This window comes from Lacerta agilis, chromosome 8 (genome assembly GCF_009819535.1).
Source record: "Lacerta agilis isolate rLacAgi1 chromosome 8, rLacAgi1.pri, whole genome shotgun sequence".
In the NCBI taxonomy this organism is placed as follows: Eukaryota; Metazoa; Chordata; class Lepidosauria; order Squamata; family Lacertidae; genus Lacerta; species Lacerta agilis.
This window is the reverse complement of record NC_046319.1, coordinates 27,832,418-27,952,751: the sequence shown is the minus strand read 5'-3', so window position 1 is coordinate 27,952,751 and position 120,334 is coordinate 27,832,418. Positions and strand designations below refer to the sequence as shown.

General features: G+C 43.7%; 6 protein-coding genes across 15 annotated transcripts; 1 reads left to right on the top strand and 5 right to left on the bottom strand.

Annotated features, from left to right (window-relative positions):
• Positions 1-10,779: 10,779 nt before the first annotated feature.
• Positions 10,780-14,821, bottom strand: LOC117050821 (protein C19orf12 homolog). The gene is made up of 3 exons (XM_033156704.1): positions 14,516-14,821; positions 12,382-12,550; positions 10,780-11,185 (listed from the first exon to the last, which is right to left on the bottom strand). The coding sequence occupies exons 2-3, from the start codon at positions 12,539-12,541 to the stop codon at positions 10,920-10,922; spliced, it is 426 nt and encodes a 141-aa protein (XP_033012595.1). The 5' UTR covers positions 12,542-12,550; positions 14,516-14,821; the 3' UTR covers positions 10,780-10,919.
• A 3,534-nt stretch (positions 14,822-18,355) lies between these two features.
• Positions 18,356-22,711, bottom strand: LOC117052178 (protein C19orf12 homolog). 2 transcript variants are annotated; one of them, XM_033158955.1, is made up of 3 exons: positions 22,627-22,711; positions 21,167-21,345; positions 18,356-18,964 (listed from the first exon to the last, which is right to left on the bottom strand). In XM_033158955.1, exons 2-3 carry the CDS (start codon positions 21,330-21,332, stop codon positions 18,684-18,686), a joined length of 447 nt encoding a protein of 148 aa, XP_033014846.1. In that variant the 5' UTR covers positions 21,333-21,345; positions 22,627-22,711; the 3' UTR covers positions 18,356-18,683. The 2 variants fall into 2 exon arrangements, with proteins under 2 accessions (XP_033014846.1, XP_033014845.1); XM_033158954.1 differs by lacking the exon at positions 22,627-22,711 and adding an exon at positions 22,348-22,564.
• Positions 22,712-26,331: 3,620 nt separating this feature from the next.
• On the bottom strand, positions 26,332-29,769 carry LOC117050820 (protein C19orf12 homolog). Of its 3 annotated transcripts, none has more exons than XM_033156703.1 (4): positions 29,718-29,769; positions 29,224-29,301; positions 27,680-27,855; positions 26,332-26,624 (listed from the first exon to the last, which is right to left on the bottom strand). In XM_033156703.1, the coding sequence occupies exons 3-4, from the start codon at positions 27,840-27,842 to the stop codon at positions 26,353-26,355; spliced, it is 435 nt and encodes a 144-aa protein (XP_033012594.1). In that variant the 5' UTR covers positions 27,843-27,855; positions 29,224-29,301; positions 29,718-29,769; the 3' UTR covers positions 26,332-26,352. The 3 variants fall into 3 exon arrangements, with proteins under 3 accessions (XP_033012594.1, XP_033012593.1, XP_033012592.1); XM_033156702.1 differs by lacking the exon at positions 29,718-29,769 and adding an exon at positions 29,508-29,675; XM_033156701.1 differs by lacking the exon at positions 29,718-29,769 and having other exon boundaries at positions 29,224-29,479.
• Positions 29,770-34,063: 4,294 nt separating this feature from the next.
• Positions 34,064-37,704, bottom strand: LOC117050819 (protein C19orf12 homolog). The gene is made up of 3 exons (XM_033156700.1): positions 37,403-37,704; positions 35,660-35,835; positions 34,064-34,554 (listed from the first exon to the last, which is right to left on the bottom strand). Exons 2-3 carry the CDS (start codon positions 35,817-35,819, stop codon positions 34,289-34,291), a joined length of 426 nt encoding a protein of 141 aa, XP_033012591.1. The 5' UTR covers positions 35,820-35,835; positions 37,403-37,704; the 3' UTR covers positions 34,064-34,288.
• Positions 37,705-53,113: 15,409 nt separating this feature from the next.
• LOC117050818 (uncharacterized protein F13E9.13, mitochondrial-like) lies at positions 53,114-78,108 on the bottom strand. Of its 7 annotated transcripts, none has more exons than XM_033156698.1 (7): positions 78,098-78,108; positions 75,507-75,582; positions 74,301-74,383; positions 67,725-67,905; positions 59,160-59,310; positions 57,905-58,032; positions 53,114-53,315 (listed from the first exon to the last, which is right to left on the bottom strand). In XM_033156698.1, exons 2-7 carry the CDS (start codon positions 75,580-75,582, stop codon positions 53,125-53,127), a joined length of 810 nt encoding a protein of 269 aa, XP_033012589.1. In that variant the 5' UTR covers positions 78,098-78,108; the 3' UTR covers positions 53,114-53,124. The 7 variants fall into 7 exon arrangements, with proteins under 7 accessions (XP_033012589.1, XP_033012583.1, XP_033012587.1 ...); XM_033156692.1 differs by lacking the exon at positions 78,098-78,108 and adding an exon at positions 77,695-77,726; XM_033156696.1 differs by lacking the exon at positions 78,098-78,108 and adding an exon at positions 77,672-77,692.
• CCNE1 (cyclin E1) lies at positions 77,886-93,699 on the top strand. The gene is made up of 12 exons (XM_033156691.1): positions 77,886-78,053; positions 78,906-78,948; positions 79,434-79,524; positions 81,172-81,240; positions 87,394-87,539; positions 87,633-87,768; positions 89,488-89,634; positions 90,822-90,917; positions 91,229-91,363; positions 91,450-91,561; positions 91,656-91,813; positions 93,100-93,699. Exons 2-12 carry the CDS (start codon positions 78,935-78,937, stop codon positions 93,220-93,222), a joined length of 1,227 nt encoding a protein of 408 aa, XP_033012582.1. The 5' UTR covers positions 77,886-78,053; positions 78,906-78,934; the 3' UTR covers positions 93,223-93,699.
• Positions 93,700-120,334: the final 26,635 nt, after the last annotated feature.

Sequence of the window (120,334 nt, the reverse complement as noted above, 5' to 3'; positions counted from 1 at the left end):
AATGAACAGAAAAGGTTTTGGAGATGAGCATTTGGAAATGAAGGTTTTCGGAGCGGCTTTGTCATGTAAGCAGACGGGGCTCCAAATTTTTTATTACTGTTGTTTTTATTATTCAAAACAACAAGAGGGACAAATGTCACAGTGCTTTGTTTGTGGGGTGCAGAGGCCTTTTGCAGCCAACTGTCATGTTTTCCACATGCAGTAAATCATACAAATAACTGAAAACACTATATATGTGAAACGCTAAAAATAGTTTGTAGTGGTGGTGCGGCTTTTACTGGAGGTGGGGGAAGGACCCGGTTGTTTCCGCCTGCAAAGTTTTTTTAAAGACTGCACTTAACAGTTGCTCCCACCTGATGCAGCACCAGTCATTGACAGCAGAAAAGCCTTGTTAACATTAATTTAAAAGAAACTAACTCATTCCTTACTCCAGTAGAATGTAGGTTAACTCTTTTCTGTCGGCAACCCTTAGACAGCAGCAACTTGGTTGCCACAACAAATGTTATATTGGACCTTAATGCCAACCACAGTGTTGTTAGCCTGTTCAGTTACCTTGCTTTGTATACTCTTCTGGGGTTGTTGGTGTTTTTTTTTTTGGAGCAAATATGTTGACTGGCATTTTTATAATTACCGTTTCCTAATCTGTGGGTTTCTTATTTTCATTGGTCAATGTGTTTACGTCAGAGCTGTTGGCCAACAAGCTTTTTAAGTTAATTAACCAGGCTTTTCTCTCTCCCTTTAATGGATGCAGAGTTCTGATTTAATACTGCACTGCCTTGATGCAATTTTCAGGTCTCTTCTTGGAGATTAGTGCATGCTGATGGAAATAACACAAAAACGCTAGGGCCTCGTTCGACTGTCGTGGCATGCTGTATGGTGCAGTGGTTAGAGTGATGGACTCACTCGACTGCGAAGCTCACTTGGTGACCTTGGGCCCGGCACTGCCTCTCAGCCTAACCTACCTCACAGGGTTGTTTTGGGGATTAAATGAGGAATAGGAGAAGAACCATGTACACCAACTTGAGCTCCTTGCAGAAAAAGATGGGGTAAAAATGCAAAGAATTAAAAATTGCCGCAGAGGGCAAACATTGCAGCCTAGTCATATTTGCTCAGATGAGCTCAGTTTTGTCTACACCAGGAGAAAGCTCCAGATGTTGCTGGACTACAAACAATTTCTGGTTATTGTCTATGATGACTTGGACTGGTGGGAGTTGCAGTGCAGCTACATCTGGAAGGCAGTGATGGCTGGCACTGGCTTTACAAGGTTTCAGGCAGAGGACATGCTTAGCCTAACCTAAAGATGCTGGGGATTGAACCAAGGATCTTCTGTGTGTGCAAAGCAGATGCTCTTTATCAGGGCTTGAGAACCAGATCTGGCCAGTGGACCAGACAGTTATCTCCCCTACCCCTTGCACACCAGGTCTGACATGTGGATGTAGACTAGAGGACCCCTTGAGATCACGATGACGTCAGGTGGCCCTTTTCACCAGCCCCTTCCAAAGACCTAGGCTGTGCAGCACCTTGAAGAGGGCTTCTCAAGATCTGACAACCAGCTGATCGTTGGGTCTTCAGGTGACCCTTTCAAGAAGAAGAAGAAGAAGAGTTTGGATTTGATATCCCGTTTTATCATTACCCCAGGGAGTCTCAAAGCAGCTAACAATCTCCTTTCCCTTCCTCCCCCACAACAAACACTCTGTGAGGTGAGTGAGGCTGAGAGACTTCAGAAAAGTGTGACTAGACCAAGGTCACCCAGCAGCTGCATGTGGAGGAGCGGAGATGTGAACCCGGTTCACCAGATTACAAGTCTACTGCTCTTAAGCACTACACCACACTGGCTCTCAAGGCGCCATCTTTCCCAGAGCTTTGCATAGGGCTCAGCCAGTCAACGAATAGCCGGTACCTGCAAATCCCCTTTTGACTGAGGAGGACATGGGCTTGGCTGAAACGGCCTTGTGAGCCAACTGGAGAGGTCTGGTGGGCTGAAAGAGGCCCGCGAGCCAGTGGTTTCCCACCCTGCTCTGTTGCTCACCTGCCCATGCCGCGGGATTGCTTGTAACATTTGGTGAGAGGGGCAGCCTACGCATAGATGGCTTTCCAGTTTGGTAGCAAAGCCCGTGCTGTGCCTGCAATGGTCTTTGGTCTGAACTGAACCCAAGGCCACCTACTGAAAGCTGTGTGGAACTAATGCAACACCCTATTTTCCATATGTGCCTAAATCCATTACTGGATTGTGGTGGAGGCTTTTTGCCTTTATAATCTGCTTCCATTAGGATATGCACACTATTTAATGGAGCATGTAATCTTCAAGATACGGACTAATGGCAGGAAGCCACAGTCGTGGGTACTTTGTCACTTAAAAAGAAAAACTGTCCAGAATGAGCAGCTGACCATGTGATTTTGATTTTAAATGCCGTCCGGCCTGCTGTGAACTGAATGGGCTCTCCGGGTGCTAGGTGGATGTTTCCAAGTTGCAAAGAAAGCGCTGGAAAAGTGAAGATTAATGAGGAGCTTGGCCTGCTCCCCCCCCCCTCCATGGAGTTCATTCTTTTCCAACTGACTATATTCCCCCAAGTCCTGCATCAGCTGAAACAGTACCTCGCCTGCCCTCGCCCATGGAAAACAGCATAGAAATTGGCCAGCAAAAGCCATAACCAAAACAGATGTTTCTGGTTTTAAGGAGCATTTAAAAAGAAAAAAAGAAAAACCTTCTTTGTCTTGTTTTCCTCCCTCATCTGGCTCAAATAAATAGCAATAACAATGGCGTGTTTATGGAGTGTTGTTCCCATGATGCTTTGCAAGGCACTGTACTTAAGCTAAGTGAGGGACATAGACAGCTGGAAGCTGGTTGCTTGAATCTAGGCCCTCTTCCCAATAACTCTCACACAAACCAGCCATGTTCTCCACAGAGGAGACACAAAGGCCACATTCACACCATACATATAAAGCGCTATGATGCCACACTCTTCCCTCAAAGAGTTCTGGGAGCTGTAGTTTGCTCAGGGTGTTGGGGTAGTTGTTGGGAGAGCCCTGTTCCCCTACCAGAGCTCTCCATGAAGAGGGACTAATGGTTAAATTACTCTGGGAATTGGAGGTCTCTGAGGCGAATATGCAACCTCATAACAACTCTCTGCTATTCTTAACTAGATTTTATTTATAAAAATATTTGTATATCGCTGCATTGTATACGGCGCAGCGGTATGTATATATGCAGTTTACAGCAGTAAAACCACGCAATAAAAACCATATTTTAAAAGTTAAAACACAGACATCAGTGAACCATTGTGGAATGCACCTCCATAGGCCTGGTGGAACAGAAAAAGTTTTCAGCAGGTGTTTAAAAGTTGGCACAGAAGGTGCTTGCTAAATCTCTAATGGCAGAGATTCCAGGTGACTCTTTATCCACAGCGAACGAGGATTGTAGTCACTGCACACCCTCCCCCCAACTTGCTTTTTAGCTTGTGTTCTGGTGAGCTGCAAGGGAAGAATGCAGGGCTGAGCTGTTTTGTGGGTGTGTGGGTGTGTGAGAGAGAGAGAGAGTAGATTTTGGTGTGTCACCGAGGGAATTTTTGCACTTTCTGCTCCGAAAAATAGATGACACCTCTGCATGCTTGCCACTACAGTAGACGCTTTTGCATTCTAGTCCTCGGCTGCCTTCCATTCTAGAAGTCTAGAAAGCCATAGAAAACAAAGTGTTCCTACTTGTAGTTGGTGCAACAGCTACAGCCATTTCTGGACCAGGAAAGCTTGGCCACAGTGGTTCCTGCACTTGTTGCTTCCAGGCTGGATTGCTGCAGTGCGCTCTGTATGGGGCTCTCCTTGCACTTGATCCAGAAGCTGTGAGGTAAGTTAGGCTGAGAGACTGAGACTGGCCCAAGTCCATCCGGTCAACTTCAGGGCTGATTGGGGGATTTGAACCCTGGTCTCCTATGTCCTAGTCTGACACTAACCTACTAAACCACACTGACAACATATTCTGAATAATTGTGTGTGTGCGCGCGTGCAATTAAATGGCTTTGAAAACACATGAGGCTGCCTGTATTAGCTACTAGGTGCTCTGCAATAACCTTTCCCTCACAGCACTCTACTGCTTTGCCATAAGGGCCCACACACACAAAAATTGTGGTTGGCTTTTGCAGCATGAAGATCAGAAGGCAGAGACATCTCCTTATTACTCATCTCACCTGCTTACACTCACGTTCAAACGAAGCCATAGGAAAATGGCCACAGGAGAGAATGAAACAAAGATGATGTTGTGGTTTGTAAGGGGGGGCAGCATTAAAAATACTTCTTTGTATATGTCACATACAAAGGTGAGGTTTAGCTGTTTCATCCAAAAGGGTGCTTCCTGTTAAATGCTGATTGAAAGTAGTTTGTTAAGGGTGCTGAGAATTGTTAGGAGGCCCCTAACAGAGCTACAATTCCCAGAGTGGTTTAATAGTCAATCCCTCTTCTAAGGGAACTCTGGAGGGGAATATGGGGGGCCCTGACAACTCTCGACACCCATCACAAACTACAGTTCCCATAATTCCTTGGGGGGAGCCATGGCTGTTTAAAGTGGCATCACAGCTCTTTAAATGGTGCAAATGTAGACCTAATCTCTGTTGAAAGAGTGTTTGATGCCAAGGGACCTGCAACCTTAAATGGTTAGATCAGTTGGTCCTCTATAACACTGCGGACAACCAATAAGATGCCTCTGAATGAGCTTGGTGAACGAGCTGGGATATAGAGGCTCAGATGATCTTACAGCATCCTGGACACAAGTTGTTCAGGGCTTTGTATATCAACGCAACATGGGGGGGCAGGGAATCTGGCCTTGCGGATACTGTTGGACTTCCATCATTCATGACTCATGGGTTTCCTGGCTGGGATTGGTGTGACCAACACCTGGTGGCAGGGGCAGTCCAAACATGAGAAGGGAGTGAAGCAGCCCGCCTCGGGCAACAGAATCCAATGGGCAGTGCCCCAAAGGGTACTTCACCCACTCCTGTTGCGCAGTGGCAGCTTCCATCAAGATCTCGCACAATCTTGTGGAACTCCAGTGGGATATTGCGAAGCTTTCACAAGACCTCACTGAGCTCTGCACAATCTCACGAGGTCTCACGGAAAGCTGTGTGATCCTGGTAAGTGAGGCTTGGCAAGGGGGCAGCACTTTCCCATTTCACCTCTGGCAGTAAAATGGGATGGATTGCCCCTGCCTTGAGAGACACAGATTCTTCATCCCTGGTAGACATGAAAGGGGGGCGGGGGTGGGAGGAGTAGAGATGCCTTTCAACAGGAAGCCACTTCATAAACATAGAACTGCTTGACTCTGGAAACTCAACCTTGAAATGCATTTACTTATCAAAACCAGACTGGAGTCAGCTCTGGGATTATTATTATTTTTTCTGAAGTGGTGAGACCTGACAATTCTTCAAAGCTAGGAAAGTAACAAGGCACAGTTTTGTTTGAGAGAGAGAGAGCTGAGTGCAGTTTCAGAACTATCCTTTGTTGTATGCTTCCCAGTGACAGTGTTGGAGGCGCTCCAGCCACAAATGACAGGAAAACCAGGCTCCCTTGCCTACGGAGCCATGAAACCCAAAGCTTCGGCCTTCCAAAGTCAACAGAAAGACATTGCCGAAGAAAAACAGCCGCTGTAAGAGCAGCAGAAGCAAAAGCTCCGCTGCAGGAGATTAGATGCTTTGAGAAGTGGTTACTGGAAAATCATTGTATTGCAAGATTTTGCACTTTTTGCAAAACTTCACACTTTTCCAAATTTGGCAACGATTACTGCAAAATGGATTTAAAAATAAAAATGGGGGTGGGGTGCTTTTGATCTTCCTTAAACATCTGTGCCCAGATATTTCTTCCATGTATAAGTTCACATATGCAGACAATTTGCTATAGGCTCTGTTGGGTGCCTGTTCTCGAAGCTACTAACATGAGTTTGGCCAAACTGTGAGAGGCAGTGAAGGATAGGCGTGCCTGGCGTGCTCTGGTCCATGGGGTCACGAAGAGTCGGACACGACTGAACGACTGAACAACAACTACTGTTGGGTGCCACCATCAGAGCAGGGGCCCCTCTTGGTAGTTTCTCCACCCTCACAAGGCTCAAGGGTGTGAATGGTAGCTCCCTAAGCTATGAAATTCCCTCAACACAGAGTTGTGCTGGGCACCTTCACTATACACGTTTCATCATATGCCGAAGGCATTATGTCTTTACCCTGGCCTTTGGCATTTGAGATTTATAGTTTAAGGACTCGCCCTATTATTGTAATCATCATTTGTTTTAAAATGTTTTTAATGCTGTAATTTATGCCATTGCAGTAAAACCTTAGGATGGAGGATGGCTAAATAATCAATAATAATAATAATAATAATAATAATAATAATAATAATAATAAATAATTCTCTCATGTACATAGTAGCCGTTACATAAAAATTGAATAAATGCAACGTTAGGCTTCATGAGTAGGACCACTGTTTCCATCCAAATGGTGGGAAGTAATAGTTCCACTTTGTTCTTCACTGGTCAAACCTCATCTTCAGCATCATGTCCAGTTATAGGTCCTGCTCTTTTAAGGAGGATAGAGATAAACTGGAACATGTTCAGGTAGGGCAAGAAGGATGACCAGGGGTATGGAAAACAAGCTGTGGGAGAAGAGGTTGAAAGAACTGGGTTGATTCAGGCTAGATAAAAGAAGATGAGGGAGATAGAGGAATAGGGGTCTATAACAACAGAAGCACATCCTGGATCAGGCCAATGGCTCATCTAATCATGTTCTCACTTGGACCAGCCAGATGCCTGTGGGAAACCAGCAAGCAGGATTCAAGTTCATGAGCACTTTCCTGGGTTTCCTGGAAACTGGTATTCAGGAGCTATTGCTGCATCTGACTGTGGGGGCAGTGCATAGCGATTGTGGCCAGTAGCCACTGATAGTCCTCTCTCTCCTCCACAAGTCTCCTAACCACCTTCAGCACCCTTAACAAACTACACTTCCCAGGATCCTTTGGGGGGAATTCATGGCTGTTTAAAGCATAATACTGCTTTAAATACATGGTGTGGGTGCAGGCTGTGTCACACAAGCTCTTGTACCTGTGCACAGACAGCATGTGCCTGTGTTTGGTGTGAACAAGCTGACTCTCATCGCCACCCAAGTTTCAAATGGAAACCAGAAGTAAGGGCTATGTTTTACTGTCAGCTTCTTCCTCAGCCCATGATCTCTCTGTCTCTCTCTTTGAGCAACACATTGTTTCTTCCAACCACAGTGAAGCGAAAGAAAGCTGCTTTCTGCAGCCTGGCTGTGGTGAAATTATTTTGAGCCTCCCAGTGGCTTTGGAATCCCACAGTTCTCTTGCAAAGTTTAGGATGAATTAAATTTTTATCTTCCCCGAGTTTTTTTTTTTTTAATGCAGCTCTCATAAATCACACTTAATGGGGGGTATTAGCAGAGAGTTAACGGCAATTAAGCGACGAAATGTGTGTATTCTGGCTCGGAAATGTGGAGAAACACATTGATTTTTATGATCTCTTGAAATGCAGAGATGAAAGCTTCCATCCTAATTAAAGACAAAATAGATTCAAAGCAAAGACCACTTCCTCTCTCCTCCCTACCCTTTTGAATTCTTACATTCCTGATAGTAGAAGCTTGAAGAAGGCAAAAGCTTTCAGTAAGCCTAAGGAATGGAACTGCCATGAATGAAGGCACTCTACCTCAGAATACCAAGTCATGCAGACGCACAGATGATGGCCATAGTATTTGCATCCTGTTTGCAAGCTTTCCAATAGCATTTGGACTACCTCAGAAGTTGGTGGACTCTCCATCATTGGAGATCTTCAAGCGAAGGTTGGATGGTCATCTGTCAGGGGTTTCTCCTAGCCCAATAGTTGTATGATTCTATAATTCATCCTTCAACAGGCTTCCTTCCCACTGCTTGATAAGCCTGAGAGCAATGTGAGAGGAGTAGAGAGAAGGGATTTCTGCTGGAACAGAAGCAAGCCGCAGCAGCAGCAGCAGCCACTCTATCCATCTGCCTGCAAAAGTTCAGCTTGACTCCGTCATACTCAAAGCACCAGCAGGTTAATAACTGTCACTGGAACAGATGGTTTCTCAGTAGAAATGTGCACCTCTCCACCGCCCGCGACATACGCACGGTTCTTCAGCTGTTTGCTAGAACTGCTGGCACAGCGTATCTTGGGTTTCCAAGGCAACACCTGTGTTTTTGGCACTTGGCACTGACATTATGCAGCTGATAAGAGGCATCATCTTAAGAGCCTCAAGGCAGACTGCTGGGGTGGCAGGTGGCTGCTCTTCCACTCTGCCTCCCAACACACACACACACACACACACCACACACACAGCCTTAAATCCCAACAAATATTGCTGGTGGGATTATGGGGAATGGGTAAGAAGTAAAATGCAGCTTATACAGCAATGCAACCACAGGGGCAAGTCACCACAGAATTCTGCATTTGAGCTGGGTCTTGGTAGGAATCCACATTTTCACACACACATTTCATTTGTAGTTGAAGTTCTTCTTGTTGTTCTCCTCCTTTGTTGCATTTTTGCCCCACCTTTTCCTCCAAGGAGCTCAAAGTGGCATGCATGGTTCTTCCCCTTCTCATTTAATCCCCACAACAACCCTGTGAGGTTGATTAAGCCAAGAGGCAGTGACTGATCCAAGGTCACCCAGTGAGCTTCATGGCTGACCTGATCTCCCAGGTCCTAGTCACACATTATAAACCCTCCCATCAAGGTTACTTATACAATATTTATGTAAGGCGTACAATTTCCTGGGAACTGCAGTTTGTTCATGGTGCTGGGAACTGCAACTTCATGAGCGGTAAACCACAGTTCCCAGAATCATTTGGGGAAAACCATATGCTTTCAAAATGTATGTTGTGTTCACAGCCAAAATATAAGATGGGAGACACCTGGCTTGCCAGGTGAAAAGGTTCTAGGGGTCTTAGTAAACCACAAGTTTAACAGGAATCATAGACTCTTAGAATTGTAGAGCTGGACGGGACCCCAAGGGTCATCCAGTCCAACCTCCTGCAATGCAATAATCTTAACATGTGGTCCCCCATCCAATCTGCAACCAGATCAGACCCTGCTTACTAAACAGTATGGTGCAGCAGCAGCAGCAGCAGCAGCAGCAGCAGCAAAAACAATTTCTGGAGCGATTTCTGTTCTTATCCTGAAGCAAAGTTCTTAACCTGAAGCATTATTTCTGGGTTAGCAGAGTATGTAACCTGAAGCGTATGTAACCTGAGGTACCACTGTACAACTCTTATTCTGGGCGCCACAATTTAAGGAGGATATTTTGCAGAGCGTGTGCAGAGGAGGATGAGCAAGATTATAAAGAGTCTGGAAACCAAGCTGGATGAGGAACAGTTGAGGGAGTTGGGCGTGTTCAGCCTGGAATAGGGGAGGCTGAGAGGAGATATGGTAGCCATTTTCAAATATCAGAAGGGCTGTCACATGGAACGAGCTTGTTTTCTCCAGCTCTGGAGGGTAGGACTCAAAGCAATGGCTTCAGGTTACAAGAAAGGAGATTCTGACTAAACATTGGGGAGAACTTTTGGACAGTAAGAGCTGTTTGATGGTGGAATGGACTCTTCAGAAAGTGGTGGACTCTCCTCCATTGCTTGGGTGGTCATCTGCCATGGATGCTTTACTTGATATTCCTGCATTGCAGGGAGTTGGATTTGTTCCCACCCATCCCAGTGAGTGCTCCCTTTTGCTTTTGTCCCCACTTCCCAATTTGTAGATTTGTGTGTGCTCATTTTGCACAAACTGAGCATGTGCAGGAATCAGCAGAACTGTGTGTGCAAACAGTAACACACACCCAGGAATTCCCAATTTAATACAAGCTTGCATGGGCACTCTTAAAATGGCACACATTTCCCATTCCAAAACAGGAAATTGCTTTGATAAGCGGTATCTGAATGAATAGAGTACAGCCAGCCAACCGGCCAATTTCCTAGACATAGCTATGAAACATTTGCATTGTGAATAAACTGAAGCAGCTCTTCCACATGTGCAGGCTATCACTTTTTCAATTGCAGTAGTGCCGACCCTACCATTAGGAAAAGTAAGGTAGCTGCCTCAGGCAGCAGATGCTGTGGGTCAGGCAGCAGTGGTCAAATGCTTATGAAAATAACTCCATGTGGCCTGCCATACACTGCCTAAGATGCCATCAGGTGCATTGGAAGATGCTGTCCCACCCACTGACACCTGGATGACCACATGTTCCCCATCCCTGGCCTTGAGGAGTCAGACAAAACATCCTGTATAAAATCAATGAGTTCTGCTCTCACAGACAGCATTTGAGAGAGACTGGCTTTTCTCATTTGTGAAAATATCCATGGGCTGCATTCAGTGTTCAAGGGCTCTTGCACCAATGGGCAGCTGAATTTTAATGTTGGAAACAGAAGAATCCCACTCAACAGGTTATGTAATTTATTGCACAAAAGTCATGCTCTTGCACAGGAACATTCTGCTCGTGCAAGACATCTCGCCTGCTTAGTGGCTTTAACTTGACGCTACATTGGATACAAAGGCTGACAATTTGCTGCCTGAAAGGAACTTTCTCTGTGTCCATTGTGCAAAAGCCAGCTACAATGTAACTAGCAATTGAATCTTCAGAATGGTGGGTTCTGGGTTGGTTGGTTTTTTGCAGGTGTGTTCTGTAACCCAACATTGCCACAGTAATGACAAACTACATAATTAGTGGTGGGTTTGTACTGGTGCTGTGCAAAACTCTCTGCACCCTTAACAAATGCTTCCAAATGATTCTTAAAGTGGTATTGTAGCCCTTTAATTGTGTCATCTCTGCAAAGCCTAGGACTTGCACCAAACATCCACAGTACAGTTGCCAGGATCTTCAGGCAGCATTGACTTCTCTATGTTGCTCTTCACAGACTGCTGCTCTTGTGGTTTTTACTTTCCATACTTGATTGTAGCACCAAGCTCCTTGGTGATGTAGTTTGTCACCACCATGAGCAATTTCTCTTGAACAGATGAGTTTCCCATGACCAGTGCTGTGAGCTGTGCCACATCCATCCAATCCAGGTTCCTAACAATGGCCCGGACATCTTCATAAAGCTGTTGTTGCTCTCTTGGAGGCAGTTCCAGAATAATTTGAGGGACGGGCTTAAATTGTCCACTGGCCATTGAGGCTGCAATCAAGCCACCAAGTGCCCCACCTAGAAAAGCAACACAGAGAGGTGTTTTAAGCCACCCTGCTCTCAAACATTACACCTCTATCTAGAAAGCCTTTTTGCAGATTCAATCATTCTGCTGCATTCATTCTCTCACGCACCCACGCACCCCTTGTCTCCTGTTGTGGGGATAGATTGGAGCTCATAAACTTGAAAACCCAGCTAGTAGGCATACTGAACTTACTGAACATGTGTTAGCCATGTCCTTAGACTACAAATATGGTCGTGCTGAGTAGGATTAGCATTTGATACGACCTAAGTAATGAAGCAGCTCTTGAGGGCTGCTTTTGGAAAGGAGAAATCCCTCAAAGTAAGGAAAGTTAGAAGTAAGCTAGAGCAGGGAGTTGGAAGACACAAGGGGGGGCATTTGGGAGGTGTAGACATTTTGCCCATTGACAGCTGTAAGGCAGAAAGGGAACAGGATGGAAGATAGAGGGGAAATAGCTCACTGGATTGAGAGGATTTCTGGTTCTGATCACATCCATCCCAAACTGCAATTTAATGTGTTTGTTCACCTCCGCCACCTCAAAAAATCCACTCTAGCTGTACTTGCACATAATGCTACGCCAAACCGTGGTCTGCCACAAACGTGCTGTCTCCCAAAGAGCAGACTGCAGAGTCCTTTTAGCTCTGTGCGGCACAACACGTAAGCCAGCCAGGATCATGATTTAGTGAAGCTGCCTTAGAGCAGTGTTTTTCAACCACTGTTCCGCGGCACACTAGTGTGCCGCGAGATGTTGCCTGGTGTGCCGTGGGAAAAATTGAAAAATTCAAGAGAATTACTTTATATATAGTCAATATAGGCACAGAGTTAAATTTTTTAACATTTTCTAACGGTGGTGTGCCTCGTGATTTTTTTCATGAAACAAGTGTGCCTTTGCCCAAAAAAGGTTGAAAAACACTGCCTTAGAGTGACACCCTCAGTACTGCTTCCACTGACTAGCAGCCGCTCTCCAGGGTTTCAGGCAGAAGTCTCTCCTAGTCCTACTCTGAAGGTGCTGGCAGTCGAACCTGGGACCTTCTGCTTGCCAGCCAGGTGCTCCCTCCACTGAGCCACAGCCTTTTGCCTTCCCTTCACCAACATGTGTGTTTCCGTATTGATTCACTAGTGTCTTAGTTAAATGGCAAGATCATTTTGCACTGAGGTTTCCCTTTCATAAGGGAGGATGTATGGTACTCACCCAACGCAAGGCCAACTGGTCCGCCCATCAAGCCTCCAGTGAAGGCGCCCAAACCTGCCAGAAGTGCTCCTCGTCCCGAATGTTTGATGGCTGCCTTCATTCCCCGCACTTCAGATATCCGGCACAGAAGTTGCATCACATCATTCACATTAATTGGCATTGTTTAGACCTTGAACGTTTGGTTTTTTTTAAAAAAAAAATGTACAATGGTCACAACACATGCATGCACAATTCAACAACTTGTTTTAAAACTATACTGGCGAAAAACACACACATAGCATGCTGGGCAGCTGCCTTCCACTTTGAGTCAGGCCACTGGCCTATATAGCTCAGGGTTGCCCACACTGATTGGCAGTAGCTCTTCTGGATTTCAGGCAGGGAGTTTTCTCATCCACACCTGGAGATGCAGGAGGTTGAACCCGGGACCTTCTCCTTGGAAGGCAAATGTTCTACCACTGAGCCGCTTCCCCTCCCAGCTTCCCACAATTATCTTAAGCTTGACAAGCCTCATGATTCATCTGTTGGCTTTGAACTGCAGTGCTTTGGGCAAACCTTTTTGGGTCTTAGTTGCTGTACTTTTCTCATATGCAGCCAGAGACCAAGGATCTACTCCCTGTTTTTATTGGAAAGCAAAAAGATACAGTGGAACCTCAGTTGTTGAACGTAATCCGTTCCGGGAGACCGTTTTACTTACAAAACATTTGACTTACGAAACAAGGCACAATGGGCAGTTGGCAATTTCAATGGAGAAAATTGAGAAATGCGCCTCAGAAGCCATTCGACTTCCATGGTGAATTTGAAAATGGAAGCAACTACTTTCGGGTTTTCAGTGTTCTGAAACGGAAATGTTTGGCTTCTGAGACGCTCGAAAACCAGGGTTCCACTGTACAAGGTTGCAAACAACAATCTTCTTCCACAGCTGCAAAGAAGTTTGGTCTTGTTTTATGACCCATATTTAATGCCTTCTGGCACCCCCATAAAGGTAAAGGTAAAGGGACCCCTGACCATTAGGTCCAGTTGCAGATGACTCTGGGGTTACGGTGCTCATCTCGCTTTACTGGCCGAAGGAGCCAGCATTTGTCCACAGATAGCTTCCGGGTCATGTGGCCAGCTTGACTAAGCCGCTTCTGGCGAACCAGAGCAGCGCACAGAAACACCGTTTACCTTCCCGCCAGAGCGGTACCTATTTATCTACCTGCACTTTGATGTGCTTTCGAACTGCTAGGTTGGCAGGAGCAGGGACCGAGCAACAGGAACTCACCCTATCACGGGGATTCGAACCACCGACCTTCTGATCAGCAAGCCCAAGGCTCAGTGGTTTAACCCACAGCGCCACCCACGTCCTGGCACCCCCATACTTCCACTTAATTTCTTGTTATCTTACAATACATTTCTGTGTGTGCTTAATAACCTCATTTATTATTCTTTTTGTTATTATTTGAACCTATTAATAGGCTTTTTTAAACAAAACGTAACTCAGAGTCACTTATAATCATACATTAAAACAAATTTGAAATTAAAACAGAGTAAAAACAAAAGGCAAAAATGCATTCTTTTTTAAAAAAAATGTAAATGGCAAGACCAAGGCATTCCACCCACTGAAGGGGCTACAGACAATTAAAAACAAAGGTCCGGCAGAAAATAAACTTTTTAAAATTATTTCATTGCAGCTGACACCCAAGTGCAAGCAGAACCTGCATAAGGTGTAATACAAACCCTACGGGTGGTATTCAGTGTTAGTCCTACTCAGAGTTGACCCACTGAAATTAATGAGCATAAGTTAATCATGCATATTAACTTCAAAGGCTCTGCTCTGAGTAGAATTAGCACTGAATGCCATCCACAGAAACTTGAAAAAGGAATATAATCTAAAAAGTGAAATGTTGCATTGCAACTAATTTTTTTTAAAAAACCACACCCTACTCCTCTCATTTTTCCTAGCTCAATGAATAACAAATCCTACCCTGTTTCAATTAACAAAATGCCCAGTAAAGGATTCAGGCAGAAAACTAGGGCAGCGGTGCATGCATACAAGGGAGTAAGTCTCATTGAAGTCAGTGGGCCTTACTTCTGAACAAACATGTTAATAAAGAAGACTCAAAAATAGTTTAAGAGATTTTACAATATCACTCACACAACAGCTTCTCTCCTAGAGGAACCTCTTTGGATAGAATAAGACAGCAAAATGGACCTCTTCAAGAGATAGTTCTTTTGGTTCAGGAAGCAGGCAAATTAATAAATGAAAGTAAGAAACTTTGAATAAAACCTGACTTTCAGTTTAACAAAAACCCCACTGCTCGCAGTTTATTGCTAATCCAATCAAGCCTCAGACACGCCTCCTTTAATCAATTGGCTCCCTCTCTGCTCCTGTGTCTCACACAAACTTGTCAGTTTTAACTTCAAGGCTCTCAGTAGCCAAGTCTGTTATCTGAATGTCCAGATAAGTGTCACCTTTGCTCCTTTAGTTTCACCACACCCTAGAGTACAAAGGTTCTCCCCTGCTCAAATGCCGCCTGGAATTCTCTCCCAGAATAGCCTACCTACGCCACCCCCCTCCCATGCTATCAAATTCTTCTTCAAACCCACCTGGTCCAAGGAACCTTTTGCTTATCCTCCTAATGCTGGAGTCCTGTGTCCTCTTCTGGGCACAACAAGGAGGATATTGGCAAGCTGAAATGTGTGCTGAGAAGATGGAGCAAGATGACAGAGGGCCTGGAAGCCAAGCCTTATGAGGAATGGTTGAGTTGGGTATGCTTTGCCTGGAGAGGAGGAGGCTGAGAGGTAGTAAGATTGCCATCTTCAAATATCTAAAGGGGTGTCACTTAGATGGAAGACGGAGCAAGTTTGTGAGGTAGTTTCTAGCTCAGATAGTTGAATCTGCATTTCCTCCCTTCTAACTCTGAGTAGACAAGGGTTAAGAGAAGTAGGTGTCTGGACCAGGGATGAAGCGAGGAGGGGAATGGGCCTTCCATACAAGTGATGGCAGGGAGTGGGAGGTATGGAGGTGGATGAAGGTATCCATTGGGGAGGAGGAGAGCTAGTTACATCAAAGCACTTGCTTCCTCTGTTTGCCCAACGTACATCAGAATCTGTGAATGTTGAACAAGGAAATCTCTGGTCTAATGGTCTATAAAGCATTTATCATAAAATTAGAGACTTGGAAGGGGCCTCGATCATCATCTAGTCCAACTCCCTGCAAAGTAGAAATCAAAGCTAAAGCATCCAACCTCCAGTGAAGGATAGTCCTAGGTAGTCTGTCCTACCTATTTGAAGATGGCTATCACATCTTCTATCAGTCTCCTCTAAATCCATGGTAAACACCCTCAACTCCCTCAGCCATTCCTCATAAGGCTTGGTTGCCAGAACTTTGAGCATCTTGATTGCCGTCCTCTGCACGTGTTCCAGCTAATGCCTGTGGGAATACACTTCGTGGGTTTCTTTGAACCCGCGATTATTTGTATTAAGTTAATGTTAATATTATGCACTATTTTATGTATTCTTCCATGCAGAAGTGAAAGTGAAAGCAGGGCTCAGTGGGCGTCTCGCCACTGAGATCCCTCCGCCTAGACTTTTGGTTCCAGAGGTTTGAATTTGTGAATGATCAGTTAATCTGCTTCCCGCCTTTTTGGGGGGCAGCAACAGTGTTCCTATTGGTAAATTTATCGATCATGACGTTGCACTTGGTTGTCAATAAAAGGCTGCGGCTCCCTGTTTTAGGCGGGATAGTCAGGATTGAACAGTGGTTCAGATAGTTGGGGTTTTTGGGGAACGGGTTGGTTGGGTTGGTTGGGTTGGAAGCGCGTGCAGGAGGTAGATAGATTAGCATTGCGGAAGAATTGGCGGTAAAGGTTTAGTTAGCCTAGAACTTGCGGAAGAATTGGCGGTTCAGGGTCAGATAGCCTAGGTAAATGTTAGAACAGGTTAGGCATAGAGAAAGGTAATAGCCTATGCGGGTCAGCCAAAGCCATCTAAAAGAAACAGTGATTGTCTGTCTTTATTTCGTCTCGATTTTATTTTTCATAGTCTATAGGCGCTTTTGCCTGGCCGTAACTTTGGCCATCTTTTATTTGGGTACGTTAACTAAGGGAACAACTTAGGAGGTCGCAAGTGCTTCCAGGTACTTTTACGAGGCACTTTTCGTCGGACTACTCACGCACCTTCAGATTTAGCCTGGCGGACAACGGCGCGGTGTGAGTTTAAGCTCCGGAATTATTGGCCGTCCCGTAGGCTTGGCCGGTGCCATTGCAGGGACGCACGTGAGGCGCTGGCCACATATCCCCAGCAACTGGTATCCCGTGCGCAGTGGGCCTTGCCCTGCACGCGGGAGGCTCCAGCAAAGAACCCCCACAAATGCCCTCATGATTTGATTGTCAATAAGAGGGACAACCTGGCATGTGTAACTGAGACCTGGGCAGATGCGCTGAGAAACGCAGTGCCATCAGCTCCATCATGGACAAAGCTCTGGAGTTGATGCAAGGAGTCTTCCTTGGATGTACCGGAAGGTCTCACCAAGGAGCTCAAAGTGGTGTACATGGTTCTCTCCCTCCTCATTTAATCCACACAACCTGGCCCCCTGCCCGGTGAGGTAAGATTAGGTGAAGGATGGCAGTGACTGGCCAAAGGTCACCCAGTGCACTTCATTGCTGAGTGATTTGAAACCTGGTCTCTGCCAGGTCCTAGCCCAGCACTCTACTCCACTACATCACTCTGGCATATGTGCAATGCCTGCACTCAATCCTGGATGATTCTGCTTTCCCTTTAGCCCATATTGGACTTCAGAAACTGAGTCAGGAAAGTCATCCCACCTTATACACAAGTTAATGGAAAATGAGAACTCTCCTATCTCTCTGCCTTAACATCTTCATAAGTCTCCGTCTTTGCTCCTCTAGCTTCACCCCACTCCTCAGTTCAATGGTTTCTGCCATCTCAACCATTTCCTAGAAGTCTCTCCTTGAAATCTCCCACCCACTGCTTTTTCAAAATCTTCCTCAAAGCCACCTTGGTCCATGAAGCATTTGGCTTCACCTCCAAATCCTCATCCCAATGTCATAAATTGCATAGCCAATTGGACCTGGTTTCTCCCAAGTCCTAGCCCTGCACTCTGTCCACTACATGTCTCTGGCATATGTGTGATGCCATAGGGAGCTTTGCTCCCGTGCAAACAACAGCTTCACAGAAGCCATCATGACCACAGCAGGGAAGAAAAGGGTTAAAATGCACCACCAGCAGCAATTGTTGGCTTCATAACCACCCCACCCCCACAACCCAGTGACAGCAATTTGCATGCAACATGCAGATTTAAAAATAATAACAATGGTGCTGATACTTTTATCACCATGTCTACTTTGGTTCAGAGACAAATGACCATAGCTCATCTCCCGAAGGGTTCTCTGCTCTGGTTGAAAGAAGCTTTCAGAAGTGTTTCGTAGCCTAGATAACAGGACCCTTGTACCTGGAGATGAGAGCGATCGAACACTGGAGCTACAGTCACTCACCCATATTTACATCCCAGGATGTAATGGATCAGCCAGACCCATGTTTACATCACAGGAGGCTGTCCAATGTGCCTTGCTTGCATTTGCAAGCATTTCAGTGTGGAATTCCCCTAATAAATATTTTGCTATGCAATTTTGACTCTTATATGCATTTTTGCATCCATTGGCTGGCTGGCTAAAGAACTTGATCACAAAATTTTGAGAAGCAAATTTTGAAAGACAGCTTACATATTAGTTCCGGAATGCAAACTAAAATGCAAATTCCATTAAAATGAAAGCAAACTCGAATTTTTCCCTCATCCCTACTAGGGTGTCTTGCAAACAGTTTGTAAAATGCAATCACACCAAAGCTCACAAGGGGCAGATTTATTTGAATTCAGCTGCTAAGGAGGGCTGGAAACAGAAACTCTGTTTTTTCTATGTTCTTGGCACTCTGTTTCAAAAAGGCACATTGCAACTCTTACGGTAATTTTTCTTCTTTTAATCAAGAGTAGTGGGGAAATGGAAGAAAACAAGCATATAAGGATAAAAATGGGAGACAAAAGGTTCCCCACACCAAATGATTTAGAGCTGTGTACACGTCATACATTAAAAGGACACCGCTTTCTCCCAAAATAATCCTGGGACCTGTAGTTTACTCCTCGCAGAGCTATAATTCCCCAGCAACAATTTAAAAGCTACAGTTCCCAGTCAAACGCTTTAAATGTTTGGTGCCTGCTTAGCCTAGGACCTGCACCACACATCCCCAGTGAGGCTGGTGCTATCTTCATCTGGCAATTGCTTCTGAATGCACACACATTGGCTTCGTCAAGGTTTCCTTTTGGCCAACTTGATTTCTACTTTGAGTTCATTGGCGAGATAGTCCATCAGCACCCCAATCAGTTGCTCTTGTATGGCTACATCCTCCATGACCAGGTTCATGAGCTGCACCGCGTTCGGCCACTCCATATGCCGGATGACGGGTAAGGCTATCATGTACAGTTGCTGCTGCTTCACAGGAGACATATCCAGAAGAATCTGACGGATGGGCTTAAATTCTCCAGTTCCAGCTGCCGTCTGGGTGCCGACCAAGCCACCAATTGTACTCCCTAGAAAAGCCACACGGAGAGAAGTATTATTTTGTAAGCCATCCTGGTTTGAAAGCTTGCAGCCCAATCCAGAAAATCTTTTGCAGATTCAAGAGTTCTGGTACATCTATGCATGCATGCATGCATGCATGCATGCATAAATAAATAAATAAATAAATAAATAAATACCCCGCCCATCTGGCTGGGTTGCCCCAGCTGCAGACGCACACGCACAGGTACACACCACACACACACACCCTTTGTCTTCTGGTGTAGGTGAAGATCAGAGCCCAGAAGATCCTGCCTTGGAATGTTTCATTTCATAGAAGGATTCTGTCCTGGTTCCGTTGCTGAGGAACCAGGACTGGAAGGAGGAGCCTTCCAATAGGCTTTAATGTTTAGGTCACCACAGTATACATGCAAATCGCTAGCTTAAGGTAATACAGGGCAATACACATAATTAATTCTGCATGCAGCTACAACAAGGGCAGGTGATCTGCCTCCCAAAGCTTTGAATGTTGCTCTGACACTGACACAAGCCCTTTGCTATCCTATATATAGGAATGAGGCAGGCTCAGCTTAGTGTAGCAAGTGTTTCTGCAGTCTCTCACTAGACCCATTAGGTGGATTCATCTATTCCAGGCAATTCCCATCATCCCTGACCACTGGTCCTGTTAGCTAGGGATGATGGGAGTTGTAGTCCCAGACATCTGGAGGGCTGGAGTTTGCCTATGCCTGATCTATTCTTTCCTCTTTTGGTGCCTTCTGGATCTAGGTGATGAGGGAGGTGTCTCTGCCTCCCTTAGAAGTCGGCTACACCAACTGAACAATGGCACTGGGGTTGGGGGCGCAACAGGCATTGCGGAAGTGTCAAAGAGAGGCCCTGACAGTTGTAGAGAGGCAAGTGGTGACAGAGAAGGAGGTGGGGCATGAGCAGGTTGAAGGAGCACCTCTCCCCTCCCTAGGATCCTCACTCTCAGGCTGCCCCAATTCCAGCAGGGACCTACACATCCCACTGGAGCCCTCCCCCAGGTCATAGAAGCATAGAACTGAAGAGTTGGAAGGGACCCAGGGGAACATCTACTCCAACCCCCTGCATGTCAGGAATAACAGCTATCTGGCCCACAGCAAACCATCCATTTGAAAAGTCCATTCCTTAAAAGTGAAGGAGACATTAGCATATTTGACACTGATCTCCTTGAGGGTCTGTATACCCCAAACTGGATTCTCTCCTACTGGCTCCTAAGAGTTAACCCCTTGTTCTAAAAAAAGAAATTAGAAGAAGAAAATAATCTCTAAATGGTCTACATGACTAGGATTCTACTGTAGCCAATCCATTAGGCTATCAACAGAAGGGGATCAGTGGAGGCTGGCCCATTAGGGAGAATGGGGCACTGCCCCACCAGCAAATATCCACCTTTCTTTCAACCAGTCCTGGAATGGCTCTACATTTCATTGTCTCTGACTCCTCCTGCTGTTGATTGCCTTGCATTCTGCTCTACCAGTCCCAACAGACTTCAACCACCAATGCTAGATGTTGCACATGGGACGTCTCTGTCTCTCTGTCTGGCAAGTGCTCAACCACTGAGTTACAGCTCTCACTCTGTAGAACCTCAGAAGGACAGATACTGAACCAAAGGTTCCCTGGCCCTAGCGAAGCATATTGTCCAAACTCAGAATCATGGTAGCACGCTCTCCTTCTGAACCATGGGGACCTACAGATTGTAGTTAAGGAAGACAGAGATGCACCATGATCCTGGGTTCAGACAACACACTGAGCAGGGCTTAGCTGCCAAGCTGAAAGGACCAGGGAGAAACCAAGCAGTACTCTCATTAGCTCATCGTTTGGGCTCACTGTGATGTGTGAACCAGGTCCTTGACTGCCATTAATCCTGGGTGATTGTCCAGGAAAGGAGTCAAGACACAGAAAGACAGGGAAACTGCCTTAAACTAAGTCAAGCCATGGGTCCATCTTGCTCATTATCATCTTCTACACTGATTGGCAGCAGCTTTACAGGGCTTCGGACAGCCCTAACTAGAGTTTCCAAGGATTGAACCAAGAACCTTCTGCCTGCAAGGAAGATGCTCCACCACTGAGCCATGGCCCTTCCCCAGCGCTAAGCATAACATGTATGCCTCCATACCCATTCACTACTGCTTTAATTAAATAGGCAAGGCAATTTTGCACTGAGGTTACCAGTTCATAAGAAAGCACATACTTACCTACTGCAAGGCCAATTGGTCCGCCGCCCAACATGCCCCCCATAAAGGCCCCCAAACTTGCCAAAAGAGAAATTCGTTGGGGTTCCTTGCTGGCAGCCGTCATTCCCCACACTTCAGATAGTCGGCTCAGAAGCTGCATCATATCGTGCACGGTAATCGATGACATGTCTGGCTTATACCTTGAAAGCAGAAAGGAAGATCCCCTTCAATGCTGCCATATACTGAGTCGGCCCATTTGGCCCATCTGGGCATGACTTGACATAGTACAGGGCAGAATAGAGCTCCTAATGGAAGCAGCTCTGCACTGTTTCAGGCAGGGAGCCTCTCCCACCCCTGCTTGTAGATGCTGGGATCTGAATCTGGGACCTTCTGCGTGCAAAGCAAGCCCTCTAAAATGAGAGCCCTTTTCTTCTAGACACCCCACAGTACCTGCTGCTGAACAAGTCTCAGGACTCTTCCCTTGGTTTTGAACCACATTGTTTGGGATAAATATAGTTGGCCATATTTGCCATGCTTTTCTCTCTCATAACCACGGAGCTAGAAATCTGCTTCTTGCATTGTACTCAACTAAGTCCTTCTTGGAGAACTGAAAGTCATGAATGAAGTGAGGCATGTCTATTAACTTCAATGATTCTCCTCTGAGCAGGACAAGCACTGAATACCACCCCATGTTTTGACTGGCATACAAAACCCAACATTGCAGACAACAACCCATTTATACCAGTGCCAAAAACGGTGTATATTGCCTTATGGTCTTCATGTTTTCAAGGCTTCTCACACCCAATGATTCCATTTAATTTTCAGTCTTACAACACACTGCAATTGAATTCATGGGGGTAAGACTGCAACCATTGCAATTTAGTAAGAGAATCAGTTTGTCAGGGTATGGGTGTGTCTTTATTTGCTATAATCAAGAAAACTCAAAAAGAAATATAATCTGAAAAGGTGAAACTAAGCCAAACAAATCGCCCTTCCCCCTTTGTGTCTCAATAAATAACAAATTCTGTCTTGTTTTCTTTAACAGAAAGCCCAATAAAGAGGTTAAGGTCAATAGCTAAGACAGCTGCACATTTGCAGGGATGAAACCCTCATTGAAGTCAGAGGGCCTCACTTCTAAGTAAATGTGTTTAGGAAACATCAAAGAAATATTAATAGCTAAAGAGGGTTACAATATCACTTACCCAATTGCCTGACTCCTAAAGAAAACTTCTTTGGTCACAATATTTCCACAAACTGGACCACTTCAGGAGTTGCTTCTTCTAATTCAGGATGCAAATGAGGAAATGAACCTGAGCAGCTTTGTAGAAAACCCCACTTTCAGTTTTTCAAAAACAGGTGCTCCTCTTTGCTGACCCAATCAAGGTTAGGCCTGAGCAGCTTTGTAGAAAACCCCGCCTCCTTAAAGCCCTGCATTGGCCTCCTGCCTGTTCCTGTATCCAGCACAAAATCTACAGCCTTACCTTGGAGGCACTCAGTCCTCAACCATGCTGCTGTTATCTCCCCTACTTCCAATATCTTCATTGGTCTCAAGAGTCTTATGGTACCTTTGCTTCTTAGATTTCACCAGGCTCCGCAGCCCAGAGGTTTCTTCCTTTGGAATTACCTTGCAGAAGACCTTGATGGTGCCACGCCTTTCCCACTTCCCTAATCAAATACTTCCTCAGACTCACCTGATCTATGGAGCCTTTTGCTTAACTGCCCAATCTCCATCCTTCTGGTGTGATCTAATCAAAATTGTAACACAGGAAGCTGCCTTTAGAAGCCCTAAGCACTGAAAAGATTATGGCATCTCCCCACTCTCCATATGCTATTCAAAATAAAAACAGTAAACAAAACAACTTACATAGTGTATTCTGTTTTTCTGCATATATAGATAAGAAACAAAGTTTGTATAACTCATAAGAATAAATCTTTAATAATAATACAGCAATTTATTACTAAGCTTGGCAGGATCCAATTTCCTCCCATCATTTCCATCTATGTTGACAGGATGGTCCCTGATACAGGTTGGGATAAGTAATAAAGAGAGAACAGAAAAATCTAGTGTTGTGTAAGTAGGTGCAATAAAGTTCTGATCTTTCCCAATGACTACCGGTACTCAAAAAAACTAAGATTGTGGCCACTGATCCCATCACCTCCTGGCAAATAGAAGGGGAAGAAATGGATGCAGTGAGAGATTTTACTTTCTTGGGTTCCATAATCACTGCAGATGGTGACAGCAGCCATGAAATTAAAAGACTCCTGCTTCTTGGGAGAAAAGCAATGTCAAGCCTAGACAGCATCTTAAAAAGCAGAGACATCACCTTGCCGACAAAAGTCGGTATAGTTAAAGCTATGGTTTTCCCAGTAGTGATGTATGGAAGTGAGAGCTGGACCATAAAGAAGGCTGATCGCCAAAGAATTGATTCTTTTGAATTATGGTGCTGGAGGAGACTCTTGAGAGTCCCATGGACTGCAAGAAGATGAAACCTGTCCATTCTGAAGGAAATCAGCCCTGAGTGCTCACTGGAAGGACTGATCCTGAAGCTGAGGCTCCAATACTTTAGCCACCTCATGAGAAGAAGAAGACTCCCTGGAAAAGACCCTGATGCTGGGAAAGATGGAGGGCACAAGGAAAAGGGGACGACAGAAGACGAGATGGTTGGACGCTGTTCTCGAGGCTACCAACATGAGTCTGACCAAACTGCGGGAGGCAGTGAAAGACAGGCGTGCCTGGAGTGCTCTGGTCCATGGGGTCAGGAAGAGTCAGACACGAGTGAACGACTGAACAACAACAACCGGTACTTTGATGCTCCCCACCCCTTTGAAATATCATATGCCAAATTCTTTCAGAACTTTGGGGTTTTTAGAGAGTTGGAAGGGGCCTCGATCATCATCGAGTCCAATTCCCTGAAAAGCAGAAATCACAGCTAAAGCATCCCTGCCAGAGGACCGTAGTCTTTCCTACTGTCGAACAACTCTTACTGTCAGAAAGTGATTCCTAACATTTTGTGGGAATCTCTTTTCTTGTCATTTGAATCCATTGGTTTGGGTCCTAGCCTGAAGAGCAAGAGAAAACAAGCTCGCTCCATCTTCCATATGGCAGTCATTTAGATATTTGAAGATGCCTATCACTTCTTCTATCCGTCTCCTCTAAATCCATGCTAAACAACCCCAACTCCCTCAACCATTCCTCATAAGGTTTGGTTGCCAGAGCCTTGAGCATCTTGATCGCCGTCCTCTGCACGTGTTCCAGCTAATGCCCATATGATTAGATTGTCAATGAGAGAGACAACCTGGCATGTGTAATCAAGACCTGGGCAGATGTGCTGTGAAACGCAGTGCCATCAGCTCCATCATGGACGAAGCTCTGGAGTTGAAGCAAGGTGTCTTCTTTGAACGTACCTTTGGATGACAGGTCTCACCAAGGAGCTCAAAGTTGTGTCCATGGTTCTCCCCCTCCTCATTTAATCCACACAACCTGGCCCCCTGCCCCGTGAGGTAAGATTAGGTGAAGAATGGCAGTGACTGGCCCAAGGTCACCCAGTGCACTTCATTGCTGAGTGATTTGAACCCTGGTCTCTGCCAGGTCCTAGTCCAGCACTCTATTCCACTACATCACTCTGGCATATGTGCAATGCCTGCACTAAATCCTGGAAGGTTCTGCTTTCCCTTTAGCCCATATTGGTCTTCAGAAACTGAGTCAGGAAAGTCATACCACCTCATACATAAGTTAATGGAAAAGGAGGACTCTCCTTTCTCTCTGCCTTAACATCTTCATAAGTCTCGTCTTTGCTCCTCTAGTTTCACCCCACTCCTCAGTTCAATTGTTTCATTTCTCCTTAACCACTTCCTAGATGTCTCTCCTTGAAATCTCCCACCTACTGCTTTATCAAATTCTTCCTCGAAGCCACCTTGGTCCATGAAGCATTTGGTTTACTTCCAAATCCTCATCCCAATGTTGTGAGTGTGGAATTCAGACCCTGGTTTCTCCCAAGTTCTAGCCCTGCACTCTGTCCACTACATGTCTCTGGCATATGTGTGATGCCAAAGGGAGCTTTGCTCCCGTGCTAACAACAGCTTCACAGAAGCCATCATGACCACAGCAGGGAAGAAAGGGGTTAAAATGCACCACCAGCAGCAATTGTTGGCTTCATAACCACCCCACCCCCACAACCCAGTGATAGCAATTTGCATGCAACATGCAGATTTAAAAATAATAACAATGATGCTGATACTTTTATCACCATGTCTACTTTGGTTCAGAGACAAATGACCATCACTCATCTCCCAAAGGATTCTCTGCTCTGGTTGAAAGCAGCTTTCAGAAGTCTATCGTAGCCTAGGTAACAGGACCCTTGTACCTGGAGATGAGAGCGATCGAACACTGGAGCTACAGTCACTCACCCATATTTACATCCCAGGATGTAATGGATCAGCCAGACCCATGTTTACATCACAGGAGGCTGTCCAATGTGCCTTGCCTGCATTTGCAAGCATTTTAGTGTGGATTTCCCCTAATAAATATTTTGCTATGCAATTTTGGCTCTTATATGCATTTTTGCATACATTGTCTGGCTGGCTAAAGAACTTGATCACAAAATTTTGAGGAGCAAATTTTGAAAGACAGCTCACATATTAGTTCTGGAACGCAAATTAAAATGCAAATTCCATTAAAATGAAAGCAAACTCGAATTTTTCCCTCATCCCTACTAGGGAGTCTTGCAAACAGTTTTTAAAACGCAATCACACCAAAGCTCACAAGGGGCAGATTTATTTGAATTCAGCTGCTCAGGAGGGGTGGAAACAGAAACTCTTTTTTCTGTGTTCTTGCTACTCTGTTTCAAAAAGGCACATTGCAACTCTGAACTTTTCTTCTTTTAATCAAGAGTAGTGGGGAAATGGAAGAAAACAAGCATATAAGGATAAAAATGGGAGACAAAAGGTTCCCCACACCAATGGATTTAGAGCTGTGTACACGCCATACATTAAAAGGACACCGCTTTCTCCCAAAATAATCCTGGGACCTGTAGTTTACTCTTCGCAGAGCTATAAATCCCCAGCAACCTTTTAAAAGCTACAGTTCCCAGTCAAATGCTTTAAATGTTTGGTTCCTGCTTAGCCTAGGACCTGCACCACACATCCCCAGTGAGGCTGGTGCTATCTTCATCTGGCATCTGCTTCTGAATGCACACACATTGGCTTCGTCAAGGTTTCGTTTTGTCGAACTTGATTTCGGCTTTGAGTTCATTGGCGAGATAGTCCATCACCACCCCAACCAATTGCTCTTGTATGGCTACATCCTCCATGATCAGGTTCATGAGCTGCGCCGCGTTCGGCCACTCCATGTCTCGGATGACGCGAAAGGCTATCTTGCACAGTTGCTCCTGTTTCTCAGGAGGCATTTCCCGAATAATCAGACGGATGGGCTTAAATTCACCTGTATTCTTGGTGCCGAGCAAGCCACCGAGTGAAGCCCCTAGAAAAAGAAGAATTATTGTTTTGTAAGCCATCCCTTGCAGATTCAAGAGTTCTGGTACATCCATGCAGAATAAATAAATAAATAAATTAAGTCAATTCCTTAAAAGTGAAAGCGATATTAGCATATTTAACACAGATCTCCTTGAGGGTCTATATACCCCAAACTGGATTTTCTCCTACTGACTCTTAAGAGCTAACCCCCTCATTTCAAAAAAGAAAATAGCAACATTTATATATACCACTTAATTAGAAGAAGAAAAGAATCTCTAAGTGGTCCACATGACTAGGACTCTACTGTAGCCAATCCATTAGGCTATTAACAGAAGGGGATCAGTGGAGGCTTGCCCATTAGGGAGAATGGGGCACTGCCCCACCAGCAAATATCCACCTTTCTTTCAACCAGTCCTGGAATGGCTCTACATTTCATTGTCTCTGACTCCTCCTGCTGTTGATTGCCTTGCATTCTGCTCTACCAGTCCCAACAGACTTCAACCACCAATGCTAGATGTTGCACATGGGACATCTCTGTCTCATGGTGACACGCTCTCCTTCTGAACTATGGGGAGCTAATGATTGCAGTTAAGGAAGTGAGAGATGAACCATGATTCTGGGTTCAGACAACACACACTGAGCAGGGCTTAGCTGCCAAGCTAAAAGGACCAGGGAGGAACCAAGCAGCACTCTCAGTAGGTCATCGTTTGGGCTCACTGTGATGTGTGAACCAGGTATTTGACTCCCATTAATCCTGGGTCAAGACTCCTCCTTTTACAGGAACACAGGAAACTGCCTTACACTAAGTCAAGCCATGGGTCCATCTTGCTTAGTATCATCTTCTACACTGATTGGCAGCAGCTCTTCAGGGCTTCGGACAACCCTAACTGGAGTTTCCAGGGATTGAACCAAGAACGTTCTGCCTGCAAGGAAGATGCTCCACCACTGAGCCATGGCCCTTCCCCAGCGCTATGCCTCCATACCCATTCACTACTGCTTTAATTAAATAGGCAAGGCAATTTTGCACTGAGGTTTCCGGTTCATAAGGAAGCACATTCTTACCTACTGCAATGCCAACTGGTCCGCCCAACATGCCCCCGAAAAGGGCCCCCAAACCTGCTGTAACGGCAACTCGTTTGGTTTGCTTGATGCCAGCCGTCATTCCCCACACTTCACATAGTCGGGTCAGAAGCTGCATCATCTCGTGCACAGTAATCGATGACATGTCTGGCTTATACCTTGAAAGCAGAAAGGAAGATCCCCTTCAATGAGAATGCCCACAAGATGCTGCCATATACTGAGTTGGGCCATTTGGCCCATCCAGGCATGACTTGACATAGTACAGGTCAGAATAGGTCTCCTAATGGAAGCAGCTCTGCACTGTTTCAGGCAGGGAGCCTCTCCCAGCCCTGCTTGTAGATGCTGGGAGCTGAATCTGAGACCTTCTGCATGCAAAGCAAGCCCTCTAAAATGAGAGCCCTTTTCTTCTAGACACCCCACAGTACCTGCTGCTGAACAAGTCTCATGACTCTTCCCTTGGTTTTGAACCACATTGCTTGGGATAAATATAAAGGTAAAGGGACTCCTGACCATTAGGTCCAGTCATGTCCAACTCTCATCTTGCGTTAATGGCCGAGGGAGCTGGCATACAGCTTCCAGGTCACGTGCCCAGCATGACAAAGCCGCTTCTGGCGAACCAGAGCAGTGCACGGAAACGCCGTTTACCTTCCCGCCGGAATGGTACCTATTTATCTACCTGCACTATGACATGCTTTCGAAATGCTTGGTGGGCAGGAGCTGGGACCGAGCAACAGGAGCTCACCCCATCGCGGGGATTCAAACCGCCGACCTTCTGATAAGCAAGCCCTAGGTTCTGTGGTTTAACCCACAGCACCACTGCGTCCCTATATATAGTTGGCCATATTTGCCAAGCATTTCTCTCTCACAACCACAGACCTAGAAATCTGCTTCTTGCATTGTACTCAACTAAGTCCTACTTGGAGAAGGCCCACTGAAATTCATGAATGAAGTGAGGCATGTCTATTAACGTCAATGATTCTCCTCTGAGCAGGACAAGCACTGAATACCACCCCTTGTTTTGACTGGCATACAAAACCCAACATTGCAGACAATAACCCATTTATACCAGTGCCAAAAATGGTGTATATTGCCTTATGGTACTCATATTTTCAAGGCTTCTCACACCCCATGCCTCCATTTAATTTACAGTCTTACAACACACTGCAATTGAGTTCATGGGGGCAAGACTGCAACCTTTGCAATTTAGTAAGAGAATTAGTTTGTCAGGGTATGGGTGTGTCTTTATTTGCTATAATCAAGAACACTCAAAAAGAAATAGAATCTGAAAAGGTGAGACTAAGCCAAACAAATCTTTCTTCCCCCTTTGTGTCTCAATAAATAACAAATTCTGTCTTGTTTTCTTTAACAGAAAGCCCAATAAAGAGGTTAAGGTCAATAGCTAAGACAACGGCACATTTACAGGGATGAAACCCTCATTGAAGTCAGAGGGCCTCACTTCCAAGTAAATGTGTTTAGGAAACATCAAAGTAATATTAATAGCTAAAGAGGGTTACAATATCACTTACCCAATTGACTGACTCCTAAAGAAAACTTCTTTGGCTACAATATTTCCACAAACTGGACCACTTCAGGAGATGGTTCTTCTAAATCAGGATGCAAATGAAGAGATGAACCTGAGCACCTTTGTAGAAAATCCCACTTTTATTTTTTTCAAAAACAGGTGCTCCTCTTTGCTGACCCAATCAAGGTTAGGCCTGAGCAGCTTTGTAGAAAACCCCGCCTCCTTAAATCAAGCCCTGCATTGGCCTCCTGCCTGTTCCTGTATCCAGCACAAAATCTACAGCCTTACCTTGGAGGCACTCAGTCCTCAACCATGCTGCTGTTATCTCCCCTACTTCCAATATCTTCATTGGTCTCAAGAGTCTTATGGTACCTTTGCTCCTTAGATTTCACCAGGCTCCGCAGCCCAGAGGTTTCTTCCATTGGAATTACCTTGCAGAAGACCTTGATGGTGCCACGCCTTTCCCACTTCCCTAATCAAATACTTCCTCAGACTCACCTGAGCTATGGAGCCTTTTGCTTAACTGCCCAATCTCCATCCTTCTGGTGTGATCTAATCAAAATTGTAACACAGGAAGCTGCCTTTAGAAGCCCTAAGCACTGAAAAGATTATGGCAGGCATGTGCAACAGGTAGATCGTGATCTACTGGTAGATCACTGGATGTCTGCAGTAGATCATTGGCTCCCCCCAAAGAAGCTGAACAACAGTGGCTCCCCTAAAAAAAGCTCAACATTTTACCTCCTCCCTGAAAAAACTCAACAACTTTGACCCAACCCCCCCCCCCCATGGGCCTTCCTCCTTCCTAAGAAAAAGCTCACCAACTTTGACCTGAACCCCCCAAAAGGGGGTAGATCACTGCCAGTTTTTAACTCTGTGAGTAGATCGTAGTCTCTTGGGAGTTGGCCACCCCTGGATTATGGCATCTCCCCACTCTCCATATGCAATTCAAAATAAAAACAGTAAACAAAACAACTTACACAGCCTATTCTGTTTTTCTGCATATATAGATAAGAAACAAAGTTTGTATAACTCATAAGAATAAATCTTTAATAATAAAACACCAATTTATTACTAAGTTTGACAGGATCCGATTTCCTCCCATCATTTCCATCTATGTTGACAGGATGGTCCCTGATACAGGTTGGGATAAGTAATAAAGAGAACAGAACAATCTAGTGGTGTGTAAGTAGGTGCAATAAAGTTCTGATCTTTCCCAATGACTACTTTGATGCTTTCCCCCTTTGAAATATCATATGCCAAATTCTTTCAGAACTTTTGAGATTTTTTGTGGGGGCGGGGAGCCCTTGGTTTGCTAGTGCACTAAGCGCATGCTTGATCTGTCTGTTGGGTAACCCAGCACCACTTCTTCCAGTCAGACCACTGGTCTATCTAGCTCAGTATTGCCTAAATTAGGTGGTTCTCTCTCTCCCCCTCCCCCCAGTCCATTACAAACTAAGTGGGCTGTCTCAGCCTTGTGATTTCGCATCAGCCACTCACGTAATTGCAGGCCCAGGTTATCAGTGGTCAAAACATTTCATCTTATGAAAAGGCTGGTGAAATAGGGTGTTTCGAAAGAAGGACCTGCTATATGTGTTAGAATTAGAAAGGCTTACTTACAGTGTAATCCTAAAGCATGTTTGCTCAGAAGTAGGGATGGGTGAATACGTCAGGGTTTTCCTCTGTTTCTTGCTTTCACCATCTTAAATTCAGCTGTCCACATTTCCACATCAATTTGCAAAAATAAAGCCCGCCCCCCAAAAAACCCCTCATCAGCAGCTGAGTGCCAGTTTCTCCAAAACATACTTATTTTTTAGCATGCGATTTTGCCTAGCACAACATATATCAGGGTGTTATTTCCACTAATTGTTAAAAGACACTTTACCCCAGTGTAAGCATGTTTGTACACATTACTTGGGTAGAGAACTGCACTGGAAAATTCAGAGAAGTGTGACTGTCAAATGATGGCTGCGTTTCTGTTCACATCTTGTTCTGGGGAAAGTGTGAATGAAGCAACTTCACCTTTCAAAACGAACTGAATTGAATTTCTCCCACACTCCCTACTCAGAAATTCCAGTGTTTTCAGTGGAGCTTACTACCAGGTAAATGAACCCAGAATTCCAGCTGTACTTAAAGGAGCCCCTGCAACCACCAGCAGCTTAATGCTGACTGCATGTTGGTGGAGCCATTATCCAGAAATGTGATGTTAAGAACAATTGACTCAACGTGTTGCTTTGGGCCTTTGATCCTCTGCCAAATATGGCCACCACAAACAGACAAGGAAAGGACCTGAATCCAGTCTAATCCTATGCACTGGATGGGTGCTTGTTGACTCAACGATGGGAGGATAACTGCCACTCCCTGGCTGTTCTGCCATGCCCTATACCCCAACTGTCCATTAGCCGGGGATAATGTAATGCCACTGCTAAACCGAGGCTGCTCAGAACTCAATCTGAGCATCTGGCTCCAGGTTTAGGAGGGCCTTTGGAAAAGACACCGTCCATGACAACAAGATTCCCTGTCTGAAACCCTGGAGAGCTGTAAACAATACTAAGGTAGATGAACTAATAGTATGACTCAGTTTAAGTCAGATTTCTATATTCCTATGCAATTAGAATTGAACGTGAGGGCTGTGCGCATTCTACTCAAATTTTGAGCCAGGGCAGACTCAAACAGACCTGTACCACACATGGCTTTTAATTGTGTTTATTTTTGTCTCCAAAGGCAGGTGAATCAACTGTCATGCAAACACACGCTATATAATCAGGGGTCAGCAACCTTTTGCAGCCGTGGGCCGGTCCACCGTCCCTCAGACCATGTGGTGGGCAAGACTATATTTTGTGGGGGAAACATGAACAAATTCCTATGCCCCATAAATAACCCAGAGATGCATTTTAAATAAAAGGACACATTCTACTCAGGTAAAAACACGCTGATTCCTGGACCATCCGCGGGCCGGATTGAGAAGATGATTGGGCCTTAGGTTGCCTATCCCTGCTATATAATAGTTTAAAAAAAAAAAAACCAGATCCACCTCTGAGTTTCAGTGCGATAATTTATTTATTTCCAACACACACACAAAACTAAGATAATGCTGCATTATTGGCTCTGCACCTTGCAGCTTCAAAGAAGGCACCTTGAGGCTTCAAAGTTTTATTTTTCTCCGACAGCAAAAGGAAAACATGATTCATTTTTAAAGTAGCAAAAGTCCCTAATGGCAGAGTCCTAGGATTCCTGGGTGAATGCACCAGGGGCCATGCAGTATTTCAGACCTCCACATTGGAGAAAATGGATAAGAGAGGAGCAGAGGGCTGTCAATGGCTACCAGCCACGATTGCTCTACCTCCACTGATGGAGGCAGCAATGCTTCTGGGTACCAGTTGCTGGAAACCACAGGAGGGGAGAGAAGGCTCTTGTGGTCGGGTCCTGCTTGTGGGTTTTCCCCTTGAGGCATCTGGTTGGCAACTGTGAGAGCAGGACGCAGGACTAGATGGGCCGCTGGCCTGATCCAGCAGGCTCTTCTTATGTTCTTCGAGAAGTTTTTTTCTGTTTCTCATATGCTAGAACCAGGGAACCATCCGATAAAGTTGAACATATACCTACTGGATCACCTTATCCCATGTGCCCTATCGTCAACTTCAATCAACGGAACTGGTACGATAGGTGCTACGTAATACCCATTCCACGTTTTGCAAGAACTTTATCATTTAGCGTGGCAGCACCTATCCTTTGGAACTCCCTGCCTCTTGATATCAAGCAGGCGCCTTCAGTGTACTTTTTTCGGTGCCTGCTTAAAAAACAATAATTTATTTAGATAACCCTACCCAGATGCTTATATAGCAGAGGTGAATATTAGTATTTTGCTATTTTAACTTTATGCTTTGAAGTATTGTTGTAATTTTTACTTGATTTTTTAAAATCTTTTTGTAAACCACTTTTGAGGTTTTGTTTTACAATCAAGCGGTGTATCAGTTTTATGAAATAAATACATGAACATTGGAAGATTCAGGGTAAACGAAAGAAAATGGGTTCTCCCCCCCCCTTCCAGATAGCAGCTAGTTAATCTGTGGTACTCACTTCCATGAGATGTTACAATGACCCTCAAAAAGAGAATTAGACAAATTAATGGAGGGCTATCAATAGGTACTACTCATAGTGGCAGTGTAGCACCTTCAGCATCAATGTGAGATGCCAATGAAGAACAGGTAGCCACCCCTATATGTGTTGTTGTGGGTTTAGGTTGGGGTCACTCTGGATGATGCCCTGAGCCCCTTCCAGTTCTTAGGATCCCATATCTTTGTGGGTTGAAGTTATAAGGGAGCAAGCTTGCCAAACCCCTATATTAAAGTAATGGCCTTGGTTAGCTAGTTTAGCACCACCGTTAGCATTACCAAAGAAGGTGCTCTGTGTCATAGAACAAATGGGTGGGTTGCCAGTCCCCGTCCCCCCCATGTGAGGATGCGTCCATGGATTTGGACTTCTGGGAATGTCTCTGATGCACCCAGCTTACACGGCAAAGTGTTTCACTGCGCAGTGTCAATGGCCTATCCCATAATAACAGTGAGCTTCATTCAAGCCAACAGGATTCTGTGGTGAGCTCAATTTAACCAGAGACATCTAAACCAGGATGATCCCCTTGTCAGCATTATTCAGTTAGGACGCCAGATAGATCAGCACTACACCGCCAGACACACACACACACTTCACACACCCAACTAGCTACCGCAGGGCAGGACTGCTGCAGGCACTTGCTGGTCCTAGTAGCCACAGTAGCCACAAGTGGTCAACTTCCAGTGAACATAATTCTCTATGAGCGAATACATGTGCGCTCACGAGTCGACACGAGGCCTGGAACTGATGTATCCGCAGCAGCCAGAGCAATGATAACGATATAGAAAGGCTCATCAAACCATTGGAAACACTATTCTGAGATTGGTTTGAGGAACAGAGGATAAGAGCGTCATAATCTCCAGTTGCAACGGGAAAACCATCGATCCAAACAGATTTAAGACATTCTCCACGTTACCAAAAAAGGGGGGTCTACTTAAGCATGCTCAATTTCACATCAGACCCTAGTTTTCATACTTGATTTCGGCTTTAAGCTCATTGGTGATGTAGCTCGTCAGCATGAAGAGCAGCTGGTCCTGGATGGCTCTGTTGCCCATGACCAGGGCTATGAGCTGCGCTGTATCGGTCCAGTCTAAATTCCCAATGATGGCGTAGGCGTTGTCGTACAGCCGCTGCTGCTCCGCGGGAGGCAGTTCCAGGATGATCTGAGGGATGGGCTGAAACTGCCCAGAGGTCATCCAGGCACCAAGCAAACCCCCAACAGCGCCCCCTAGGAAAGCAGCACAGAAATGTATTTTAAGCCAAACGTCGCTCGCCAATGCCAAACACCCCCCATGTGGCAAATCATGTGCAGCCACACAGAATCCAGGGTGCAAACCTCCTGATGGGGATGAAGACCAGAATTTGGCTTTAGGGTGTTTTGTTTCACATATCGGTTGCTGTTGCATTTTGGTGGTATATTATTAAGGCTGCAACACTAACCTTGGAGTCAGCCCCATTGACCTTGACAGGCCTTATTTTCGAGTAGACATGGTTAGGCTTGTGCTATGTATTTATCGTTGCCACCCCATCTTGCAGGGCTGGTTTTTCGTTTCCTGTTTTTGAGCAAAATCAGGATATTAACATTCTAATTTGCTTGTTCCCCAAAGTGGGCAGTAGATGTTGGGAAATTCCATTCTACCTTAAGTTGCAGACATGGAACTGTTGTGTGTCACATGTCTGTTTACACACCAGCACAGATTGCTGGGAACTTCCGTTGTGTATAGCTTTTGCTTTTTGAGACTCTCTCTGAGGAGACAAAGGAGATATGACATGTTTTTCTTTGTCCTGATTTATGCTCAATAAATCTGCTTGTAAATATGCTTTCACAAGCCTCTCTTTGCCACTTCTGTTGCGCAGTGCGCTCTGCTAATATAGTGTGCCCAGGCTTTTGAAGTCTGGGTCGCTGGTTTATGTCGCACCAAGATCGGGGATCGTCCAGCAGGTCAGCTGGAAGGGCATGATCCAGCTGGGGGCTAGCCAGCTGGCCTCCCAACTCCCTCTAGATGCCGACAGTACCATCCCCTCCGGGAAGTGGTAAGAGGCAAGTGCAGGGCAGCGCAGGAAGAGTAAAAGACTATCAGACTTTTGAAGAGCTGGTATCACTGGACCAAGGGCATGAACTTGGTTGAATTCACCAAAACCAAATAGTTTCAATTGGATTTTCAATAAATGTGCAATTCGTTGTTGCCGTTTTGAATTTTATAGTGTCATGCAAACCACTATGGAGCCAAGTTGGGTTGCGGGGCCCGAAAAAGTTGGGGAACCGCTAGCTCTAAAGAAAAACGGCAAGTTAGTTTCGACAGACCCTCTTCTAGAAAGAGAGCCTGACTTACCAACGGCTATGCCAGGTGGGCCTCCCACCAAGCCTCCCAAGAAAGCAGTTGCCCCAGCCACGATCGCTCCTCGCCCCGAATGCTTGAAGGCTGCCTTCATTCTCCGCTCTTCAGACACATGGCACAGGAGTTGCATGACGTCATTCAGGCTGACCGGCATCTTGCGTAGCTCACACCTGGAAAGCATATGGAAAGGTACAACACCTTAACAGAAACGCAAGAAAACCTAACTCAGGCTCAAGGGCCTCATTCCACCATCATTAAGCCACTGGGCAGGATTCACATATAACATCACGCCATGATTTAGTGTTATGGGGAAACCAGGCCGGCATATACAGCTCTGGGGTAGGTAAACCAATGGTCTCTGAGACCAAGCAGATTTACTTGCAAGCAAGTCAATGGGTTTTTGTTGTTGTTTTAGAAATTTTATTACATATTACAAGTACATATAACAAACAGATTGCATATTACATTTCTGTTAACATAAGATTTGGATTAAGTTCGAGTTACAAAGATAGAGAGATTGAATGCAGAAAGTAACAAATTACAGCACGGAAAAGAAGAAAGGAAGAAAAAAGAAAAAAGAAAAGCAAGACGAAAGAAAAAGGAAAGATAGAAAAGCAGGTGGTTTCTTACAGAGCAGGTTCTAAATGCAAAGAGAAACACAATCTTTCAATAGATGACTTCCACTGCTTATTACAACACTTCATATTTCTAAGTTCTGAGTTTTCATCTGTCATTTTCTTGCTACCACCAATTTGTACATTTTCTAATTCCATCTCCAAACATATTTATGTCATCACACAAAGTTATTCTAAACACAACCAATATCTCTCATTTACTCATTTAGTCAATGGGTTTCACTTGGGGGGGGGGGGAAGCTTCATTGCCATCTTAAGTTTCCAGCTCTCATGACTGCAGAAGTGGTGGTGGTAGGGGAACTAAAAATTCTCAGAATAAGCTTTATTTGTGGTTACAAAGTAAGAGTTCTGATCTGTTCCTGCTTTTGCAGACAGAGCATACCTTCCATGGTTTCATCATTCTCATTGCAATCCAGAAACTCCCAGCTTTGCAAAAGAAACCCTTAGAGTTCGTGGGATTGATGCCCTTACATAAAAAGATTGCTTCACGGGCATGATGCATAACGCACAGAAGTGATCTCACCCCCAAACCACAGGAGACTATTGCGATTCGAACATCTGCTCTGAAACCCAGCCACACCGGCTGCGGTCCTTCTTAGCGGATTCAGATTCCTTTGATTTTTGCAGGTATTAAAAGCCCACCTGCATATTGCCTGTATATTGCGGTCCCGCCTCCCGCCCCCTCGTTTGATAGAAACCGCTCTGGCTCCCTTCTTATTCGCTCCGCCAGAGATTTTGCATGAGCCACGCTGCCTGTCAAAACTACCACGCCCGGGGCTTCTGTCATTCAGCCCCCGCCCTCCCCTTCCAAATACTGTATCAGACAAGGATCTTTGCATTACGAGAAATCTCGGCTCTAACAAGTCCCTCCCTGCATTTCTGTCCACAGCCTCCAGCAGCGGACAGACAACTGGCCACGCATTGCTAGCTACGGTCTTCCTGTTGTCACCAGCGGGGCCAAAGCAAGAGAAATCCGTAGTGTCTAGCCGTGATTTTCAGAGAAGCAGAGCTGATCGTTCAGAATCGCTGCGCGCTTCATGGCAAAGGAGGGTCCTACTAGTCCACGCAAGCTGCTAGTCCGCAAGCCTAAACTCTCACTTACCTGAGAGGAAGCCCTTTTAACCAGCCTGGAAAGGCTTGCCCTGGAAACCCGTTAGTCCTTGCGAATGTACTTCTTTTATTTTTGGACTACAATTCCCAGCACGCACGGCCGTGAGCGAGGGGTGATGGGAGATGTAGTCGGCGCCTTTGCAAAGCGGCCTCGGAGGGGATGGGGAGCCCCTTCCGTCCAGCCCCGGGAGGCAAACGGGGCGCTTTCCTCGAGTCTCTCCCCCACCCCCTTTGCAAACTCCTGCTCTCCGCCCCGGGGCCATGCAATTCGTCCCCGGATCCGGAAGCCGTTCTCCCTCGGCCCGGGGCTGCGCTCACAACTCCGCCTCGGCCCAGCTGGGTCGCCGAGGTCGCTCCCGCCCAGCCGCTTGTTCCCGTGGGGATCACAGAGGGCGGATCTGGGCCTCGCTTTGCGTCCCGCACAGCCGCGGTTGCAACTGCACCGAACTTGCTCAAGTTTCCGAAATGTAGGCGGGTGTGGGGCACGGAAGCCCCACCTGCAAACTACCGGTATATGGCTCGCGTGTCTTTTCCCCGCGCCGCTGCAACAGCAGCTTTTTAACAGGCAGGCGTTTTGCAGGTGAAGAGCTTTGCGGCTGCGCCTCCTGACTCTCGGTGTGCCAAAAGCGCCGGAGTTCTGCCGGAAGAAGCGGGAAGCTTTTGTGGAGAAGGATTAAATCTGTCCGCTTTCCACACACGCGTCCTTCCTCGTTTTGCCTTGGAAATGCTTAGGGTGGACGTCTTTTTTCCCCCCTTGGAAAATAATAATACTTTATTATAGATAGGCAATACATATTTATTCAATAAATGTACAGTATTGGCTTTAAATTTTAAATATGTTAAGTATATGATAAGTGTTGTTTTTGATGTCTTGCCCACCCTTCATCAGCAAACCCAGGGGAAGTTTACGACAATTTAAAATCCAATATGAATAAACGTGCTTCCATTTTTTTCCTCCTTTTTCTCTCCTGCCTTTCCAAGCAACTCGAATTTCATGCTAAACTCTCTCTGCTTATATATAATAAGTACTGTATCTAGCAACTTTCTGCATGCATGATCTCATTGATCCTTAAAACGGCCCTGCACACATTACCAATATTGTTATATCACAAGGATCAGGAGCTGCTGAGAGACAAGGGGTTCATAGAATCAGAGAGTGGTTGGAAGAGACCTTGAGGAGTCGTCAATTCCAACTCCTGCTGCTAAAATGCAGGATCTATTAAGCAGGATATGACCTGGAGTCTTTGCTGGCCTGATGCCCCCCCCCCCCCGTGGATGTAGTTGGGTCACTTCGCATACAAAAAAATGGAGGGGGGGAGCACACCAGGGAACCAAGGATGTTGATGAATTTTGTTGGGGGGGGGGGGTCAGAACAGCAGGTGGTGAGAGGTTGCCTCTGAAGTTGCTTTTATTACATAAACAGCCCCATCTGGCGGTTGCTTTACCCTGGAACATAATGCTCAACAAAGTTTGGCTAGTATAAATTCTCTTAAGGGCACTTGAAGATCAATCCGTATGTGGTCATGGGAGACTTGTATCTCCAAATGCAGCTGTCCTCCAGTAACAATGAGGATGTGATGGAAAGTACAGGCAATGGATAGGAGTCTTCCTTCCTCTTGGTGCTCTTACACTTCACTGTCCCCGAACCAGGTTCCGTTTGGGCACCAGAGCATCAATCACTAGGGCATCACCCACAGTGTTGTTTAAATGAGCATAGGAAACTTCCTCTGCCTTCATTGTCCATATGATGCTGTCCTCCAAAAAGCTGCCTCCCCACACTTTCTACCTCCTCAGTCCAGATTTTCGGGGTACCCCTGATATAAGAAAACCTGGATTGCAGAAGGAGTGTGTGTAGCAAGGAGAGCATCGTATGAACCACAGAGAATGAATGGAGTTACAGGAAACTCCTTAGGCACATTAAGTGGCATTATGGATGAGCCCTGGGAGAGTGTTTGAGGGATGAAGGAAGCATGGAGGGATATATGGCAGGTGAGAAAAGCACATGCCTGTGAACCTCTTTTGTGCTTTAAATTGCATCCACTGCCTGCCCACCCTGGTTTATGCTTGATTGGGGCATTTGAAGGCACAAGTGTCCCATCATATATATGAATTTCAGGATTTTTATTCTCCCCCACCCCTTTTCTAACCTACCAGTATATATTGCTGCCTTACTTAAGTATTTAATTATGTTTGTATAGATATTTATTTATTGCTTTTAACTTTATTGTATTGTAAGCCACCTGCATATATTTTATGAATGTGTGGCTCATAAATATTCAAATAAACAAAAATAAATAAAACAAATTGGCTATGTACACATTAGCGACTTAAACCATAGCATGGTGGTCCGATCTTCCCAGCTGCATTTCAAATCATATTTGCACATCACAGGAGGTGTGGGGATATCTTCATCAGATGTGCATTACCTGTTTGGTTTGTGTGTGACTGCAGCTCCCCCCTGCATTCATTAAACTGCTATCTGCACATGTGCAATGGCTGCTTCACACATGCGCCCTGCTCAGCTTAACTGCACAGTGAGTATGGCCTACGGTTTTCAATTGGAGGAAGACTGGTTTCCCAAGAAACTGCAGGATAGATATAGACTGTGGCTAATGGCATGTGCAGTAGGCTTCAATCGCTAGCAGTGGGACCACACTGGCGCCAAAGCGAATGATAACAGCCCTCAAGTGCAGTTGAAGAACCTGCCACATTTCTTGTGTTGATGTCAGATTCAGTTCCCAGTTTCTCCCCCCCCCCCCAATGGAACAGGCAGCAAAATGTCGGGCCAGCCAAGTGCAGCAGAATTATGGGATACAGCCATTGGAGACTGGCTCATTAGGGCACACCAACCACACTCTGTCTTCAGCCAGCCCCCACCCAGCCTGCCTGCTTACTTCCAATTGGTCCAGTGGGGGGTGGCATTGCCTGTCACCTTCCTCATCTCAGTGTTCCCCTTGTGGAGCTCAGCAGGGAGAAGGCAGATGGGACAAAGTCGGAATGAGTTGGCTCTGCTGGTCATTGGCTCTGGCGCCCTCTACTGTCAGCCTCCCTGTCTTTCTGCCTTACCAATTCCAGGGTACATGTAGGTAGGATATCACATTTTGCATGATTTCCCCATGAAAAACTCCCTGCATGCAGAACTTCAGAGAGCAGCTTGTCTCAGATCCTTTGCTATGGTTAAGCCATCCATCAACAACCCCCGTTATTTCAGCTTTTTTCTCAGAGATTTTGCTTTCCCAACCATGATCGCCCCTGCAAACTTTCTCACTTTTATACCAAGCCTGCCTTACGACAGAATTCCCAAATGTGGTATTCAGCATTGGACAAATTGCCTACCAAGCCTGCAGTGCTGCCATGTGCCTCCTTTACTATCTCTCAAACGGTAGATGTCTCCCTTTGCTTGTGGCTGTGTGATCTGCCTTGCATTTGCGCTAGGCAAACATTGCCAGCCAGTATTAATTTTCCTTTCCCATGCTAACATTCCCATCATGCTTTGTAGAGAAATCCACAGGGGAGAGCAGATAACGTTGAGAACAAGCACAGAGAACAGAGCACCATGAAAGCAACAAATTATGAACTCCACCAAAGAGAGATTCGCAGCGTTTATTTTATTTTATTTCATTTTATTGCTGTCTCACTCTGCCCCTTCTTCCCCATCAGTAGGATCACAGGCCTGGTACTTTAGTCAAAGCCTGCATCTTTGCCAGCAGGTTCAAGAGAGGCATCTGTGAGCACTAAGTGATTCCTTTCAAGCGGAGACTCGACGGCGGCAGCAACCGAACGGATTACAGGGGGACAAACAGCGGGAGAGAAAAGCCGCTTCACAATAATGCGGCAGAAGACAATGGGGTCGCCGTTCCGGTAGCAAAGCAGTGCACGGGAGGGGATTGCAGTGAAAAGGGAGCCTGGAACTTGTGCACCTTGGGAGGCTGCGAAATTTGGCAGGACGCGTGTTCCTTCTGCTTGTTGCTCTACCAGTCAAACAATGAGGCCAAACCCCATATGTGTAAGAGCTGGTAGTATGCTGGCAAATATATATATAATAATAATTAAAACCAAATAAATAAATAAATCTGCTACCTAATCACACGGCATGCAAAATCAGGAGAACAAAAGGAGTCTGCGATGCTTCTCTTACCAGTGGGGAGATAATTAAGGATGAATGAAATATTGTTCTGTGGATTTGAAATGAAATTGTTCTTAGGAACAATTCTGTTTTGTTTTGTTTGGGGTGTAGTTCTTGCCCCCCTTAGGGTTGTCTGCCTATTTGGAGGGGAAGAATTGCATGGCATTTAAATAAATACCCGGCACGATGGCAAACTGTATTTGCATAAACACACAAAACAGGTCCTTCCATTATGATTGCAGGAAAGATTTTTCTCTCTGTCCCAATTCAAAATATTGCAGTCAGTCACTAGAACAGGAAGGAAGAATGCATTAGGAATATCCTACGGGACCACTCAGCACCGTCTCAGCACCAATCGCCACCTGGGCTCTGAGCCTTTTAAGGATGCCACTTTGCCTCACCTGTTGCCCTCTTAATTCCCAAACAACCACTTTGAAAATGTACCTAAATATCCCACACTTAAAAAAAACAACAACCATGAGTTAATATGGATATGACAACTGTGACAATTATTATGTGACCTTTCAGGCCTGTTTTGCAATCCTGTTTGTGGTAGAGTGGGCCCACAAACTGACATTTTGGGTTCCCCTTTCCTTGCAGTATCTGTTGATGAGATGAATGCAGCTGTGCTGCAACAATTTTACAGCTCTTACAATGCCTACCCCACCTTTTTAAATGGAAATCAAACACATTTTCCCAAGGTACTCAAATGAATTTTGCCAGCTCACAATAACTCTTTAGTGTGTCAGCTTCTGTGAGGCACCTAAACCACCAGGTTCTGTTTTCTAATTTCTTGGTATCACTAGGGTGTGCTATAGCTCATGAAATCTCACAGAGGTAGCGTTCTTAATGAGCCATTTTTGCCACATTACCCTGTGCTTTAAATTAGGGGAAATCAACTTCAGTGAACAAATTCCTACATCTGACGCGACACGTGTTATCTGGAAAAGGAGGAGATCTGTATTTACCAGTATTGGTCTAGACAGCATTTGTTTTGGAGGTTTTTTTAAAAAAAATTAAAGCATTATATATAGCTATAGCAAGTTAATAGCTATATATAATTGCTTTAATTTTTTAAAAAAACAAACTCCAAAACAAATGCTGTCCAGACTAATGCTTGTAAATACAGATCTCCTCCTTTTCCCACCTCATGAGAAGAGAAGACTCCCTGGAAAAGACCCTGATGTTGGGAAAGATGGAGGGCACAAGGAGAAGGGGACGACAGAGGATGAGGTGGTTGGACAGTGTTCTCAAAGCGACTAGCATGAGTTTGGCCAAACTGCGGGAGGCAGTGGAGGATAGGAGTGCCTGGCGTGCTCTGGTCCATGGGGTCACGAAGAGTCGGACATGACTGAACGACTGAACAGCAACATAGCATGTTTAAGTGTTCAAAGCACTTTACATATTATTCTCCCTGGTGCTTTTTTTTGTAAAAAAAAAATTGTTTAGGGGTACTCCCATTTTCCTACTAATATTTAAATACTGTCCCTCAATGAGGCCAAACTTAGATTCACAAAATGTTTAGGGGAATGCGTAACCCTGCGTCCCCCCCAGAAAAACCCCACTGATTCTTCCTCTCAAAGGCCTTTGACTTTGAAAGAACAGTGGCCTAGTTCTGACTGAGGGGTATAATATTATAATTATTATTTACTATGATATGTATGTCCCACTCCAAGGAGCTCAAAGTGGCACATATGCTCCTTTTATCCTCTCAACAGCCCTGTGAGGTAGGATAGACTGAGAGACAGTGGCTAGTGAGCTTTGTGGCTGAGCGAGGATTTGAACCCTGGTTTCCCAGGTCCTAGCCCAGCACTCCAACTGGACTACTGCAGCTTTGAATTGTAGGTGGGGGAACCATATGCTCTTCCACAGGTTTCCCTCTCTCATTAAAGTATTCTTTATGCTCATTTAAACGATTCATCAATTATAAACTTTTCTTCAGTTGGGTGGCAGCCCTACTCTACAGATACCCAAGTTCTCTTTTCACAAAGAACAAATTTCTGGACTTAATATTCGTGGGAGGAAGCATGGAAACCTGCGGACAGTGATGCTAAAACGAAGAGTAAAAGTGTCAAGGGATTATGGGAGAGGAGGAGAACGGCTCCACACCGTCCCCGAGCACAATATTTTTAGCTCGCCGCTTGATTGCTCTGGTATTGTTCCTCCTTGTTCTGTTTTTATTAAGACGCTGCCTTTCAATCTTAATTTATTGGAAAGCTAAAGATGTTTTCTAAAAATAACTTCGGAGCTGCTAAAAAATTCAGCCTTTCACTTGCAAGTTTCTGCCAGCTGGGCCTGTCTTGCTTTAGAACTGACACCCTTGAGATTTACAAATAGGATTTAAGAAGAAAGGGCGGGGGGGGGGGAGGAGGAATGAGATGGCTTGTGAGCATGACAAACATACATATATATCCCTATAAAAACAACAACCACACATCCAACTTCAATTTATAAAAATATTGTGCAGAACCCTCTTTGCAAAAGACAATTATTTTAATTGTTTCACTGCTGATTATATTTCCCTAACATTTTCTTTGACTGGGTAAAGGAAAAGGGGGGGGGGAGGCATGTCACAGAATTATAGTTGATTTCAGACTACCCATATTAGGCTATACATTAATAATGGTTTTGTGTATTCCAGCAGGCCTTTTCCTTGTTCTGTTACAGTGGAACCTCGGTTTTCGAGCGTCTCGGAAGTTGAACGTTTCGCTTTTCGAACGCCAAAAACCCAGAAGTAATTGCTTCGGTTTTCGAACGCTTTTCGGAAGTCAAAGGTGCCACATGGCTTCTGTATCGAGTTTTTCCTAAGTAAATGCTTCCGGAAATGCATGCTTCGGTTTTTGAACGTTTCGGAAATCGAACGGTCTTCCAGAATGGATTACATTCGAAAACCAAGGTCCCACTGTATACGAATGAAGAAGCAGGGCTTAATTTGAGCCCAGGCTTAATTCTTCAGGCACAGTAGCACAGAGAAGCTTCCCTATCCCAAACCAGGCCATTGGTTTCTCTAGGCAAGGATTGTCTGCAGCGGTGGCAGCTGACCTGTGGACCTCCACAGATGTTTACTGGACTACAGTTCCCATCACCATCCCTGACTGCCAGCTGCACTGGCTGGGGCTGATGGGAGCTGGGGGTCCAAAATTGTCCGAAGGCGCACAGGTTCCCATCCGAGGTGTAACACTGACAACTTCTCTCTAGGGATTCAGGCAGGAGTCTCAGCCCTACATGGAAATATGAAAGACGGAACATGAGATCATTTGCATCCAAGCGCATGCTCCAACAAGGAGGTTCAAGGCCTCCTCCTTAGCCTGAATCGAACCACAGTTTTCAAACTTGCACTGGTGCGTTTTGGTTTCTTAAGATTTCCAGAGCAATGCTGAGTACAGTGCTACTCGCAGCAACATAAAGAAGTGGAAGAGGAGAAAGCTGTCCAATAAATCTAGCAGTGATGCAGCAACCATGAAAAAAAAAATTGGTTCTCTCCCTCCACCCACCTCTGATTACTGGGCAATAGTTCAGGTATGAGTCGGCCCTTGGAGGGAACAGCCTCACACCTCTTGGTGTATTTTGTTCCTGGATATAACACTAGGACTTCTGTCCCAGTTTTTAACATTCCTGTCGCGTCATGGAACTGTGGGTTTCTGGTCGATATACCACGTTGCACTAAGTTTCATTCAAACCAGTGTTCATGGTGTGATGCAAAACCAGACAACGTTGGACGTGTCACCACCCTTTCCTCACGAGTGTTATTTTGTTTCCCCGACAATTCACCCATGAAAATGTCAGGAAAGAACTGTACGCCGGAATACGGCCCCAGGTTTCATCTCACGGCGTGATCCACAAAAACAGCAAAAAACAAATAAAACAGGGGAAAGCTCCCACGATATTCTAGGTTAATGGGGTTGCAGTAGGATTTTTTCCCCTGGAAGCAATTAACATGAAAATGAGCACTAAAAGATCTGTTGGATTCCACTAGATTTCCACAAGTGACTTTTACGTCGTGTGAAAGATCACATAAAACATGGAAATTATCAGGCAAGGAAAAGTTGGGAAAATGGAACAAAGTGATCTCTGAATTCAGCCACATTCTCTTCATCTTCCCTTCTTGCTACTTGTTAAGCTACTTAATTTCTCAGAAATCTGCTGCAGAGACAATGAAGGTCCCCTGAACACCAGTTAAGTACAGGCGAGTAATGAGAATAAATCATAACCACATACCAATTTCCACCACTCTTAGATGGAGTTAGACCTTCGTACATAAATATCCGCTGCAGAAATAAATCAGAGACATTAGCAAGAGCCCTGCCATATGAAGCAGCAGCAGAAGTCTTAACAGTTATCAGGCCAGTTAACAGAATAAACCTATTAAATAAATAAATTTGCTCTCCACCAATTTATGTCACCGCTGTACTTAAAAGTGAAACCTTTTAAATGAACAGATTTACTGTGTATGGAGGTCTCCACTGGGCCTGGGTAATTACACAAAGGCAAGGCGTTACTTTTTAAAGTGGATGAATGGGCTGATACTTTTTTGATTTACTGCTAGAAACAGAAAAATGGTAATGGCATGAAATAAGCTTTTGCAAAACCCTTTTGGCAGACGGAAAACGTTTGATTTACCTAGGGCATCCATCAGGTTCTGTATTTTAGATCAAAGCAGATAGATGGCAAGGCAAATGAGTATTATTTTGCATGTGGGGTGGAGAGGCATGTGTGTTACTGCTTCTCTTGCTTCCTGACTGCTTCCTAGACAACAGACACAAATGTGAATGAAGGGAGAGAAGCAGCAAAGTGGGAGGCAGACCCTTGACCGTTGCATCCATCATAGTTATCATCATCATCATCATCATCATCATTGTATTAATTATAATGCAATGTACCAGGTTGAAAGCTCTAGTTTGCACTGAAAATATCAGCCACCAACAAGAAGGCTCATGCATTCAAAATAGTTTTCTGGGTGCACATCTGGTGGTGACTTTACGGCGACTGTAAACTGCTTAGAGGCAAGACTACTGTAGTTAAGCAGTATATAAATGGTTTGAATCAATCAACAAAGTATCAGTGTTGGGTGGGAGGAAAACACCCACACACCTTCTATTTGTCTTTGCGTAGCAATATTTTTGCACTTCTACAGATCTAGAAGCAAAACCCCTTGAGATATGGAGGCATGCGGATTTCTGTACTGTACCAGACAGATTTATGTAGTCGGACATACTAATGTCCTTTGACCTGCTTAAAAATAAACATGACCTACCAAATTGTCTTTTTTTCTACGGGTATTTATGGCAGGGGCACTTTGTAAACTTAAGAACTAATTTCCCCCAAAGGAAATCTGCACTCTCAAACCTTGATAAACCATTGAAAATGCAAAGTGCTACAAAGTGCCGTAGTTTCTCTCTCCAGCAGCACCAATCTCCAGCAACATACATATCTTTCACGGACTGCATTATCTTTAAAGTCAGGTCTTACTAGAAATAGTTATCTGTTGCTTCCAATTAAAAGAAGTAACCAGCAATATACTGGCAAAAAACTGCATTCTGCATCTGGAAATCCTAAGTGGCAATAAACAAACTACAGGACAAATGCAGGCTGCCCCTTCTGTCATTTTATTGCAGCTCAGAAACCTGCAGTCCTGAAACTTTCATCTCTTAGGTTTCTAGTCCTCATGATAATGTGGCAATAAGGTTAAGAAACCGAGGACAGTATGCTTGAAAAGGCCAAAACAACCAAGCAGTAAATATTAGGAACCCCTAATCTCAGTGGTATTGTCTTAGTCCAGGAGAGCAGGGGTCATGTTGAATACAAGGATCCAGCCTCTGCCTAATGCAAAGGGTGACATCACCACCATAATCCCGATTACCTGAGTCCCCCAGATTCAAGCAAGCTGCGCTGTTAGAGATCCTGCACAGCTCAATAGAAAAGCAATTTCAGAATGAAAGGACTAAAATAGAATAATGCAATTATTTTAGAAGCATAAGTAAATTCCGATACATGGAAATGTCCACTTGTGGACCATTAATGATTGGAACAAGAAGATTCCTCATTTCTGCTACTGCTTTGCCTTCAGGTGCAGATATGCCTACGGCTGTATAGGAATGAATGAATGAATGAAAATAAATAAATAAATGTCCAGTAGCACCTTAGAGACCAACTAAGTTTGTTCTGGGTACTGTATAAGCTTTCGTGTGCATGCACACTTCTTCAGATACACTGTATAGGAATACAGAGTTACTTGGGCACAAATTCCATTAAGCTCAACAGAATTGACACATAAAGGATTGTGCTGTAAAGTCTGCATTGCAAAGCAGAGGGAGGTCTTTAAAGATCCTGCTGCAACAGGTTTCCAAGTGACAACAGGGACGACGACAACAACAAACAACAACAAGCTCCCAACAAAAATTAGTAAAAACGCAATACGACATCAAACACTAAAGACTTCCTTGAACAGGAACTATCCTGCCACCATTTTCAGAGACTGGACAATGAAATGTAGTCTTAAGTCTAGCTATGGAAGCCCCACCCTGGATAAAAAAAGAACAAGATTTCAGACACTGGCTACCATCGATTCAGAATAAGGAATCTGGGGGTCCCTTTAGCCACACGTTCAGGACTGGGGACTCCTCAGTTAGCAAAACCTGTGGTTCTTACCCTTTTCTGTGGAGTGTTAAGTCTGACCCCTCCTTAACTGTACCTGGTCCTTTCTCTTTACAGTCTAAGCCCATGTTGCTCTTGATAGAAACTGCAGTAACTTTGCAAGCCTGAAATGTGTGCATAAGGACAGATCCTACCAGACAAGAGGCAGCTCTCTGACATTTTTAAAAGGGCAAATCGAAAGCAATCAACACCCAACAAAATGCTGTTGCGTAGGCTGGAGTGATAGCTTAGGATACTATAACGAACCTGGCAAGTGCTGTAGTGTTTTAATGTAAATTAACGCAAGATAATCTCTTTGCATATTTAAGCGATGCACTTCAAATTAATTAATACATATTTAAGAGATGTCTCCTTGAACAGCTGTTATTTACTTCCAGAGTTTCCTCCACATTAACATGGCTTGCTTTGTTCTCCTCCAAAGTTATTCATGCTTCTTATGGTTACTTTGAGAACCCGCATGGTTTAAAATTGAGCATTCCTTTCTCCCAAAGAGATGAGCTGCTCTGATAACTTAATATTTTAACATTAAACATTCAAGCAATTATCCAAAACAGAAAGGTCAAATCCTACTTACAGCATCTGCTTGCAACAGACAAGCAGATGCTTAACGCTACTACACAAATACTTGCAGCGGTGAACATGATAAAGGGGAGGCAATCAATCTTCCCCTGTGGATTTTAAAATCAGATTTACTTTGATGCTAGCCCACTAAATCCCAGAGTTAGTTCCTTTTTTTTTTTTTTGGTTGCCTCATAATTTAAGGCCAAATTATGGGCTTTTCTGCAGCTTCTAAAGTGCTTGGACTTGGTACGTGGAGCTGCAGTAATTAAACAGAGACGCCATGAAGCTTTTGATGCATTTTCTAAATACTGTGAACATTCAGGAAATGGATGCCCCCCCCAGGTGCATTGCATTCTTCCTCTTTTGCAGCTCATTGGGACATTGTTGCAGCATGCGAATGCTTCTTGTTTTTTCTACAGATCTGTGTAAAAACCCACACTCTTAAATTTGCTTATTTATTCATCCAGTCATTCATTGCATTTATATACCACCTTTCTGCCAAGGTGATTTTATTATTTTAAAGGACTAAAACAGATGATGTTGAAGAAAATAATAATTCCATAAAACTGTATCATTTCGATAGTTCCATTTTCTTTTGAGCCTATGGCCTAGCTAAACCGAAAAGGCCTGTGCCTAAAGTTTCATAGCACAGAACTGTATGTAGTGAATGTTCACTCCAAAACCCTGAAAATAATAAACTTTTAGAATCTGTGGTGGCCATTGTATGCATGAAAAGAGAATCGGCTAGGCATGGCAACTGTGATTAATCTTGAACTGTTTCGCAGGTAGGTGAAATAGGATGTTGGGAGACATTTAATGAATAGGAAAATTAGTCAAAGTCTTAAGAAAGAAAGACACTGATAAATGGTTACAATATATGGAATCACATGATATTATGATGAAGGCTGATCTGGAGAGCTAAATGGTTTTGACTGGTTCAGGGTGGTGATATTGGGGACTCCTCTTTGTTGTTGTTTAGTCGTCTTAGTCGTGTTCAACTCTCCATGACCCTATGAACCAGAGCATGCCTTGGAAACTCTTTCTTCTCAAAGCTTCTCCTTTTTTATGTCCATGGAGTTTTCTTAACAAAATACTGGAGTGGATTGCCGGCTCCTTCTCCAGGTGGATCACATTTAGTCTAAGCTCTTGTCTATGACCTGTCCGTCTTGGGTGGCCCTGCACAGCATAGCTCATAGCTTCTTGGAGTTATTCAAGCCCCTTTGCCACGACAAGGCAGTGATCCATGAAGGATGGGGACTCATCTACACAGCTGCAAATAAACGTTTTATAAAGAGCAATATACAAATGTGACACTAGATGGCGACCGTGAGCTATGCAACATTCAATGTATTTTTCAAAACTTTTTTTAAAAAAAGCTTTTTCACAGCATGTTTAAAAATGTGTGTGTAGGTTCCACCTGGGTTGCAACTGCAAAGGATGATCCTTTGATTGTTGAATAGAAGTCATGTGCGTAATCTGGAAGTGTATAAGAAACATTGCTTTGGATGTGGTTCTTTGCTATTCCCCCCACCCCCAGCTTGTCCCTATGAGCATTTGTATTTCCTCAGGCAGTGGAAGCCCCCAAGGCAATGCTCCACCGGTGGAGAAGCGGTGCCGGCATTGGTGCTGATTTATGGCAAGATCTTGCTGAAATCTCATGAGATCTCATGGAGTGCAAGACCTCACGAAAGCTCTCACCATAAATTGGTGCTGGTGCTGCTTGTCTGCCAACATCGGAGGTGGCAGACAGTGCAGTAGCAGGCGCCATGGCAGAGCCGAGTAGCACTTTCCGTTTCCCCTTAAGTGGTAAAACGGGCCACATATCTTCAGACTTGTGCCCTGGGATTCCAAGGAGTTTGTGCTTCAGACACTGAAATGCCCATCGAGCTCAAGGCAGCATATAAATTTAATACATTAATACAGAAGCAAAACAACCGAATAAGTAAATCTATGTCAGGTTCATCCTGTGTCAGGATAAGTGACTACTGTCATTTGTCACGGAGCCTCAAGGAACATACTAGATACTGCCCTTATTGTAGAATGGCCTATCTTGAAAACACTCTGAAAGGCTGAGCTTAGACAGGCATGCATTTATTACACAAGGCCTGCCATATCTAGCGTTGAGCTGTGCATGTGAAACAGCAACCATACAGGGAGTAAAAATATATATGAGACAACATCTCAAGCACACTTTTCACCAAAGGAAGTTCACAAATGATTATTTAGCATCTTGTTTATTTATTTATTAAAGTATATACTGCCAATACGCCCAAAATGGCTTCCAAGCAGTTTACAAGAACAAACTCAATTATAAAATCTGTAAGCAATTAAAACTCACAATAAACCGATCCAATCAAAGCAACAAAAGCTTCCATGATTTAAAAAGGCAAGAAAACAAGCCAGTTATAATTTCTAATAATAAGAACAGTTTAAAAACACACAATTAGATCTCAAGTTCAGGGGAATACCTGCCTAAACAGGTGTGCTCTTCAAGAGCCGGCAGAATGCCAATAATGATGGGGCCTCTTCGCATTTCAACAGGGAGGTCATTCTACAAGACTGGTGCTATCGGTGATAAAGCCCACCTCAGTGCTGCACATTCAGCAGAGAGTCATCAAGCGATGAACAATTTAGGTGCACTTCGTATGTTGCAGCTGCAGTATGGGCACAATGCTGGAACCCTGGCACAGTTGGCAGCAATTACCGCTAATAACCAGCAATGGTTAAGATGCTGGGCTTCCACACGAGCAGTTTTGTCTGGACACAGCTCCAACAGCACCAGCAATGATTACACTTTGAATTAGATGAGTATAAAGGAGCGAATCGAGTAATCTTATTCCCCCCCGTTAACTTGCATCACTGCAGTAACACATTATAGCTTCACCTTCCCAGTAATGAATGAATGTGACTTCTAGCAAGTCAGTATCTGTAAAAAGAAACACACACACACACAAACACCCCACCTCACAACTATCACCACTCCTAAACAGTCATTATCAGTGTCTCTTAATGCAGTTTCTAAATGGCTTCCTAGAATTGTGTTTATAACACTTGAAAAGCATTATGCTGTTTTATTAGCTGATGTCTTCGGTTCTAATGGCAAGGAAATCTAAAAGTGTGCCTTTGGAGCTAGTGTTGATTTCACTGGGGGCGGGGGCGAAATGTAGCACGACAAAGGAAACATTTGGACTGCTTTGGGGCAGGAGGGGTGGGTGGAAGATGGGGAGAGACTTCAGACTTATAACTTCTTCCTGGTCTTACAGGAAAGGTGGCTAACTTGTGGCCCTCAAGATATTGTTAGACTCTCCTACCACCCCTAAGCCAGCACAGTCAATGGTCAGGAATGATGGGATTTGGAGTCCAACACAGGATCCCCTTAGAACAAGGTAACCGGTGCTTCAAAAAAATTCCACAACAGACTTGAAAGTTTTCTGTAAAATATGTTTTATAAAACTTAAGTCTCCCAGGATATTCTTGTGGAGAAGCTGGTAAAATGTGGGTTGGACAAGGTAACGGTTAGGTGGATTTGTAGTTGGTTGACTGACCAAACCCAAAGAGTGCTCACTACTGGTTCCTCATCACCCTGGAAAAAAGTGGCAAGTGGGGTGCTGCAGGGTTCTGTCCTGGGCCCATTGTTGTTTAACGTCTTTATAAATGTCTTGGGTGAAGCAACTGAGTGGTTGTTTATCAAATTTGCAGATGACACCAATCTGGGAGGGGTAGCTAATGGTGCAGAAGACAGAATCAGGATTCAAGAGCACCTTAACAGATTAAAGAACTGGCCCCAAATTAACAAAATGAATTTCAATAGGGACAAATGTAGAGTTCTACACTCAGGCAGGAATAACCAGCTACACAAATATAAGATGGGGGACACCTGGTTTGCCAGTAGTATATGTGAAAAGCATATAGGGGGACTTAGTAGAACACAAGCTTAACAAAAATAGCTAATGCTGTTCTAGGCTGCATTAACAGAATTATAGTGTCCAGATCAAGGGAAGTAATAGTCCCACTCTATTCTGCTATGGTCAGATCACACCTGGAGTACAATGTCCAGTTCTGGCCACAATTTAAGAAACATATTGACAAGCTGGAAGCTGTGCAGAGGAGGGTGACCAAGATGATCAAAGGTCTGCCAACCAAGCCTTATGAGGACCACTTGAGTTGGGTATGTTTAACCTGGATAAGAGGTGACAGAGGAGATATCATAAGCATCTTCAAATATCTAAAGGGTTGTCACATGGAAGATGGAGCAAGCTTGTTTTTTCCTGCTCCAGAGGGTAGGACCCAAACCAAAGTCTTCAAGCTACAAGATAAGGTGCTGGGACTGAAGGATACACAGTGGCATAAGGGCTGTGTATGATCCAACAATGTCACTCTCTCAGTTCAGCAATGTAATCCATAAACCGCTTCACACGATCCGGGTCAATGTTATTTGCCCAATAGCTTTCTTTCTTGAAATAGGAACCAACGATCAAGGCATTTGCACCCAAGTAGTTCTTCAAGTTTTCCAGAGTCACTCCAGATCCAACCAGCACTGGTATCTTCACAGCACATCCAACTTCTGGAGAAAAGTAGGGAAATTGATTTAAAAATCCCCATAAATGAAGGCAAGTTGCGGCAATGGCCACATACGGTAGAGGCCGGGTGTTGTTATACTTAAGTGTGTATTTCAATTCACAGCTTCACATACTTCTAAGGTTTAAGAGACACAGGTCCAGTTCAAATGTATTTATCATACATATTCTTAAGAAATGCACGAGGCTTTTGCCCACATGCTACATCTTGCTGCCATTCCACCCTTCCTTGTACCTTTGGAACAATCACTCACAAATGCCTATTACTTCCAAATCACTAAACTACGGTTCCAAGAACAAACGAAAATGAAAACCAAATGGAATCTTAAACCAACTTCTCTCAGTGGTTTAAGGTTCTGACTTGTTGGTTTCCTGACCACTATGTTGTGATTAACCCAGAAAATCTTCATATGACTATGGTTTCCTGTAACGTCCAACTTGGGGAATGGGAAGCACAAGGACAGGGTTTGTGGCAGGCACAGTTTATTAAGCAGAATGTGTACATTCAAACCAGGACATAGAAGAGCGTTCTAAGGAAAGTCCTTCTCTATTATGAACCCAGAACACAAGGAATAAAGCACTAGGGGGAGATTTTGAATGAACAACACCTATCCACCATCCCTGACTCACAGTGTCCTCACTTCAGCTGCTCTGATAGGAAACAACATTTGGTTTCTCTAGGCATAAATACCAGGAGGCACTAGGGCTTTTGACCTTGCTTAGTCAACAGCAAAAACTTTGCTGAAGTTGGTCTCAAGTAGCCCAGTGGTAGAGGATGGGATCCACTCCAAGGGCCAGACCCAGAAGTGGCCAACCCTCCATAGGCTCCATTGACTGGATGGCAAGGCTGTCCACCTGCCATGTCAAGGGATACAAAGCTCAAGCTTCTTCCTCGGCATACTCTGATTGAATCCAAGCTATGGCTGCAAAAAAAGAATCTGGAGTACTCTAAACTGTGCTCCAATTTATTCCTTTGCAGCCAGGTGGTGTGTTTTTTTTAAGGCACCTTTTCTGTTGCCATGCAGGACGGCAGAAAAGTGTGCCAAATAAAAACAAAAACATCAAATTGGGAGCATACATACGAGTCTTTCTGTGCAGCCTCACGGTGAACTTGCCTGCACCCAATGTCATATGATGTCAAGCATGCGAAAGATGGCTCTAGTTCACTCAAAACAGCCAGGCAGACCAACCTACAAAGCCTGGTGGACCTAATTAAGCCCATAGGCTAAATATTACCCCTCACTCCTATGCGCGGTCTTTAGCAGAGCTAAAAGTCCCTCTGCACTCTGCCTCTTGCTCAGGCATAGGCAAACTTGGCCCTCCAGCTGTTTGGGGACTACAATTCCCATCATCCCTGACCACTGGTCTTGTTAGCTAGGGATGATGGGAGTTGTAGTCCCAAAACATCTGGAGAGCCGAGTTTTCCTATGCCTGCTCTTGCTGGTCTGCTCCATTACTTCTGCCTTTCCCTATTCTTGGGCTGACTTGTTAACATTCCTCTTTATACCAAGATGTATTCAGTAACCACTGCACCATACACAATGCTGTCGTTAAACTGCCGTGTAGCACACTGTATTTTTTTTAAATTGCTCTATTAATTCGGAAGAACCGGCAAACACAGCAACAAGGCATACAACTCCCACTTCCTATGACCAACATCAAAAAAGAGAGAGAAAAGCATAGCAATGCTGGAAGCAAATGTGATATAATCTCACCCCCCCTCCCTTTTCAGTTCAGCTTTCAAAGAGACAAGTGATCAGATCAAAACACAAATTGGCTTAAGCTGTCAATGGGTTTATTTTGTAATATGATGAAAGGAATCCAATTGTGTCTACACTTAAGCAGCAGCAGGGTTCCAGTGGCACAGACAGGCTCAATTTGCTGTCATAGATCTCCATTAGAAGATAGACAAGCGCTCTCTCTCTCTCTCTCACACACACACACACACACAAAGCTTGTTTGATCCGTTTTCACCATTTCACCACTAGAATGCAGCTATGCTAGCTACCTGAGTAAACACATGCCACTGAGTAAACACTTGGGAGCAATTACAGCAAAGAATCCACACCCCATGTAGGTGTGTGGCAGAAACCTCTGGTCTATTGTTTACTTGGAATCACAGAATTGTAGAGTTGGAAGGGACCCCAAGGGTCATCTAGTCCAACCCCCTGCAATGCATGAATCCTGTCCACAGCTGTTCTTGGGCGGGCTCGAAATACCAGCCTTCTGGCTAACAGCCAGACGCATTGACCCATTGCGCCACCTGGGTCCCTTCCACCCCCTTCGAAAGAGAAGTAAAAAACTGTTGGGGTTGATTATATTCTGTGCTTGAAACATCTGAACTCTATGCCAAGGAAATAACAACAACAATAATAATCCCCCATTTGAAGAAATCGTGCCCGTTAGACGTATTACAGATGACAATCCTTGAATGCCCTGCAGCATTTCTAACACTTTCTAACACTTTAGATGGTAAAAGGCAACTTGGTTAAGAAAATAGATAGTAAGTTGGCCAAGACTACATTTCTGTTGCTACTGCAAGTCCAAAAAACAAACAAACCACCAAGCTATTTTGCACCACTTTTAACAGTCATGGCTTCCACCAAAGGTTCCCAGTGACTGTAGTCTGTAAAGGGTGCTGACCACACAAAGCTTCGGTCCCCAGGATTCTTCGTAGTGGTTAAAGTAGCATAAGAGTTACTTAAATGTATGGTGTAGATATAAACTTATTAAAGTGGAAAGTGGCTTAAACTGAAGCTGCGAAGATTTGAGCTATATAGAAGGAAGAATGCGGCAGAGCACTAGAACGTATTGCCTAAAGTGGTGACAGTATGACTGAGAATCAACCGCAGGTGAGCACAACGCTATCATCCTCATGCGCAGCTTGCAGACTTCTCAATAGGGCATCTGGTTGGCCACTGTGAGAACAGGATGCTGGACCAGATGGGCCATTAGCCTGATCCAGAAGGCTCTTCGGATGTTGTTGTTTTTAAATCAGTGGAAGTCTTGAAGAGCAGATTGGATAAATGGCTGGATTAGTTTGGTTGGATCTTGCCCTTGGTCGCAGAGTTGGCTAGACAGCCTTCTTAAAGGAACAAGTGCCCATTTCAGAAGACCGGAGACCTCTGACAAAGAGAATGATATATAGGACTCTTTATTTCAAGAGGTTGTCATTGCTGACTCGTGAATCAATGAACTAATCGGGGATCAAAACAGACTATTTTGCCTATTTGAAGTAAGGACATCAGGGATAGAATATTTGCTCCCAAACATATCAGGCACTTAATTGCTCCAGCTACTTTCTCCTAGGACATAATCAAACATTTGGAACCAGCTAGCAAAATCAAACTCACTCTGGTGTCCAGTCACTATTATTTATACTGCACTCTGTCAGATGTTGTTCTTCCTGCTGGAATGTCAGACCCAAGTGCAATCTCCTATTTCTTGCCATGTTAAGAGTTATGTTTTTAATTTACCTTCATTAGAAATAACCTTTTAAGAAAGGTTATGAAGAATGTCATCATTCATGAGCAACAGCTATCAAAAAGCAAGGCTTTCCATCTTTTTTTTTTTTAATTAAGAGAAATGAGAAATACTTATGTACATAGCCACTTTCCTGGCTATCTGCTTAATACGACAGCTACTTACACCTGACGGGAACGGAAACATTTGCCACAACTGGCTAGAGAACGGATACTACTGGTAACATACACCCTTTACATTTGAGAAAATGAGGTCCAATTGCATTATACTGTATAAGAGCTAAAACAATGGACACATGTCATGTTTGAAACAAATCTGCACGCACTGATTAAAAAAAAATAACAATACAATGTATGTAAGCAAGCAATATCTCAATAGAATTTTGAAAAAAACAAAATAAAATAAAAAAATTCCTTCCAGTAGCACCTTAGAGATCAACTAAGTTTGTTCTTGGTATGAGCTTTTGTGTGCATGCACACTTCTTCATGCACACGAAAGCTCATCCCAAGAACAAACTTAGTTGGTCTCTAAAGTGCTACTGGAAGGAATTTTTTTATTTATTTTGTTTTGACTATGGCAGACCAACATGGCTACCTACCTGTAAATAGAATTTTGTTATGTTTGGTTTTCCAGGGTTCATCCGAGTTCATAATCTAGCAAGGGGAACACTTTCTCTCTAGCAATAGTGAATCTGTATACTTCACGTGCCATTGCAGGCTTCTTGGTGGCTGATCCCAGACTTTGGGACTCCCTTCCTAGAGAAGGGAGCAGCAGGTAAAGATTGTTGTAAAGATTGCTTTTCAAAACTAACTCTTCTTCTTCTTCTTCTTCTTCTTCTTCTTCTTCTTCTTCGAAAGGGCTTTTAATAGCACTGCAATGTTTTTAGTCTTTTCATTATCTATATTTTAATAGATTTGTTTTTACAACGTTTTAATTCCATTGTCGTTTAATTACTTTTTAATGATGCTCTTTCGTGTGCCTTTTCAGCTTTTTGTATTTTGTGCACACTATTTTATCTGTAAGCTGCCTTGAGTCTGGGGGAAAGGCAGGATATAAGTAAATGCAACAAATATAATCATCATAATCATACCACCTTCCAGTTCTTTGGGATCTGCCTCCAGTCCAGTGGCAGCTCCAGTCAATATGACCCCGTCAGCCAGAAAGAATTCAGCAGCCTTAGCCGTCTCTGCTACACTGACGTCAGCTGTCAGAGCGTGAGAACTGCCAACAACAGAAACCCAACCTGTTTACTTTTGGCAGCCATACTGGTAGTTGTTGAAGCTTCCCCCCACCATGAAGTGGAGGGCCAGCTTTCCAGAACCATCATAACGTAATAAATCAAGGAAGTGAGCAAATCATTCATCAAGTGAAGTCCACGCTCACATCAGTGTAGCTGGTGTTCAGACATTCAATCTCTCCAGCTGTAATTATATAGCAAATATTTTTAGTCCACACATTCCCAGGTTATATCCCAGAATGCTAAAGGACTTAAGACGAGCCTGCTGGACCAAGCATTAATTTTTAATGCAAGTTGCATTAGGGTCTGTCAGGGAACCATCAGAGCCCAGTGGGGTGGTGGAAGGGCTCTGCGAGGCTCCAGGTTCCTGACACCGACCAAGCGGCTCAGTGAGCGACAGGGAGGAAGAGAGCTCCGTGGGGAAGGGCCTGTGGGATGTTCCAGATTCCCAACACCGACCAAGCGGTTCAGTGGAGGAGGAGGAGGCAACGGCAGTTCCATCGCCCCAATTGCGTAGAGGGATGAAATGCAGGGATGAGAGGAGGAGACTTGGGGTGCCCAAGTTCTTTTGTTGAGGGCGCTCCTATAAAGCGCCACTTCTGGGATCTGAGAGTGACTAATACGGTCACGGACTTTTGAGCTCTGCAATGTATTATAGTTGTACAATAAATCCTGTAAATAAAGAGGATCTGGAGTCAGGACTCCTTACTCGTGAGAAGCCACCACAGAAACCTTACAGGGTCACTCTGTGAGAAATACAATTATTCCACAAATAACAAATGTAATTACTATTGTTAATCATAATAGTGGCCCATCTATCCAGCATTGTGGGAAGCCTGAAAGCACAACCTGAGCACTGTGCATTCCTCCGAGTGGTAAAATCTCCCAAATTCTCACTACTTTAAAAGACTAAGTTGGGAGTGAGAATATTGGTAGCCACAGTAACAGAGCCATTGGTCTATTGGTGGAAGACTCAGTTGTAAAACTTAGGGCTTCTGTCACTTGTTAAGTGGTAACCATACAAATTCAATGCAGGCGAAAGATGACTCACTGACAGCGCATGTTTGGCAAGTATAGGTTTCAAACACATTTTGGCATGAACCCTAATTACCTGTGTTTCTTCTTAATGTCAGCAAAAACCTGAATGTGTTCTGCTCCAATTTGCTTCCGGTGTCTTAGCAAGTTGCCAGCACAGGCATTCAGAATCCCTTCATCTGCCACGTGAGAAAAAACAAAGCCTTCCGCTCGAATGAAGTCAAGACCTGCAAATGACAAGAATACTGCGATAAAGCTGACTGAGGGCCAGGCAGGAACTGTAAATCACCGTCACTTACCAGATGTATCCCAGCACGAAATGGGATACATTACGAAAGGTCAGTGGTCCATTAGCACACTGAGTGTGTACACAGGAGATCCAAAATTAAACCACCACTCGGCTGTGATGTTTGCTAGGTGACCGTTTGCAAGTCACTGTTTCTTGGAACATTGATGCCCTGATTTGATCCCCCATTACAATTCATTGATTCGTTAAGTCATCAAGCACAGTACTTTGGAAAAAGCGAGAACCTTAATCAAAGGTCTCTTCATTAAGGGGCTGTGCATCTTGGGTCTTCTGGGATGGACCCGTTCCCTTAAGAGCAGGGTGGTCAACATCAGGTCTAGGGCCAAAATGCAGCCTTCCAGGACCCTTTTTTTGGCTCTCTGAACTCTCTCCAGGCCACACCCCTCAGTAGTCCTGCTTTGCACCTGCTTTGTGAGGCAGGAATGTGTCACTGAGTTCTGATCGTGCCCCCTTGCTTGCCTGAATGGAGGGCAGAGAGGGGTGTAAAGGTAAAAGTTTACATCTCTTGCTCTACCAACTTTTGCCTTTGGCCCTACCAAATATGTGACACTGGTATGTGGTCCCTGAAAGGTGATCTAGAAGGAAATGTGGCCCTTGGGTTGGAAAGGGTTCCCCACTCAGTCAATTCTGGCTCCCATAACTAGATGCGGTTGAATTAATCCAACCATTTAGCAAATGCACTCCTCTAACAGTGTGTCTCAAGGATAATATGAGTGCTAGTTCTGCAGCTCTGTTTCTGCCTCTAGAAAAGACAATTCCACCACCAGTCACTATGATGCCAGGTTCTCCCTTAAAGTCAAGGATTTTGCCCTGAAATCTAAGGAACTATTTTATACAAGAATCGAAACTATTGGTTCCTTTGTCCAGTATCATCCAATCTGACTGGCAGTGCCCCTCCAAGGTTTCAGACAATTGACTTTTCCCAGTCTTGTTACCAGATCTTTAACTGAACATAAAATCTGGGACTTTCTACACCAGGCATTGGCAAACTCGGCCTTCCAGATGTTTCGAGACTACAATTCCCATCATCCCTGACGATTGGTCCTGTTAGCTAGGGATGATGGGAATTGTAGTCCCAAAACATTTGGAGGGCCGAGTTTGCCTAGGCCTGTTACACACACACACACACACACACGGCTTTACCTGTCCAGAGTAAAGCAACAATGCTTGCAATAAGTTACAAGAACCAGAAGGGGTCGATGAAGGCAACCTGTTGTTCCCTCACTGGTTTCCTTCTTGAGTAACAACTTGCTACTTCCTTCCTGCTTCTTCTTCGGTGTTAGACGTTTTGTTGTTGTCATTAACCTCATGACTCTGTGATGGCCACATGTAAGTTTATAAGTGAAAATGGCTTTGCTTGCCTTAGGCTTCCTTAATTCTTTCAGCCCATATATATTTCTGCACTCCACTGCAATATATAGACAGAACTCTTACAATACCACTAAAGAAATAGAAATCCTGGCTTATGGGGATCAAATCCATGATTTTTTTGGAAATTATTAGCACCACGCTCCAGTCAGGTGTGCAGAATTGTAGCAGGGAAACTAGGAGGACACAGAAAGCAAAGGACCAGCATTTAACTTTCATGTAAGGTAAAGGTAAAGGGACCCCTAACCATTAGGTCCAGTCGTGTCCAACTCTAGGGTTGCGGCGCTCATCTCGCGTTAATGGCCGAGGGAGCCGGCGTACAGCTTCCGGGTCATGTGACCAGCATGACAAAGCCGCTTCTGGTGAACCAGAGCAGCACACGGAAACGGCGTTTACCTTCCTGCCAGAGCGGTACCTATTTATCTACTTGCACTTTGACGTGCTTTCGAACTGCTAGGTGGGCAGGAACTGGGACCGAGCAAAGGGAGCTCACCACGTCGTGGGGATTCGAACTGCCGATCTTCTGATCAGCAAGCCCTAGGCTCTGTGGTTTAACCCACAGTGCCACCCACGTCCCTTTCATGTAATGAATGCTAATTATTACACCAGATACTAAAAAATACAAATGTCACCACAAATGTTCCAGAGACCCAATAATATGCATCATTCTGTGCAGCCTCAAACAGATGTAGTTAATTAAATCAGGATCTACGCACAGGAAATTAGGCACTACTGAAGAACACATGGTACACCTGTTAATAATGAAGCAGTTGTGAACAAAGCTTGGTGAGCCGTTTCAGACATGGGAGAACTCTTGCCACTCCCCCTCAGAAAGAAGGAATGATCAAGATGGCATGCAGCTTTTGCCAAGACAATGACATAAATTGCTTTTTGTTTTTTTACAAGATGTTCTTCTGTAAAGCAATGGCTCAAATATCCCCCCCCCCCGAAAATAATGCTGAACTCTTTAGCAGAGATGTAAGGTTAACTTTGTAGAGTCAGTAGGTGGGGATAAGAGTCAGGGCCTTTTCTGTGCCGGACCCCAAACTGTGGAACTCGCTCCCCCTGGGGTGCATTTGGCCAACCCCTGCAAACTGTGCCCATTAAAACTAAAAAAAAAAACCATATATTTGAGGCTTTTGGTCTTGGAGATCTATATGACAACAGATAGCTTCATGATTGCAGGATTTTTGTATTGTTGTTTTATTTAATTGGCCTTTTAAAAAAAATGATTTCTAATGCTGTTTTATTTTGTTGTGTGTGTGTGTGTGTTGTGTTGTGTTTCTACACGATGAAAACTGCGTTGAGTGGCCTAAGTCCCAAAAGGCAGCCTTTAAGTAACTGTATAAATGAATAAAATAAACATTGATCCCTCAAAGTGGATGCTGGCTCTTAGATGTTAATTTTGTGTGAAGTATCCATTCTTATTTCTTCACAGTATCCTTATGCCCTTATTTTAATTCCATCAACCTCCTTCAGATCAGCTTTCGCACAGATTTTATTTTTTTTTAGGAGCAGGGGTACAATGTATTTGTATGTCTAAGGTCACCATCAACAGCCCTAGAAGAATCCAATAGTTGAGAAACAGTGTGTGTGTGTGTAATCAAGAAACACTCTGTATTGCTTCTAAATGCTCGTGGTGTTTTTACATAGCTCTGACCTTTTAAGAGGGCTGCATATAAATAATTTTTAAAATAAAAAAAAAATTAAAGCACTTGAAGACTAGATGCAGCCATGGAAACGCACTGGGAGTCTGTTTCGCACCAAACAAAAGCACCAAACTACACTACTGGTTTTACATCGAACCTTCAGTACAGCAATGAAGATGGGCTTTGCTCTCCACTTAAAACCGCCTTTAAACTGGCAGTTTTGCATATAGGAACAAAAATTAAATTACCATTCAGTAAAGATCTAGTTACAAAAAAATAATAATTGCCGTCTTAAAAAATATAAAAGCCTTGGGCAAAGATGACTGAAGTACCATTTGAGATGCCACCCTGAGAAGTAAGAGTAAGTGCCTCATGAGTCGGGTATATAAAAGTGTATCTTTCATAAATTCTGTATTTTGGGGGGAATTGTTTTCAGAGCTATGAATGAAAGAACTAAAGAATAAACCTGATTAGACATTCAGACAGTATAAGGCATTGATCTTCAATGGGTCGGAGTCAGTCCATCTCCATGCCCCCCACACCCCCAGTTAGGTTAAACCAAAGGCACCACTACCATTTTCTTTGGGGGGGGGGGCGGCTGCAAAGAAGATCAGGAAAAATGAGCTAGTTAAAGTCACTATAAGCTGTTTTGGTGATTTGGAGATTTAATTTGAAGTTAAGCTAGATTTAAGCTTGGTGCCTACGGTATCATCATCTTCTTACACCATGGATGGTGGTTTATTTCATGGATGTATGTTCTGTGTTATTTTATTAATATTTTTATTGCTATGAAGTTGTCATGGCCTTTGGCTAGAACAATAAACTGACTGATTGATTGAGTTTATTTTTTTTTAAGCCAAGAAAAGAAGGCTGGGAACTCTCAAGTATTAAGCTCAGACACCTCCCACTCCCCATTGATCTTCTCTGACAAACTGATTTAAGGTGTGGAGAACAACGCTAACACATGACCAGAACCAGTTGAAAGGGACTCCTCCCACTCTGTGAGGTAAGAGCAAGCTAATTTGAATAGTCCTGCCTAAGTGGAGCAAGTGGGAGGGGCAATCCATCCAAGGATCCCCTTCTCCACTGCAGAAAAAAAAAACGAGAATCTGAAACAGAAGGAGTGCAGAAGAGGAGAGAAAGTTTAACAGTTGTGGTAAACGATTAGAAGAAAGCAGCACATTTCAAGTCCTCATTGAAATTGGGTCTTGGGGTTTGGAAAAGTTTTGAGACTAGGCCAGAACTGTTATTTCTGGAAATCTTTGTTGCATTATTAAAACATTGGGAAGTATGTACTTTATAGCGAGTGTGTGTTTGTTTGTACATTATACAGGTAAAGGTAAAAGGTAAAGGACCCCTGGACAATTAAGTCCAGTCAAAGGCGACTACGGGGTTGCAGTGCTTATCTTGCTTTCAGGCCGAGGGAGCCAGCATTTGTCCACAGACAGCTTTCTAGGTCATGTGGCCAGCATGACTAAACCGCTTCTGGCGCAACAGAACACCGTGATGGAAACCAGAGCGCACGGAAATGCTTCCCGCCGCAGCGGCACCTATTTATCTACTTGCAGTGGCGTGCTTTCAAATTGCTAGGTTGGCAGGAGCAGGGACAGAGCAATGGGAGCTCACCCCGTCATGGGGATTCGAACCACCAACCTTTCAATTGGCAAACTCAAGAGGCTCAGTGGTTTAGAATAAACAAAGTGTTTATTCACTGCATTTCAGTCTAAAGGCAGAAGGAGAAACATACGAAGCTGCTTACACCGAGTCTGACGACTAGCTCATTAGAACTGTCAAAACTGACTGGCAGTGGCTCTCCTTTCCAAGCCCTGTTTGGAGGTGCTGGCAATAGAACCCAGGACCTTCTACATGCAAAGCATTGAGCGGTGGCTGTTCCTGCCAACCCACAGGGGACATGCTACCACAGGTGACACCACACTGGGTAAGTTTCCTGTGGGTTGACAGGAAAGGTCGTAACTCTTAGATGTGCACTATCCCACTATTTGTGTAAATCATCCAAACCAGCATTACTGACTGCTTTCTGTGTATTTGTCATGGCCTCAGCCCCTGCCTAGGCCTGCTTGCAAATATAGCGTTGCGCTCCTGCGGAGAAGAAGCCCTCTCAACTTCAACACACTCCCCTCAACTTCAACAAAAATTCCACTCTTTCTTCCTTGTCATCTTTAACCATGGTTTCATGTTACATCCACAACCGATGCTAGCCAGTCAACACGAAGCAGCTGACTTGTAAGCTTTAGCTGCTTACAAACCCTGGTTAAGAAGGGTGCTTTTTAAAGTATTATCCATGGCTAACATCAATACAGGTATAATGAATCTAAGGAAAGGGGATAGGTCTTTTTGCCAGAATCTAAGTGTATGGCTCCAAAGCTGGCCCCTGATTAGCACACCATGGCTTTCAGGGAACAGCATTACATTTGCACTGGGCCTTAGTGACTGTGATAAATTGAGTTTGTGGTAAGCTGTGTGAGGAGAACTGATAATTATGTTTGTTAGTTTATGCATGCCTAACAGCTGCCAGAGCCTATCCACGCTTACTCAGAGGTAAGTCCCTTGGGTTCAGTTGTATTTACTTCTAGCTAAATATGCATAGAATCAAGATCCAAGGGTGATGTGAATTGCAAGAAATCTGTATATAATTCTAAGTTCTAGGAAACTGTTCTGAATGAAGTTGAAAAGATAATTTAGTGGCCAATTTAATTCAATATAAATGAAGATTAGAGTGTTACGCCAAAGCAGAAAATGGGCAAAATCGTTCCAAGTAGCCTTTTCTAAAATCATAGGAAGAATGTGAAAGAGAGAGAAGAAATAGTTAAAATTATTGAGTGCACCTGAATATGAAGACGTATCTGCTGTCTAATCAATTCTGCATATTGACTGAAGATCCTAGTAGTTTAAGTAAACCAAAGCATTCATCTGCAACAGTGAAGTAGGGGGGAAAATGGCATTATCATTTTTTGAAAATAAAATGCAATATGTAAAAGTAGTGCCAATCTAGGAAACAGATGTTAGATATAATAGACTATTCATCTGTCACAGTTTGCATCAAGATACATTAAAGGGATTGTATAAAAGTAATGTATGTTTTCAGCATTAATCACCTATCATTCTTGAATCAGACGTATCATAAATGAAATGCTAGAACTTTTAAACGAGCATTCCAGCAGGCAAAAACAAGGCTGCATTAGAGCAATTCGTATTATTAATGCTCGTGCCATAAACAAAATTGACTTTTTGCTTCAATATAATTTCTGTGCTTTTATCTGAAACTTACTCATAAACCAAGTTACAGTATGCCCGCAATGATTCTTACTGTACACACCGCTTAAGCACAACATTTGCTAAGTGCTTAACCGTGCAGGTTTCCATCATCTCCTCAACAGGCCTGTGAATGGAGGCAGCCAGCGTTCGAAACTCCCATTGTTCAAGGCGCATTTTGCGACAGGGAATTTCATTAGCGCAAGCAGTGCCTGAGCTCTGGCTGCAGTACTGCGCCTAAGATTTCAGATCAAAACTGCAGAGTGGAAGGAGGACCTTTTTCTGCCTCCCCACTTCTCCAGCTACTCTCTGAAGACTGGAGAAGAGACCCTCTTAAGAATATTAGGGGGGTGGGCAGGGGAAGGACTAGACCATGTGGAAAATGAACATAATATTTTAGCTGAAGTTCATTCATTTTCAGGTTTGTATTCTTGTTATAAAAAAGCATGCCTAGACATTTCATTGTTGCGCCCACAACCTAGGTTTAAGGTGCCATTTAGCTCCTAGCTTTCATCTCTCAGTTTCTAATACTGGAGGCGGCAGCTACTGTTCCCATTTCAGAGGAAGGTGACCAAAGGTGAGCTATAAGAACACCTAATGGTTGCATAGATGAGCTAAAATTTGAATCCAAAACCTAGGATGGGCACTAGCCATTGGCCTACAGTTATTCTCCTTAAATTCAGGTTAATTTAATTTATTCTTAAGTGAATTTCATTAATTCAACAGAGATATAATAGTTCATTACAGTAGATTACCGTGATATCCTGAGGTGTAACTGGAATTAGATGAGCAATGATAATGATTGAAATTAATCCCTTATACCATTTTATAGAACTAAACGGAAGGAAGCCATCAATGGATATTTATCACGAAGAGGCATAAAGCAGGTGTTAATACGGTTATGGGGGAAAAGAACTTATAATGTGCTTTGCTCTGCAGCATAGAAAATATCCGCTGGCAAAATCAAAGAGAATATCCCACCCGAACAACACAGTTTCCTACTGTCGCCTAACCATGGTTAGCTGCAGTTTACAAAGCGGGTAGAAGCCAATTAGCACACCCTGGTCAAAGCTAACCAAGCTGAGCATCAACACTGGTGCATGCATAATGCCATACCTTTGTTAGCTCTGAAAAGGTAACAGAGAGAGAGAGAGAGAGAGAGAGAGAGAGAGAGAGAGAGAGAGAGCAATTCATGGGTGAGAAGGAAGGAGGTTTGGGAGAATGAGAACATTATGCCTGCTCAGGGCTTGTGAGTAGGACACACATACTTGAGGGCTGTACAGCCTAAACCTCACTCTCTTGGATTTGAAAAAGTTGGTAGGTAAGCTTATACCAGTTGAGAATGGGAGAAGGTACACGACTAAAAAGAGGTATGCCTCAAGCAATTTATTTTATGAAGAATATCCAGTGTGTTCCAACCATTGGTCTTCCTCATGGGCAAAGGGTAAGAATACTCGGATGCGCTATAGGAAGACACATGAAATCCTTTTATGCAGATGAAGACTCAGAAGTACTACTGAATTCAATGGGGCATACTTCCAGGTAAATGGGTTAGGAATGCCGCTTTAGACATCCTGTATAAAATGAAGCGCTACTACCCGTACCCTTTGCCATCAGCTTGATGCCCACCTTGTCAACTCCCCCCATCTCCTGACTGTGGAAACACCACACTGCTGTGGGAATAAAACAGTCACGGTGGCTTTGCAGAAAAGTGTGATGAGCTGGAGCAAGCATGTGAGAGCCTGTGTGGTGTAGTGGTCAGGGCTAGGACCTGGGAGACCAGGGTTCAAATCAGCACTCAGCTTTGAAGCTCACTGGGTGACCCTGGGCTAGTCAATGTGTCTCAGCCTGGTCTACATCACTGTTGCTGGGGATTAAATGAGGAGAGGGGAGAAAAGACATACACCACCTTTAGTTCGTTGGGGAAAAAAAGGAGGGATATAAATGCAATTAGAAATGATAATATACATAAAATCTGGTAAGCAGCCTGTGTTTAGGTCTCAGAATGCCAAAACAAAAAGCAATCCCCAGTCACTTCACTTACCAGCAGCAAGAGCGACTGCTACAGCCTCTTGGTTTGCAGCACTTAGGATCTGAACACCCACTGGGAGACGGGGGCACGTCTGTTTCACAGTGGCACAAATGACTGCCATGGCTGCAGTGATTTCTGCACCAACACCAACTGTGTACGGCCGATCATGCATATTTTCTACAATCAAGCCATCCTGTTGGAATTAATATAGAGCTATTAAAAATCAGAAAAGCTGCTCAGAAATAAACAAGAGGGATCTGCGTACAGTGGATAGACTGGCAGATAACGCTCAAGGAATTTGCACTGCAGTCATGCACAGCAGCGCAGAATCTGCCATCCTGGCACAGAATCTGGAGCCTTATACAGTTTTCTAAGATTTCTCAGTTTCCACTTCCAGAAAAGTGCTTAAGTTATAGGAGAAAAGACTGAACAAAATAAAAATTAAAAAATTCCTTCCAGTAGCACCTTAGAGACCAACTACCGTAAGTTTGTTCTTGGTATGAGCATTCGTGTGCATGCACACTTCTTCAGATACACAAACTTTGTTTGAGCCAGATTCCGTCTTTGCCATATCCTTCTGAAAAAAAACTAGCTAACGGAGCCATCACAAGAGGTAAGGTAGCTGGGACCCCTCCTATACCCGCCCCCAGTAATTCATGCAGGAGTAAAGAAAGAATACTACTTTAACAATGTCAATAAAAATTCCCAGTATATGTAGCCAAGCTCATTAAACAGAGTTTTAGGGAGCCCCTAAATCGCAGATAATAGCAGCAAACAAACTAAGGTGTAAAAAACAACAACACCTGCACACCTTCAAATACTTCTGCAGAAGATAATTTTAAGTGAGAATGACTCTGCTTGTACAAACCCTTGCTTGTTAAATGCTGACCTAACAGCATGATTTTTGTAAAACAATCATAAAAAATTAACGTTGTGCTCAATTACAGTATACAGATATGTCTCTTTCAAATGAATGTAAAGTGCAAAAGCCATTACCAGTAAATTGTAACTTTCATTTTCACCAAGTCAAGCCTTAATTTCCCCAAGAGAACAGGGGGGCGTTGGCTCAGCTGCAATAATCAAGGGATCTGATAAACCAAAAGGAATTAAATGAAGACAGTAGAGAAGATGCTTATTGACAAGAGCTGGTGGTTCTGTTTTCTGACCTGTTTTTCTACTGAGAGATTAAGAAAAGAAGCAAGTCACTATTTTCTCAGCCAAACCAAACTCACAGGGTTCTTGTGAGGATTAATGGGGTTAGGGGTGGAAATACCATGCAATCCACCCCAAGTTCATGATGTTATCAGGGCGGTCTTTCAGTACTATTTGTGCATGTGAAAGCTTTGAGGCAGTCCTACTGCTTCACTTCCAGACAGTACCTATCCTTTAACTTCCTGATCAACGCCCGTAACTTTTCATACCACAAATTCAAAATTCAAATCATATGGGGTGGGGTGGGGGTATTGTTCCACTTTTGTTGTGCTGTCACCCCTCCAAACAGCGAAAACTAGGTAACATTGAGGAAGCATCACAGAACAACCAATAACGCAGAAGAAAGCTGCCACAAATTCACTCTGATTGTGTCAAAAACATGCTGCAGAAGGGGTTCCTAGTCTTTTTACAGGGGCAAGCTGTAGCTGCCCACTTGGACCATGTTATATTTAAATTATGAAGCACTGTGTTGCAGTTTTGCCTCCCCCTCTTTCGTTTTCGGTGCCGTCCCTTATTTCCCATTCAAGCAATCCGTGGCTGGGCACATGTTTCATTCCAAATCCATGTTCGACTCTGTCCACTATTGCTCCACCTCCACAAAGTGGTAACTAACACACAAATAACCGTCACTCAAATTTTGGATTCAAAATTGCTAGATCGAGAAGTTTTGCCTTTTACTGCATTCTGTAAACACAGCACTGCATTCTCTTGTGTTTTGGAGCACGTAGCTCCACCCTTTAGTACAGCTCAAATTCTAGACAGCAAACCGTTATTATTTTTTAAATGACTTTAAGGTCTTCTGACGGCACTTGAGTGAAAATTAAAAAAAAATTCTCGTATTAAAATAATAAATAAATAACAAAAGACTCGAACACGATTCCTTTGAGTACAGCCAGTTGTGTATACTAGCTCTAGACTCATTAGAAAAATCAATATGGTTTTACATTTTATTGCTCTAGTATTTTCTTCACTTGTGGGTGGGTCGGGCGCTAAGAAAAAATGAAAACAAAATTCACCCACAGCAACCAAGCCTATGTACAGTATTTTTCTTTTCTCAGATATTTGTTTGTTTTCTATATTTTAGCACATACCACCACTCACAACTCAACTCTGCTATCAAATTGGTGATTAATTCCAACTGCAGGATATGTTAATTTAAAGAACAAATACCACATTTTTCGGAATTTACATAGTTGCCTACTCATATGTCTTTATATTCTTACAGACATAAAAAGTATGTACCTACCCCCCTCACTTTCTACTATTTTTTGTGTTTTTACTAAATTAGCATGGATGTCTTATGTTATGAGACAACACCTCTCTATTATATCACAGAATTTACTAAAGAAGCAGAAAGAAAACAGGCGATTTGCAGGTTTAAACACATTTCACAGCACAAATTAATGACTTGCTCACTTCGGCAGCACATATACAAAATTAAAAAAAAGAGTTCTTGAAGCCCTTTCTTGTGGAATCAGAAGATGGCTCATATTTATACTTGGTGTACATAATTTCATTTTTACTTCCCTCAAGTGACTATATTCTGCTATTTGTTTTCATCAATGTGCTTTGTTTATACTGTATTAGTGCAAAGCGCAGCAAAAAACAATAAAAACTTTTAAGCTGAATGCTTCCACTCTTAGCAAAAATGGCAAAGCTTTCAAGTTGAATGCCTGCACAAGCACACACACACCACACAGTGTGGCAAGAAACCACATCAGCCCAAAGAACCACATCAGCAACCTGTCACATCTGGGAGCTCCCCAAATAGGATTTATTGAAGGGTGCTGGGAATCATAGAATTGTAGAGTTAGAAGGGACCCCAAGGGTCATATAGCCCAACCCCCTGCAATGCAGGAATTGTAGCTCTGAGAGGGGTCCTGCAGATCTGAGATTCTTTGTGGGGAGCCATGCACCTTAAATGTGTAGCGTATATGCAGCCCCTGTGAATTAGGTTAGACTGAGAGGCTATGATGGGCCCAAGGTCACCCATCCTGAGCTTCATGGCTAATTAGGCAAGGACTTGAACTCTAATGTCCAGGAAAACTATTTTCATTTCCCCACATAAATAGACATGGAATGATCAAAACCCTGAATAAGTGTGCAAAGGTTTGCAAAAGTTAAAAAAAAAAATAGGGAGGAAGTCAACACCACACCATAGCTGTCAACTTTTCCCCTTTTTTTAAAGGAAATTCCCTTATTCCGAATAGGATTCCTCGCAAGAAAAGGGAAAAGCTGACAGCTACGCACCACACTTCTGATCTTTCCACGTTTCAGCTTGCCCCATGAAAAGATCTCTCCTCTCCTCCCCTTGTGTATTGTTCTGTTGGTTCTCCAGTCCTCCAGAATCAATTGGGGAGCATGGCAGGAGGGAGGTGATATTGCACTAGCAAGACTTGTTCTGGCTTCCATTAATGCAACTACTTAATAGAACCTGGCCCATAGGACATGCCCCATAGAGAAACACACTTTCCCCAAAACAGACAAATAAGTACTGGGCATGCTCAGTAGTCAGAATTCTAGTATAAGGGGGGGGGGGAGAGATTTGCTTCTCTCTGTACCATTCATAATTTTTGTTTGAAAAATTTAGAAGAGAATGGAAGATACGTAGGAGAAAAGACATCATCAAAATCTAGAGGGTGCAGCCCCTCCAGTGACACTGACGTTTTACAAAAGACCATGCATGAGGCAAGAAGTTCAGTGATCTAGTGAAAGCAATAATGTTGGTATATTTCCCGTCCTCTATAAAAATGAAAGCAGAACATGGCAAAATTGAGAGGGTTCTAAACTCCTTGGAATCTGTCACTGCATATAATCTTGTCATGGCAATTTTGATTGTGTTTGGCAAAACAAGCATATCGCAGCTACAATTTTTCAGCACAGATGGCATCATGTCTGAGCATTCACTTGTTTTCATTAATATGCTCCAACATTATAAATCTTCCATATTTATTATGTTCTTTTAAAAAAGCACTAATGCATCAAACAAGCCACCTTCTATATAGAAAAAAAACCCTGCGGATCTGCTTTCATCAGTCATGTCTGCGTACCATTTTGAGACAGGAAGATGTACTTGTAATCCTCTCTATTCTACTCCACTGTTTCAGCAAAAAAAATAAAAAAATATTTTTTTAAGGGGCTAGGGAAGAGTTATAGCTACAAGAAAGGCAGCAATGGATAGAACAATCACATTAGCATAGATCCCCTCAAATCAGTGGTAATGCATGAGAGTTAAAATGCTACAGTCTATACAGTAATGGTTTGGTGAAATCCAAAATGCACAGTAAGTCAAAAATTGCATTGGCAAGCCAGCTTTTGAATCCTCCAGAACTTTTCAACAGAAAGGCTGTTAAACGAAACAAGGGACCAAGGACAGGAGAGAGTGGTGTCGCTGCTCCCCAAATCTACAACTTATAATAATAACCTTATGGAATGCAGACCTTTTGGAGACATAATTGGATTCACATCTCAAGGTGCAAGAAATAGTTGCACCAAGGAGTGAGAAAAATTAAGTCATCCAAGTTGTTGGCCATTAAAACATCTTGGAGTGGGGTGGGGAGAATCCATTTTTGAAGTATGCACTATGTGAAGAAGTAACTCCCTTTGTCTGTTCCGAGACTTCCAACATTCAGCTTCACTGGATGACCTCAGCCTGTAGTATTAAGAGGAAGGGAGAAAAACTTCTCTAGGATTCCTTCCCCCATATCATGCATAATTTTGTACGCCTCTCTCATGTCCCACACTTACTTGCCTCTTTTTCTAAACTAAAAAGCCCCCAAATAAGGAGGTTGTTCAGCATCATGATCAATTGGGTCACCCTCTTCTGAATCTGCTCCTGCTCTAACAATATAGTTTATGAGGTTTGGCCACTAGCACTGTGCACAGTACTAGTACTAGAACTGTATTATCTAAGCATATAACCCTTTCTCCACCTGTACTTCAAGGTCACATGTAAATCTACTGCATTCCCATCTTTGACTTATCCTGCATTTCCCCCATCCTTCCTTATACGCCATTTCTGTCACCCACCTGTCCCAAAAATCTTTCCTGTTACATATCTTCATCAACTCTTATCAATACACCCATTGAACTTTCTTCCATTTTTTTTGGCCTTCGTTCCTTTTGTCTTTTGACACGACTAAATTTAGACCCCTTGACTCTGGCTGTAAGGAGGTGCGACTTTCTTTATGAAGCCATACAGAATGCTTACTTAAAAACAAAAAAACCCCAATCTTTTTCTAATTAAAAAAAAGAAATCAGTTGAGAAATAACACCAGAACCAAAAAACTATGGTTCATTTAAGTTCTGCTTGAAGGCTGGTTACCAGGGCATCACATCACCACCATGCCAGGAATTTATATATTCACTGCAGGCAGGCTGATGGAGAAGTGTGAAGCAGCACAGGAATACAGGGTGCAATGGAATGTGTAAAGCATACCCTGACCTTTTCAAAGGACATGCACCCCGTTAAAAATCTGCTGACCTATGGAAATTACTGCAACACCTGAGGACCAATGGAAATTCATTGGTACCTGACTGTTGTTGCCTCTGGCTCAAAGTGGCCTTTCAGGTCTTGCCTTCTAAATACACACAGCAAAAGACTGCTTTCCATCGACAGATGTATCACAGCGAAGTTGTGGTTGGGCAACAGTACAGACAAGTGCAAGCTGCATTTGCTGTATTGCCTTTTAATAAGTTAGGCTACGCTGCTCTGCAAAAACCTTAACTACAACAGCCTGGAAGTGAGCACCAGAATGATAAAAAAGACGATGGCTTAAACATATATGATATGTATTTAATAAACACATGCAGTGCTTTAGAGAGTGTCTGAAAATTGGTCCATGGAGCTCACTTTGTTGGCTCTTGACCGAAAGTAGATCTCCAAGGTCCCAGAGGAATTTTCTTCCCACTGCTCACGATTCTTTAACTAGACGAACCTGGAGTATTATATATGCAAAAGCAGAGCTCTGCCACTGAAATATGGGCCCTCCTTTCGTACCTGCTTCAACTCCTCGATACCATGAGAAAAAGGGATTGGCAGACTATAACAAACTTGAAAACAGAGTGCTGTGTAATTGTTGTATAATGCTACATTTTTTCTGTATGTTTTTATTACTTTATTATTTATTAAAATAAATAAATAAGCATCAAAAGACTGAAACTGGAACCTAAATAAATTATTTTAAAATGTGCACTCCAGTTAAGCTGACGGATTGCTGTTTCAGACTATTTACAAAACATGAATTTTTGTTTGAATTTCAAATGCACCATCGCCACTTTTTATTTCGATCCAGAATTTTGCACAACATTCAACCATGTAAAACATTAACTAAGAAGTTTCAATAAACAAAAGAGAAAGGAAGAGATAGCTCTTACAACTCCTGCAGCCCTGTAAATCTCAGCTTCCTGACAGGCTTCTTCAATGATCTGAGGCAAAGGCAAGGTATTCCTTGGGGTTCCTGCAAATATAAAGTTGTCACCACACATACACAAATACATACACACACTCTAGCTTTTGATGCTGTCAAGGTTATGGCTATTCTATATTGTGGTAAGTGACAAATTAACCTCCCTTGTCATACGATCAACCAGTATGACAAGAACAAATTCCACATACTATATTGGCTATCAGCCCTTCCAGAATCCCCTTGTAATGCTTTCTTACAAATTAATACCATTTAAGTACCATAAATGAAAAAGTGAACAATAAGTCACTTATATATATGGCAGGACTTCATATGGACTGTAATAGGTAATAATAAAAAATAATATAGGATTTGTTCAGATACAGTGATAAAATACGGTTACAGCAATGGGCCACAGTGATGCTGCTTTCCTCTTCTGAAAAGATCATAAGTTTTAGCTTCCTTTTTTTTTATTACCGTAACTGCAGCTCACATCACATCCAAACTCAGAAGAATTGTCGTAGATCTTAACCATGGTTTACTGAAAAAAGCCAACTTCAGACCTTGCTTTAGGAAGCTGGCTTATTTCAACAGACCACAGTTAAGATGTACCACAGTTTAGGGTTACTAAACTGTGTTTAATTAAAAAAGGAGGCAAATACCTCTGATCTTCTCACCGCCATCATACCAATGAAGGGAAGGTCCAAAGCCTGTTCTTGTAATGAAGCTATAGAAAGGTTCACTAAACTTAAAAGTCAGGCGAAGTATCCTAGTTTTGTATATTCCTTTATATTAGTGTCTGGATAATTTTAAAAGGTACTGTCTTGGGAACAAGTCCTACATAGCCTTGGGCTAACCCAGAAAAATGCAGGTTAGAAAGAACGAAGTCAATACAACTATTCATTCATAAAATCACATTAATATATATGATTTTCTGACAGCAACATTTTAGGGAGTATGAAATCCACAAACACATTCGATTTGGATAACCGAACTAACTAAGCATCAGTTAGCCATGTATCCCTTTTACATATTCCAAGGTACCTGGCAGTGCCTGGCTTTTTTTTTTTTTTTGAAGCGCAGAACATCTTTGCCATAATAAATTTCCCCCTAGCACCTGTTAATATTCTCCCCTATCCTGTTGCTTCAAATAACAATTAAAAAATGAGGCATTCACCTGGCAGCGCTTTCACATGGACCATCCCAATGATGACTGATCGTAATCGCCCGAAAAGCTGCAAAAACTTCATCATCTAGAGAGATGGAAAGATCCTCATAAGCATATGACTAATTGGTTTCTTTAATCAAGTAACAGGCCCCAAAAGCAACATCTTGCAAATGAGAACAGTCTGCTTTTGTTTCTTTACTTTCTTTCAAGATATTCACAACCTTCTTAACTCTGTGGGCCCTCATTTTAAACAGAATAGGAATTTTATCTATAGGACATCTTACCAGATTTCCCATCACTTGACCAGTTCTGTTTTCTAACAGCAGCATCAGTCAATTTATACATATTTAAAACTACTTAACAGAAAAAAGTAAGTTGTAATGATGGATAATTTCTTTATAATGTCCTCCGCCAGTGGGAGAGATGGGAAGCAGGGCTCATTTCATCAGCTTTGCTGGAGGCCCAGTTCCATCAGACAGCTCCTACTCCTGAACAATGCAAGCTGGTCATTACAAGAACAACGGTTTTAAGAATTGGTTCCGAAGTTTGACTCCCCACCCTCCTCTTCCCTCCCTGTCCCTTACCCCATGTCTGTCCTGCTTTTGTAAACTGTTACTGTTGGCAGGAACTGCTTTCCTTTAATTCAGTGTTTTTCAACCACTGTTCCGCGGCACACTAGTGTGCCGCGAGATGTTGCCTGGTGTGCCGTGGGGAAAATTGAAAAATTACTTTATATATAGTCAATATAGGCACAGAGTTAAATTTTTTAACATTTTCTAATGGTGGTGTGCCTCGTGATTTTTTTCATGAAACAAGTGTGCCGTTGCCCAAAGGTTGAAAAACACTGCTTTAATTGACTGTATGTAAGCCACTCTGGGAGTCTTTTTAGCAGCAGAGCAGAGTACAAATGATCTAAACAGAAAATACAAACTTACGCCAAGGCTCCCTTGTGTTCTCTTGAACAGTGGTTTTCAACCAGTGTGCAGTGGCACCCCCAGGGTGCTTTGAATGATGGTCAGGGGTGCTGTGGGCAACATTGACCTCTGTCCCTCCTTCCTCTGATGCCCTCTGCCATTTCAGCCTCCCAAAGGCTTGCACAGCTGTTTGTTACAGCAGCCCTGGCTACAAGCTCTGCAGGTGAATGTTGCCTCTGGGGCTGGTCAGGTGTTACTGGTTGCCAGTAGCTGAGGCGGCCTTGAAGTAAGCAAACAAGCAAACGAGCGAGGGAGCCCAGCCAACTAGTCCACCAGCCCTTGCCGTCCGGAATGGACAGACAAGTCCCTGGCCCCTGTGGGGCAGTATGAGGAGGCACCTCTCTTTGGGGCGGGCAGCTCAGAGACCAGGACCATCAGCAGTGGCTGCCCAGAGGACTCCAAATGAGAGGGGAGAGGAGAGGAGGCTGAGGGAACACTCTACAAGGGAGGGCAAGGTGCTACCAGTTCTGGAGGCAAGGGGCGACATAACTGGGCTCCTGAGCCCCACAAGGGTGCCGCAGAAAGAATGCAGTTGGTCAAGGGAGCCATGGACTCAAAAGGTTGAAAACCTCTGCTCTAGAGAAACCTTATCCATTAATCTCAGACAGGTTGTGGTGTAATCACTGCTACCAGCAGAAGGCACTCTGCACATGATCAGATGCGTTTTCCCTGAGGAGACTCCTCCTGCCAGTCTTTCCCATGCTCAAAAAAGTATGGGAAAGCAATAGAAACACTTAACTGAGGTTACTTGCAAAAGCCCGGCCCCGGGGTTTGTATGTTTGTTTCTTTTACATATTAAAAGCAACTCATTGCACGATCTCCCAAAGAAAGCTCAACAACTTATTGTGCGATCTTCCCCCCAAAAAGATCCTTTTTGCCCCCCAGGTCCCACCCATCAAAAATCCTGTTGGTCTTTCCTCTCAATATCCCCACTTCCTACTCATTTAATCAGGCGCACTCTGTATATGCTCAGAGGCACCGAGACCCTGAGAAATCGGAGGGAAGAAGGGTGGGGGAGTAGCCGACCGTATGAAAGGCGCTTCCTCGCCCTCTTCCCGCCCCCAGCAGAGGAAGGAAGCGACCGCCCGTTTCTCCTTCCCGCTCAGCAGCAGCAGCAGCAGCGCCGCCGCCTCTCCTCGCAGAAGCCCCGCCCCGACCACGCCCACCCGCTAGCCCCGCCCCCGGGACCCCCAAACCAACCTGGGCCGGGGCCTCGCGCTCACCTGGAGGGCCCCCCTCTCCCCCCCCCGCGGAGGCACCTTCACCTGGCCGGGCCTGGCATTAGCCTTAGCTTGGCTCCAGGGCGGAGGGGAATGAGGCAAGCCGGAGGTGGCGTTGCTGCGGCGGGCCTGAGGCGGCTGAAATGCCCGCGCTCGGGGCCTGGGCCCGCCCTGTGCGCGCAGAGAAAAGGCCGCGCTGGCCTGACACGGGAGCCGGCGCGCCGTGAGGAGGCGAGAGGACGGCGGCGGCAGCAGCAGCAGCAGCAGCGAGGAGGAGCCCGCCTTCCTGTGTCCCGCCGGCCCGCCCACGAAGCCGCCAGCCACATTGCCAGCGCCGGCCGGCCGGCCGACCTCTGCTCCTGGTAAAGTGATGGGGTTGGGGTGGGGGCGGAGAGGAGCCCCTCACCCTTGCCCACAGTTGGGGAATTCGGATTCACAGGGGTTTCCCAGGCATTTCTCCAGGGGCACTGGTGGCGGGTGGGGGTTGGGGTGGGGGGTGAAATGACAGCCTCTCCTACTCGGGTACCTCGAAACAAGAGGCAAGAGGGGTGCATTTTCTCTCCATTCTTGCATTTTCTTTGTTTTGGGCTGTTTTTTTGAGGGGGGGTGGTGTTTAACCCCATTATAAATATGCGGTGGGGGGAGTTAGCGTGCTGCCTTGTATGTAGGTGGTGATTTTGTTTATATTATTTTGGTTTTATTGGGTTTTTTGGGGGGGGTATTTAGAGGTGGCTGGGTCAAGTTTTCCCTTAATTGCTTCCACATGGAGTAACTTGGATGGGTGCAGTTAATAGGGTGTTAAGAGGGATAGCCCCTTTTTCCTAACCTGGTGCCTCTTTTTCTGGGTGAAAAGACACACACACTCCCCAATGAAACTTATAAAAATGTGGGTTTGCATGCAATTTCTTAATCCCCCAGATGTGCAACTGTTTCATCTCCATGCTGTTGCTGCAGAAGGCTTATTTGGGCCTGCAACATTTTTTGGAAGCTTTTCTGTTCCTTTTTTGTGTTTGAGATGCATATCAATGTTTCTTCTCTCTTGCCTTTCTAAGCCCTTATCAATCCTAAATTTTCATCCTTTCTTCCTATACATTTTCCTCCATCTTACCTTTTTTCTTTAAAAGTAAGCCACACTAACAACTGAGATATTATCTGAACTTGAAAGCGTTTGCAGATTCATCACTGCAGTTCTCTCTTTTTTTTTTTCCTTCCAGGGTTGAAGTCTTGATCTCTCCAGGCCACCATGCCCAAATCCAGGTGAGTCTTATGCACCTCTGTAGTCTAGGAGTTCCCAAACTGCAGTCCATGGACCACTTAGTTTAGGTGGTCCCTTGGTATGTCTGTTAAAATGCAGTATAAAATCACGTAGCATCTAGCTCACTATTTTAAAGTTGCTATAACAGGCAGAAAAATTAAGGTCTGCCAAGGCCACCAGCAATTTCCAAGTGGTCTGGGGAATGAAAAGAGTTTGGGAACCACTGCTCTAACCTTTAGCAAGGCCTGTTTCAAAGGCAGCTTGTAGACCTGGAATGCCCCCTTGCAAATCCTGTTTCAGGAGGAATTTGTAAGCCTGGAACTCCCTATAGTAAATACAAAAGAAACTCTCAACACCATGTATGAACAAGCATGTTGACAAGTGGGTGAAAGGGTGCACTCACGTGCCCTTCATAAATGTTTCCTTCAGTGAAAACATGTTTTTATAATGCATGGCATGATAGGACTGAATCTTCCACTCTCTGCAGTGATCACAAGGACAAGAACACTCCCACTGAAGATGAAGCTCCCACCGACTTCACAGTTCGAACACGCAAGAGAAAAGCTGATGTCGCCACAGTAAGTGCCTGTATTTTCAGGGGAACAACTCCAGTCATCGAAGAGTACTGCCCAAATCAGATCATGTAACTAGCAACTGTATCTGTTTGAAAGAAAAAACAGTGTTATGACTCACACCCAAAGCCTTTTTCATGACATTATCTGCTCCTGAAGATAGGATTAGCATACTGGTCAGTTGATTGCCTATTTCAGTTTGATTAAATAGTCTGTAAAGTGAAGAATGGCACTCTGCATGGTAAGTCCCAGGCAAGGTTAGGAGCAAACGAAGCTGCCTTATCCTGAGGCTGATTTGCTCACCACAGTAAGCCAAGCTATGGCTTACGAATCCCACACAAATGGATATGTTCTCAGAGAAGAGTCCTTTTTACTGCTGCACCACACTGTGCTAAGCCAAGGTTTCATTTAGCATGTTTTCCTGACTGGGGACTTGTAGTCGCACTTTCTCCTCACTAGCCACACACTGTAGCTAAAGATTGATTGTAGTCTTACTAAGCCATAGCTTCATTGACCATGTTACACGAACCAGGTCTGTGTCAGACTACTGGTGCATTTAGTTCATTGGCTTTCAGTGGTTTAGACAGAACATGTTCCCAGGTCTACCTGGAGATGTCAGGATGGAACCTGCATGAAATGCATGTACTCTAGTACAGAACATAGATTCTCCTACGGGCCACCTGCTAATAACAGCAGGTATCTCTGAACAGGTACACAAACAGCTGTTTGGGGCAAGGGCCGCCACCCAGCACCACCTATGGCTCCATCTTTCTGGCTGCAAGAATCAGGAAGTACCCTCTCCACATCAAGTCATCTGCTCTGAGAAGAATTGAACACTAGTTTGGAAACTTAGTAACTTCTAAAAAGTTAACTTCCTTGTTTCATAATGGTGGTTATTTTTATTTTATTTTATTGTAGCTAGCAAAAATATCAAGCACAGTGATAAAAGTATCTATTTTCATTCTTAATGCATTCAAAATATTTGACTGTTACTCGATTGATTAGCTGCTCAATTCTCATTTGAGTGATTCTATGCTCAATCCCGCCTAAATAAATCCCTTGCCTAACTTTCAGTAGAAAATTGAATTGCTGAATTTTAGCAGGCACACCGCCCGCCCCACCCCCCACGCCACCTCCACATAAGTAAAATAGTTGCAATGTGCACGGTGGAAACTACAAATTCCTTAAGGTTTTTCCATTTGCACTTAGGTTTAATCTTGGCTAAAGGCAAAACATAATTATGTAGACATGTGCTAGCTGGTAGATCTTGGTGGTTTCTATCTTCCCAGAATAGATGGTAGTACATTTGTGCTCATGTAACCATGGGGTCACGAAGAGTCGGACACGACTAAATAACAACAAACCATATCCAAAATGAGTAGTGAAACCCATGTGAACAGCCATCGCATATGTAAAGCCTGTATTTTAACTTCCTTGTTTTGATAGCTAATGTTCATGAACTGCCTGAAGACTATAGCATAGGGAGACCTCGGCTGAATCAGGCCAAAAGCCCATCTAGTCACTGTTCTCACAGTGGCCAACCAGATGCCTGTGGAAAGCTCACAAGCAGGGCCAGAGTCATATAATCCCAGAGGGCCCCCCCCCCCCGTTTACTGCAGACTGGTAAACCTCACTTCATTCTTTTCCATGTAGTTTTTACAGGATCCAGATGAAGAAGTTGCAAAAACAGAAATGACCAAGAAGAAACAGAATGAGAGCCAGGTAATTACTTGGGTGTTGGACTGGTATTCAGTGACAACTGTTTTAATACGGTATGTATAGCTCTGTTGGGTCCTAAAGCATTAAGCCAGGTGTGGAGAACCTGTGGACCTCCAGCTCTTGCTGGGCTTCCATCAGACCTGACCACTGGCCATGCTGGCTGAGGCATGATGGGAGTTTGAGTCCAGCAGCATCTGGATGGTCACAGGTTCCCCATCCCTGCATCACACCTATGAGTCTTAGAGGATATGATCGGTTCCAACTTTATCTAGTTCCCAGGCACAGGGGCATGTTTGTTGTTATTTGTCCCATGTACCTGTGGTAGGATAAAATAGGGACTGTGATGTTAGCTAGAGTTGTTGGCAGTTCTCTCTTTTCAGGGTTTCAGCTTCTGCCCAGAGCCTGTAGATTCTGCATTTCTGAGTAGAGAGAGGTGGGAGATGCTGCCTACATCTGATGCATATTCACTTGAACACTAAGGCATCGTGCAATTAATAGGGTGCCTTTTCATACGCTGCAAATACAATATTTTTAGACTGTTTTTCCCAGTAATATGTTTAACCAAATTGAAATAAACACAATGAGTTACATTCAACTAAATCCTAACCAGAGGAAACCCTTGAAATTCATGAACCTAAGTGTGTAATGCCCATTAACTTCAATGGGTCTACTCTGAGTAGGACTAATGTTGAATATCACCCATTGTCCAGGCTTTTCCACTGGAAGAGGACAGGCTTTTGCCAAGTACAATGTAACCCAGTAGAACCCAGTAGGTGGCATGTCCCGATCTTTAAGCTGTGAAATGTTGGGAGGGTGCGATAAATTGCAATGTAGTGACCAAGTGTTTCGAGTTGTGGTATGGATGTCTTAGCTCAGCTTTACCTATGAATGTACTAATTGCTCTTTCAACCCACAATCTTAATTAGAAGGTTCGAGAGAAAATTTGTGAATTCTCACATCACTAGAGGCCCTGAACTTCCAGATTTGTCAGTGAGCAGTAGGGTCCCTTCAAAAGGAAACCAAAAATATTTGGGCTTTGCATCTTTTTTAAGACAAAGTCCTACTTTTCATTTCCATGTCTTTGCTATGCACAGATACATAGGACTATGAAGAGCTCCATTTTTGTTGAAATGAGCCTGCATAATCTTTGTGAGCAGAGATGAAATTGGCTGGAGCTGAAAAGAATGCATCAGCTTCCTTTGTCTGTTGTGACAGTTTTCAGGGTGGTAGTTAAACTGCGGAAAGAGTGATCAGGAAATGTTGCTGCTTTTTTTTTGTCCACAGGCTAATCCAAAATGTGGTACACCTTCCCAATTAAGGCAGCTGGAGATCTAGAGGCTAATGCTACCATAGCAGATGGGCTTTGTTTGCTATGGATTCTGCTTCCTACAACTCCCTATTCCAGTTGTCAGTCAACCTGTTCAGCATTCACTTTCTGGACCTTTCCCCATGAAGAGGGAGTTTCCTTCCCTTTTGTCATCATAGGGGAGATACAATATTAACTATTCAGGTTTGACCAGGGAGGGTTAACTGGCTTTCACCACACTGTCTGGTCTTTTCCCCCATTTTGCAGAGGTGAGATCCATCAACTGACCTGGCAAAGTTTTGATGGAAATAAGTGACCAACTTGTTTCTTAAGATTCCTTAAGTACTAAATTTACAAATTAAACCATGCATATTCCTAAAAGATGATGGTTGAGAAAACATGATGTCTAATTAAGTCCACTACTCAGAACTAGATCATGGCTCCTTCATGAGTGCTTTTGTGGTTGCTAACCCAATTATGCCACAGCACAGTAGGGCTGTTTGATAAATCGCCATATCGTTGAACATAAACAAAGAACTGGAAAGCGCTTCTTTCTTCTCTCGCACTCACCCCAACCGGTGGGAAAAAAGAGGGGAAAGAGTTATTATTTTCTGGTGGTGGTATTGGTTCCCCCTAAATAACTTTCCTGTATACAAAAAAGGAAGGTTATTTATTTATTTAAAGAAGACTGGTGGAATGAGGACCCTTCGGGGTGGGTAATGGAGAGGAGAAGATTTAGCTGGTTGCCTTATGCTGAAATGGGAGGTTGGATACTATGAGATTGATGGGGAGGGTGTTTTTCAGTAAGCAGGGCAAGCAAATGCTTGTCTACTCACAAGCAAGCCCTACTGAATTTAAAGGCCCTCCACCGTCGTACAGAGCTTCATCAAGGCCTTCGGCTGCTGCGGGGAAGCGCAGTGCACTCTACACCACCACAAGAAGGCACGACAAGGCCCTCTGCTGTGGGGAAGCATAGCACACCCTCCACCGCTGCAGGGGGGTATGGTGGGACCCTCTGTCACCATGGGGAGGTGCAGCAAAGCCCTTTGCTGCTGTGAGGAAATGCGGCACACCCTTTGCTGCCATGGAGAGGTATGGCAGGACCTTCTGCCACTGCGGGGAGGCGCAAGGCCCTCTGATGCTGCAGGGAAGTGTGGCACACCCTCTGCCACTGCAGGGAGGTATGGCAGGACCCTCTGCCACATGGGGAGGCAGGGCAAGGCCATCTGCTGCTGTGGGGAAGTGCAGTGCAGCCTCCACTACCATGGAGAGATACGGCAGGACCCTCTGCCGCTGCGGGGAGGCGCAGCTAAGCCCTCGGTCACTGCAGATATCTATTGAGATATTGTGATACTTAGCTGGTGAAATATCATGATTTTGAAAACCAGATCTCTCCCAGCCCTACATCACAGTGTGTTTAATAGCCCTTAGATGTGTCATTCCACATGGTGTTGCCTTGCATCATGTACAACTGCAATATTCTGCCTACACTTGCAAAATATTTTAGATATTGTGGAGATTGTAGGAATAATTTACATTAACTGTTTTAGCTACCCTTTTTCTTTTCAATAGTGTGTAGAAGAAAGTTCAAACAGCTGCATGGTTACATTTCCAAAGCAAAAGTTTGCATAAAATGCATTGGCCTTGCAACTCTTGCTCAGCAATAAAGCTGTTAGTACAGCATCTGTTGCTATATGGAGAAAGTGCTTTGCTATAACAATATGTTGTGCTGGCTATCTTGAAGGTTTATGAAGCCATCATCTGATAGCTCAACAACAGCTCTGTAGTCTATGGTGTGGCATTCATAGAATCATAGAGTTGGAAAAGACCCTGAGCATTATCTAGTCCAACCCCCTACGGTGTAGGAATCTCAACTAAAGAACCCATGACAGATGCCCATACAACCTCTGCTTTAAAACCTTCAAGGAAGGAGACTACACCACCTTCAGAGGAAGTCCATTCCACTGTTGAGCAGCTCTTACCATCAAAAAGCTCTTCCTGATGCTTAGTCATAACCTCCTTTCTTGTAACTTGAAGCTATTGACTTGGGTCCTAACCTCTGGAGTAGGAGAAAACAGTCTTGTTCCATCTTCCATGTGACAGCCCTTTAGATATAGGAAGATGGCTATCATATCTTTCCTCAGTCATCTCTTCTTCAGGCTAAACATACCCAACTCCCTCAACCCTTGTAAGGCTTGGGTTTCCAGAATCTTGATCATCTTGGTCACCCTGTTCAGTGCACCTTCTATCTTGTCAGTATCCTTAACTTGTGGCACCAAGAACTAGACACCGTTCCATAAGTTACTACTTGGTATGAATTGGTTTCTGTCACTAATGAGAATGGATCTTGTATCAACACCATATACCCAGCTATTGGAAAAACAAGAGAAGCTTAAAAAAAAGAAACCCAGAGAATTATGAACTAAAATATGCTTGACTGTTCCATTGACTGGATGGACTGTCTTATATTTCACTGTCTATATCATGCATAGAAGAAGCACTGTTAGTCCCACTTAAAATGTGTAGAGTTCATTGGTAGTTTCAGCCTAACGTAAGGCTAGAGCTTTTATTTTTATTTATTTTTTTATTTAATTTTTTTTATTAAATAAATCTTTATTGAGATTTGTAACATTCATACATTAAAAGGCTAGAGCTTTTAATTGCAACACAGCTCCCTTTTTACATTAAGAAAGGGCAGTTATACTGTATTGTCCAGTTGGCAGAAGCAGATTTTTTTCAGCATGTGGTTCTCAATGTGTCATAGCTAAAAATGCTCACTATTTCTCAAACTAGCCTTGTTCCTTTTAACTCATACACAGGTAGCTTGATTAAAAAGCAGCTTGTGATAAATTGTGGTATGTTACTTGAAATCAACATAGGTTTTTATGGACCTATGTGGGTAAGCTGAGCTAGAAAAAGAGCTGTAATTTTGTTCCCTTCAACATGCTTTTTCACCTGCTGAATACCAGTTATCTTGTTTTGTCCCCATACCCTTACCTGGTGGTGGTGCTTTTTGTAGAAGTGATGTGTTGCTTTTCATGTTGCACCTTCATTTGAGCAGGGGGTGATAAAAACTCTTCTTGCTTTCCAAAGCTGGAAAAAACCAAAGAGCAGTGCCTTGTGTGCTGTGATTGCTGCAGAACTAGCCATTTTGTTTCTTTGGCACTTGCTGTGTTGTAAGACCTGGTACTTTCAGAATAAGGAAGGAGTGTGTGCGTCTCCTAGCCCAAGTAGGACAAAGAATAATTTAGATCTGACTTGCGAAAATGGACAATGTTTAAAACAGGTGTGGGGATCCCTTGGCCCTAACAAGTAACATGCACTTACCTGTGCCTTTCTTGTCAAAAGGCTTTGAGACAGTGAGATCTGTACCCACAAGGTTTCGCTTATGCTGTACTGTTGTAGTGGAGGAGGTTTTGGATGTGAATCCAGATTCTAGGTTGCTAAATGACTTCTAAGCATTAGGCATCTAGCATTGTTCCAAGCTGCCTTCTCGGTTTGTTGCTTCCTGTCAGCCATAGGTCCACTGTAACTTCAGTATAGATGATTTAGGGGCATAAATGTCAAACAAATATGTTGAGGAGAAGAAAGCAAAGTAAGGAGCAAGAGGAGGAAAGCAGCACAACTTTGTGGGCCCAGGTCAGAATACAGATGGAACTTTTGCTGGATATAGTACCATTCTGCTTCATCTGACATCCTTTGTGTTTTTGCTCGAAAACTAATTGCTACATATAGAATCCAGAAACATGGTCCGGCAAAGATGTTAATTTCATGTTGAGTCACCATTTACACTCACCCCAGTGGTAACTTTCAGTGATCTAGTTATAACAGACCCGCAGTTTTGAGCTGTTTCTCATGTAAACCCTTGCACATGCCATTTTCACTATGATTAAACAGAGAGCTGTGGTTTTTAAAAGTGTTACAGAAGAGGCTACTGTTCAGAAAAGTTAAGTTGTGTGCGTGTGTAAAAGAATTCTGAAGCTTAGAAATAACTTTTGGGGTTTGGGGTGAAGTGTTCTGGTGCGCTGTTAATGCTGCCCTTTATACCCTTTCTGCAAAATATCTGCAACATCAGTTAGCTTGAATATTTCATATACTGCTGGGAGTTTGTATTCCTTCCCTTGTACATAGCTAACATACTTCAGTTTCTCCTTGATGCACTAGTTTCACATGAGTATAATTTCCCAAAGCATACAATTCCAGAATGCGAGGAGTGCTGTGCGCTCCAATTTGCGTTTGGCATCCGAAGTTTTCTGTTCAGATTAGTTGTATTGTAATCCCGAAACAGCTAAATTCATACAGTTTTAGTTTTTCTTGTGCATGCATTGCGGGGGTAATAACCTTTTTTGTTTCTTAAAAAGCAGCCAGCATTGTTTTTCTTTTTGTGTTCATTACCACAGGAACTCAGAGAAAACAGGATAACTGTTTGGGACTTCCATCTGTTTCCTCCCCACCTGAAGTCCTAATCTCTCTGTTTCTTGATTTCTACTATCAAGGATATTGCCATCAGGTGGAAAATAAACAGATGGGATTCTGAAACTGAAAGCCTGTTTTCCTTCATGGAGAATATTTTTTTGTGCCTGGCAGAGCAAGTGCAGTGTCACAAGTGCTCTTTTAAAAAGACCGCTTGCTGAGTTGGTGACCATTTGTCTCTTCTCTTGAAGCAACAATAGCTTTTTTTCAGAGGGGAACATATGAAAGGTAAATTGCCATATATTTGAGCGCAGTGACTAAAAACACTTGCCTTTTAACTCTTTCTGAATTAGTTGTGGGGAGGACTAATCAACTGTTCAATGAACTTTATAACTGTGAAATTTAATGGCTCTCCCTTTCTATTTTCTCTTCAATAGCCGTTTTCAAACTATGATGTGTGCACACATCCCCATATGCTGATCCCAACACCAGAGAAAGATGATGAGCTGGGAAGCCCAAACTTCTCTCCTTTCATACACCAAAGCCTTGCTTCATCTAGAGATTCGCCGTTGCCTGTTTTGGGGTAATTTTTCCTAATTTCATGGCCTCCTGTTCCATTCTTGCCTGTTACACTTGGTTTTCACATTTCCTCTTGTTCTTTCTCTCTCTCCTGCAGCTGGGCAAATAGGGATGAAGTGTGGAAAAGTATGATAAGAAAAGAACAGGCATATGTGAGGGATAAACTATATCTGCAAAGGCATCCACTCTTGCAACCTAAAATGCGGGTGATTCTTCTAGACTGGCTAATGGAGGTGAGACTGTCTTCTTACACCAACATTTGAAACAATGAACACATCATAGTCTGTCTGGAGTTTCCTTGGGAGCAAAGGGTGTTTTGGAACTACTACCCTGGTAGTAGGGGAACTTCTTCCTTCAGTAGCTCCTAGTTCTGTTCCCAGCATAGGATAGATTGCTGCCCATCTCATAGAGCTGGTTCAGAATGGACTAGAGATCCAGGTGAGGAATATCAAGAGTTGCTAATAGGGAAGGAAGTTGGCGGGGAGAGTTCAGAGATGGACATGCACACAACAGCTTCAAAAAGGCACTCTGGTAAAAGTGGCTGCTAGGAAGGTTGTTCTCAAAAGCATTGGGATTTTTAGAAAACTAAAGCACTAGGATGCCTCCTGCTTTTTTTTAAGTTTCATGGGAAACGAAAGGGGACACAAGTGTTGGGACATTTCATAGCTAAGCAGATAGCAGTTGGGTAGCCAGAAAAATGCCCAGGGCTCTCTGTATTGTCAGTCAATGTGTGCATTTGGGTGTGGTAGGGATTGGATCTCCCAGGCAGGATAAGCCATTTTCATTCCCTTACAAGTCCTAGGATGCTCATTTCCATTTCAATGGATGGATCCTGAGGGTCCTGGCCCCTACAATCAGGCCTCAGTTTCTTGGAGCTGTTTTGCCTTGTACAACAGCCATAGGCAAGGCAAAAAGAGCCCCCTTTGCAAATCATTAATTGACTCCACTTGTCATAGCCTGGAAGTCAGGCAGTTGTTCTTTACAGGAAAACAAGTACTCTCTGCAAAGACAGTAACACTTAAGGAAAACATTCTTCTAGTTTCAGCAAATTTTTCTTCATTGTAGGCTTTATGCTTCGGTGAAGAAACAAATGTCCACTGCACTTTGGTTCACTTCTATGTTTCTCTGCTTAAATGTTAGAGAGGGGCAACGAGGGGAAATATTTCCAGTCCCTATTCGATCTTTTTATTGTGGCAAACATTGCTGTATACTTTCTTCCCTCTAACAGGTGTTTTTCTGCACTCCAGTCCATTTTTTTGCATTTATCAGTGCAGGGAGACCTTTTAAGTTATTTTTGGTTTTTGTGTCATGGGCATTCAGCATATATTCATATTGTTCTGCGTCAGACCAACACCTCCAAAACAAAGGCCCCAGGGTGCTCTAGATCCTAGGAAAACTTCATGATGTTCTTCTAGCAAGTAGTTCATTCCATTTGCAGTTGCAGCTGGTGCAGTGCAAAGTGAGGTGGCTGCTGAAGTAAGATTCGACTTTGTTAGGTTGGGTTTTGTACTTCTTTTGCAGGGTGGGGAGCAGCATGCAGTCCTTTGCTTGGGGCAGCCAAATGTCTTGAATCAGCTCTGCTTGTAGTACGAAAAATGAACATATTTTGGGGCAGCAAATCAGCTCATCTTTAGGAAACACTATACAGTTGTACCTTTGTTCTCGAACGGAATCCATTCCGGAAGTCGGGTTGACTTCCAAAATGTTTGGAAACCAAGGCACGGCTTCCAGTTGACTGCAGGAACCTCCTGCAGCCAATTGGAAGCCGCTTCGGACGTTCGGCTTCAAAAAATAGTTCGCAAAACGTTCAGGAGCCAAAACGTTCAATAACTAAGTTGTTTGAAAACCAAGGTACAACTGTAGTTCCACTGAGCTTCACATTAAGAAGGTCCCTGGTTCATCATGGAGTTATGCAGCTGAGAAGCAGAATGACACCCTTCTGTCTCCTTCAGGTATGCGAAGTCTACAAGCTTCATAGAGAGACCTTTTATTTGGCACAGGATTTTTTCGATCGGTTCATGGCAACGCAACAAAACATTGTAAAGACACTTCTGCAACTTATTGGAATTTCATCCTTATTCATAGCCGCAAAGCTTGAGGTAAAACGAGTCTTGCCCTGCAAACCTAAATGCATTTTCTGTGGTGCAGTCTCCACTTAACATGGTGAGACTTGCTTTCAAGTAAATATGCATAGGATCTTAAAGTAAAAGAAGCTGGATGTCTATTCTTTTGTGAGCCATCTTTTGATGGAATGCAATCTGCTCCTACAATACTATTTTTATATAAAATACAATATCTTAAGCTTGGGGGAATCATTAGTATGCAGATTTTGGAGTACTATTCCCATCATCCTTGGTGATGTTGGCTGGGGCTGATGGAGGTTGGAGCACAAAACCTTCTGGTTGAAAGAGCTGGGGAAAGCTGCCTTAATAAGTTAACACGTCTGTTTTAAACCATGGGGGTTACTTTAGTAACAATCCATGTTATCAGAAGTACATTCTGCCTCCTCCTAGTCCAGTCCTAACCTCTGGTCTAAATCCTACAGTGAAATGCCACATTTAAACATTTTTACTCTTCCAAGAATTATTTACATTTAAGGTACTTGTAGGTTGCCTCTCTGCCTGAAAGCACCCAAGCTACTATTTAACATTAATAACTAAAATGTGTGTGTGTGTGTGTGTGTGTGTGTGTGTGTGTGTGTGTGTTTTCATCATTGAAAGTTCAATAAAACCAAACTGAAGTTGCCTTTCACTTGCCTCACTGTTTTAAGATGAATCAGACACAGCAGTGATGTTCACATACTGGCAGATGTGTGATAAGCCTTAAGCACTTTTTTGTAGAAGACATCTTTGTAAATTTGATAAGAACACCAACTCTTGTGTACAAATCCTGGTTCCTCTAAAATCCTTCTTTGTATTTGCTTCCCCACTGCAGGTGATAATATCATAGAAATGAACAGATATGGGGCTGCAAACTGTAGAAAGAGAGCAAGGCTGTGTTTTCACACACATTTCAAAGTAAAAGGCTCTGTCACCTGCCGTCTTGGCCATTTTGATTGAAGAGGCTATGATCCTTGAAGGATCTTGTGCTCTTAACAGCAGCCATAAAGTTGCTATTACATTTGCTGCTGGGCTTAATTGATCTGAGCTCAGGAAGTACCCCTGTACATCAGCATAGTGCTGTTACCCTGAAAATTAGGCATTGATAGCTGTTGGTGTCTGGAACCATCTGGCTTTGCTATTTCCACAGTTGACAATGCATTGATGTCCTGTCTTCCATGTTTCAGGAAATCTATCCTCCAAAATTGCAGCAGTTTGCATATGTTACAGATGGAGCTTGTACTGAAGAAGAAATTCTTAGTATGGAACTCATCATTATGAAGGTAAATGTGATTCTCTCTGTGTGTGTGTGTGTGTGTGTGTGTGTGTTTGGAATGGATTGTAGGGAAAACTGCATTCTGCTTTTTTTAAAGTCGCATCCTCGGTACCTTGAGCAAAACCTTTCCCAAGCCACTCAGTGCAATCAGCCATGGTGAAAAGGCAGCACTTTTTGTTGCCAAAAGCTGTTACAAAAGCCGACAACTGTTGTCAGTCCTTAACCACATCCAGTTGTGTTTGCAAAGAAGAGCAGGCAAATACCCTGTGGGTGCTAAGGAAACTCACTTTACCTCCTGACGTGCATGCTCTCTTCTAGGCACTCAATTGGAATCTGAGTCCCCTCACGGTTGTGTCCTGGCTAAACATATACATGCAGGTCGCTTATCTAAATGAAATCTGTGAGATGCTGCTACCGCAATACCCCCAGGAGATATTTGTGCAGATAGCTGAGGTAAGGACGAATTCTGCCCGTAAATGTTTCACCCGCCACTTTCGTTAGAAACGTTTCCTTTCAAGCTCTCTGTCCCCTCTCTCCAGCTTTTGGATCTCTGCGTGCTGGATGTTGGCTGTTTGGACTACTCCTATGGCGCTTTAGCTGCTTCTGCATTATATCACTTCTCCTCTTGTGACCTGATGCAGAAGGTTTCGGGTAAGCTGCGTTTTACCGAAAGAAAAGAAATCCGGCGGTTCTAAGTCAAGCAGAGGCATGACTTACAAAAGCGGGTGTCTTCTTGATTTTCTAGGTTATCAATTATGTGAAATACAGGACTGTGTGAAGTGGATGGTTCCCTTTGCTGTGGCCATCAAGGAGGTGGGGAGCTCACCACTCAAGCACTTCAGAGGTGTTCCTTCGGAAGATTTGCACAATATACAGATGCACATTAACTCCTTTAACTTGCTGGTAAGTGTTCTCATCGATAGATCTTTGTGACCGAAGGCCTCCTTGCTTTCGTAGAGCATGAGAATAAAAGGTGGAGTGTGTGTGTGTGTGTGTGTGTGTGTGTGAGAGAGAGAGAGAGAGAGAGGTTGTATTCAACTAACTTTTAGAGTCAGCCCAGTGAAATTAATAGACCCAAGTTAGTCCCAGCCATTAATTTCACTGGGTCTAACTCATGAGTAAAAGTTAGTTGAATGCAACACTAAATGTTCAGAAACTCCTTCAAAAGTGTTAAATGCAAGAGGACAGCAGTGTGGCATGGTGGGTACCTTCTCAACCCCTGGCCCTCAAGCATATACAGCTGGGCTGTGATGAAGTGAGGCCTGGAAAGTAGACAGTGTAGACACTGTTTGTCTACATCAGGTGTGGGGAACCTTTAGCCCCTCTTGGTGAACTACAGCTGCCAACATTCCTGGCCATTGGCCATGCTTGCTAGGGCAGATGGGAGCTGTTGTTCAGCAATATCTGGAGGGCCAAAGGTCCCCCACTCCTGGTCTAAAGTGTTGGACTTAAACCTGAGAGACTGACTTTGATAACGGACTTGATCTGTGCGATTTAATCAGGAGAGCATATTTAAAATTTGATTCCATTTTTTAATCTATCTGAATCTTCTCAAAGTGATAAGCAGTAACATCAACAATTAAAACAATTTAATATATAAAAACTATTTAATATATAAAAACTATTCAGAGTCAGTGCAGATGCAGGAAGCTTTGAAATCCTGTCCCATTAGCCTATAACTTAGAACCTAGTGACTTGCCTTTCCGGTTAACGGGAATGGGTTGCAAAGCACTCTTGCCAGTTTTGCAACTTACAGTAAATCGCATTCCTGGTGCAGCAAATGTTAGTGATTTCTGGAAAATATTGTTTGAGCTGTAGCAACGGGGAGTAATATTCCCTCATTGTAATGTTGAATTCTTAAGCCTGCTCACGTACAGATGTCACTTTTCATAACTAATTCTCAGTTGTGCTGGATTGCCCACCACATATGATATGTATGTATATGTTTTGGCACTCATCATTTTAAAACATGGTCACACAGCAAAGGATTGGGGTCCTTCTCATTTATTTTAAAGTTGTAAGTACACAAACACATAGACTACGTCTCTGTGTCCAGATGCAGCTCTCTGTATATTTTCCTCTCTTGAGTATGTGTCATAAGTTTGCTCTTGAAACCTAAAAACAACACAGGCATTCTGGACACATGAATGAGCAGTCGATCATTCACTCTTGGCGTTCTTCTTTTCTAGGACAAAGTTCAAGAAAAACAAGCTGCATTGGCCGAGAAGAAGAGGAGTTCTCCTCTAGCCCTGGGTGTCCTCACCCCACCTCAGAGCAGTAAGAAATTGTCTCTGACACCCAAGCAGCTGTAACTTTTTCACAAGCTGCTCAACCTGAAGACCTCTTGGCTAAAACGCCTTTATAGTTCTTGATTCTTTACTGTGAGATGCTGCCAATGACTTACCCAAATGTCTTATGTATTCTAAAGAGGAAAGTCTTCACTTTTTTATGATGGAGGAAACCTGCATTATTTCTATTGGACACTTTGATTTTTAAATGAACTGTTGGGGTACGCCAACCACCCAAAAACAACAAGCGTTTGCTTGGATTGCTGCTAAGGAGGGCGATACTCGTTGTGCTGACTCAAAAAGGGGGTGGGAAGAGAAAAGGGGGTTCTGCCTTCTGCACTTCTGGGGCATTAACCATACTCTGGTTTTTGCTAGCTGTGGATGGCAAGCTCCTTCTCAGACCTTCCTGGTTTACAACTTGATCCTTTTTTTTTTAAACGAAACACTTTGTATAAATGGTCTTATGTGTCTTAATTTTTAAATAAAATGCTATCAGCTGCGTCCTATGCAGTCTGTTTTATATGTCATAACTCTGGAAGGTGAAAGACAGCTAAAACTTTTATTTCCAATTACAGTTAAGGAAAATACTTGGTGCTGTCATTGTATATGCTGCCGTACAGAATTCAGGAAGGTTGTAGGTTTCTCCCATTCACAGCTAAATAGCAGCTGTAGGGGAGGGAAATGTTTGGATCAGGGCTGTGATGGAGAATTGGACTCTTTCCCTCCCACTGCCCCCATCCTTATTGGTTGGGGGCCTGGACTATTTATTTATTTGTTATCTCAGATATCTTTTGGCAATCAGTGTTCTGGAGATGCCCTGGAGGTTATGATGCAGAAAACGTGTGTTTTACTAATTCAGATAGCTTTTTGAAACAGTAGAAGGTGTATCCTGTTGGTGTCTTATGAATATCAGACTTTCAGAAGGCGGCTGTAAATTGGACAGTAACAGAATGAGTGTAAATATCAACTTTGCTGGTGTTTTGATTGTTTTGTTACAGATTAGTAGCAGCTATGAATTCAAAAGACTGGTCATGTATTATCCTTAGATTCATATCTGGTTAGATTCAAATCTATTAGGCTGTAGTGCAGAAGATGCTGCCATAATTGACAGTGGCCTCTTTTTGGGAAGGGCAGGGGGAGGTGTTTACACTTCCCTAATTTAACTCAAATGACCCCAAGGCATTGAATTACTTCTTGATGCTCCAGAAACAGGCCACTCGCCCTTCAAAATTTTATTGGACAATAATATTTATGTCATAAAATGTATACCAATTGATTGTAAAAAGACAAAACAAAAGTGGTTGACAAAAAGAATAATATCATAACTTTATCGTTTAAAGCAACTATTTAAAACAATGGGCCAGTTGTGTCTGGCTGTTAACCCGAAGGTTGCTGGTTTGAGCCCACCCAGGGACAGCTGTGGGACAAGGCCTTGGACTAGATAACCCACGGGGTCCCTTCCAACTCTATGATTCTATAGATTTAATAGTTTATTTGTTATCTTCCTCTCCAAAGAAGGCAGCCTCATAGCCCCAACCAGCACCCTGGTCTGAACACAGTTCCTACTATTCTTCACTTAATATGCAAGGGTAGAAAACCAACCATGGGCATGGCCAGGATTTATTGGAGGGGGCAGGCTTTATGTTGGGGGGTGGGGCAGAACAGAGTTATCTGCAACGCAATTGGTCAATTGGTTACAATTATTGTTTACTTTATGGGGGGGCAGCTGCACCCCCCTGGCTACACCCATGCTTCCCACTGGGTAAATGTGAGAAAAGCATCTCTAGCCACCTCTCCCCACAAAAGAACTTACACAGTCTGGCTTGATTTGGCAGAGTAGAAAAAATGCTGGTGGCAGGCAGTTGTGAAAGCAGGGGCTGTAGCTTGCACCATGAGAGAGGGATGAAAGCAAACGAGCCACACCAACTTGCTTTTACCTTCTTGCCACCGCCGCCACCAAGTGGATCCCCTCCCCTCCAAACTCCACTAAACAGCCCTTGAACTTTTTGGACTTTTAACAGGCCTGGCCTAATACCCAACACTGGGTAGGGCAGGACGCCACTTAGGCATAGCGTGAATGAAGAAGTCCTCCCACCAAACTTTAGTAAGCCAACAAGTTAATCGGTTTTTGATTTACAAATAATTTTGAGATGGCAAATAAAAATAGTGAGAGAGAAGTGAGTCCAGCTATGCCTATTTTGGCCAGTTTCCATCGCCAAAGCCGGCGCTTTCCAGTTTGCACATCAGCTCACAATTTTGTGGGTACTGGGTGACTTCCCATCGGAATAGCTTACAGGACCAGACCTTCCCTAATACAACCACATCATGCATCTTTAAACTATTTTCTTTGTGGTGGGATGAGTAGTAAGGTGTGCCCTTGAGGTTGTTTTGTTCTAGCCCTTTCACTGCCATCTTTGTGGTGGTTCTGTCCTGAACTTACATTTCTATTTGGCACACAATGAGGGTTGTAGGCTGAGGCTCAGTTGCTTTTCTCAGCCGAAGCAGCTGGAGCCTCTAAAATGTGTGTGAGAAGGCTGGCATAAAACTAAGTATAGCCTTGGCTGGGAATTAGATATTCACTCACCGCCGCACTGGTGGCAGCCAAAGCACTTCTACGTCTTCAAAAATGGAGAGGCAGCAACAGCTGCACTCCGCAAGGTTTGCAGAACAATCCGTGGCCTGGTCATAAAAGTTTAGGCAATGCGGATGTTTTCACGCATCTCCTGGCATGGGTTAAACACAAAGCAAAGGTGTTTTAAACCTCCTGGAAGGATCACCTACTGAACCTGTAAACTTTGCAGAAATTGGTTAAAAATCTTTATATTTCTTATTGACCTTTTTCCAAACACCGCAGCAAGAAAATAGAAAGTCGGCATGTAAAAATGGCCGAGTCTTACATTACTGGGGTTATTAAGAAAAGGTACACAAGCACCACCTTTGCTTGGCTAAATGTGAAGGTGCAAACCTTGTATACTAGGAATTTAGAAAACTGGAATGTCCCTTAAGAGCGGGCTGGCTTCAGCCTTACACTTGTGGCCTCCCTCAGCCCCCCTCCAGCATGACCATGAAGAGGAATTTGGAAGCTTTGGGTTCTGTCTTTATTAACCACAGGCAAACCATGGTTAATCTTAACTATGGTTAGTGGGAACAATAATATAAAAAGAGCCCTGATGGATCAGACCAAATGCCTACTTCATCCAGCATCCTCCTTGCAGTGATGCCTTGCTAGATGCCTATGGGAAGCCCCAAACTCCCCCCCCCCCCACTTAAGATTCCCTACAGAATCAGTGTGGTGTAGTGGTGAAGAGCGGTAGACTCGTTATCTGGGGAACTGGGTTTGCGTCTCCGCTCCTCCACATGCAGCTGCTGGGTGACCTTGGGCTAGTCACACTTCTCTGAAGTCTCTCAGCCCCACTCACCTCACAGAGTGTTTGTTGTGGGGGAGGAAGGGAAAGGAGAATGTGAGCCGCTTTGAGACTCCTCTGGGTAGTGAAAAGCGGGATATCAAATCCAAACTCTTCTTCTTCTACAACTGGTTACCATGGGCATGCTGCCTCTAGCAAATGAGGGGGGGGCAGTGTGGACACCATTTTGTCTTTTACCTTGAGCACTGTAATGTATTGGGCTGGCCCTGGATTCTGGATTGAGGAAAAACTACAATTTTTTGTGCTACAAATGGGTCTGTGCATACGCAGCCTGAGTGGCATGGCTTGGGGAGGGGGGGGTCATCCCTTCACCAGGCCGCCTTCCTGCACACATTGTGCCAGGTTTAATTAAACTCAGTTGCTTACTGTGGATTAGTTCACCTTAACCCCGTTTCTGAGCTGCTCTAATCCCCGAGCAAGCCATTCTTAACCTCAAGTCAAAATAGCAGCGTGTAAATTTAACATGCAGATCAGCTCCTGTGTTCAACACCTTTACGTTCTATGATTATAGTTACAGGTAGGTAGCCGTGTTGGTCTGCCATAGTCAAAACAAAATAAAAAATAAAATAAATCCAGTAGCACCTTAGAGACCAACTTAAGTTTGTTCTTGGTATGTGTGCATGCACACGAAAGCTCATACCAAGAACAAACTTACCTATTTTTCGCTCCATAAGACACACTTTTTCCCTCCTAAAAAGTAAGGGGGAATACCTGTGCGTCTTATGGAGCGAATGGTGGTCCCTGGAGCTGAATTGCCCAGGGGCCAAAAGCAGATTGTGCTTTTTATTTTACAAAGAGAAAAGGGGGTGTTGAAAGGACCCTGCTCAGCAGCTGATCAGCAAGAGATCGGGAGAGAGATAAGAGTCCCGCTCCCTTACAGCCACGCCCTCCTTTGTTGAATGTGCTGCAGAGGGAGGTTGTTTGTTTCCCCAGGACATGTGACTGGCTGATTAGATTATCTGTCTGCAAACTGTAGAAAGGCTCCCTTTCCTTAAGATTTTTCAGAAATGTGAGTTAAACCCCATAAAAATGGGGCTTTTCCTCTTTGCTTTTCCCCTTTTGCAAAAGGAGCTTTGCTTTTCCCCCTTTGCAAAAAAGCTGCAAAACCTTTAGCTGATCCTCAAAAAAACAAACAAAAAAAACCCTGGGCTTTTCCCTTTGCAAAAAAGCTGCAAAACATTTAGCTGATCCTCAAAAAAAGGCCTTTTGCGTTTGCAAAAAAGCTGCAAAATTTTTAGCTGATCCTCAAAAAAGCCAGGGCTTTTCCCTTTGCAGAAAAGCTGCAAAACTTTTAGCTGATCCTCAAAAAAAAAAACAAAAAACAACAACAGGGCTTTTAGAGGAGGAAAACCAGAAAAATATTTTTTTTTCTTGTTTCCTCCTCTAAAAAATGAGGTGCGCCCTATGGAGCGAAAAATACAGTAGTTGGTCTCTTAAGGTGCTACTGGAAGGAATTTTTTTTTTAAATTTATTTTGTTCTATGATTCTATAACTCAAAAGAGTAAATTTCTGATATAAGCTAAGTTGAAATGGAAGAGGGGGAGAAGGATGCATACACTACCATGAGCTCCTTGGAGGAAAAAAGTGGGATATAAAATAAATAAATTAAATTCAACATAACAAAGTAGTTCCCAAATAGTAGTGCTGGCAGAGTGAAAGTGACAGTAGGGAAAGTATCCTCGATGACTGCAGGCTATCTGTTTATTTCTCATTTAAGAATTAAACTGCTTTCCGTAGCAGTGTACAACAAGTAGCCATGGGGAAAAGGAAGTGCACCGTCCTTGAATTCTGTGGTTTTACATATGAAGACACAATAACAATATCTGTTCCTTAGTAGGTCTTAAGATTAGATAAATACAATCTCAGATGAACAACAACACATGACATATTACACTGTTACATGATTTATTCAACAAAAAGCTGAAATGGAAAAGCCATGTGTGAAAAACTTAAGTACACCTTATGATTCAATAGCTTGTAGAACCACATGAAGTAATTGTTTTCTGTAGGACTTCGTCTGTCTCATGTTGTTGTGGAGGAATTTTGGCCTGTTCTTTGCAACATTACTTCAGTTCACTGAGGTTTGCTGACATTTATTTATGCGCAGGTTGCGCTGTGGTCTAAACCACAGAGCCTAGGGCTTCCCGATCAGAAGGTTGGCGGTTCGAATCCCGTTGCTCAGTCCCAGCTCCTGCCAACCTAGCAGTTCAAAAGCACGTCAAGTGCAAGTAGATAAATAGGTGCTGCTCCGGTGGGAAGGTAAACGGCGTTTCCGTGCGCTGCTCTGGTTCGCCAGAAGCGGCTTAGTCATGCTGGCCACATGACCCGGAAGCTGTACACCGGCTCCCTTGGCCAGTAAAGCAAGATGAGCGCCGCAACCCCAGAGTCATCCGCGACTGGACCTAATGGTCAGGGGTCCCTTTACCTTTACCTTTAAAGGTCCCACACAGCATTTCAATTGGGTTGAGGTCTGGATTTTGACTGGGCCATTGCAACACCTTGATTATGTTCTTTTTCAGGCATTCTGTTGTAAATTTGCTGGTGCGCTTGGGATCCTTCTGTTGCACGTCCCAATTTCAGCCAAGCTTCAGCTGTTCGGCAGGTGGCCACACATGTAGAATACTTTGGTATACTGAGGAGTTCATGGTCAACTCAATGACTGCAAGGTTCCCTGGTCCTGTGGCTGCAAAACAAGCCCAAATCACCACCGCTCCACCACTGTGCCTGACAGTTGGTATGAGGTGCTTGTGCTGATATGCTGTGTTTGGTTTATGCTAAACATGGCACTGTGCATTATAGCCAGACATCTCCACTTGGGTCTCATCTGTCCAGAGGACATGGTTCCCGAAGTATTGTGGTTTGTTCAGATGCAACTTTGCAAACCAAAGCGATGCTGCCAAGTTCTGTTTAGAGAGACCAGGCTCTCTCCTGGACACCCTTCCAAACAAACCATACTTGTTCAGTCTTTCTAATTGTACTGTCCTGAACTTTAACATTTGACATGCTAACTGAGGCCTGTAGAGCCTGAGATGTAACTCCTGATGTACCTGAGCATTGCACGGTGAATTTGCTGGGATGTCTACTCCTGAGAAGATTGGCAACTGTCTTGAGTGTTTTCCATTTTTGAATAATCTTTCTCACTGTAGAATGATGGACTTAAAATTGGTTGGAGATGGCCTTAGAACCCTTCCAAGTTTCAATGGCAGCAGCAATTGCTTCTCTAAGAGCATTGTGTCGTCTTTCCTCCTTGGCGTTGTGTTAAAACACACCTGAATGCTCCAGACCGGCAAAATATTATAGAGGTGGGCACACTTGCTGATGACCAATTAAGCAAGAGCATTTGATTAGCAGCCACTGTCTGCTACTTAGCCTCCTATTTCCTATGGAATCGGTAAGGTTCTGCTTAGTTTTTCACACACGATTTCTCCATCTTGGCTTTATTTCTGTTAAATAAATCATGACACGGTATACTATGTCATGTGTTGTTGTTCGTCTGAGGTTGTATTTACCTATTTTTAAGACCTGCTAAGGAACAGATGATTGCTATTATGTCCTGATATGTAAAACCACAGAATTCAAAGAGGATGCACTTTCTCTCCCCCCCCCCCCCATGACTGTATATCTATCTATCATGGAGATGTATATTCAGTACACAGCAATTTAAAAGCAAGTATTGGAAACATAAAAGCACAAATCCCTTATGGGTTATGAAATGGTTGAGTTTTCAATAGCTGCCTGAAAAGCATGGATGATGGTTCCTTGTCTAATTTCAATTGGAAACTAAATTGGTTTTTTAAATTATTGCTTTTGTAGCCCACCTTTTCTCCAAGGAGCTCAAGGTGGTGTAAACGGTTCTCCCCACTCCTCATGCAAGCCATAGAGAGGAACTGCTCTCAATTTGGGGGAGACCCACCCATTGCTCAGTTTTTACCCTCAATCAAATATGATCTAAATTTCCTGCACCCACCCCCTAAATGCATCGGCTTTGCCTTTGCTTTCTTGATACTCTTGTTGACATTTAAAATGACAGTAAACTGCAATAAACCTGCCCTCCTATCCATTTGGCTGGGTAGGGGTCCCTATCCTGATTCAATCCACTGCCTCCATAGCCAATAGACATAGCTTCCCACGAAACGTAGCTAACCTTTCACAGAACTACAGTTCCTATCGCCCTTAACAAACTACAGTTCCCATGATTCTTTGGTGGGGGGGGGGTGTCAAATGCCTTAAATGTACAGCATGCCTCCCACCTGCCAGGGGTCTGATTTCCTTCTGCTTCTTCCTCCCACTGAATCAAAAGCTGCTGCAAACTTTATAGCTTCTTGCCATACATTCAGGAAGATTTTGCTAAAATATTTCTTGTTTTCTCAAGTTTACATCTCCGCAGCTTTCACGGTTGCTATGAGGCAGCCTGCCTGAGAGATGAAAATAAATCTGTGTCATTTCATTTATTTCTCTCTCTCTCCCCACCCCTTATGTGTGAAGTTCATTTCCGCTTATTTCTCCCATACATACACACATATGCACAATTATGCAGGCTTAGTAAAATACTTACACTCTTTGTCTAATGCTCTCTCTGTGAAAGGATGCATATGCACAGACCTCGCTGTTCTCGAAATACCATATGCTTGGGTCTGTCAGCTTAAAATACCCCAGCAAAGAGATTCTTTAATGCAGCCAATAAACTTCCCCTCTACCTCCACCGATCTCCCAAGGTTAATTAATCTCTTTTCAAGTCCCTAACAGCAGAGAAAGTGGTCCCTTTGGCATCAGTCAACTGGAAGAACCTGCGTAAGGTGATGAAACAGCCAACGGGTGATTTAAAAGACTCAAGGAATCTGTACAACTTCTGATTTTTTTCTAATTTAGTCCATTTCTGTCCTACCTTTCAGCAGCTCAAGGTAGATTGCATAGTTCTCCCCTCCTGGTTTTATCCTCACAACAACCCTGTAAGGTAGGCTAGGATTGCCAGCCATCATGTGGGGTCCTTGCTGTTTTGGTTGCCGCTGTTCACCGCAACGCCTCCTTTTGTTCAAAACCTCCTTTCTGCCATGCATGAAGATTTGGCAGTAGGAAAAAAGCTTGCAACCTGTACCAGGATGATCTGAATAATGATTCAGAATACCAGTTGTTGGAAACCAGAGAACGGGGAGAGCTCTGTTGTGCTTGGGGTCCTGCTTGTGGGATTTCCACAGGCGTCTGGTTTGCTACGGTGAAAACAGGATCCTGGACTAGATGGGCCACTGCCCTGACCCAGAAGATCTGCTGATCTTCATATCCTGTCTAGGATGAGGGTGTGACTGGCCCAGGTTCACTCCAACTTCAGGCTCCACACTGAAGAAGGTATCCTCAACACGGTACGGTAATAGTGGGCATCAAAGAACATAATAAAAGCCTTGTGGATCAGGACAATGGCACATCTAGTCTAGCATCCTCTTCTCACAATGGCCACCCAGATGCCTGTAGGAAACCCACAAGCAGGACCTGAACACAAGAGCACACTCCCCTCCTTTGGTTCCTAGCAACTGGTATTCAGAAAGAGGGTCATCTAGTTCAACTGCCTGCAATGCAGGAATATACAGCTGTCCTATATGGGGATCGAACTTGCATCCTTGGCATTCTCAGCACCATACTCCAACCAACTGCCCGACTGGGATAAGTGCCTTCCAACATTCATCACCCCCATTGTACAGCCGGGACACTGAGATCCAGCACCGAGTTTCCCACACTGCGAGAAGCAAAGCTTCAGGGATCCAGGCAGAGGGTCTTCTCGGTGGTGGCACCTAGCCTGTGGATTGCCCTCCCATCAGATGTTAAGGAGATGAGTAATTATATGACATTTAGGAAACATCTGAAGGCAGCCCTGTATAGGGAATCTTTTTAAGGTGCAATGTTTTACTGTGTTTTTATATATGCTGGAAGTCACCCAGAGTAGCTGGGGCAACCCAGCCAGATGGGCAGGCTACAAATAAATGATGGTGGTTATCATCATCATCGGATGCCCACGAATTCTAGCGTTACGGGAGGAGAGAGAAAAGTTCTCGATCCGCTTTCTCCACCCCACACATAATTTTAAAAACTTTTATCACATCTCTTCCTCACCTTTTCTCTAAACTAAAAAGTCCCCATCACTGTAACCTTTCTCCATAGGGGAGTCTCTCCACTGCCTTGGATCATTTTGCTTGGCTTTTTCTGAACCCTTTTCAACTCTACAGTATCATTTTTTTTAGGTGAGGCAACCAGAATATACTGTACACGGTATATTCCAAAAGTTTAGCCGTGTTCACAGCGGGGTTAGAAAGTTTGCCACATGACTTCCAGACTGACGAGGGGCGCATGAATTCATCCCGTGTGCATCCTCTCAGTCTCTCTGTCTCTCTCCCCAGCCTGGAGAGGAGAAACGCCTGGCTCAGCCAGAGAAACATTAACATTTTCAGTTAATAGGAACTAGCCGTACCGCGACGGAGTCTGAATCCAGCTTTGCTTACTTATTAATGAAGCCGCAAAGTGCCTACACTTTAGACTTCACTTAGCTGAGGGGAGCCTTCGAGCACCAATTTGACTTCTATTAAATGACTAATGGCTATTGAGACATAATGTCCTCGCAGCAGATATCACATCCTATTTAGTATTTAATGTTTAAATATTTAATTAATTAAACACTGCCAAATATTTAATTAAATGCCATTGGAGCCATCCCGGCTCTTCCAGCACACATTATGCAAAAAAAAGGGGGTATGTGTGCGAGGTAGGGACAGAAGGGGAGGGGGGGAAAGGGGGACACACATTACTTTCTCCCCCTCCCTACACCTTCAGCGCTAACAACAGATTCTTATTTTTTGGCCAAGTGGGCAGCTGAAATTGTGGCAGCGGCAATAAAATCTGTGGGAAAAGGCGACCCAGCCACAACTATGCTGGGCAGGTAGCGTGGGATGCTGCAGCACGATTGCTGACAGGAGGGAGGCCTCGTCAGCATATGACACCCATGCTCAGAGATCTGCACTGCCCGCCAGTTCGCTACCGGGCCAGGTTCAAGGTGTTGCTACAGGTGACGACCATTCCATGGACGTGGGGGTTCCATTCCCGGCTCCCATGCATGTCAGTGGAACGTTTCCGCCCCCTGCCCTGTTACGCCCCCTGTTACACCCCCGCATCCTTCCCTCTTCCAGGTCCAAAAGGACCCACACGTCAGCGATTGTGCATCATTTGGACATGCCTAAAATGGTTGCCACCTGTATCATAATCTTGGGGTTTTTACCTGCAAGATCCACTCAGCCTCTTGGACCTGCAGAACTGGCACAGAATGAAAAGCAACGGTGCTATTGTGAAATGTTGGATTAGCGGTGGGGAGACCAAGGTTCACACACCACACATTCAAATCACAGTTAAACCACCCATGCCTCAGAGAGTCCTGGGAACTGCAGTTTGCCCCCACATGGTACTCAGCACCCTTAACAAATGACAGTTCCCAGGATTTTCAGTGAGTGTGTGTCTTCTAAATGTACTGTTTCATGCACCTCAATCTCCAAGTTGCAAGAGACTCCAGGGGTCCTAGGTGCTTATCCAGGTTCAATTTCCTTGGAATGAAGATCAGTGGAGAATGTGGTGTCTTGGGGATATATGGTTTTATTTACACATGTGAGGTCAGTTTTCATTCCAGAGAGACCTGAGGTATGTTTGAAGCTTCTCAAAGGTACCAGGAACTGCTGGGTCTCTGCACACCTGCCCCATCTGGTGAGCCATGAACTGCAGTTGGTAACTTCTCCCCTCCTGTTCCCTTTGAGCTCCTTTTGACCAATCTGGTTTGACTAAGCTCTGAATTTGGTCTTTAGTCCTTACTCCTGAATTGTGCTCCAGTTCTGACTTACCTACTACTCTTTGGCCCTGATTGAAGGCTGGACTTGTGTCATTTCAATTTGTTGTCTACAACCCAGCCCAGCCCTGAAAGAAGGTTTTCTACCTCTATTTGCACAATTGGCAAGAAAGCTAAAAACAGCCACTTTTGACTTCTCACATATAAGGGGACTGGTAAATAGGAAGCTGGAAGGCAAAGTGGAGAGGGTTCAGAACAGGAAGCAGAGAGTAAGAATAATGGGACAGTTTTCACACAGGAGGGATGTAAGAAGTGGCTCCTTTAAGAATTGTTATTGAGACCTGTACTTTTAGACTTGCTCATGAATTACCCAGGGTTCAGAGTGGGCAGTGAGGTGGCCAGTTTTACTGATGACACCCAACTCTTCCGAATGGTTAAAAACAGTGCTATTTTCTAGAAAAAGAAGTGCTAGAACTCACCATGAATGTCAACCTTGTTCTCTTAGAATGGCAATATAAGAGGTGCCAGAACTGAGTTCTGTCTGAAAAAAAGCCCTGGTTAAAAAACCCAAAACAAAACAAAAAAAGGTTGTGAGGATGATTATCAAGGGTCTGGAAGCCAAGCCTTATAAGGAATGGTTGAGGGAGTTGCATATGTTCAGACTGGAGAAGAAAAGACCAAGAGGTGACATGAATGATAGCCATCTTCAAATATCCGAAAGGCTATATTTGAGCATTCAATGAACCTGAATGTTGGAAGGTTCAGGACAGAAAAAAAGAAAGTGGTTCTTCATACAGCATTGCAAGTAAACAATGGAACTCACTTCCACAGGAGGCAGTGATGGCCACCAACTTGGATGACTTAAAACAGGATTTTTGTACAAATTCCTGGAAGGTAAAAGCTCCCAGGGGCTACTAGCTATTATGCTATGCTCTGCCTCCAGTGTCCAAGGCTATATGTCTCTGAATATGAGTTTCTGGGAATTGCAGGTGGGCAGCAGAGCGCAGTTGCAATCGTGTCTTGCTTGGGGGCTTCCCACAGGCATCTGGTTGACCATGGTGAGGACAGGATGTTGGATTAGATGGGCCTTTGATCTGGGCTTCTTTTTTTTGTAGGGGTGGAGATCGGTAATAAGAAACAAACTTCCCAGAAAACCTTCTTTCCCACCAGAGCTGGCTTCAGGTTTTGGGGTCCCTTGGGAAAGATGCTGTCAGGGAGGACCTGTTCTTTAGAAAGTTGCATGTTGCTGAAACTAAGTGACACATGAGGGCCATCAAATTTGAGCATCGCCAAATGGGTATTTAAGGCTCTAAACTAGACCCACAGAAAGTCAGGAGGGATTGAAGCTTCTCCTTTATTTAGTTTTTTTATTATTATTATTATTTGGTAGGGACACTTTGAAAACTGGCAAATGATCTTGTGATGCTGAACTTGAACATCATTCCACTGCAAAATATTGTTTTGAAACGCTTTTTCAGAACCCACAGACAAAATGCATTTGTCAAGTGGCACATTCCCTTCAGTGTAAACTTGGTGTGCTCTTAACAGCATGAGAGAACAGATTTTAAAAGCTACAGTCCTTCTTTAAAAGGCACCAGGTACCTATGGATGGCTCAGAAAGGAGATTTCAAAGATTCTACTGCCATCTTGTGGACAAGCATATATCTTCCTTTAATTTGGGCCACGTGCTTAGAGCCTAAGGGTCAAACCGCATTACAGTACTTGTCCTCAGGACAGGCCAGCTAGTTTTTCATTTGAGCTTAAAATATGATGGAATGGTTTTTCTGAGAAGCGCAGAATGTGATTTTGCACGTCATCTGAATGCTTGCTGAATACGCAGAGCAGGAGTGTGCAAAAGCACAGACTTAGCTGATTATCAAGAGCTGGTGGGAGTAACAAGTTCTCGCATCCAGCTCCATCACCAGAGGCTGAAGTTCCTTCCATGGCACTGAGTGTCTCTTACCAGCTTCAGCCACTTTGCCACAGCTGCGGCCACTCCTGGGCAGAGGCATTCTGGCCAGAGTCCTCCGTGCTCTGCTGGTAACCTCCTGATTGGATGGGTGCAATACTTTGCATGCTGGACTGCCTTCAAAGATGGATCGGAAGTATCAGCTGGTCCAGAATATGGCTGCCAAGGTTTTGGCTGGCACAGCTTATTTGGATCATATCTCGCCAATGTTCAGGGAAAAGAAATCCACAAGCTGCCTGTTTGCTTCCGAGTCCAACTCAAAGTGCTAATACACAAATGAATACCTTCTCCTATACAATCCTGCATGCATTCTCAGATAATCATAAGAACATCAGAATGTTTCAGCCCTCCTGGTCTCATGCCTAGCTCCACTGAGTGTTGCTAAGTAAGAATTGTTCTATCCTTCAAAATATAGGAGCTACAAGAAAGTGGATCAGCCTGGCTTTAGTACTCAGTGATGGTCAGGGAAATAGCTGTGATACCATAGTTGACTCCTCCAACATTCAGGTTCATTGCAAGTCCACGAGTTCTATTGTTAAGAGAGAGGGAGAAACCAGTGGTGGAGGAAGCCGGGCATGCGTAGTGCAGCCGGGCCGGCGCTGCTGCTCCCGCAGCGAGATAGCGAGCGAGCGGCGGGTCGTGGGGCTGCCCTGGCCGTGCTGCTTTACGGACAGGGCAGCCCCACGACCTGCCACTCGCTTGCCAGCCGCGGGAGCAGCAGCGGCGACTCAGATGCACTACACATGCCCGAAAATTCTGGGCATGAGTAGTGCATCTGGGCCGGCGCTGTTGCTCCTGTGGCGAGCCGGCGAGTGAGCAGCGGCTCCTGGGGCTGCCCTGTTTGTCCATAAAGAAGCACGGACGGGGTGCCAGGCAGCGGGGGAGGGGCCGGGGAGTGTCACCCCCCCTCCCCTGGAACCCAGGGCTGCCCGCGCCCTACGCCCCGCCCTTCCTGCGCCACTGGGAGAAACAACTTTTCTCTATCCACTTTTGCCATCGTTCCTGCCCACAAACCAGTATCTGTGAAATTGGCTACCCAGAGCACTGAAGACCTCTCCATTCACTTGAGCTCATCTCCTTGAGGTAGCTCCAATTTCTTGGTGATATGAATGGCCATTGCTCGCTATTTCAGCAATGATAACCAGCATTTGAACTGCAATAAATGAGGCCAATCAACATTACTTTTGTCTCATTACTTCGAGAGCTAACACATAAATTTCCTCTTATCCCTTTCCCCCTTTGGTCTGGAATTAGCCATGGCATTCAGTGTCTGCTATTATACCCAGGTCTTCTCAACTGGAGATCAAATGGTTTGATCTCTGCTGGGTTCAGCAAATTGATTGGCGAACAGGTTCTGCTTGCTTTGGTTTAGGAAAATATAAGGTTTTTTTTTTCTTTCTTATCCAGCTCTCTCAGTTTCCCACGCTGTACTTTATACTCTGTGCAGTAAAGGTTTGACATCGATACCACATCAAAGAGAGTTAAATGGCAACATCCGTATTAAACCACTAATATCTCCCTCTTAGCTCTGCTATATTTTTATTTAGATGGCAAAAGATGGGAGAGGATTCCAAAGGGTCCTGGGGTTGTTTTACCGCAACCCAATGATACATGAGCCGCTGCCCTGTAGGAAAGTAAAAATTAGAGCCTACCGTAAAATGGTGTTTAGAAAGTGGATGGCTGCATTTGGATATCACAGACCATTGGTACATCTAGCTCTCTCTCGACTACACTGATCAGCAGCAGCACTATGAGTTCATTTATCTATTATTATTGTTTCATAAAAATTATACATAGCTTGACTGTAAAAAAAAACCCAACAACGCTAAAAGCGGTTTACAAAAAAGGTAAAACAATAAGAAAAAATAACAATAATTTAAAGACTTTCAAAAAGTTAACATAGCAAAAGAATGAAAACGCATTGAAACTCGCACCAACTTTCTGAAGGCTTGTCTAAACAAAAAGAAAAAGGAAAGGCTCTTTCCTGATGTCAATGGGCAGGGAGTTCCAAAGTGTAGGTGCTGCCACACTAAAAGATAGATTTACTACCAATATGGAATGGGTATAATGTGGTACCTTGTATCAGTGCCAGTTCCACAGATTGAGGCAGTCAAGCAGGCCTATGTGGGGTAAGGCTATCTCACAGTTTATGAAGTATGTCATGTGTGGAGGGGAGGTGTCAATTAAGCCACTGATAATTGGAGGGTCAAAGGAAATAATGTTATATGACCTATGCTTTTACCAGATGCATTTAAGAAGCGCCAAATGACCGTATGAAATGGCACTGAGACTCCCTTTGTGGGTGCTGTCTGTAAGGGTCACTGAACAGCGCAGAGGGGGACCTATATTTTTGGGAAGAAGAGAAACAGTTTGGGTAACCACGTAAAATATTCTCCCGAGAATCATGAGCGCTTTTCCATCTGATTCCAGCTCCTCCGAGGAAATCACCCTGAGGTGAATGTTTGGGTCAAAGTTAAATACAGCTGCTTGGGGAGTTTGTGAGTATGAAAACAGACTAATTTGGGGCATATGTCATTTTTATAGCCCTAATTTCCTGTATTACATGCAGAAATGGTCCATAAATGGCACAGAAGAATTTAGTAAGCTGAATCCTAAAGAACCTTTTATTTATTTATTTTTTTATTTTTATTTTTGCAAAACTGGGTCTTTCTTTATGAAAGTATCACAAAGAAAGTCTTGACATCTCCATTTTTTGCAAGATCCTTTCCCTTTGAGTTTTTTGTGTTGCAAATCCCTATCCTAAGCATTCTCAGGTCTCCTATTGTTAAGATCAGGTTTGTTTTTTTTAATCCATTCTGCTTTCTAAGAAGCTGTCAGTCTTCTACTATTAATGTTTGGCACCTTTATTTATTCTTATGCTTCTAACATATGAAAATGCAAATGTTGTTTATTATCACCCTGCTGAAATATTTCCCTAAACTAACCCTATTTTTATTTCGTTCCAAGGTTGGGTTTTTTAGGCCCAAAGGAGAGTTACAGTCATGAAACATACACCTATAAAAACAGATGAAACCATTTCAATGATAAGATGCGTCCAACTCTTCCAAATGGAACAGAAAAGCAAAAGAGGCGGGTCCCACAAAACAAACTTGTCAGAGGCTGAGGTAAAGAGGTGCGTCTTCAGCTTATGGCAAAAGCTGTACAATAAAGATAATAATAAAGTCCCTCAGTGGGGAGGGAATTTAGGGACTGCCACAGAGACAACCCTCTCTTGGGGCTCTGTCTCCCAAGAGAGTCTCCTGTGCGGATCTTTAACAACCAGGTGCTAGCAAAGTCAGTTAAGTAAGGAGTCCAGAGAGAGGTCTTGATAATGCAGAAAAGGAGAGGGTATGAGAAAAACCGGATTGTGGGAAGGGAAAGTGTGGGAAGGCAATGATGCAGAGGAGAAAGTTGTGATGGAGAACTAAGGGAGGGACAGGAAGCATGGTCTCCAAGGAACAGTGTGGATGAGTTGTGGGGTGCTAGGTCCTGGGGGCACCCCCCCTGGAGTGTGACATCTAGGCTCAGGCTCTGGTATCTCCTGCCAGAAGGAATCAGACCTTTCTCTCCCTCGGGGCCTGGAGAGCCACTGTCTGTCAGAGTAGACAATACCAGGCTAGATGGGCCAAAAGAAAATCTGGCTTGGTATGAAGCAGCTGCCGGTGTTTTCGTTTAACCCAAGTCTCCAGCTTTATCTGGGAGGTTTGAGCATCGTCCATATACTCTAAGGTGGATAAAAGCTTTATCATAGCCAGATGCTGTTCGTGGCTTGAGGTCTGGATTTTATTCCATGAGAAATTATATCTCTTGCAACTGAAGCGATGATGTAGGGCGGGTGGTCTCTGAGCCAGATGGTTTTGTCCCAAATGTTCCAGATTTATGAATCTCTCCTGGTGTCATGAAGGAAATGGCAAGTTGCAATGCTTGTGGAAGGGTTCCCCTTGAACAGGTATCTATGACAATTGTATATGTATATCCATATCCTAGATTGTACATAAGTTATCAGTGTATGAACATTCTTGGAGATGAGAGAAACGTTCCAATTTCTATTGTTCCAAAGAAGTTTATACCGTTTCCTAGAATTACCCAGCATCCTGCCTTCTCCCTTTTAGTGCTCCCTTTTCTTTTTCCTGTTCTGATTTCATCTTTTACTAGGAATTTAGTTCATTCTGGCCAGGATCCATGGACACACTCAAAAGCTCAAGCACGTTCTAATAGAATGATTTAAACTAGTGGTTTCCAAACTTTTTTTAAAATAATTTTTATTTGAAAATAACAAGCTTACAACCACAGTCAACATATTTCCAGTTACATATATCATTTTGCTTTTGTATCACGTTCTTAAAAGTTATTGATAATTCTTCAGATACCACCTTTCCAAACTTTTTGGGGCTACCACCCACTTGGTTCCATAAGCTCATCCCCGGTGCCTCCTACCCTATAAAAAACCAATATTCAGAACAATGGTTAGCACAACCCCCAACGGAAGGTAACAACACAATACAATTCAAAACAGTAACAATGAATTGCACATTTATTCAAAATTCAATTAAAACCATTCAGTTAATTAATTCAGCAAAATGGATGAACTTGATCCAGTGATGCCAGTCATTTACACCTCCAACGCTCCCTGCTTCCCCCTTGCCCCATAGTGCCACTCTGAGTAATTCTCCCAGCCCTGAAAGGGAGCAGCACCACCCACTTGGGGAACAACTGGTTTAAACTAAGAGCACCCTACACTCAAACCTTGTGCCTGGCTATACCATAAACTGCTTCTGAAACCTTCCATTACAAAAGCACTTTGACAGCGTGGTGTAGTGGTCAGAGTGTTGGGCTAAGGTAAAAAGGTAAAGGGACCCCTGACCATCAGGTCCAGTCTTGTCCGACTCTGGGGTTGCGGCGCTCACCTCGCTCTATAGGCCGAGGGAGCCAGCGTTTGTCTGCAGACAGCTTCCGGGTCATGTGGCCAGCATGACAAAGCCACTTCTGGAGAACCAGAGCAGCGCACGGAAACGCCGTTTACCTTCCCGCTGGAGCGGTCCCTATTTATCTACTTGCACTATGACGTGCTTTCGAACTGCTAGGTGGGCAGGAGCTGGGACCGAGCAACGGGAGCTCACCCCGTGGCAGGGATTCGAACCGCTGACCTTCTGATCAGCAAGCCCTAGACTCTGTGGTTAACCCACAGCGCCACCTGGGCTAAGTTACTGTGGTCCAAAGTAGGAATTGGGTGGAATTCAGTTCTTTAGTTCCCTGCATTTTTATTTTTTTATTTTTTAAAAATCCTTTGTACAGTAGGCGAATGTCTACACACATTCTCACACACCTCTCTGTCTTCAGTCCAGACAAGCAAGAGACACTATCAGAATTCAGAAACACAGCCCAGCAATGCAAAACTAGCTGGGGTGCGATGCAGGGGCACTGAAGGGTGTGCCCTGGGGAAAGAGTATTTGGCTGTACAGTAGTATTCAATCCCTGGACCTGAGGTTCCCCACCACTGCCTTAGAGGAAGGATAGCATAGAAATGAAATAATTCAGCCTGGGGTTTGTAGTTGAGGGAGTCTTGCTGTTTGAGGAACACAAGTCCAAAGCCCCCTTGGGAAATATGGAATTACTTGCTTTGTTCTTTGGATCCTGACCTTATCTTCTAACTAACTGCAGACTTTATTCTTGCAGAAATATTTATTTATGCCATTTTTAATCATACTCTGCAATAAGATGAGTTGCTTCATTTCCTCACCCCCTTCTCCACTCTTTGAAAGAAAACCAGCAGGCAGTGATTCTTGTTCTCTTCTCTGAAACCTTACCTGAACCCATGAGCTGACTCCAATGAAAAGCATCAAGGTTGTGTGAAGTGGTACAAATGTTATGTCAGATTTGTTCGCACTTCGGTGGCTCATTCAAACACACTGCAGTTATCAAGGGAAAATGTGTGCATGTGAACCATCCTTCAGGCATTGGATTCTGAAGTTTGTCTGAGTTCAGCTTTGGGATTCAGGATGGATGGGTGGGTGGATTTTATTGCTACATCATCCAGCTCAAGCTGCTTCACATATGACTCCTCATGGCCTCCCATCCAGGCACTGGCTAGGTCCAGACCTGCTTAGCTTCAAGAAGCTTGCTGCTTTTTCTACCTTCTATCCTAAGATACAAAAGCTAATTGACTATGAAAGTTTCGCAGCTCAGTTTTTGAAAATGTTCAGATTGTGCAACTCTGATTCAAATCAATGTAGGGTTTGGATGAACAGCATCTCTGTCAATCGTTCAAAGAATTGGTTTAGAAAAAAGCCCCCAATAGGGGAATTGCAATAGCCCTTTGATCACTCTGGTTGTCCTTTCTGAACCTTTTCCAGGTCTGCAACATTCTGTTTGGGATGAGGAGACCAAAACTGTCCACAACAGGCTCCAGTGAAAAAGCATTCGCCTGAATGCAAATAATGGTGAGTAGAGGGAAATCAGTCACTGATGCTGCTGTGCAAAGCCTCACTCAAGAGTTCATGCACTCCAGTAATAGGATAGAGGATGATAATCATTCTCATACTTCTCTTTTGGGTTTAGATTTGCTTTCCTTGGATAGCTCTCTAGGATAAGATGCAAAACAGTCTTTCCGTAAGATTTCAGATCTGTTCCACATGCCGAAACAGCCACACATTTGAATTCAACCCATTGAATTGGATCCCAACTAAGTGGAACTTAGGTCCCATTGAAATCATGTGACAAATTAATCATGACTTAAGTTAAAGGAAAGTTACCATAACTCAGTGGCCTTATATTCAAAAGTTCCCAGGCTCAACCACCAGCATCTCCAGGTAGGGCTGGGAACCCTGAAGAGTTACTGCCAGTCAGTGTTGACAATACTTGGCTAGATACATCAATGGCTTGACTTGGGAGAAGACAACTTCCAATGTTACTAAGTTCCATTGATTTCATAGAATCATGGAATCAAGAGTATTCTAGAGTTGGAAGGGATCCCAAGGGTCATCAAGTCCAACCCCCTGCAATGCAAGAATCTCAACTAAAGCATCCATGACAGCACAGGAACCAGATCCAGTTAACTTAGTCTGGGTCCAGCCCATTGCATTGCAGATGACACATAGGGTAGTATAAAAGTTCTGTTGATGATGATTAATCTGTGTTTGCTCTTTGGCGCATGATACAACTCATGAGTTATAAGCGTACATATAATTAACTAGCTCTACATGTGCTTTGGGACACTTTATCATCTCATCACTTGCTCCGTGATGGGGCCCTGACATTAATTAAAACGGGTTCCAGGGCTCAGCCCTGCCTCAAATTAAGCCCACTATGTTGAATGATAGTTTTGAAAAACCAAGGCCTGAGTGGCTTGCTAATTAACACATTTCCCCTCCCAGCTTATGCAGTAAGTACAGTTGGTCAAGCCATCTGGACCCGCTGCTTTTCCTCTATTCATCTTCTTTCTAAAAGGCAATAGATTTCAAATGCACAGGTACATCACATGCCATCTTTACGATGACTGCTTCCAATGCCCATTAAGACCACTGCTCGGAACAGGAATAGACAGCACAATATTAGTATTGTAGCAATATCATCGTCCTATTACAGTTATAACTTCTAATGATGCATAGGGAAAAGATTCAAATGAAGCAAAGTTCAGCCATGTGAAATCACATCTGACCATGATGTCTGGGCCTCGGATTAATTATGGAGAAGTCAACACATCAAGTTAAAAGGGCTATAAGAAAGACACAACCTGATTCGAATAATAGAATCACAGAATTGTTGAGTTGGAAGGGACCCAAAGGTTCATCTAGCTCAACTCCCTGCAATGTATGTTTAGGAGGAGAGAGGATGCTCCAGGGCAGGTCTACAGGTTAGTGGTAGAGCATCTGCTTTTCATGCATAAGGTTCCTGATTCAACCCCTGGTGTCTCCAGGTAGGGATGGGAAAGACTTTTGTTTGAAATACTGGAAAACAACTGCCAGTCAGTGTAGACAATATTGGGCTAGATTGAACAAAAAGCTGACTCTGTATGCAGCAGCTTCTTTTGTTTTAGTTCCTGTGCTTACTTCTGAGCAGTGGCACCCTAGTTAAGGAATGCTCTCCCTGAAGAAGCTTGCCTGACACCTGCATTCAGCACCAGGCGAAGGCATTTTTATTCTCCCAGACTTTTTAAAAACGATGGTTATTTTGGGTGGTGTCTAATGCTAAGCCTACTCAGAGCAGGTCCATTGAAGTTAATGGGCACAAGTAACTTAAGGTAAGTTATATCATCGGGTCTATTCCGAGTAGGACCTTGTAGTTGGCTGCAAGCCTTTTGTGCTAGTTTACACAAACACACCGATGCCGACTTTCAGAGCTGCTTTTAATGTTCATGATTTTACACTGCTTTCGCATGAATTATAGTGATGTAAGTTTCTTTTATTGATTGTTTTTAGTTTTGACTGCATTTGTATTGCATTTATTTTTAAAACTGTGAAATACCCAGAGGCATGGTTTATTGGGCAGGATATAAATGCCAAGAACAAATGAACACTTTAAACATGTTATAAGGGGTCGAAATAAGTTTGACTTTCCTTTCCCTCTGCATCGGTGTCATGTGTGGAGCTGCTACTAAGGGCTAGTTCCAGGTTTGTGGGGAGCCCTTGGACCCCCTCCCTCCCTGTGTGCACCCATCTCTCTTCCTCCTCCCTGTTGCATATTCCTAGAGTGGGGAACCTTAGGACCAAAGGCTGGTTGTGGCCCTCAGGAGGTATGGCATGCCTCATAACTCATTGCATTTTCCTTGACTGCTTTTGCCTGGTTTGAATGTGTCTTGAATTCTGCTGATGACTTTTGCTTGTCTGGATGGAAGGGTAAAGGGCTGCGTGAGAGGGTGCAGAAATGAGCCTACCAGCATCTTCTCCCACCATTCAATCATCCAGCTGTTGAGAGTAAACACCTGTAATAAATCACCTGAAAGGGGGTGGTGGTGGATAGAAATGTAGACTCTTCTTCCGTCACTGATTCCTTCCCCTTGTTGCCATGTAGAGTGTGTTTGTTCAGGCTTCCCTCCCTCCCTCCCTTCTTGTCCAGCTAGTCTTTCTCTGTATGCCTTGGTCTTGGACCTTCCTCTTGTTAACCTCATGACTCTATGATAGCAACATGTAAGCTTGTGCTCAGAATGGCTTTGTTTCCCAGGAGCAATAAACCTTAAGCTTCCTTATTCCAACAACCAGCCATCTTACCAGACTATTTATTCCTGCACTCCATATATACACATACAAAACCTAATGCCTGCAAAGCGGTCTACCATTTTGGTCAATGCTAGGATGAGACGAGTGTTTTTGATTCCTTGTTGGGTACGCAGGACCCTAAGGTGACTTGCTGTCCTGGAACAATTGACCTCACCAGGACGTGGTGATCTTAGGACTGTTTCTATACCAATAATTACACACCACAATGTACCAGGCAGGAATCCTGCCCAATCAACCCTCCCTTCCCACCCTCATAGCATTCTAAAATTTGGATGGGATACAGACAGAATGCAAACTCAATTGTCTGTAGGACTTGCAAAAACAATCATATGATCCTCTTTCCATCTGCATGTTAATGCCTGTGTTTTTTAGAGTCTCGCTTAAGTTCTCGACGTACACTTCTATTCAGAGGCTTATGCTGTACTCTGGGTTTAATATACTATTTGCTTAATGGCCCATTGACATAATCATTTGATATAGATCCTAGTCATACCACATTACCAGGTTGTGATATATTAATATAGCTACATATTAATGTTGGATGGGAAACCTATTACATCATTATCCATGAGCAATTAGTTGCTATCTGTCGCAGGTATACACATCTAGAGCTAAGTCATTAGGGGCCCTGCATTTTCAAAGTGCTGGACACTCACAGTTAAGATTGAAATCAACTGGAAATCTTGCCAGATCTATCGCTGATGAGTGTGTGCGTGCACAAAAAAGGATTTGCTATAATTTCCTACAACTGGAGGGAAGAGGAGAGTACAATTTCTCTAGAATAGTGAGAAAAAAGATGGGCTGTGTCCAATGTTAGTCCACTCAAAGTAGATCCATGGAAATTAATGCACACAACTAGCAGCTGAATACTTGTTTTGTTTCGTTCCAACAGGTTTTTCCAACTGGATAAATGGGTCTTTACCATGAGCGTCCTCTTGTTAGGATTTTCATCTTGTTTTAAATGTATTTGTTGTTTTTGTGTTTTTAATTGTCCTATGTGTCAATCACCTTGATAAATGTGATTAATATATTAATTACAGTAATGATAACTTAGGTCCATTAATTCCAATAAATCTACTCTGGATAGGACCTGGCTGGAGACAATCAACATAGCTTAAGGAACCATTTTGAGCTGCACTTCTTGTTGACAAAAATTGGTCCAGCTTGGCTGAAGATAAAGGTCTAATTTTGTGCATGTATTTTCATCAGAAGCTAGATAGGGTTGGACAGAATAGGTTTACAAGCCTAATTGTGCTGCAGGGACAATGGGTCACTCTGGATTTCTTTTTAGAGTGTATAGCATACACCTGGTTTACAGTTCAATGTAACTATGATATTACTGAGTAGAAGATGAGCCCTGGGCTCATTTGGTTTGAGGTGATCCAAGGTGGTTTGGGCTCTGCTGGTGACCACTGATCACTTTGTATTGTTTCAACAGTGAGTCAAATGCAAAATATAAATCTACCAAAAAACAAACAAACCAACAAAAACGGTTGGGTAATATTTCATGGGAAACAGCAAAAACAGAATCCAACCACATGAAAAATATTAGCGTTTGCTCATGAAACACCTTTAGAAGAAGAATAAACCAATTTGGAAAATTGCTCGATTGCTTCCATGTGTGTGCATGCAAATATAGATGTACAGCACATAAACCTACCAAAAAGAATGATCCAATTCGCAAGTTGTGTTAAAAAGAAATGCCAGTTATCGTATCTGAGCGACGGTCCTCATCAGCCAAAAATACTTACCCAGATTTTGGAAAGACCTTTCACTAAACATTGGATAGCTCCACATTGGCCAGATGTAGGCCATGTGCTAAATTACTCTTTATTACTGGAACGTATTTTGGGTTCAGGGCTACATAACTTTGGAAGCAACACGTTCGCCAAAGCTATGGGATTCGCTGTCACAGCTCAGCACGTTTCATTTCTAGCTTTTCACAGCTTTTAAACAACTGTTTTATATTTATTTGGACCTGATTTTATTGGGTTGTGATAATTATTTTTGCTGTTCAGTAGTTTCTTAACTTTATTATGTCTGCACTTGCTTAGATTTTAACCGACCAATTTTTAATGAATTGTTAGAAGCTCTGCAAATCTTTATGGGTTGATGTATAAAATAAGAATGTACAAAAGATAGAAAAATTAATAAACAGTTTTGCTAAAAAATGATCTTGTTATGCATTCTCCTGTTTTATATGTGATGAGATTTCAGGGATCCCTCAGCAAAAGCATTTTTTGGGGTACTGCAACCAGTTTGGCTGCACTGGGCGCCACAACAATGATTTAGAACGGAGTGTGAGAGGCAGGAGACGCACCAAATTTTTGTCCACTACTGCCTTCGGAGTTCTGAAGGAACCTCCTAGCTGTGACCTTTTATAAGACTCATTTGCAACTCCCAGCTGCTTCCATTTTTGCAGACACTGACCACGTTCTTACATAAACTAGACTTGGCCGGTCATCATGATGTATCGGGAATGAGCTGTGTACTTATGCACACTACAATATTACTCCCACTTAGTTCTTCCCCTGACCACAAGCTTATCATGGTTCATCCTCTGTAACAAGTCAACCACAAACCATGGCTACAAGTTGGTGAGCAATCATGATATGTTAGGGAGCGACAAGCCACAACTCCTGGTTTGAAGGTAACACAATCACCAAGGCTGCCTGGTTTGCTTATCACATACATGCTAGGCAACAAGTGATACACAAGCAAACTGGTAGCTGATGTCAAAGAGGACCATACTTGTGAGGAGACTGTGATTCCCGAGGAGTCCTCCCCTTATCCTGCATTTTTGGGGGGCCTGGCTTTGCTGATTTTTCAACATTTCAGTGTTTCCCTGAATACATGGGAACCACTTGTCCTGAGCAAACCCAGCTACAAACCGCAGGGCTGATCATGTGGGGAGTCTCCCAAAGGAATGGTCACATGGGAAGCACACAAGAAATCAGCCCCACCCTCATGGATCACCCTTGCCACCAGGTCTAGTTGAGTCCTATGCACCACCAACAGCTGGGCTCTTCCAGCTGTGGCATGATGCAACTTCAATGACTCAACCATGTGGATGAAGCTGGTTGCATGTGTTCACCAGGTCCCCATTCTATATGATCAACCCTGACTAGGTGGCCTGCATCATTCAGATGCAGCCCTCTACCCCATGGTGTTGGCTCACAGACGAGTGCTTCCCATGTGATCAGGAGAATGTTCAAAGGTCACCAGAGCTGGGCCAAAAAAAGAGGCAAGGGGAAAGGAAGAGCAATTTTTGTTGGCTCCAGGCATAGATGAAAAACCTTTGTCTCTTCCACTTGAACCTAAGACAACTGGCAGCCATATGTGTAAGCAAACAAAAGTTTTACTACTTTGCTCTTACAGAGATCACTCTCAGATCTTTATTTCTCTGCCAGTTGGCTATGGAATGAAGAAGAACAATAGATTCAAGATAAAGCTATTTGCATTTGTGATGAACGCAAGGACTATCTACCTTGCATTATCCTAAAAAAAAGAAAGAAAAGAAAAATTAAACCACATTTTTAATTAACTGATAAACTATTAATCAAATTTTTGCAATGTTAGGTGACACATTATTCATTTAGATAGAATGACTGTGAACTTAACTAATCAAATCTGATTTGCTCACATATGCTTGATTGAAATACATTTTAACTAGTATATACAAAGAGAAAATCTTGGATTTCTTACCTAATCTTCCGAGTATACTGCTGAGTTAATAAGGGCAGTTTTTTTTTTTTTAGACGAGACCACCATTTCTTAATCTGCATATCAAAATCAAGAGCAACTTAATTGCAAAACACATATTCCTGAAATCTAATCATTATACTGCTTTAGGGTATTTTATTGAAGCATGTTAAATTATGGACAGAATATTAATGATGAAGCTAATCAAACCCAATTAGTCACTTCTAACAATAGTCACATAAATATACAAGTCAGGTACTGAAGTACCGTAGGTAAGGTTTTAATTTTTTTTATATCAAATTCATGTGGTATTTATGAATTACATACTTGTTATTTTTAATCTAAAAATCTAGGACAGGTCATTTCAAAGAAAATGAGCAGGGCTAAAAGGCAAATGAATCTTTTTTATAATATTTGTATTGTGCTATTGGTTTTTCAATGTATATACTGTATACTATGTTTGCTGCAATGCTGCGCATATGGAGAAATTATGTGAGTGGAAATACTGGAATGAAAAATGCATGTAGGAATTGCATTAAGAATAAATCTAAATGCAGATTCTGCAACAGATCAGTGCAGTGCAGATATAGTCATGTGTTTGCCTCTGAACATACCTGTGTAAGAATTTTGGTTTTACTGCAGCCTATCTAGTCCAGTATGCTGTTCTGACAGTGGCCAGCTCAATGCCTATGAAGGACCCAAGTGCAACAGCACTCTCTGCGCTTGCGATTCCGAGCAGCTGGAATTCAGAGCCATCATGGACTTGCAGCTATTGATCACTGTATTCTCCATATATTTGTCTAATCTGCTTTCAAAGGAACCAGAATGCAGTAAACCGCCTGCTGAACTTCATTAACTGTTTTGATTTTAATGTACTCTTTACCCCCTAGCAGATGCATTTCTGTATGCTTTGCTTGGCTGCAAAATTTGGAGAAGTATGAATTTTGAAGGGTGTGTGTGCTTAATGCATTGGTTTGGAAAGCGCAAATTCAGTAGGGTGGCCTTCAAGGGT

What these genes read in the sequence shown, in the direction of transcription:
- LOC117050821 (XM_033156704.1), bottom strand. Translation starts at nt 12,541, where the DNA reads ATGCCAATTAATGTGAATGATGTGATGCAACTTCTGTGCCGGATATCT. An exon ending in ACCAGTTGGCCTTGCGTTGG is followed by an intron (nt 11,186 to 12,381) that starts GTGAGTACCATA and finishes TTGCTTTTCTAG; the next exon opens with GTGGGGCACTTGGTGGCTTG.
- LOC117052178 (XM_033158955.1), bottom strand. Translation starts at nt 21,332, where the DNA reads ATGTCATCGATTACCGTGCACGATATGATGCAGCTTCTGAGCCGACTA. An exon ending in ACCAATTGGCCTTGCAGTAG is followed by an intron (nt 18,965 to 21,166) that starts GTAAGTATGTGC and finishes TGGCTTTTCTAG; the next exon opens with GGAGTACAATTGGTGGCTTG.
- LOC117050820 (XM_033156703.1), bottom strand. Translation starts at nt 27,842, where the DNA reads ATGTCATCGATTACTGTGCACGAGATGATGCAGCTTCTGACCCGACTA. An exon ending in ACCAGTTGGCATTGCAGTAG is followed by an intron (nt 26,625 to 27,679) that starts GTAAGAATGTGC and finishes TTCTTTTTCTAG; the next exon opens with GGGCTTCACTCGGTGGCTTG.
- LOC117050819 (XM_033156700.1), bottom strand. Translation starts at nt 35,819, where the DNA reads ATGCCGGTCAGCCTGAATGACGTCATGCAACTCCTGTGCCATGTGTCT. An exon ending in CCCACCTGGCATAGCCGTTG is followed by an intron (nt 34,555 to 35,659) that starts GTAAGTCAGGCT and finishes CTGCTTTCCTAG; the next exon opens with GGGGCGCTGTTGGGGGTTTG.
- LOC117050818 (XM_033156698.1), bottom strand. Translation starts at nt 75,582, where the DNA reads ATGATGAAGTTTTTGCAGCTTTTCGGGCGATTACGATCAGTCATCATT. An exon ending in TTTACAGGGCTGCAGGAGTT is followed by an intron (nt 67,906 to 74,300) that starts GTAAGAGCTATC and finishes TAATTCCAACAG; the next exon opens with GATGGCTTGATTGTAGAAAA. An exon ending in AGATCCCAAAGAACTGGAAG is followed by an intron (nt 53,316 to 57,904) that starts GTGGTATGATTA and finishes ACTTTTCTCCAG; the next exon opens with AAGTTGGATGTGCTGTGAAG.
- CCNE1 (XM_033156691.1), top strand. An exon ending in TATTTGTGCAGATAGCTGAG is followed by an intron (nt 91,364 to 91,449) that starts GTAAGGACGAAT and finishes CCCTCTCTCCAG; the next exon opens with CTTTTGGATCTCTGCGTGCT. An exon ending in CCTGATGCAGAAGGTTTCGG is followed by an intron (nt 91,562 to 91,655) that starts GTAAGCTGCGTT and finishes TTGATTTTCTAG; the next exon opens with GTTATCAATTATGTGAAATA.